This window comes from Lissotriton helveticus, chromosome 11 (assembly GCF_964261635.1).
Source record: "Lissotriton helveticus chromosome 11, aLisHel1.1, whole genome shotgun sequence".
Taxonomy (NCBI): Eukaryota; Metazoa; Chordata; class Amphibia; order Caudata; family Salamandridae; genus Lissotriton; species Lissotriton helveticus.
Genome location: NC_136072.1, coordinates 156,631,892 through 156,776,070, shown reverse-complemented (window position 1 = coordinate 156,776,070; position 144,179 = coordinate 156,631,892).

The following is a 144,179-nucleotide window of genomic DNA, read 5'->3' as shown; positions in this document are numbered from 1 at the left end:
TGTTTTTGTTGTTTTATATTTTTTTTATTATTTTTCGGAACATTTTTTTACTTTTTTTGAATTTTTCTGAGGTTTTATATTTTTTTGGGTTTTTCTTGGAGGGGGCAATGAAAACGATTCATTGTAAAGGGCTCAACAGGAGCAACAAAACAAAAAAAGAAGTATTTATTATTTTGGGCGTTTCGTTCAAACTTGCATATGATAGTCAATAGCTCTGTTGATCAGAGTGATGCTTTTTTCTCCGTAGGAAATGAATCCATCGCAAAATACGCAGGTGTGTTTTACTTCACCAAATTTCATTTGTATATTTGGCACCATCTCCCTGCCCTCTGGTCCCGTTACTTCCGGTACAACAGATCTTCTGGCCATAATAGGGAGATTATCTAGGTCGTTCCGAAACTGTGCAGCACTGTAGTTGTTAGGATGCCACCTAGTCATATGGCGATGCATTGTGTAGTTTCCGAAACTGTATTTTTTCTCGGTTCCTCTGGACAGTCTATCTTGACATATAAGGCAAGTTACGTATCTTGCATTTACTTTTTTCTGACCTTTGGGAATTTAAAAAAATTGCCAAATGAAGTTTTCTTTCCGGTGAGACGTCTTGGGCTGCTCAGGCAAAAACTGCCTCTCTTCGTGCTCGTCGTCCTGTTCCTCTTCTTCCTCTTCTTGTTGAATTATAACTTGAGCAGGTGGTCCACTCTTCCTTGGATGTGGTGGAGGTGGTGGGGAAGCACCAGCTGAAGCTACTAAAGAAGCCATTGCTCAGTGATCACAAAGGGTCTTTCTCTCACAATGATGAAAGTCAGAGTGAGGAAAGAAGGAGGGATTTTCATCATTTGGGAAAAACAAGAGTTCTCAACCAATCAAAAGTGTTCATTTTAGATTATATGACCTAGTCTTACATCATTAGGAAACCAAAAGTGAAATGAACCAATGAAAAGTGTTATTACCAAGTCACATGACTTGCTGTGTTTACGTTAAGCTCTTTGCAGGGCCTCACGGTTTGCTTCCAGAAACCTGCGCTTTGCGACTCGCTTCGCGTACCAGTTCGCTAACGTAGCACGTCATATGACGTATCACGCGACAACGTGGAACGTCATGCGGACGGGAGGCGTCACGATGTTGTTTTCTAACGCGGCACTTGCGGTAAAGAAACGTTTACCGGCTCGCGGTCTATTTCGCGGCATCAAGGTCAGCTAACGGGAAGCTTCCCGATTCGCGAAGCGGGAACGTAGAAAAAAATATATAAAAAAAAAAAATTATTCATAAACATATAAAATATATTTTTGGATTTAAAGAAGAATACATTTTACAGCTACAGATATTAGCTGTTAAAAAACCAATGAAATTCACAGAAAAAACCATAGGTTATAGACCATATATAGTTAGGAATTAGCATTTACAAAACCTTGAAAATTCACTGAAAAAACCATAGGTTATAGACCATATATAGTTAGGAATTAGCATTTAGAAAACCTTATTTTACTCACACAAAACCATTGAAATTCCATATATAGTTAGTTGCACTAACTATATATCGCGCACCCGCAATCCACTGCTGATGATGTCACATATTACATCATTCATGACATGGTCAGTGACATCACTGATGACATCACTGATGACATCTCAAATGACATCACTGATGACATCACTGATAACAACATCCAGTGATTTTTTGTTTCTGTAAAGTTTAAATATGTCTTACATATTAAAGAATGAGTGGATGTGTAAGTGTCTGGACGAAGGATTTAGTAGGTGCATGACTGACTGTATGAGTGAGTGATTAAATGTGTCTCACTGAGTGCATGGGTTAGTGACTAAACTGTCTTAATTTGTGCATCATTATGTCTGTTGTTCTGTAAACTGCTGCATGTGTTGATCAGTAGCTATATGAGTAACTATATGGGTTATTGATTGATTGCCCAAGTATTTGTATGGGAGACTGAGTGTGTGTGTGGCTAGCTGGGAGGTGTGTGACTCTGTGCAGATCAATGTGTACTTGTATCAATGATTGTATAAGAAGGTAAGTATGTGTTAGTATATGTTTGAAAATGTAAGGTGCTCTATGTTTAACTGTATAGACAAGAAAATGGAAGTGTCATTGATTCTTTACAGGACTGACTAGGTGTGTGAGTAACTCCATGGATGAGTGGCAGACTGTGAGTGTCTGTATAGGTGTATGAGTGCATATGATAGTGTTGTAAAGATGAGTGATTGTATGTATGAATGATTGTATGGGTGAATGAGTGAAGGTGTGTGTAGACGTAGCAATCAGTGAGTGCGTACGTAGTAACTAGTATTGGTGTGTCAATGGTTTCAAAAATTATACTCTGTATTTAACACTGGGTGAAACAGAGGTTATATTAAAATGTGAGGAGATGCATTGTATTGTCACATGAATGATATCATCAGTGATGTGGTCATTGATGTCAAATGAGATGTCATCAGTGATGTCATCAGTGATGTCATTTGAGATGTCATCAGTGATGTCATCAGTGATGTCACTGACCATGTCATGAATGATGTAATATGTGACATCATCAGCAGTGGATTGCGGGTGCGCGATATATAGTTAGTGCAACTAACTATATATGGAATTTCAATGGTTTTGTGTGAGAAAAATAAGGTTTTCTAAATGCTAATTCCTAACTATATATGGTCTATAACCTATGGTTTTTTCAGTGAATATATATATATATATATATTACCTACTGGCGGTCGCCAGTAGGTATATATAGTTAGGATTTTTTCTCTATGGGATTTTTGAAAATTCTATGTCTAATAACTTTGGCGTTTGTGGACGGAATTGGCTGAAATTTTCAGGAAAATGGAACATTTTGTTTCTGAGCAGCCCCTGAAAATTTGGGGGGGGTTCATCAAGGGGGGGCCGAGAAAAAAGGGGGGTCCCAAAACGTGTTTTTAACATTGAGTTTTCCATAGGGCGGTTGGCCTCACTTTTAGCCCGAACGGCTGAATGGATTTGCACGAAACTTGGCAAAATTGTAGGGACTGGTAGCCCGATGTGCCTTTGCTAGGTCTCAATATATGTGCTCCAGTGGATTTTGAGAAATTAACGTTCAAAAAAGATATATATCTGTAACAGCGGACCGGGCAGCGCTCCAGTTCGCGTACTTTTCGCGTTATGGAGCTTTGTGAAGCGAAGCTGATTGGTTCTCCGGCATCTGTAAACATTCCAAACAGTCCGTAGCGGCCGCCATCTTGTCTCTCGGTAGGATCGAGAGACAAGAGGAGGCCAAAGCGAAGGGGAAAATGACCATAAGGGGGCATAGTAGATCCTCCCTGACCCCCTAGGTTTGATGTGGAGGTTTTAAAAGGGCCCCGCGGGGCAAAAAAAAATTAAATAATAATAATCGAACGGCTGAATGGATTTGCACGAAACTTGGCAAAATTGTAGGGACTGGTAGCCCGATGTGCCTTTGCTAGGTCTCAATATATGTGCTCCAGTGGATTTTGAGAAATTAACGTTCAAAAAAAGATATATATCTGTAACAGCGCTCCGGGCAGCGCTCCACTTCGCGTACTTTTTGCGTTACGGAGCTTTGTGAAGCGAAGCTGATTGGTTCTCCGGCGTCTGTAAACATTCCAAACAGTCCGTAGCGGCCGCCATCTTGTCTCTCGGTAGGATCGAGAGACAAGAGGAGGCCAAAGCGAAGGGGAAAATGACCATAAGGGGGCATAGTAGATCCTCCCTGACCCCATAGGTTTGATGTGGAGGATTTAAAAGGGCTCCGCGGGGCAAAAAAAAAAAAGAAAATCGTTTTTTTGGTGAGGTGCGCCCGGTTAGCGTAACGGGAAGCGGACTGGGGAGCGTACTACAAGGAATGAAGAATGATTGACTTTTAACTTATTGTATGTTTATAGACTTTTTTTAAACTTTTTTTTTCTGCTGAGTGACGTCTCCGCCTATCTTCACGGGATGCAGTCCCTACCATCTCGGCGTTTAAGCCCAGGGGGACCGGTAGTGTGGGAGAGATAACGGGGCATATTATCAAGGGGGTTTATCTCCGCTTTTTTGGCTTTAAAAGCCAAGAAAGCGGAGATAAAATTATCTCCGTATTACCTAGCTGTCGCTAACACCAGTTAGCGACCGCTAGTAGGAGATAGCGACCATCTTGGGCCCCACTTTGCATGTCAGTGATATTTATCACTAATGACATGCAAAGTGGGCATGCCAAGATGTTAGCGACTGGAAACAGTCGCTAACATCGCTATCTCCTATTACCAACTTTTGGAGATATTCGCGCTAAGCGCGAATATCTCCAAAAAGTAACACCTGCCCTGAGCAGTTCTTAGCCATGTTATCCAATGGGAGGTGGATAACATGGCTAAGAGCATTAGCTCGGTAATGCATGAATATCGCTGACTTTTCAGCGATATTAATGCATTGCGGCCGTTTTTTATCGCATTTGCGATAAACCTTGATAATAGCAAGGTTGATCTGCGATAATTTCTGACGATGCTTAGCGGTAAAAAATTTGTTGCTAAGCATCGTTAGGGATAAATATCGCTTAACTTTGGTAATATGCCCCAACGTCTGTTAACGTTCGATTCGAAGGAAATCAGGAAGTGTTGAAAAACATTGTCTGCGCCATCTTGCCTTTTTTCAAATGCCACACTTTTGTCGTGCACGGCAGCCATTTTAGATGACTTGACCAGACCCACTCTCTGCACGCTGTCGATCCTTAGCATGGCTCCCCACCCTCGCAAGCATCTCCCCCAGGCACTGGTCACCCCCGCTCTCTGTCTTATGCATGGGCAATAAACCTCCCCCCATCTGCGCTGCTCTTCCCTGAGAATCACACCCTGTGCCCGCCCGACACCTCCCTTTCGCCCTATTCACTACCGCACCCTCTGACACTCCTCTTCCTCTGTGTCCGATTGTCCAGGCCGGTCCCAGGCTATCAGCTAGCCTTGCAGATGTAGTTTATGGCCCCAGCTGTAAAGAATCACCCCTCTTCAAAGGAGTTATAGTAGATCAAGGCCCACACCCGATGAGATCCGTCACACCACACGCGTTCCTACTATTTGAAAACCATCCTGTATTGTGATTGGGGAGGGGACCGAGCCTGAAGCGGAAGATTCCAGGGATGACTCTTTGTACATCAAAGTTTTTACAATTATGTGTCACATTAAAAATATATAGCACTCCAACAAAGTAGTAGGATTATAAAACTTTAATAACTTATAAATATATACAACAAAACAAAAACAGTAAAAACATTTAAACATTTTTAGGGAAAAAGAAAGAACAATGGTCAGTAGCGGTCGGTTGTGCGAATAGTCCCAAGGCAGCACAACGTCCAGATTTCTGGACGGCACCCAGGTGATGTTGCCTGGGTGCCGCACTGATTTGGGTATCCAGCGTGGGGCGTCCCGGGGGGTGGGTCGTCAGTAGCGGTCTGTTGTGCGAATAGTTCCAAGGCAGCAGAACGCGCTGAAATGTGGATGGCACCAAGGTGATGTCCAGTAAGTTGCCGCCCTCCGAATAACGGCGTGGGGCACCCCGGGGGGGGGGGGAGGCGGCGTGAACGGGCCTCCCCAGGTGGAGCCTCGTCTGCTGTAGTGGGGCGCCCCTTTACCGTTTCAGTTGCCATTCCGTCCGCTTTTGGTCCACTGTGTCAAAATCCGCAATTCAGCTGAGTTGCGCCCACTCTTGCGGTGCAGCGATAGGCGGCTGTCACAGGACTCTCAAAATGGCGGCAGGCTCGTTCCTTTTTGGGCCTGGTCCACTGAAATGGCCCTGGGACACCTTGGAAATTGGACGCTTGTCTGCTAGGTCTTGGACCCCATTCTCGAAAGCGTCCCCTCCGCCTTGAGGATTCTACAAAAGTCTTGGGGGCCCCCGACTCCTGCAGGCTTCCGGTGGGGAGCGGCTGCCATGATTGCTCGCGAAATGACCACGACGGAGCCACGAGATGGTGGTGCTTTCATGCTGACGCCAGCTTCAGTCTGAAACATCCAGAAACAAGGTGGGGCTTTCATCGTTTGGGAAAAAAAAATAGTTTTCATCCAATGAAAAGTGTTATTTTTAGGTCATATGATCAAGCCTTCCATCATTAGGAAACCAAAAGTAAAATGAACCAATGAAAAGTTTTATAAACAAGTCACATGACCTGTTATGCGGCATAGGGTATAAAAAGCGTAGAAAATCCGTTGGCACGTGAGGCGGCGTCAGTAGCGGACCGATGTGCGAATAGGCCGAAGGCAGCACAACGCGCCAAGATCCGGATGGCACCGAGGTGGTGTCCAGCAAGTTGTCGCACTGGTGTGGCCATCCTACAATGCTGAAAGTTGGCGTGGGGCGCCCCGTTGGCCTGTGAGATGGCGGCAGTAGCGGACCGATGTGCGAATGGGGCCAAAGGCAGCGCAACAATATTTTCTCAATAGAAGACACCACAAGGCGCTGAGATGCCAAGATCCGGATGGCACCGAGGTGGTGTCTAGCAAGTTGTCGCACTGGTGTGGCCATCATACAATGCTGAAAGTCGGCGTGGGGCGCCCCGTTGGCCTGTGAGATGGCGGCAGTAGCGGACCGATGTGCGAATGGGGCCAAAGGCAGCGCAACAATATTTTCTGAATAGAAGACACCACAAGGCGCTGAGATGCCAAGATCCGGATGGCACCGAGGTGGTGTCTAGCAAGTTGCCGCACTGGTGTGGCCATCCTACAATGCTGAAAGTCGGCGTGGGGCGCCCCGTTGGCCTGTGAGATGGCGTCAGTAGCGGACTGATGTGCGAATGGGGCCAAAGGCAGCGCAACAATATTTTCGGAATAGAAGACACCACAAGGCGCTGAGATTCGGTTAGCACCGAGGTGGTGTCTAGCAAGCTATGCAGCTGAGTTGCGTGCGCACTTGCGGCGAATAGGTCGAAGGCAGCACAACAATGTTTTCTGAATAGAAGACACCACAAGGCGCTGAGATTCGGTAGGCACCGAGGTGGTGTCTAGCAAGTTGCCGTACTGGTGTGGCCATCCTACAATCCTGCTCCGAATAACGGCGTGGGGTGCCCGAAGGGGGGGGGGGAGGCGGCGTGAACGGGCCTTCCTAGGTGGAGGCTCGTCTGCTGTAGTGGGGCGCCCCTTTACCGTTTCAGTTGCCATTCAGCTGAGTTTCGGCCGCTCTTGATGCTACAGCGACAGGCGGCTGCAACAGGACTCTCAAAATGGCGGCCTGTTCTTTGGATTTGGGCCTGGTCCACTAAAATGGCCCTGGGACACCTTAGAACTCGGACGCTCGAATTTTTTTTCCTTTCCTCTACATGCAAAAAAAGGTAAATGCCCGGTACGTTACACGCTTCATCTGCCACGATGTACTCTCCAGAGGAACCAAAAAAAAATATAGTTATGGTAACTATACCATGCATCGTCATATGGAGAGGTGGCACCGATTAATTATAGTGCTGCATAAAAGAGAGATTTGGAGGAGAACCCCCGACCTGCCAGTACATTCATCAAAGAAGTGGCACTGACAGCATCAGAGGCAAGGGAAACGGTCCCAAATATTTAGAAGAACTTTGGAAAGATTAAAATGACATGTTTAGATTGTGGCAAATTAATTTCATGTGGACAGATGAGTGTTACTCTAATAAATACAGCATATGAACATCATCATAGTCGATGGTTGGTAGAGACATTTTGACTATATCCTGGACCTGCCCGTCCTCGCCCAAAATGGCGCCGGAATAAATGGGACTCGTAACTCCTTGTTGTGTACTGGTTGCACAACCTTGATATCACGAGATACGTATGCAGTTTTGAAGCACATGGCGGGCGGGGACGAGAATAGAGTGAATATTTCGATATCCCTATTGATATTAAGTTCTGATGTGTTATTGATTACTGTACTATTGAAAGTTCGAATTAACGTCACCCATGGTACTTGCCCGCAAATGTATATCTAGATAATTTTATTTTAACTGGCCCTGTCGTATTTTAATTATAAAATGTACGTCCACCGATTCCGCAACTGTTAGACACTTTAGTTCTTGCAACCTAATGGCCCGCCCGTTACGTTCCTCTACAGTGTAAATGTCTACTCATCATATACGATTACAGTTTGCTCCGTGGCCGGCCCACGTGGTTATAGGCCCGTATTTGTATAATGACATTTTCACAATAAAGGTTTTTAAAAGAAAACATGGTAGTAGTATATACATTGGTAAAGTTTTTAATAATAGTCACTGTTTTAGAATCAGTAAAAGGCAAGTGAAATAAAGCAGACCAATTACATGAAGGGTAAAAGGTATAATACGCAGGAACGCAGTAAAGATAAATGGTCAAGGGCTGTTGTGTTTTCTACTCCTGCAACATAAAGTGATCGATAAGAATCTCATATTCAGGCGTATCGGCGACTAAGACAGCAGGCCGACCCTCTTTTGCTCAACGGCTCCGTCATGGGACGAAGAAACGCCCTTTTTCTCGAAAAAGGAATATATTTTACTTGCAGGACAGTTGTAAATTTTCCGGGAAAGTACATTAGCCTGGAACATTATAACATATATTTAAGAAAAAATAATGTTCGAAAGTAATAAAAAGCGTAATTTTTAGGTCATATGACCAAGCCTTTCATCATTAGAATAAGAAAAGTAAAATGAACCAATGAAAAGTTTTATTAACAAGTCACATGACCTGTTATGCTTACGTTACGCGCTGCGCGTCGCGCCCCGGATCACTTCCGGATGCGCTAACGCGGCGCGTCATATGACGCATTACGCGACAACGCAGGTCCAGAATATAGTCAAAATGTCTCCACCAACCAGCGGTCGGAACACAACCCCTTTCAGCAGGCTAAATAGTTCTGTTAAATGACAACAGAAGGGACAGGCAACAAGAACCATCAGTCAAAGAGGGGAGGGCTAGTTCTTCTCTACCGGGTCACGTTGGGGTGCTACCGGAACTGATCGAATTGGTAGTCTACAGTGTTTCTGGATGTTTCAGACTGAAGCTGGCGTTAGCATGAGAGCACCACCATTTCGTAGCTCCGTCGTGGCCATTCGACGAGCAATAATGCTAGCTGCTCCCCACCAGAAGCCTGCGAGAGTCGGGGGCCCCCAAGACTTTTGTAGAATCTTCAAGGCTGAGGGGACGCTTTCGAGAATGGAGCCCAATCTCTAGCAGACAAGCGTCCGAGTTCCAAGGTGTCGCAGGGCAATTTTAGTGGACCACGCCCAAATCTGAAGAGCCGGCCGCCATTTTGAGAGTACTGTGGCAGCCGGCTATTGCTGCACCGCAAGAGCGGGAGCAACTCAACTACATGGTGAGCGAGACGCTGTAGTCGAAAGAGCGGGCGGTAAACAGCTGAATAGCGGAAGAGGCACAGTGTAGCAAAAGCGGGCGGAATGGCAACTGAAATGGTAAAGGGGCGCCCCACTACAGCGTGTCTTTAGGTGAAACGGATTGTGGGACAAGGTCAAGAATGGAAGAGTGACCAAAAGGCAAAAAGTTCCGCTTGATCCCGGGAGCCGGCCACCTATGTCGGGGGCGATCTCAGGCTACACCAGGAGAACACGACTTGGGGAGGGAGCCGGAGCCAAGCGCCCCCTCCGAGTCCGTGCCATCACACCGTCCCTCGGGGGCCTCCGTCAAGCGGTTCAGGGTGGCACCGCATTACATTGTTCACAAATGCAGTCACGTCCTCAAACAGCCCCCACTTTACTTTGAGAATAGTGAAGCTGAAGCAAGTGCAAATAGGCTTCAGACAGTGTTACAAGCACTCCTCAAAACTTTGAACCATCAGAGTGCATGAGTTTCATGCTCGATCGATTGAGCTAGCCGGATCGGGCAACAAAAAGTATAAAATAGTTATGTAAATAGTTGTTTAATAAAATGTTTTACCCTGTTACTTTGCTGGTGTGTTGTATATATTTGTAATATTTGCATAGAGTTTATCGTTATTTTGGGCGGGGTGGGTGGCGGAGCCGAGCTGTATTGCAGCCATCATGGTGTGGAGTTCAGTTCATCTCAATAGTTTCGTGTTTGTCATGAGGGGTTGTTCCTAATGTTTCTATTTTAGCGAGGTCAAAAAGAGATCCCATTAGTGGCCTACTGATTTTGCTCGATTCCTTTTGTTTTTTTACACGATTTTTCGCTATCTGCAAAGACTAAACAGAGTATTGCGACTCTGTGCTTGTTTGTAAATAGAGAATGAACCAAAGAGAACCAATTCTAAAACAGTAAATGCTTGGATAACAATCAATCAAATGGAGAGAGAAGCAGGCACGACGGATTACAACGGGGGCAAAGGCCTGCGTTAACTACCCATCACTATCTGCAAAGAGAGAGTACTCCTAATAGAAATGAGGGGGAGGGGGGGCAGCATTCAAAGCAGATCAGTGTGCATAAACACGAAAATGTTTTTACTTACCACGTACTTGACATTCGACAGCTTATGATATTTGCTATTAAAAAACCATTGAAATTCACTGAAAAAACCATAGGTTAGAGACCATATATAGTTAGGAATTAGCATTTAAAAAACCTTGAAAATTCACTGAAAAAACCATAGGTAATAGACCATATATAGTTAGGGATTAGCATTTAAAAAACCTTATTTTACTCACACATAACCATTGAAATTCCATATATAGTTAGTTATGATGATGCACAAATTAAGACAGTTTAGTCACTAACCCATGCACTCAGTGAGACACATTTAATCACTCACTCATACAGTCAGTCACGCACCTACTAAATCCTTCATCCAGACACTTCTACATCTACTCATTCTTCAATATGTAAAACATATTTAAACTTTACAGAAACACACAGTCACTGGATGATGTCATCAGTGATGTCATTTGAGATGTCATCAGTGATGTCATCAGTGATGTCACTGACCATGTCATGAATGAAGTAATATGTGACATCATCAGCAGTGGATTGCGGGTGCGCGATATATAGTTAGTGCAAATAACTATATATGGAATTTAAATGGTTTTGTGTGAGTAAAATAAGGTTTTTTGAATACTAATCCCTAACTATATATGGTCTATAACCTATGTTTTTTTCAGTGAATATATATATATATGTGTGTGTTTAGTAAATATGCTTTTGTGAATTATAAACATGCTAGTTTTATTAACAAATTATAAATAATACTTATATTAGTGTTCTTTGTTTTTACTTGATGGCTTTATTTGCTGGTTGTTGTATTTTCAGGGTTCTATTTTCTGTACATGTGGAAGAAAAATGTTTATCTTAATTATATTAGTGATATGTTTACATTCTTTTGTAGTATTCTTTTTTTAACTGAAACTATATTTAATTTTTGTAGTAGATGAATGTAATTTGGTGGAGTTTTTCGTAGATGCGGTTTGTTAAAGCTGTGAAGAAAAATGTATTTATTAGTTTTGTTTTCTCATTTTAAATATGTAACATAATCAGACCATTTTTCTTTCTTTATAGGCCATGTTTTTCATTAAGTAGAATGAAATAAGGTACTTAATTACATTTGCATTTTTTTTGGAGTAGTTGTTTGTAAGTTTAGTTTTTATTTAAAAAGTGCAGAACATTTTATTACTTTGGGTAGTTAAGTTAAGGAGGTAGAGGCATTTATATTTCGTAAAAAAGTATTTTTCTTACCTGTGTTATAGTATAATCTGTTATAGTAGTTTTTGTAGATTTTCTTTCTTTCTCTCTTGCAAAGTAACGTTCTTCCTCTGTGTTTGGCCAATAACTGGTATATTTGTGTTAGTTAATTGTTAGTTTTTATAGTGTTTAGTTAATTAGTTCACAAATTTTATTGGTTTGTGCTCTTTTAGTTTAAATTCATTGGTTGAGATACGTTTTTGAATTTTGTAGCAGTTAATTTTTAATTATGTTAATATGTGTATTGTTTCTATGTGATGTTTATAATATATTATTTGTTATAGTTTTTTTTTTAATATATTTGTTAATACTTTTAATTTACGCCATTAATAATTGTTGTATGTTATATATATGTAAATGTATTTTTGTTGGTGAGTAACTTTATTGTATTTTGTGAATTGATATATTTATTTGGGTTAGTAGAATTATTTTATAATTGTTTTAATTATTTTATATATTTATATATGTTGGTCTTATTTGTTATAATCATATACAATATGTTAAATAATTAAATCATTGTCAATAGTGTTTATTTAAAGTTGAATAATATTATTGATATTTTTTATATGTATTTTAATTATATTTGTAAGTCAGTATTAGTGTTAACAATATTTGTGTTGTGTTTCTTTATAATTTAAATATCTCGATATTTTTGCTATCGATATGTATGTAGTCTATTTTTTGGTAAACAATATTTATTAAGGCGATATTTAAAATTCCTTATTTGTGTAAATTCTTGTTTAAGTATAGGGTGTTGATATTTGTGTGTACGATATTTTTACATCAATGTTTTTGTTGCTTGTTTTTTTGTAATCGATATTTAAACAGTGATCCCAGCAGACAGATTGTACCCTCGGTGTCAACCAGCTCCGTAATACCAACTTGACATTCAGAGCCAATAGGCACACAGGATGGAACCGTGTTTGCCTATGGTCGACTTCACAAGTCTGTAAGTGGGGACACTATGTTAACCCCTCCCGTGCTCGGGCCGACGGGAGCACTACCTCCCTAGTGCTGCCGTCGGCCAATGGCCGACGGAGCCCCGCCCACGTAATGGAACGCCCGTACTGCGCCGAATTAACGTCCGCAGTTAAGGCGTTAAAGTAGATCGGCACAACAATTTATTTCATTATAAAATCAGGATCTTGAATGAATTAGATCCTTAACTGGGAGAGAGTAGAAAAGTCTTCTTCAAAAAGCAGACTGATGTTTTTGATCCTTAAATAGGGGTTTTATGAATTCTATAAAAAATAAACAGCTTTGTAACACAAACTATATCAAAACCATAAAAGCAGAAATAGGTGTGTGTAAGTCCCTATGTGTTAAAATAAAGAACAAACAAATTCATTGCACAATGTTCGTGATAGATAGACACACTTAATTTAAAGTAAAAAGAAAGGTTTCCCTTTGAGTAGTTTTATAACGTCAAGGCCAATCACATCACACCTATTCGCTCATCTCAAGCACTCTACATAAGCCAATCGCAAATTGTGAAACACTTACAAGGAAGAATTACACTCAAAAATATATCAAAACAGACTGTTTATTATAAAGTGAAAAAACATTACCCCGAATGTACAAATGTATTAAAAAAATATTACTTGAAAAAATTAATTAAAAACAGAATATTTTCATACAGATTCACAGGAGAAAAATGAGACAATTGACTTTGTCTTGCTGATGTTAATTTAGATAAACTTGATGCAACAGAGGGCTGAGTTTTCATTCCCTATCACCCAGATACTGTTGACCCCTCCAAATTTAACAAACACTAAAGCGTCGACGCGTTTTGGTAGTCTTAAATTGTTACAACCACCTTCATCAGGACAATTTATATATGCTTCTCCTTATTATTGATGTCACCTGTGCAATCGCGAATGTGTGGGAATCCTTCTCAATTTTCATAAGTGGAATATTTCAATATAGCAATTAAAGCAATCTTTAAAAACAACTCGTATTCGTTTCTGAAGCGAGTTCACTCAACCATTTTGTTTGGTTAACTTCAAGCCGACACCTTATTACTTGATGTGCGAGAATGGTTTATGTACCACTGTGTGGGCTTTTGCTTGTCAATATTCTCCGCAAAATCACCTATTTAAAGTTTTATTTTGATAACTGAAGATTTATAAGTACTGTATTGTGGATTTTTTATAGTTTTTGGTCTTGTCTTAAGTATATAAAAATATTGGATATTTTTCTAAACTGGTGTGATGTCCTTTTGTAGTACTTACACTGTTTTACTGTTGGTTATGTGCAATTGCTTTACACATTGCCTCTAATATAAGCCTGACTGCTTGTGCCAAGCTACCAAGGGGGTGAGCAGGGGTTATTTTAGGAGCGTAACACCCTTATTCTGACTAGAAGGAAGGGTCCGTACTTGAACAAAGGTGAAAACCCTTGCCAACTAGAAACCCCAGTTTCTAATACAGTGGAACAACAAGGTACACTAAGTAATGCAAATAAGAAACACATTGATCATTGAGAATACAGCAATTCCCCCAAAAATCTGTGTTGTGTTCATTAGATGCATTTTGTAATGATGTTGGTTGTTTGGCATTTATCTGAAGGTGTGGTGTTGTGATAAGTGGGGTATAACCTGCTATCAAAGAAAGGTAGTTCTGCCTCTGTGCACATGGTTTCTGATGCCTTTTTTAGATGCCACATAAACAGAAGCAATGTTTTGTAGGCCTCCCCTAGAGCAACATTGCAAACAAATTAAAGTTGGATGGCGAAAAGAGGAAATGCTGTAAATCCCAGATCCTAGCTCCATTTGTTTATTAATCTAAATATGAACTCACTGGAGGAATGCCGTGCCCCAACGGATCAAACACGCAAGTGTAGTGTAAATAGCATAGCACACTGATGACATCACTGGAAGTGACACATAAACCAAGACATGGAATAGAGAAATCAAAACTGCAGGATGTGATTTAAACAAATTAACTTAATAAAAAAAACTCAGCTACTGAAAACCAGCCTAAGCCAACCACCTACCTAATTCTACAAGGCCAGTGGTCACATGGGTTAGAAAAAAAGCAGTTATCAAGATGTTCACAAAATTTGTAGTCAATAACATAGAGGCAATGGTTACCCTCATACAGCACCAATGATGCGGTTATAGAACATGACCTGCTTGCAAAGATCTTTACATACATATATATCAAACTAGACACTGGAGGTCCTAGGAAGGGTGCAATGATTTTGATTGAATCAGGCAAAAAATAATTGTGTCCATTTAGAGTCATTCCTCCCCCACCCCCATCCCACCCACGGTGTCACCAAAGGCTGCCACAATGCATCTCGTGGGTGCGTTAGCTCTGGAGGGATGCGGAGTGACATCACAATATATGTTATTTCTGACACAGGTTGTGAACGCAGCACACCCTCCCTTTGAAGTGGCGCAAATAAATAAAGTAAACTATTTCAAAGTTGTCTGAGCCCTAAGAGTGCAGGAGACAAGCTAAAAATTGGAGCGATTGTATGGCATGTGTGCCAAAAAGAAGACAGGCACAAGGGCAGGCCAGATGAAGGGGTGGTCCATATTCCACTTCAAGGTTCACGTCCAGACAGAGATAAAGCAATGAGACGGTGATGATAAGGTCTCTCAACCCTGTTATATGGTTTGCTCTTAGGCAATACGTGTTTTAACTGGTACTGCGTTAAATATTCAGAGACACTTATGTTTTTACGTCTTTGTCAAGAGAGAAGGTGAAAAGTGCAAATCAACTGCCGAGGCACGGTTGGAGGGTGGGGCAGGGAGAAAGCTAGCAGCAACAAAAAGACAGACGTTAAGATTTAAGAGCCGGCTTCAGTAGGGGGTGTTACGACGTCAGTGCCGCAAAGTTCACTGGGGTCATGCAGAGGGCAGGAGGTTCCTTGTGTGCAGCCTGAAGGGCTTGATAGCAACGCGCCCACAATAAATGGTGCACGGGGTACATTGTGTTTCATCTTGATAGTAACGATGCACGCGTTTCTCAACTAGACCTATTGTATGAAAGTGCATACCTGACTTTACAACCGTGGCAGAAAGGACCGAAATCTCTGCTCTGTTCCTTTGCTCCAATAAACACGTTGACAATTGTACAAGTCAATCTTACCTCAATGTGGGTTCATATCAAGTTCTAGAGGTGTATTGTGGTTGGTGACTTAATGCACTTTTTATATAAATAGTTAAGCATTCAAAACTATTTTTTGCAGTATTCTCTTTTTACACAGGCTTTCGTGCACTTGACACTCAACACGACGTTCTTTCTATTTGCAAAAGTGAAACAGGTTGTTTAGGGAACTGTTCATCACTTCAATAGCAAGTTGATATGTTTTATATGGAGGCCATTCTGGTTCAGGAGATGATGCCTGCTTTCAATTTAGTGCGATAAAAGATGTGAAGATGTCTTTGTAATGCGGTCATTTAAAAGTTCTTTTTAACTGAGTTTAATTGAGCGTCCATGCTGTTTAAAATGCCCTTTGCTTTTATTCAGGCAGTTGACCGTCGAGGTGGCTTTGTATTTGTGTGATTAATGTTTTTTGGAGAACTCTTTTTCGACCAAAGATTCAGGGCTAGACATTGAGGATCAGAAAACTGGTCATTTAACCAGAGGTCTTCAATCCATGGAGCAATTGTGAAAAAGCTGATTATTTCAGGCACTAATATTAACATAAAAGTTAAGCAATCGGAAAAATGCTCCCTTGGATGGGCTGCTGTGCTGCTTCCCTAACTAATGTTGCTATCCTATTTTATTTATTTATAAAGTTTTATATAGCACGAACTTGATCCTGAAGGATATCAGAGCGCTTTATATCTATCATGCACATAAAGAAACAGTGGTTAGATATGGATTCGTTCTCAAGTAGTGTCAACATTCTGCATATGTGCAAGAATGTCAAGACAGAGTCCCTGCCTGAAGTTGTGGACTTCACAATGCAAGAGATCAATTCATAAGATTTTGTTCATGGCAACGATTTACTTACATATGCTAAAAACCCACCTGTAGGACCAGGATCAACTCCCTAAACTTAAAGGATTTGGGGGCAGATTGTGTTGCGTGCATGATACCACACTTTGATATGTACGTCCTTAGCCGTTGAGACCACCGCCTGTAATCTAATCCCTTCATCCGACCAATCGCCTGCTATGTCACATAACTTCTTTTACTCAGCCAGACACCTAAGACTGGTTGTTTATTGTTTAATCTTCACCATAAAGACAAGTATATCTTTCTTAGTCATTATTATTTCTCCTTTTGCAGCTTTTACGCTTTTCTATGTGAAACTTGCATCTTTTACATGGTATTTATTTCATTGCTGTGTTTCCAGTGTTTCTCTCCCTCCTCAGTGCTCAGAGGTGGAAACTTGTGATTTGAGTCTGCTGTAAAAAATTCAAAATAAACAAATAATTAATCAGGGCCATATTTATCAATGGCTCGCGCAGATTTTGCACTACGCAACGTGGTGCAAAGGTGATGCAACCCTTAAAATGCAATTTATCACGCCACGTAAGGCCCCCTTGGATCGCTGTGAGTGGTTTAATCAATTCAGAGTAACGCAACACAGTGCAAATCACTGCATTGCGTTACTCTGCCCAGGGAGACGTTCAATGGGGGTTGCGTGGGTGTTACTTTGCTAAACCCATGGATTTTGATGCATTCCCAGATTTACCATAAGTGGTACACCTGGGAATGCTTCAACACTGTTACGTATCCCCAAGGGAGGCGTAACAAGGATAAATATCTTTATTTTTCCTTGTTTTTTCTTTCACTATGTGTGCCGCATTCATTACACGAAGAAAGAGGAAATGCATCTAAGGATTGTTTATGTGCAGGAAGGTGTCCCTTTCTGCACAATAACCATCCTGCCTACAATGCAGGCACCCTTGCACCATGGTACAAGAGTGCCTGCATTGGCGCTAGGAAGAACATTATGCGCCAGCACAGGGAAAAGGGAGGAATGTTCTGTATTAATTTCAATACAGCACATTCCTCCCCTTTCCTTGTCACACAGCGCAGTGAGGTGACTTAATGCGCTGCATGCCTTTTTCATAAATATGCCCCTAAATACATAGGTTTGTAGCTTCCACGTTGTGGTAACACGGGTCCTCTCAGATAAAGGACTGAAGTGACCATTGGGAATAAGGTGCATAACAATATTTTCAGGTATTCCACATTTCCCTTTCACTACTCCTGAAGACTGTAAGCTATGCATGGGCCACAGGAATATTCATGGAAAATTAGGATTTGCATAGCTTTCCATATCCACTCCTGGGGATTTGTATTGATACCTTAAAAGTCAGAAATCTAACCAAAACGTAGAAATAAACCTTTGAGCAGTAGGTTTCTGATTCATTAGGGGCCTTTGTGTTACTCATGTACAATATATTCTTGCAGTTTATGACACAGTTGTTTAGATATTACCCAACCCTGCCATTAAATGAATTAACCATAATTATTTAAGTCTCCGAGACAAGCCCCGTGTCTAAGGTGTACTCCCTTCATAGAGAAAAGAGTGGGGCATATTTACAAAAAAATTTCAGAGGGCAGTGCAATGCCAAATTTGGAAATGCCGTCCTCTGACAATTTTTCAATGCAGGGATGCACCGTATTCACACAAATACAGCAGGACCAAAGGGGATGATGGACCTGACTTTTTAATCTTTAGGTTACTTTTTTTTTTTTTTTTTCTTTATTTCATTTTTCTTTTCTTGTTTGTTTACTGTTATGTTTTTTAATTGCTGAGCCGCCTTCTGAAAGCGCCGGGACACTCTTGTTGAGTAGCCGTGCGCTATATAAATAATAGTTAACATAACATAACATAACAGGGCTTGAGCAAATCAAACACTCACCCCCAGTCAACTGATCTGGGTTTAATCCATCATCATTCTTTAGCTCACTCCACCACCCCAGTTCAGACATGGTCATATGCAAACCAGTCTGACCCTGTGCCTCATGGGAACAGTCCAGCCCGAACTGCCAAGCCATGTCTTCCCTGGACCGGAAACAAGCATCCTGGGACCGGTTTCGGGTTCATAACCCTCATCAACCAGGCAATCTTGAATCCAGTGGTAAAGTGAGCAAGGGTCCCACGTCTGGGCATACCCTGCCAACTTAGGGTGAACAAAGCGGTAGCACAGGGGATGATGGACGGAGCGCTTGAACAAATCAAACACTCACCCCCAGTCAACTGATCTGGGTTTAATCCACCATCATTCTTTAGCTCACTCCACCACCCCAGTTCAGACATGGCCATATGAAAATTAGTCTGACCCTGTGCCTCATGGGAACAGTCCAGCCCGAACTGCCAAGTCATGTCTTGCCTGGTTCGGAAACAAGCATCCTGGGACCGGTTTCGGGTTCATAACCCTCATCAGCCAGGCTATCTTGAATCCAGTGGCAAAGTGAGCAAGGGACCCACGTCTGGGCATACCCTGCCAACTTAGGGCTTACTTTGCCACTGGATTCAAGATAGCCTGGCTGATGATGGTTATGGACCCGAAACCGGTCCCAGGATGCTTGTTTCTGGCCCAGGGAAGACATGGTTTTGGTAGTTCGGGCTGGACTGTTCTCATGAGGCACAGGGTCCGATTGACGTGCACATGGCCATGTCTGAACTGGGGTGGTGGAGTGAGCTAAAGAATGATGATGGATTAAACCCGGATCATTTGACTGGGGGTGAGTGTTTGATTTGCTCAAACACTCCGTCCATTATCCCCTTTGGTATTGTTTCACACAAATACAGCACACCATTGTGTTTCCCCTAGCGCTGGCACAAAAAAAGATCGCCTAGTGCCAGCGCAGGCACCCTGCCGCTATGTTGCAAGGGTGCCAGCGCTGCAGGGGCAATTGTCTATATGCAGGAACGGACACCTTCCTGCACACAAACAATCAATAATGGTGATTTGCTTTTTCTATGTGTGCTGCAGAATTCAACACACATGGAAAGAGCAAAAAACTAGGAGAAATGAATAATTTCTCCTTATATCGCCATTCTAAGACCAGATATTGCTTAGAATTTGTTTTTGGGGCTTCTTCAGCCTTGTAAATCTGGGTTTGCGTCAATAATCAATGGGTGTTGGGGTGATATGCCCACTACAACACCCATTACATGCTCCTTTGACAAAGAGGATGCTGCGGAAAGGGGAATAGTTACAAGGTGGCGTTAAGCCATGTTAAGTGGGTTAGTGCCCCCTTATAAATATGGGAAATTGTGCTATGCCACTGGAGTATCAAAAATAGTGACGCTCAAGTGGTGACAGGGGCTTGTACGTATGCCCCAGTGTCTCTCCTACCCATCATTCCCCCTTGCACCTAGTTTTTGATTAGCTAAGTTTCTATTGTATAGGTATGCATCCTATTGGCTTCTCATATGCAGTAACTCTTACCATATGTGGTACCATTGAGTAACCTTTCCATCATCCTTCTAAGTCATCTGCTTTCCTGCCTGTAATTATTGGTTTCACGAGTTCCTCACCATCATGAATGTTCATGATCCATTACATAGTAACTGATTGTCTGTACTATATTTTCAAGACTGCAGGACCTTTGGCATGTAATGTTAGGGTCTCTGACCAGGTAATTCTCAGGACCATCTCTTTTCATCTTTTCAATTTCTTTGTCTACTTTCTCTTTTATCCTTCCTCTAGGGCTTTTAAAAAATCTCCACTCCGGATGAAGACCCTCTTTTCCCACAGCGTCAAAACTTTCACTCCATGAGCTACCCTTTTTAATTGATCTTATCCAATCCAATCCAATCCAAAAATTCTTTATTTCGGCCATATAGACCATAAAAGATGCAGTGCAAGACATTACATACAATAAAATTCATTTTTTTTTTTTAAATACATGAAATAAAATTCACTCTCCCAGCGAGGAAAGAATTAAAACACTGGAAAGTTCAGGGGGCTTCAGAGGATTTTTTCTTTCTAATCAACCATGTAGCCATAAGAAATTTGGAAACAGCGAACACAATGTGGCCCAGGGTACTGGTTTTCAGGATCCTTTATGCCTGTGCATACTCTCTGAACCCTAGGTTCTTGCATAACGGCGCTATCCAATGTTTCCTGGGCCTTTGATATGCGGGGCACACAAACAAAATGTGGAGGTCGTCTTCCAAATGGCTATTACAACAGGGACATGTTTTATCGACCCCGTTGGTCCACTTGCAGGTGTATGAATTAATAGGGAGTGTGCCAAGCCTCCATTGAACAAACAGTTTCCTCGCCAGGATGGGGAAGATAAAATCCATAAAAGGTTCAAAAACATAAGAATTTTTGGATTCTAAGAATCGCAAAGTAAGGGTGCCGCTGTTTTGAGCGTCCATCAAGTGTGTAAGGGACCTATCTTTATAGATTTGTGACAGAGCTTTGCGCGAGATTGTTTGACAGCTTTGCGCAGGATCCTCCCAGAGGTCGCGGAGATTCATGGCAGCCAGTTCGTTTTTCACAAAGACAAGCCAGGGGATTTTGCCACTACAGTTCAAGCTCATGACGTGGGTAAGATCCTCCCTATAGTGATGAAGTTCATTCGTAGACCAGAGCCTGTGCCAGAACTTCACTGGCTTTGACACAAGCTCCTCTGCAATAGGGGGGAGACCCATGTCCATTCTCAGAGGCTGAAGTGGCGTGGCACGTGGGAGAGTTAATAGGCGCCTTAAGAAGCTATTTTCAACTGTTGATAAGTCCTTCACCGCTTTATGCCCCCATAGCTCACTGCCATACATGGCCGCTGCCTTGGCCTGGGTCCTGTAAGTTTCAAGGGCCGGGCTTATGGGCTTGAAGGAAGAAGTATTGGCCACCTTCAGAATTGCGCCCGACAGTTGGGACAGTTTGACCCTAGATCGTACTATCTGGCGGTCCCATGATAAATTTTCCTGCAATGTTACCCCCAGATATATGAAAGTAGACACCCTCTCAAGGCTGGCAGTCCCCAGGGTGGGATTGGGCCTAGTTTTAGTAGGTGGATTAAAGATCATAAACTTGGTCTTCTCTGTGTTCACCTCCAACCCGTGCTGACGACAGAAAAGACCAAATCCATCCAGGATCCTCTGGATCCCCATAGGGGTTTTGGAAAGGAGGAGGGTGTCATCGGCAAACATAATTCCCGGTACCCTCCTACCTGCCAAACATGGGGCGTCGTTGTTCTTGACATTTTCCAGGTGTGAGATGACATTATTGATGAATAAGCAAAACAGGGTCGGTGCCAAGACGCAACCCTGCCTCACCCGTCGACGGACGGGGAACCTGGATGATAAATTGCCATCTCTCCCACACCTGACCTGCGCATAGTTGTTCTCATGCAGCCTGGCTAAGATGTTAAGTAGCTGGGGGGGAACTCCTAGCTTTTCCAGCACCTCCCACAGTTTCCTGCGCTGGACTAGGTCAAAGGCTGACCTCAGATCCACGAAGACCATGTACAATCTTCCCCCCTCGATCCTCACCGTCTTCCAGTAGAGGAGGACGAGGCGGCAGATCTGGTCCATGGTCGACGTGTTTTTCCTGAAGCCAGCCTGCAAGGGACTCATGATGTCGTTATCCTCTGCCCAGTCTAATAGATGGTTCAGAATAAGACGCGCAAAAAGCTTTTGGGGGACATCTATAAGGCTAATTGGCCTATAGTTTGCCGGACTCAAAGGGGACCCTTTCTTATGGATCGGCACTATTTCAGCCCCTAACCAGGAGGAAGGGACCGCCATACCTCCTAATATAGCATTAAAAAGGATAAGAAGGTACGGGCCCCAGATGTCGGGATGGTGTCTAAAGAGATCACCGGGTAGCTTGTCCAGCCCCGGTGCCTTCCCCTGCGCCAAGCGCTCCAGTGCTAACTTCACCTCACCTAAGGAAAATTCTAGGGCCATATCTGGAGGACAGGGGAACTCCGCCGCCGTCCCTTCGGGCCATAGAGTGGTTTCTTGATATAATGCTCCGAAGTGGGCCTCCCAAATAGAGGGGGCAATATTAGGTTCAGCTGAGGATATAAGATCCCCTGTTCCATTATTTACCAGGGCCCAGAATTTTCTAGAATCTTTGGAATTAAGGGCTTCAATCAGTTCGTGCCAGTGGTTCCAATCCCACTCTGCCCTTGCATTAGCCAGTGCTAACTTATACTCCCTCCTAAGGGCTACAACCCTCGCCTTGTCACTACCTTCTTTAATGGCGGAAAGTAACTCAGATTTGGTTTTCCTGCAAGTAGAGGTGTACCAAGTCGAGGTGCGGGTCTTTTTCCTTCTTGAGGGCACCACCGGGTTGAAAACATCTGCAAGGTCCCTCACTAGGGCCTGGTGGATGCCAGATAGTCTCTCATTATAATCAGAGGGTCTTAATTGGTTAATGAGAGCATCCACCTCCTGGAACCTGGGGAGTGCTATGCCATATAACTTGTTAAAAGCATCTTCTTTATCAACCAACTTCCCCCATTTCACCCGACGCCTACTTGTAGTAAGGAGTATATCCCCCTGGTCAACTCCGGTGTCAGTAGTTGTCAGCCCTGCTGCAGGGGCTGGATGCTGGATCTCCAGCAGAAGGGAATTGTGGTCACTATCTGTCCTCGGAACCACTCTAAAATCTTGAACTTTAGACCACAGGGAGATGTCTATGAATATGTAATCCAGCCTTGACTCATGGCCTTTTCTATTGAATGTGCACACCGAAGGAGTGTCAGAAGGGGTGCGCCCATTGCACGCCCTCAGTGCAAAGTTCAGAGTGAGGGAAGTAAGTTGTATTACCAACGGAGACCAGGCTTTGGGGTGAGGTGAAGAGGAAGGTGGAACTCCCCAGTGATCATCCTCGGCAGTGAAGGCACCCTCCATTAGACCCTCCAGGGGTTCGAAGTGGCAGTTGAAGTCCCCTCCCATCAATATTTTCAGGTCACCTGGCAGTTGTCCTAGAAAAGATGAGAGTTCGACTAGGGTGGGGGATTCATTGCCCACAACGACTGGTCGTGAGTAAACGTTAACAATGGCCCATGTTCTTTTACCGGGCCACTTGAGGAGCACACACTGAATGTCCTGTGAGAATGTATCCATCCTTTCCACCTGGCACCCAATGTGGCTCGCCACCCAGATTGCTAGACCACCCGAGGGTCTCCCCCTCCCATTCCACTTTGCCGGGATTTCAGAAATATCATACCCCCTCCTAAACTGTGGTTCCCTTGCCCACGTCTCCTGGAAAAGAAGGATATCACTTTTGTTAACCAGGGTTTCCCACTCCGGAGTGCCCACCTTATTTGTGATGCCTGCCACATTCCAGGAGAGGATACTCAGCCCTGAGCCTTGAGGTTGCGAACCTGCTTCACTTAATACGGGCGAGATGTCGTGTGCAGGCTTGCCCGGATCACCCAAAGTGGATATGGTGGGCGACGGGGTGGGTAATACAACAAGCTCCGCTGATTGCAATGTAGAAGCAATGCGTGTGCTTGATGATTCCTCAACTTGTACTGGGATACTTCGCAAGGAGGTCCCCCCTCTTTGAGAGAGACCTGGATCTTTTTGTCAGTTGCGGGATGAGGTATACCCTCCCCCTTGTCTGGAACCCCCAGGGCAGATTTTTCTGAGTGTTGTAGTATATCTCCCCTTTGTGGTCAGTCTACTTGGTCCAGGCAGGAAAATCTGTTCTGGTGAATGAAATTGCCCTGAGCAAGAAGTATGTTATGCTTGGGTCTATACCGTGAACCATCTATTGCGAAGCCCACTCTAGTCCAACTCTGTTCCCTCCCCACAACTAGATTAGAGACATTTGGGTAGAAGTGTGAGAGGGATACTAAATCTATGTTGGACTTATCCGGCCTTACCAGCCAGTTGCAAATATAAGGGGCAACCAGTGGGCTTTTAAAGCTGATTTTGATGCAGTCCCCTGCCCTGTTCTTGGGGGTGACTCCAATCCATGGAATCCTTCTAACCATCAGCACATCTCCTTTGATGTTGGGAGGGAGGGGCCTGTTAATGTTGAGCCAGCTAATTACCTTATTACGGAGTGAGTCCTGTGGCTCTCTAGTGTCACCAGTGAGCTCAGGAACTCCCACCATAATCGCTGTGTAAGGCACTGCCTCAGGGGGCAGATTGACCGCCCTACGCCTAGTATTAGAGCTAGAGGGACGACCAGTGTATCCATTAGTAGCACACCCCTCACTCGTTGGTTTCAGTGGTGTCGGTTGCTTGGATCTTCTAGGTGCAGGGACAGGGGGCCAACACGTTTGTGAAGGGGGCAGTAGGGGGACATGACTACCTGTAATACTGTGTTGTGCCCCAGTGTTGGCCTGTGTGCATGTTCCAGCAGTAGGAGGTCTATTCCCCACAGGTTCCCGAGGAGCCGTCTGTGCGCTTAGGCCCAACCCCCCACTAGGACTATTTCTATTGTATGCGTTTTCTATAGTTATGAGTCTAGCATCTATAGAGTCCAGTTTTACAGATAAGGGTTCCAATAGGTTCTTAAGGATGTCCGTAAGTGAACTAATTAGAGCATCTGTGATATTAGGTGGAGTTCCACCAAATATAAATGGCCCAGAACACCCTGGTACAACTGTGACAAATGGCGAGCCTGATTGACCAGACCCAATACCCGGGGAAATGAACTCGGGAGAGGCCGAAATATCCGTGCTGTCATCCAGTATTGGATTGGTTATGTCCACCTTAGCCCTTTTTGCCCCTGTTAGCTCCCTTGACCTTTTCCTTTTCGGAGGATGGTCCACTCTGTTGCCAACAGGTTCTGTTAGCACTACAGCTTGGCCCCCATCCTGCGACTTGGTCATTTCCGCACAATTCACATAGGGAGTGGTCTCCACCACCCGAACCAGCTGACGATGTTCAGCAAGAATGCTGGTCCTCGCAGTCCTGCTCGCCGTGCCTCTCACCTCCACTGCGGCCAACCTCCGGGGACACTGTCACTCCGCCCAAGGCTCCTGGCAAGGTAGGAACTGGAAAAGCTACTCCTGTAGCGTGCTGCACAATTCCCAGCTGACGAGTCTCTCTCGAGCGGCTCCCGCGAAGCGGGGGCCGCGAGAGGTGAAGTACGCTCAGGCGGGGGGCGTGGCACTGGGAGGGGGCGCGGCGCGGGCGGGAAGAGGAACCAGCTGACGATGTTCAGCAAGAATGCTGGTCCTCGCAGTCCTGCTCGCCGTGCCTCTCACCTCCACTGCGGCCAACCTCCGGGGACACTGTCACTCCGCCCAAGGCTCCTGGCAAGGTAGGAACTGGAAAAGCTACTCCTGTAGCGTGCTGCACAATTCCCAGCTGACGAGTCTCTCTCGAGCAGCTCCCGCGAAGCGGGGGCCGCGAGAGGTGAAGTACGCTCAGGCGGGGGGCGTGGCACTGGGAGGGGGCGCGGCGCGGGCGGGAAGAGGAACCAGCTGACGATGTTCAGCAAGAATGCTGGTCCTCGCAGTCCTGCTCGCCGTGCCTCTCACCTCCACTGCGGCCAACCTCCGGGGACACTGTCACTCCGCCCAAGGCTCCTGGCAAGGTAGGAACTGGAAAAGCTACTCCTGTAGCGTGCTGCACAATTCCCAGCTGACGAGTCTCTCTCAAGCGGCACCCGCGAAGCGGGGGCCGCGAGAGGTGAAGTACGCTCAGGCGGGGGGCGTGGCACTGGGAGGGGGCGCGGCGCGGGCGGGAAGAGGAACCAGCTGACGATGTTCAGCAAGAATGCTGGTCCTCGCAGTCCTGCTCGCCGTGCCTCTCACCTCCACTGCGGCCAACCTCCGGGGACACTGTCACTCCGCCCAAGGCTCCTGGCAAGGTAGGAACTGGAAAAGCTACTCCTGTAGCGTGCTGCACAATTCCCAGCTGACGAGTCTCTCGGGCCGCGAGAGGTGAAGTACGCTCAGGCGGGGGGCGCGGCGCGGGCGGGAAGAGGAACCAGCTGACGATGTTCAGCAAGAATGCTGGTCCTCGCAGTCCTGCTCGCCGTGCCTCTCACCTCCACTGCGGCCAACCTCCGGGGACACTGTCACTCCGCCCAAGGCTCCTGGCAAGGTAGGAACTGGAAAAGCTACTCCTGTACTCCAATTCCCAGCTGACGAGTCTCTCTCGAGCGGCACCCCTTATCTTATCTACTATGGGGTCGATTAAGATGTCGTCCAGAAAGGCTCCAAACAGCATTCGATTTGTCTGAATCCGATTCGGAAACCACCTTTCTGACCGACTCTGACACTTTTCCTAACGAGCGAGTAGAATGGGTGGAGAGCGTTTGGAATGTCCAACTCGGTTCTGAAATTCATTGGGATCAACCGAGTCGGTCGGAGCCGAATCGTAGCGGTCTATGGACCACATTTCCAGCTGAGCGATTAGGATTTTTAGATTCGGACAGCCTTTCTGAATCGGTTGTACCGAGAGCGATCGGCTGTTGGAATCTGACTTTGGGGGCCCGTAGCAGACCCCCTTCATGCGGGGCCCTCTGAATTGGGCCCGTGGGGTTACCCATGGATCCACCCTTCCCATGCATGCACAGAGTGGCAGGCACCATGGTTTGCCTGCCACAGGGTGCAAGGTTTTCCCCAGCCACCCTTTTGTCAGTAGGAGCCCTTGTTCTCATTCGGAGCACAGGCTCCCATTGAAGTCAATGGGAATCTGACTGAAAGATATTGGGAAGCATCGTAATCAGTCGGTTGTACTCCGAGAGTCGTTCGGAAAGCATTCCGAAACCGATATGGTTGGACTACTTTCCGGACGACATCCTAATCAGGCCCTATGTGTACGATGCAAAATGGAGACACATTTTTAAAGTTTCCTGTGGCCAATTAGTAGCTTGTGTTAATTGCATACTTCACTCTTGTTTTATACTGTGCGTGGCATGGATGCACACCGAGCACCTTGCTGCACATTATATGCTCAATTGTCACCGAGCACCTTGCTGCACGTTATATGCTTAATTGTTTATTAAATTTGATACAACATACAGTATGCCAGGGATATTGCTCCATTAAAAGATTGATTTCTGTTAATGTACTTTATTTTGTATGACATTGGACTTTAGAATATTCTTTGATACAGTTACAGGAACAACTGTTACTATATATATATTGATTACACCAGATGCATGTCAGAATTGTTCGGTACACCCTTGTATTAGATAATAATTGTAGAAAGTCAGGTTAAGTTATTATATGATTATATGTACACTGCCTGACTTCAAAATGACAGATCTTGAGTTTGCAAGTTGGTGTGCATGTGCACCTGTATACATGCCATGGCAACTAGGTGCAAATATTGATAGCAGTCTGTCATCAATTCCCTTGCTTAGATTTTGGACCATTGGTCGGAAAGCTGCTCTTCCTTACCCGCCCACTGACTGGCTCACCTGAATATCAGCCTGTTCTCTATTCTATCCTTCTCTTTGTGCTTAAGGAGTGCTTAATCAGGGATAGGGGAAAGTCTCCCAGAGGCCAAATTGGTGGTTGCTACAGAGGGTTACTCCTTGCATTGATGCTGTTCACCTTAGTGGCTATGCATATATGTCTGCCTGCCTCAGGTTAACCTTGTCCTGTCCTAACCTTGTCCTGCCCTGTAAGTGAATGGATGAACGAGATGAGTCCTTCCCTTCAACATATTTTCATTGGTGGGGTGCACATGTATTGCAATATTCTGCTTGCCATGGAGAACCGGTTCTTGTACCCGAATATGTTGGAGCTGTCTAATAGATACTAGAACATTATGGGCCATATTATCAAGAAAGGGCGATACATTATCGCCACTTTTATCGGCAGGAAACTGCTGATAAAGCGGCGATAATGAGCTTGATAATATACCCTTGTGAATTCCCATAGAAGCCCAGGTTAACACCAGAGCCTGGGCTTCTATGGGAATTCACAAGGGCCTATTATCAAGCCCATTATCGCCGCTTTATTGGCAGTTTCCTGCCGATAAAAACGGCGATAATGTATTGCCCTTCCTCGAAAATATGGCCCCATGTGTAATAACCACATTAGCATGAGGAACATGAGGTTTAGGGAAAGGGGTGTATTGTGGCTCAAAACTAACCATGTCCATGAGAATAAAAGGTTTCAAGAGAAATTTATTTTGATTTAGGACAAAAGAGTAATGTTTAGTTGTCATGCTGGCTGACTATATTTAAAGTGCTTCCCTGTTTTGGATGAAATATTTCCCCCTCTGTAGCTCTCATTTGAATGGCAGAAACTACTTCTGTGAAATTAAAAAATTGATGAGAGATTCTCCATACCATTGTGACTATGCAGAACTTTGATCATTGGATCATAATCATACCACCAGAAATTGTATTATCAATGCCCTGCCTTCTCTGAGAGGTTTGTCCTAACAAATAGTGACATATCTGTTTTTTAGGGCGTTTCTTTGAACGGGGTCCTCAGTCTTCCATTAGTAAGCACTCATAAAGAAGATGGCATTCTCAGGTGTCTTACTACTCAAATCTGGGGTTTTCATTCAAGAGTCTGAGTCATTCTACGATTATATGTTCTAAGTACTGTCTTCTGCTCCATCTCTTTTTCATCTGAAGTGTCATGGTCGTAGAGCTGCCAGTGTAGTGTGGGATTTTGGTGTCCGCCGGAAGGCATTTGTCAATTGCTTTTATGAATCTTACATGCCAATTGCCTGACAATTGGAGATAGTCTAGGCCTGGTGTTGCTTGTGTGGCCGTTTATGTGTGGATTCTCTTTGTGGCAACAACGTTTGCGATCAACATGCTAGCCCTCCTTCGTGCATATTGGTGGTGTGCTTGCTAAATATGCGATGCTGTGTATAGCATGTACTGTTGAGTGTGTCTGTATGTGTTTGTGCTTCGAATGTCTCTTGTTGGTTTACCTACACAGTTAAACCAAAGCAGAAAGGCAACATAAACATAACACTGCACCAAAAAAGCATGATCAAAGACCGTTAGACCCATTTACCCATTACAACTCATGGTCAGATGAGCAGAAACCAATGCATCCTTCTCAGGGGAGGAATATGACTTACTGCTCTACATTTATACTTAATGTGCATGATTACAAGTGCAATAGCAATCAAATTTGGTGACACAAGCATCACCTAATCCACCTTATAAGGATGAATATTTTGCGTATTGCCCCCCACCCAATTGGCTGAGAATGGCCAATTTGGTCGAGGGGTGAATACCTCAAGTCCCACTAATGCTCGCAAAGACTCACTATGGCAGATAAAGTCCAGTAAAGTTATATCTACTTGGTTAATGCCCACAACCCATGCCAGCATCCCTCCCTGTGCATCACAGTGTGTCATAGATCAGTTAGCAGGCTACTACTCTGCTGTAGCAAGATTAATCGGGTCTGTTTCATTTCACGCTAAACCCATACCCCTCCATGCTAGTCAAACCTGTATTTTAAATCCCACAGGCCTTGCAGAGTTATGTGTAAATGATGTAGAAACATCCTAGAACTTTTCACATTTATTGTAGATTTTGGAAAGAAATGACAAACACAAAAACGTTGGCAAATAGCAAGCAATGTTGCAGCAGAGGACAGTACACACTGCATTCCCTGGATGAACCACTAATTTGTTAGTCTCAGTAAATTGGGAACTGAGAACAGCAAAAACTAATTTAAATGTGTATTCTAACTAAACACAGGCATGTACATTGATTACCTACCTATTTCTATAGTTCATTGCTCCTTACCTTGTTTGTTCTTGTATTTCGGAGTCATGGCCATCTAATCTTTCTATCGACCATAACCTTAGGCTTTCTATTACCACCCAGTGCGCTTTCATTATGTTTTTCTATTTCTATGTTCAAAGTTAAAATACCCAATAGCGTAGTCTTTATTTTATCAAATCAAACGTAATAAATGGAGGATTCTGAGATCCAAGAACTCCAGGAACACCTTGAAGGTAACATTCAGTTGAGGACCTTAATATGGATGAGTAGTGGGGCTGGTAACCGGGCGCACAGTCTCTTCCACTCATTTGCTCAAAAAAGCACACCCATCCCTTCCCAAGTGCATGTACACACAAACACCCACACCCACATAGCTGCTATGTTTTCAAGGTCGGTGAGTGATGAGCTGATCCAGTCTGGGTTTTTTCTTCGACTTCTGGGACTTGTGGTCCTGGTTCTATAATGGGATAAACAAGAATTCAAAGAAAAAAACCTGGAACTGGAGCAGCTAGTCACTCATGAACCTGGGAAACTGTCTGAACTGCACCCATTGGAAGTACACATATATTTATACATACACACATGCATCCAACATTCAACAAGCCCTTACCAGGTCATAGCGGTGACAAGGTGTCTTTTATAAACAGTCCGTCTAGTGCCCAGGACTATCAGTGACAGCCCACCTCATAATGAGGGGGAGGTAGTCACATGCCGTGCTGATAAAGTCACTTGCCTCAGGGTTGTGAAATTTTCAGTCCGGCAAAGCTTGGCTTAGGTTGCCAAGTGCCTATGCGGTAGTGCATGTAAAGCGCCTGACTGCCTGACTCTGACATGATGAGTGTCTGTTAGGCTGAAGTTTGCTCAGCCTGATAGACACTTTGGAAAAGAGAGGGGTGGGCAGGGCCCCAGTACCTTTCCCCCTAGCAACGATGTTCTTCATACTTGAAACATGTAATTTTGGAGCACATTTTAGTGATTTTAGTTGACATTTTTCGTTGTTATCCATAAGTAGATCAATAGTGAATCATCAAATGACTTTTACTTGCATGCAATTTCAAAGTGTTGTCAAGAATTGATTCAGCTTGTACACTGTATGATGGGATATGTCCCTATGCAATATTGTCCCTAAGAACCTTATACCACGGTTTTCTTATATTATACTCAAATAATGGTGGGCAGAAAGCTTCGCTTGTGGGTTTTATTTGATGCATCTAGATTGAATATTGTTATCTCTTCAAGGTTTCACCATATGTTACTGGATGTGGTTTAGCTGGATTCATTTTATAAGGAGAAGGTAAAAATGAAGTATTTACAAAGTTAAAGATAATAAAGCAGAGTATAGTGGGAATGGGAAGAGGGTAAAAGTGATGCACTGTTATGGAGTGCTAAAAGCAACATAACACAATCGTTGGCAAAGCCAGTAGGTTTAACACTTGCATTCAGGCTCTGACAAAAGCAATGCAAAATGCCAGCTGTTGTGCAACATTATTTAAAAAAAGGATTGCTTTGTATATACAACACATTGATAAAAAATAATTAACGGTGTGATGAGAGTGAACTTTTCAGAAGTAAAATAGTCCATCTTGCATTCCAATGGAGTACACATCCAAATATGCAACAGACAAACAGTGAGCCAGACAGCTCCTGTGGGCTGAACCAAGATGGGGTTGGCAATGTCTGAAGCTAATTGCTTAAGGCGCATGCTCAAAAATGTAAATAGCTGAAAGAGGCTGACCCAAAGTACCTTAAAGCAACTATAGAACACACTATGTTTACTAATAATGATGCAAGTTACACAACACATCGCACCTAAAATAGTCACCTCACCTCAGATGTGGATACAACACACCCAATCAAAGCACAGTGCTAATGAAACATTCCATGGAAGGGAAAACACAAAAATAAAGAATGAAAGCCATTGATTCAGAAGCAGAGACAAAAAACATCAAATCTTAAGGGATGGAACCAAAGCTCACTCCAAGTCTACATTGAAAACAACAGGTCTCTTTGGCAATAGACAGCTAGTGGTGAGGCATAAAACGATATAGTTTGCTTGCTATACGGACATTAGCAGATAAGGAATGAGTGTCATGATTATCTGATAGGAATGATGATGGTATGTTGTGTTGTGTGCAATGATCTGCTAGTGCAGGAGACATTATTAATTGGAGACAACAGCTTCTGTTATGGTGAATACTAAAGATGACAATCACAGTTACCTCTAGTAATCCACAAAGGGGTGGAAACTGTTCTAAAAAGCAATCAGGTGATCAGGCCTTTCAATGGAAATATGGGCAGCTGAGCCTCTTACATGTCTCCATTGGAAGTTTCTTATGGTGCACACACGAGGAACATTTAAATCGACATGGCTTTCTGGGCAGAGAGGGAATGTTTTAATTTATTCAGTAATTAAGTATTTAAGTGGGTTATGGCAATTGGGGGGCGTGGCTTGACGACGATGGAGTGAGCAGCTCAATTCAGAGCTCCTCGTGGCTGGGTCCAGTCTGGCACCATCATGCCCCTTACATTCCTGTGAGGGCCCAACCTTTTAGCTGAACCCTGCCGAGAGGTCAATACTCTACTGCACAGAAATGCCATAGCTGTACGGCCCTGAATTATTGCCGGAATTTGACTTGGACGCCGGCCCCTAGAGTCAAGATGGTGTTGAATCACGGGAGCGGCCGAGGTCTGGTGGAGATCGCGACCAGGATTAGAGGCCCATGATGAAACAGGGCCCTTGCCCTGAACTGACCTGCTTCCAATGGTGAGGACTGGAGGGGAGCTGCGACGGCCGGCGGGGGGGGGGGCTTGATCAGGACTGCCGACCCCGGGAACAGCGAGGGATGAGGCGGTGACCGCTGTGGCTGAGGAGTGCGGATCCTGCTCAATAATGAAGTCTGAGAGCCGGAGCGAGCCTGGCTGGGCTGGACGGCGCCCTGTTGCCGCTGGGAGCCGAACAGCGACCTACTTGAAAGGCTGAACCCTGAGGCCAGGAAAATACGTGGTAACACAGCCCATACCACCAGAGAGAAACGAAGATCGAGGTAACACAGCAGACACTATCGAAAGAGACGGAGCGTGCTGACGCTGGCCCTCAACTGAGCTGGGCCTTCACGAAGGTAGGAGCGAGGGGCGCCAACAGCGGGGTCGAGAATAGAGAAGCCCACAGCCATGCAGAGCTGGGAGTGGAGGCCCCCAACCCTACGGGAGGGCTTGTGAGCTAAGACTGCCCGATTGGAGAGAAGAGACCTTACCTGGCCCACCCCATACTGCCCTTATCGTTCCCTGCTTCCCCAATACCCCACGAAGGGGAGAAGTGAGGGCCTGGGCCCATCTGCTACAGGACCATATCTCCTACCTGTAGGGAAGAATCAGACAAAGACCGCTAACCCTTGGAAGGTACCCCTGGGGCCGCACCCACATATCCGGCATTGAACATCACCTTCCCATAGAAGGGAAGGGTGAGAAATTCACCTTTCCCCCTGGAGCAGAGCCCTCAGAGCAATGCAGCAACTGAAGTGGGGACCCAGTGGCGGCCGCCACTAGATTGCGGGCCGTGCCCCGTGCTGGGGGGGTGGCTCTTTCAGCCCAAAGCTGAACACATAACCGGGGACCATCAGAGCGGGCCTGGAGAAGAACCTGCTGGACTGGCCAACAAGGGAGGCAAACTGGCTGAAACTAATAGTACGGATCCCCTGATACTGGAGCACCTGAGACCTCTGATCCTACCCTTCAGGACATATTGCATGCTATCACTGCCACTAGAGAGGCCTTGGAACTCAAAATTGACACCTTCAGTGTGGACCTTAACCTGTTCAAAGATGATCATAGGAGGCTGGCGAAGAAGGTAAGCAACAAAGAACGCACGCTGGCTGACCTCTCTCCAGCTATGACTGCGATGCAGAAACGCCTACAAACCATGGAATCCAAAGTGCGGACGTTGGAGAATAGAGCAGAAGATGCTGACAATCACTTGTGCCGCAATGATGTCTGCATTATAGGTATGCCAATGAAAATTGAAGGCTCAAATGCAGCACAATGTATAGAACAATAGCTACGAACCACCATTGCCCAGAGGGCCTAGCTGCATTTGTTGCCCTTGAAAGGGCACACCGAGTACCAACCAGACCTCCCCACAACCAATATTAGTGTGCCTTCTACACTACAAAGACAGAGACTCCATACTAGCCGAAGCACGCAAGAAAAGAGAGCTGAAGGTCAACAATGCGACTGTGCGTTTCTTCCCAGACTTCTCCAGAGAGGTCCAACAACACAGAGCATCCTATCAAGAGGTTAAAAAGAAACTCAGACAGATGGAGCTCCAATATGCCATGCTCTTCCCAGTTTTTTCCAATCTCTGCAAGAAGCCTGGGACTGGCTTGAAACTCAGGATGGATCAAAATCTGATGCAGAAGAAGGGAAGTGGAAACATCCGCGCATGAACCTCAGAAGCACATGATTGCAGCGGAGTTAGGCCGCGCCTTCCCAAGCTGAAGCTAGGTTGGGACACCAAAGAGTAATGGAAGTTGTAGCCCAACTGAGTGGAGGACAGACAGACCAGGAGACACTAGAACAGGAGTCCCCCCCCCCCGGACTCTTAGTCAGACCCAGAATCCAATGCGTCCCAGAGTACAAGCCTAGAGATGCCCATGCTCACACCGAGCACAGCAGACAACATCATATAAGACACTTCATAGCCCCCAATGAAAACAAACGAACTGGGACTGTACATGCTGGTGCCCAGCTAGCCTACAGAACCCCAGAATCACTGTGAGCACCTACCCTGAGCAGTGTTCCACACCAATGAATACACATCCCGGATGAGGGCCTGACTGCCTGAGGATTGTACAAGGCACCCTTTTACGCTGCAGAGAGTTGTGGAAGCTTTTCCATGAACTTCAATGAACACTAACTTGGTTTGGGCGAGTAGCACGTTGCTGCTTGTTCTGGGGATTGATACTTGTATAGCGCACTACTCACCCGCAAGGATCTCAAGGCGCTTGTACGAATACCGCTGTGGAACCCATCCTGGCTTTCCCTGTGAGGTGTCCACTCCCAAGGTGGAGACCAGGCATCCTTAGCGTTGTGGGGGCCGTTGTGGAGATTAAGCAAGCTATTGCCCAGAGTTGCAGAGTGGGACTCCATGATTGGAAAGGCACCGAGGCGAGAATTATCAGGTCCGTGGAATTTTTGAGCCCAAGCCCCGCTGAGGCAGGGAATTGAACCCTGGTCCCGGGCTAGACCTCTGCATCAGGGTCTGCCGCTCTAACCATTGAGCCACACTTCTCCACTTGGGGTGGGGGAGTTGGGGTTGTTGACTGTAACCTTTGAGGTTGGGAATTAGCGAGTCATGCAAACACTGTACACAATCTGAACTGGGATACACTGAAGGGGCGTGGAAGTGCATGATGGGAATGAAGGGAACACGTTACCCTCATCAAGAATACACATGACTAGCAACCTGGTTTATAAGTGCCTGACGTGGAATGGCAGGGATATGCATAACATGGAGAAATAGTGCAAGGTTTTTTCTTACCTACACAGGAGAGGGGAACATATTGCGCTCTTAAAGGAGACGCACCTCCCTGACAAAGAAGACCAAGCACTAAGAAGGTGATGGCTGGGTCAGGCATAAATTGAGGCTTGTATAACCAACAAGGTATGAAATTCCTAATGAGACAAGCAGGTAGAGGTCAGATAAAAAGGATAGTGTACCCTAGTGTGTGGGGAAACGTAAGGTCAGGAGAAGGTATTCTTCCTTTTCGGAAAAAGACCCTCACACACCCAACAAGCGGGTGTCTTGCTTCATCATCGGGCCTGCTCCTACTCGGATCGACGATGCAATACCCGATCAGGTGCCCTTAGAGGGGCCTACTTGGCGGAGATCTTTTTTCCAAGCCGTTGGGTGCAGTGCATGTGAGGGCCCTTAGTATGAATATGAGTGTAGGTGATAATAAGGTGTATGTGTGAGTTAAAACAGGAAGCAGTGCTGCACTCAGAACAATTTTAATGAGATGTGGCCACTACCCTGGTTAAAAACTGAAAGACGCACCCTCCCACTTTAAGGAGTGTGGGACTCTGTGCTAATATAATAGGTCGACATGTTTCTTGCCTTTATTCTAGTGATGGCAATTCCTCAATGAGGTGAAAGCATGACCACCTGTACAGCACCCTAAAAAGTGGCACTAGTAGATCTAACCCCACCTGCAAGAGATAAAAACATAACATGACAACAGTTAGTTACTATAAGACATTGCGTAATGGTCTGTGAAATGCACCAAACAAGGTGTGTGGTGCTAAACACGTGAGGAACACAAGTGAGCTGTGGCATGCGTCATCTGTGACCCGTATGTGTGAATTGGTCACATGGAAAATAGTAAAAACAATTAAAAAGCAGAAATAAAGGCGTCAATGGATATTGATGGGATCAAGACAGGGTTACTGTCCAAGAGAACTCACCCATGTTGAGTCGAGAACGTGTGACAACCAGTTCTGGTGGAGGCAGACACTAAGTTGTAGTGTCCTAAGGGATGAGGGTAAAAAGGGGACAACATGACACAACGAAACAAGGGGCCTGCGATCTCCAGGTATCCACTCAGGCAGTGTCCAAAGACAGCACCGCACTCACCACGGGCGTCCAGTGCTGCCACGGCTAAGGAAGGGCGTGCAAGTGGATGCAGAGACCCGCCTGTTGTAGTTTACACAAAGCGCTGTCACACAAAGAGAGGGCAGGGTGTCTAGTGTCTAGGTGTGGTAAGACCTCAATTCCATCCATCATAATTGTTGGATCAGGGAAAAGAGACGACTCAACACCAGGCACCGGCAGCCTCGCTACAACCCATAGTCCAAAGCGCAATGCCAAAACATAACACTTAGTCATGATCACAATTTTGGCGCTCCCACTCCATATAGAACAGCCAGAATGTCGGCAAACAAATGTAATCAAGCACGTACTCGATAAATATACCAGGATTAAAGTTGCTGTGCAACAGAAACGTTGTTAGATACATCAATGCCGGTATTAGCCTTGCGCAGGAGGCAGTGAGCAAAAAAAACGTGTCGCTATCACGGAGGACTACAAACCAACCCCCAAGCACACTGTCCCCGCTGGGGAGAACCAGGGCACCAAAGTGGTGGGAATCGGGTCGTCGCACAAGGCATGCTATCAGGTACTCACGGTTTGCAGTAACAGGATCATCCGTATCCTACCCCGGCGCTCCTACCAGACTGGGACGCTCCATCCACAATAGCAGAGGAGCTGTTATACCCAGCGGGAGGAACCGACGCGGGAAAGAACTTCCGGATAGACTGGAAAGCGAGCTCTACGAACGCTGGACCGCTAACCCATTTAGTGGGTGTGAGAAGTTGGCCTGATATGCAGTGCTCACTATTCTAGTGATCACTATGTATCAGTCCAAACAACCCTTATTGATGATTGGTTGTAAGTCAACCTTATAGACCAGCTATCCTAGTAGCGTGGATACGAGCAGTCTAAGGCTAAGACTCTAGAGGGCGTGTTAAGCCAGCTGTTTTACCATCACATTACCCCTTGAACACCCAGTGAAAGGACACCACACAAGTGTTATGAAAATAAACAGTGTATTTATTAGAATCACAACAACCCTGTACTCTTTATGAGGACAGGGTGCTAGGCACACAACAAAACTCTTACGAAAATACTTAAGTTAGCACAGTATATACAAATGCCCGAGGGGCACGAAAAACCATATACTCTAAAAGTGGAATGCGAAATTACTAGCAGGTAAGTACAGTACTAATAGGCTTTGGAATCGCTAGGACTTGACTATGGAATCGTTAGATTACTTCTAGGAGGCCTAGGGGACTCGGGTGCAGAGTGTGCACTCTCACGCGGGATGCGGGACAAAGTCTATGGAAGCTAGTAACGCTAAAGTTAGTGTTCACGGGCGAACCCGACCTGGTAGGGAGAAAACGAAAGTGGATCCTGACCCTTGGATAGTGAGGCTATGCTGGGGCACCGAAATGCCGAAGTTACCTAGCCCAGGGGCTGCAGCTGCATATGTCTCAAAAGACGTCGGGAATCCTCGTTGCCGGACCAGGAGCCTGGAAGAAAGATGCTGGCAGGCGACCAGTGAAGATAGTTCGAGTTGATCCAAGCCTGGATCTGGAAGATGGATGACACCTGAAAGCAGAGGGGACCAAGTTCGTGACTACTAGCCAGTAGTCAGTGGGCACCAGGAGGGCACCGGATGGTAGTCACCTCGACTAGGTGAGTGGGCGACGCTGTGCTCTGCAGATCTCACGGACCAGGAGGCGTTGTCGGCGACCAGGATGGAGAGGCGAGCTGTCCCACGATGGATGAAGCTGTCGGCGTCGAAGAACCCAGGATTGGGCAACAAAACCATGGCTAATTCAAGCCCACGCGGTGGACTCAAAATGGCGTCTTGAGTGGACCAGGAGGGTCCGGGGTGCTCCTCTTCTGGAAGGGAGCAAGAGCCAGTCTGGAGCAACCAGACCAGCAGCAGTGATGTCGTCGGGCGTCGTTCAGAAGGCCACAAGCCAGCGGGCTAGTAGCCAAACAACGCGGTGAGCAGCAAAAAGCAGAAGGGCCCCACGCCGATCGTGGAGATGCTGGGGGGCTGATCTTCGGTGCTGGAGCTGCTCAGGGTCGGGGCTTCTCGGACCCCAAAGCACTCACCAGGAAATTACTCTGCGGGCTTGCTGTGCAGAAGTTGTGTAGTCTTGGCAATAGTCGGTCCCTTGAGGTCTCGTCGCACTCACGGTTCTCAGCTTGGCTGTAGAGGTGAGTAGAGGTCAGAGGTGCCAGGGAAGCCGGGTCTTGTCGAGCTGGGCAGTCGGATTCCGGGGGAAGGACTTACAGCAGACCGCAGTGTTCTTGCGATGGTGCCTGCGGATGCAGGGTGACTACTCCTTAGTCACAAGGGAGAATCTTGAAGAAGGAAATCGTGAAGTCCTTTCGCAGAAAGTCGTGTCTTGATTCCAAAGATGATCTAATTTGGAAGGGGGCCTGCTCCTACCTTTATCTGGGAAGGGGGCTGGCACGCGACTAAGTCCTGCCCTATGGGTGGGACCAGGAGGGGGGTGGTTACACCCCTCTCCTTTGGCGGGCTTTCCCCAGGCCAGGGGCTGGAGTGCCCCTGGAACTGGTTTCAGCCGGCCTATGCACAGTGAGCACCGGGGTGCCACTTGCAGTCACCTTCCTCTGTAGCCCTGCCTACCTGGAATACACAAAACCCTGTCTGGGACGGTGCTGGCACCGCCCCTGGCAGGAAACCCTTTGTCCTTGCCTCCTGCTCTGGGAGGACTCCCAGCAGCAGGAGGGCAGACTTGTGTCTCGGTGGCAGCATCCATTTTGTGGATGCTAAGGCTCTGTCTGACTTTAACCGGGGTTACAGGTTACATACATGTCGTGTCCCTCTAGAAGGGTGGAATGCTAACCCCATCGCCAGAATTGGCGAGGGGTTAGTATTCCAATTCGTATGACACCTTACTCGACATGTTTTGATAAAGCGATACCAGAGTTGGCATATAACCGCGAGAATTATAATGCACTTAAGAGTATATGGTATGCGATATCATGGAAACGGCTAAGGGATGGATCCCGAAAGCCGCAGACAGGCTCAGCTCATGCCAGAGCACCATCTCACACGATTCCAAGCACTCTGCCTTCAGGATTGTTAAGGCCTGCCATAGGAGTGACTGATAGGAGATCTGTGTGTCCATTTTAGGGTTAGATATAGGTATACTATATCTAAAGCAAAGGGTGATTACACCACCTTGCCCCAGCTGTCGTGCAGCCAGTTGTGTCAGATTTGGATGGCCAGCCAGGGGTGGCATAATACATGCTGCAGCCCCTGGTAGGCCCTGGGTACACCTATGCCCTGGGTACCTAAGGTACACTGTACAGGGACTGATAAGGTGACTCAGTATCCAATTAGATATGTACCTAAGGTACATGGAATCCATTCTACAGAGAGAGCAGTAGGCCTGGGGTCCTGAATAGCAGGGCCCCAGGTCAACTAAGTCAGAAAACCAGCAAAACACCAGGCAAAAAGTTGGGGGCAACCATAGTCAGGGATCTACCTTCCTACATAACCCCCCCCCAAACGAAAGGAGATAAGGCTAGCCTTGCCAGGTAAGCCTATATTGCCTGAGTGGCCATATAAGGAAGTACCAGCACTGGCATGGTTACCCCCTATCTCATGGTCCACTAAGCAATCCCTCACCCTAAGGGTGTCTGAGGGTCTCCACTATAGGGAATCTCTACCTGTGGTGTGTTTTGGCAAAGTAAAAGGCTGGTGCTGAAATGGAGTACTGAAGTGAGGCTCCACTAATTTTGGGCTCAGCTTCCTCCAATCACTATCCACCATAGATGCCTTTCTTTCCAAGACTGAGTTGTTTTGGGCTCTCAGGGTCAACCTCTGGCTACCTACAGCTGGAGGTTGGGTCCCTCTGTTTGGCTTACTGGAGGGACAGGTCAGGTCTGGGGCCCTCAGGTCCCAAGTTTGGCTGTGTCCAACAGTGTCCATCTGTGGGAGGTCCCTAACTAAATTTAAGGGGGATCCCTCAGGAGTTTGTTTTATTTTCACTTGGCTAGGACTACTAGCTTCAGTGCCCTTAATCTGCTGATTGGGGAATTCTTTTGGACAGGGGGCCCTTTGAGGTCCACCACTGGCCTCCCTGACCTCTACAGCCCTGGGCTGACTGAGGCAGGGTAGAGAGAGGCAGGTTACCTGCTCCAGACTGGGTCCCACCTTGGAGGGGTCCACTGACCTCAGGGGCTCTGCCAGGTTAGGCCTGACTACCTCTGGGGCAGTTCCTTCACAAGGGGTCAGATCAGTTCCCTGAGGAGGCTGATCCTTTCCTAAAGTCTGGTGGGAGGGAGATTTCTCTTCCTCCTCAATGCTCTCTGTCTGAGTGGAGTGATCCATAGTTTCAGGCTTCACAACACTATCATCTGTCTGAGTTTGAGCTGTGGCCATCACAACTCTCCCAACCTTTTCAGGAGGGGGCTCAGTTTGGGTGTGGGCTGTGACTATCACAGCCTTGACAACCTGTTCTGGGAAGGAAGTTGTCTGAGATTGGGTTGTGACTGGCACAACCCTCCTGACCTGTTCAGGGAGGACATCTTGGACTGGGGCTGGGGCTATCACTGCCCCACTAACCTTACCATGGGAGTTTACCATTTTAGAATGGGTTTCTTGCTCTACTTCAGCCCAGGCTGAGAGCTCTAAATCATTCCCCAGTAAGCAATCTACAGGCAAGTTTGGTGACACTGCCACTCTCTTGTGGTCAGTGACACCTCCCCAGCTGAGATTGACCACTGCCATGGGATGATCTCTCTGTACTCCATCAATATTGGTCACCTGGTATGTGGCACCAGGTAAAAGTTGCCTTGAGGGGACTAGACTCTCAGTCACCATAGTGATGCTAGCCCCTGTGTCTCTATAGGCCTCAACTTTTATACCATTGATGAGGGGCTCCTGTCTGTACTTGCCCAAAGTGTTGGGACAAGTTGTGAAGTTGGCAAACCCCATGCCAGTCTCACAGACAAGAGTATCTAAGTTTGGGGACCTGGTTAGGCCAGAGTCCCCAGGAACTCCCAAAGTAAATGCACCCAAATTCTTGGGGGCACTCCCACCACCTGGGGGATTACTACTAGTAGTAACAGGAGGTTTGGGAATGTTACTTGGGGGTATGTTCTCCTTATTGTTATTCTTTGGGCAACTGCTGTCAGTTTTCAAATGACCCACCTGTTTACAGGGATAACAATAAGGTTTCTTCTGATTATTGGAAGGATTCTGGGACCCACCCCCCTCAGAGGATTTTTGGGGCCCTGATGTGGTTTGATCTGTAGATTTATTCCCACCCTTCTCTTGAGGCTTGGTTGATTCCTTTCTCTGGTCACCACCTTGGTTCTTGGGCCTAATCCTGGTTCTGACCCATTTGTCTGCCCTCTTACCCAATTCTTGTGGAGAGGTCAGATCAGAGTCTACCAGGTGCTGGTGTAATAACTGGTTCTGACAATTATTTAAGACTTGCTCTCTCATAATAAGATTATACAATCCTGTGAAGTCAGTAACCTTGCTACCCAGTAGCCAGCCTTCCAAAGCCTTAGTGGCACAATCAACAAAGTCAGACCAGAGACTGAGTTTTCTGGGTGTCTCTGAACAGCAACCTGTACTGCTCAGTGGTTAAGCCAAACCCATCAACCAGTGCATTTTTCAGGACCTGGTAATCATTAGCATCCTCCACTCTTGTAGTAAGGAGCTTATCTCTACCTTTACCATCAAAGGAGAGCCACAGTATAGCTGCCCACTGACTCTGGGGAATGCACTGCACAGTGCAGGCCCTCTCCAGAGCAGCCATCCATTTCTGGATGTCATCCCCTTGCTTAAAGGGGGGCACTATCTTTGTCAGGTGTTTAGTATCTAAACCCTTCTCTTTTTCTCTTGGGAGATTGCTGCCACCAGTGGGAGCTAGCCCACTCATCTGCTGCTCTCTAGCAAAAGCAAGCTTTTCTTTGGCCAGGGCAGGTTCTTCCCTTTCAATCCTCAGAGCAGCCTGTCTCATTCTAGCTTCATGCTCTATTCTCTGAGGGGAAGTCACTCTCCTCTGTGGAGAGTTCCTCCTCCTCTGGGAAGAGGCATTAGAGTGCAGAGATCTATTGGAGTCCCTAGAAAGAGATCTATCTCTCCTAACTCCAAGGTTAGGCCCACTTCGGGTTAGTACTGGGGGGCCCCCAGATCCTAGCCCAAGTAAGTCTAAGTTGGCCCTGGTTAGCCTTCTGACTACCTCAAGACCTTTGTCTACCTCATCCCCAGAGAGTTCCTCCTGATCCTCCTCCTCCCCAACTGCATTGGCAATGTTGGGGAGGTCTGGATCCCCAGAGGTTCCCTCTAAGGCTGGCATATTCTCATGTAACTGAGAAATCTTTCTGGCATCATATGTCTCTAAGAGACCTATCAGAAAAGGAATGGTGGGGTTAGACCCCTGCTTCAGTTTCCTGGAGGTACAGACTTGTCTCATCTCCTGGAAACTGAGAGCTGCATATCTTGAAGTGACCTGTGGAGGGTCAACACTGACCAGGGGAGTCTCAGTAGATTCTCCCTGGGTAGACATGCTTTTCTAGTGAGGTGCAAGTGGTGCACTTACCTACACTATGTGTTTGCCTACTGATCCCTTGCTAGAGTTGTAGTTTAGGGTGTGCTAAGCCCTAGGAGCTACAACAGCTGGTTCAGTAGAACTCAGAGTATTCTAAGCTAAGTTATATGTACCTTTAGTACTTATGTGATCTTTCACAAGATATTCTTAGGATATGTGTGGTAAAACAACAGCAAGCTCAAATCCCAACCGCTGCTCACCAATGTGAGAAGTTGGCCTGATATGCAGTGCTCACTATTCTAGTGATCACTATGTATCAGTCCAAACAACCCTTATTGATGATTGGTTGTAAGTCAACCTTATAGACCAGCTATCCTAGTAGCGTGGATACAAGCAGTCTAAGGCTAAGACTCTAGAGGGCGTGTTAAGCCAGCTGTTTTACCATCACATTACCCCTTGAACACCCAGTGAAAGGACACCACACAAGTGTTATGAAAATAAACAGTGTATTTATTAGAATCACAACAACCCTGTACTCTTTATGAGGACAGGGTGCTAGGCACACAACAAAACTCTTACGAAAATACTTAAGTTAGCACAGTATATACAAATGCCCGAGGGGCACGAAAAACCATATACTCTAAAATTGGAATGCGAAATTACTAGCAGGTAAGTACAGTACTAATAGGCTTTGGAATCGCTAGGACTTGACTATGGAATCGTTAGATTACTTCTAGGAGGCCTAGGGGACTCGGGTGCAGAGTGTGCACTCTCACGCGGGATGCGGGACAAAGTCTATGGAAGCTAGTAACGCTAAAGTTAGTGTTCACGGGCGAACCCGACCTGGTAGGGAGAAAACGAAAGTGGATCCTGACCCTTGGATAGTGAGGCTATGCTGGGGCACCGAAATGCCGAAGTTACCTAGCCCAGGGGCTGCAGCTGCATATGTCTCAAAAGACGTCGGGAATCCTCGTTGCCGGACCAGGAGCCTGGAAGAAAGATGCTGGCAGGCGACCAGTGAAGATAGTTCGAGTTGATCCAAGCCTGGATCTGGAAGATGGATGACACCTGAAAGCAGAGGGGACCAAGTTCGTGACTACTAGCCAGTAGTCAGTGGGCACCGGATGGTAGTCACCTCGACTAGGTGAGTGGGCGACGCTGTGCTCTGCAGATCTCACGGACCAGGAGGCGTTGTCGGCGACCAGGATGGAGAGGCGAGCTGTCCCACGATGGATGAAGCTGTCGGCGTCGAAGAACCCAGGATTGGGCAACAAAGCCTTGGCTAATTCAAGCCCACGCGGTGGACTCAAAATGGCGTCTTGAGTGGACCAGGAGGGTCCGGGGTGCTCCTCTTCTGGAAGGGAGCAAGAGCCAGTCTGGAGCAACCAGACCAGCAGCAGTGATGTCGTCGGGCGTCGTTCAGAAGGCCACAAGCCAGCGGGCTAGTAGCCAAACAACGCGGTGAGCAGCAAAAAGCAGAAGGGCCCCACGCCGATCGTGGAGATGCTGGGGGGCTGATCTTCGGTGCTGGAGCTGCTCAGGGTCGGGGCTTCTCGGACCCCAAAGCACTCACCAGGAAATTACTCGGCGGGCTTGCTGTGCAGAAGTCGTGCAGTCTTGGCAATAGTCGGTCCCTTGAGGTCTCGTCGCACTCACGGTTCTCAGCTTGGCTGTAGAGGTGAGTAGAGGTCGGAGGTGCCAGGGAAGCCGGGTCTTGTCGAGCTGGGCAGTCGGATTCCGGGGGAAGGACTTACAGCAGACCACAGTGTTCTTGCGATGGTGCCTGCGGATGCAGGGTGACTACTCCTTAGTCACAAGGGAGAATCTTGAAGAAGGAAATCTTGAAGTCCTTTCGCAGAAAGTCGTGTCTTGATTCCAAAGATGATCTAATTTGGAAGGGGGCCTGCTCCTACCTTTATCTGGGAAGGGGGCTGGCACGCGACTAAGTCCTGCCCTATGGGTGGGACCAGGAGGGGGGTGGTTACACCCCTCTCCTTTGGCGGGCTTTCCCCAGGCCAGGGGCTGGAGTGCCCCTGGAACTGGTTTCAGCCGGCCTATGCACAGTGAGCACCGGGGTGCCACTTGCAGTCACCTTCCTCTGTAGCCCTGCCTACCTGGAATACACAAAACCCTGTCTGGGACGGTGCTGGCACCGCCCCTGGCAGGAAACCCTTTGTCCTTGCCTCCTGCTCTGGGAGGACTCCCAGCAGCAGGAGGGCAGACTTGTGTCTCGGTGGCAGCATCCATTTTGTGGATGCTAAGGCTCTGTCTGACTTTAACCGGGGTTACAGGTTACATACATGTCGTGTCCCTCTAGAAGGGTGGAATGCTAACCCCGTCGCCAGAATTGGCGAGGGGTTAGTATTCCAATTCGTATGACACCTTACTCGACATGTTTTGATAAAGCGATACCAGAGTTGGAATATAACCGCGAGGATTATAATGCACTTAAGAGTATATGGTATGCGATATCATGGAAACGGCTAAGGGATGGATCCCGAAAGCCGCAGACAGGCTCAGCTCATGCCAGAGCACCATCTCACACGATTCCAAGCACTCTGCCTTCAGGATTGTTAAGGCCTGCCATAGGAGTGACTGATAGGAGATCTGTGTGTCAATTTTAGGGTTAGATATAGGTATACTATATCTAAAGCAAAGGGTGATTACACCACCTTGCCCCAGCTGTCGTGCAGCCAGTTGTGTCAGATTTGGATGGCCAGCCAGGGGTGGCATAATACATGCTGCAGCCCCTGGTAGGCCCTGGGTACACCTATGCCCTGGGTACCTAAGGTACACTGTACAGGGACTGATAAGGTGACTCAGTATCCAATTAGATATGTACCTAAGGTACATGGAATCCATTCTACAGAGAGAGCAGTAGGCCTGGGGTCCTGAATAGCAGGGCCCCAGGTCAACTAAGTCAGAAAACCAGCAAAACACCAGGCAAAAAGTTGGGGGCAACCATAGTCAGGGATCTACCTTCCTACAGTGGGCGCCATCTTGGAATTTGTTGTTGTGAAGAACAAACACTGCACTACAATAAAAAACAATAATGAAATCACAGGGCCTCCAGTCACGCCGTGGATGCCATCGTTTCTATCCAGGAAGATCCCAGTAATTGGATGGTCATTAGTGTATGATGTGTCCTAATGGGGGGGTCAGAGTTTATGAGCTAATGCTGGCAATAGGTAACTCGGGCCGGTGTATGTGTCTGTACCCCTCTGGACGGGAGTGCTCAGAATGCTATGTCTTTATACTGAGCTGATTTCCGCAGTTGATACTCAGGGCTCATTTGGTTTCTGGGGACTGGCACAACAGGACCATGTGCTGATTCCACGCGCCAGTACCTAAGTATGATGTCAGCGAGTGATAAGGCTACTGATATTGGGCTAGTCTTAAAACTAATCAGGTCAGTAGGCTCCAACAGATGTCTTCATTAAGACGGTCCTTATCAGTGGAAAGTCGAAGGACCCATTGCTGTTCCAGCCGGAACAGAGCTTTTTTGGACATGCCTGGGTGTGATTCAAGTACAACCCAGCTGAATGAGTCATGGGCATGATGTTTATCAAGGTAGTGTGTGGTCATTTTGGTATTGTTTCTGTGGCAACGGAAGTTGCTCTTATGTTCCATCATGCGTACCTTAACCTGTCTTGTTGTCATGCCTATGTAGAGGAGACCACAGGGGCAGGTCAGGATACAGATACAGTTAGTTGAATTACAGTTTGTGTGTGTCATAATCGACCAGGTGGCCTCATTGTGAAAAGTCAGCTCTTTGGTGGTTTTGGTTTGGGGGCACACAGAGCAAGAGCCACAGGGATAATGGCCTTTGACAGGCGGCAAATTCGAGAGTCTTTTGGGGATTGGCCTTAAGTTGTTTAGGTCTAGTATGTATTAGTAGATCCTTCAGGTTGCTAGTGCATTTGTATGCAAACCTAGGAATGGGTAGAGAGAGAGTGCCTGTATTCAGGATACCCCAATGTTTGCAGATTATATTCCTAATCCAATTGGAATCAGACGAGAAAGTAGTCACACATGTCATGGCAGGGTCTGGTTCTCGCGTGACATCCTCCAAGAAGCTCTCACGGTTGTTATGCTTTGCTCGTTTCTGTGCTAGAGCTACGGTTTATTTAGGGTAATCACGTCTAATCAGATCTTTCATCAGAGTATCAGACTCACGTTGGTAGTCTTGTAAAGTGCTACAATTCCTCCTGATGCGTAAAAATGGCCAACGAGCAAGTTTGTCGCAATGCCCTTAGGTGGTGACTGCTGATCAGCACATGAAACACAGTAAGCGTGACACCCACAGAATGACTGTCCATCACTCATCCTTCAAGGGTCAAGAACACTGCCAGTTTATTAATTTATGCATTGTGTGGGCAGGTACTTTGTTGTGCGCAAATTAATAAATCCAACACGAGGGTCAGAATGTTCTGCCATCTTGTAGTAGTATATGAATACCTCTGTGTCAGCTCCCTCCACATTAACTGAGTCTGCTATTTCCAGATGGAACACGTGTATCTGTTAGCGTATATAAGAGACGCACTGTCCGGATTATTTTTTGGGAGTGACATATTGCTACTACATCTAGAGGTTATTTGGAAAATCATCAACCTGCATCAGCTGTGCCAGATCTATTATGCCACCTGGTGATGATCAAAAAGTGGCATGTTAATCTCAAACTAATATACCAGAATCTCTTATCTCCAAACTGTACTCAGTAAGCTACCAAATTGATGTTTGGATTTTGGAATTGAATTGACTGATTCCTCGAAGCTATCTGCTTAAAGAAAATTGCACTAAATTGGAATATGATTTGTTTAGAGGTTTCAAAAGTTTGTGTATCTCTGATATTCCTTCCTAGAGTCCAAAATGTTAGTCCAAATGACATAAGCATATCCAAATTTGTTGGATGAGCTGACTTTGGAATCTAATTCCAATATTACACCCCCAGCTATCTAAGGCTCTCTCTGCAATAATGTAGGCAATTCAACATTGTTTCTTCGGAGGTTAATCTCTACACACAAAAAATTAACAATTCAGAAGCATTTACTAGACAGTCTAACCACGATACCTAACTAAATGAAGGATTTAGTTGGGTTGATCTTTGTTGTCAAGCTGCTAAGACTAATTAATCCTTATCTGTATCAATGCTAAAAACTGCTCTACTTTCTTACCGTGAGCAGGGTGTTCTGATGAGAAGTTGCCTAGAGTGATCACTGCTCCATGTTCTCATGATTCAGCACCAAAAACCACTGACACTCTTTTTACCTCATAGCCCAGGCCCATCTTGTGATTTTAATGTAATGGTGTGGTAATTGTTTATGACGAGCCACCAAGGCTGCAAGTTATAGATAAGAAAAGAAGGAGGCTCTTGTCATTGAAGAGTCTTGTTTCGCCACTATTCTAGTATTCGTGACACAACATTTATTATGGTTGTAGAGGCTAATGCTTTGGCTGCAAATGTTAGTGTCACACACAAAAATAAATATCTCACAAAGGACAGATAAAGAATATCTCATTTATTATGATTTTATGGTAACATGGGCTTTCAAAGTTTTTTCATTAAATAGCAAGGGTATTTTGAATCAATGCCCTAAATACATACCTCATAATACTCAGTTCCTGCATTTTGTGCTCTGTTTCAGAATTGATTGAAATAACGAATTGCTTGATAATTATCACACCCTTGCAGTTTTCCCCTGATGAATTCACGCAGCTCAAACTTGCCTGCAAAAGGGCAAAACATGCGGAAGTAAGTGTGCTAAAAACAAATTCAATATGTTGTGCCTTGTTTTGCTGTTGAAAACTCAAAAGGAGGTATTTACAACACATGGTAACAGCAGCAGATCCTCAACTAAGGAGGCGGAGCATCGCCTGACTGCTTTGCAGCAGTGAAATAAAGGAAACATAAAATGAGAATAACTTGAGGTTATTATTTTATGTTTTCCTGCTGTGGCAGGTTTGCGGGCAGGGCTGCTTTAATCACACAGGGGGAGGAGTGGTTTGCCCTCTCGGGCCGCCCAAACCATCATGTGTACTTGGCATGTTCACCATGCTGGCTGCATTACAAAACATTGCAGACCATACCCAGGTTCTCATTCCCTGGCTGAGTGCCGATCCACAATGCTCAGACCAATTGCAACCCTAAATTTCAGAGCTGTGATGGGCTCAGGGGAGCCTGGGTGCTTCCAGTCTGGCCCCAGGTGAGAGACGGTGGAGGAGAGATGGAGGAGAGATGCATTGATCAGTTATTTCTTTGTCTTTATTAAATCCTCTTCCTCCGCCTCTATAGCCCCGATCCAGGCCGGGCGCCACTGCATGGTAAATATCTCTCCTGTGGCAATCGTATTTATCATGTGTTAAATACCCCACCCTATACTGAAAAATCACATAATGAGGGCTTTAGAGTAATCCAGTCCCTGATATTCATTCCTAAAGCCTCATAAAAATTAAACATAGCAATTTTGATCTAACCCAAGCTAATTTTTCTTAACTTAGACAATAATAATTTGATTTGGCAATATGCTTATGATAAAACTTGTTGCAGTTTTGATGATCTATTTTAATTATCAGCTTTGAGTTGTATTTCCACAAAGCTGATGCTGATTATGGCTCTGGCCATTTCAGACCAATGACCAACTAGATACACTACAGTTCCATCAAAGGTACGACAAGGTCTTGGAAAGTTTCATCATCAGGAGTTAACCGTAGAATGGCAAACTCTCTATGTTTGTTGCATCCAGTATTCACGCAAAATGTTTTGCACTGGATAACTAATATTCACAATCTCCTAATTTAAGATATGAACATGGTATGGACTATCAATAGTTTTGAATCCCTTCAAAAAGATCACTGTGGTGATAGTCAGGAAAAATCATAAAATTAATTTGCTGTAGGAGGCCTGGCAACTCGACAGCCTATTTTGTTAATTATTTGAAAGCCGGCTGAAAATAGCAAAAGAAGTTGCCCATCTGGAGGTTTGTTAACTTTTATCTCCACAACATTCGTTAAATCTGTGACACCTTTGAATGTAAAATGCCGTTGGATTTTGGTATTTTTGATGCATGCAGCCGAGGCGGCAGAGCAAGATCTGTTCATATTTGTATATGCATGTATTATTTTGATAGAGTCTGTGAATTTTAAGAATTCCTTAAAGTTTTGTGAAGTTTAATGCATGTTATCCAAAGGAAAATAGGATAGATGTCGGCTATTTTAACCACATATGTGAATCCATAGGCAAAAGATAATTATATAGACATCTTTTTAGACATATGTGGGGTTTCAGATTACAATATACTGTCTACATTCACTTTGAGCTCTAATGGCAAGCAATTTTTTAATTCCCTTCACTGGACTAAATTTGATTTGTCTGAATTGGTGTTTTTTGCATATAAACAACATGGTTTTAATGTTGCTTGATTCTGATAAATAAGATTTTGAAGGAATGATCATAGTGCTTTAAGTCTCACGTTTTCTGGTAAGAGTAAATCACTTTCCCAAGCCACTTAAATGTTTCCAACAACTTATATACAGAATTTTTTAACAAGACTTAATGAGGAAAACACCCCTGCACTTCAAAATTGCAAATATGCTATGGGTATAGGGATAGTTCCACCCACTTGCTTCCCAGTTATGGAGCAACATGAGTATTTGGTTCATGTAGTTGAGAGCTGTTTTATTGCTCAAGTAGGAAACAATAAGGTTTACCATCATGATCGATGGAATAGACCAGGTTAGAATTATTTTGCTGACAACTGCAGGAAGTTAAAAGGTCACAAAGGTCTGCTTTTGATTAAACCTGTCTGCTCAATTTAGCACAACTTAATAAGAACTAGGTAGGCAGACTATAATGGTAAAAGATAGAAGGAGATGATTACTGCTAGATGTTCAACCCGTGTACAAATGTTTGGTGGTGGCAAATGCATGTGACCAAAGGGTCTATGGTAGCGCAGAGTGTATAGTTCCTAAGGGTGACTGGATAATGCTTGTTGGGCCATTTTTCAGTAGTGAAAGACTGTTGAGGTCTACAAAAGTTAAAGATATTTTTTTGATGATCCGGTGTAAGACTGTATGGCTCCACCTAATCTAAGGCATGTATTCAAGGATAGGAACTTATGTAGAGCTGTAGGCCAGATAACCTGCCTGCTAATGTTTTAAAAAACAATATGCAATCGTGGGCAGATACACTGAACTCCTTCTTTAAAGGCATGGTGAAATATGGTACTATGCCAAGTCTTGGTAGGGATCGACAGTAAAGCCAGTATACAATAAGCATTTACAATGCAACGGTCTCGCCTTTGCCAAAGTTAGAGCTTTTGGCATTGTAAATGACAATTTTTTAATTTATGTGTTGGTTTTGAAAACAGATAAATAAATGGCAGTCATTTACAATGTCAATAGCTTAATCCCTCGCACATGCGAGACCTATTGCATTTGCACCCACACACACCCACCCACACACACACACACACACGCACACAGAGCCACACACACACACAGAGCCACACACACACACATAGAGCTACACACACACACACACAGAGCCCCCCCCACACACACAGAGCCACACACACACACACAGAGCCACACACACAGCCACACACACACAGAGCCACACACACACACACAGAGACACACACACACACAGCCACACACACACACAGCCACACACACACACACAGAGCCACACACACACACAGAGCCACACACATACACACACAGAGCCACACACACACAGAGCCCCCACACACACAGAGCCCCCCACACACACAGAGCCCCCCACACATAGATCCCCCCACACAGAGCCCCCCACGCACCCACATAGCCCCCCCACACACACAGAGCCCCCCCACATACACAGAGCCCCCACACACACAGAGCCCCCCACACACACAGAGCCCCCACACACACAGAGCCCCCCACACACAGAGCCCCCAACACACACAGAGCCCCCCCACACACACAGAGCCCCCCACACACACACCGAGCCACACACACACACACAGAGCCACACACAGAGAGCCACACACACAGAGAGCCACACACAAACACAGAGGGCCCCACACACACATACAGCCCCCCCACACACACAGAGCCCCCACCACACACAGAGAGCCCCACACACACACAGAGAGCCACACACAGAGCCACAAACACACACACAGAGCCCCCACATACAGAGAGCCCCCCCACACACACAGAGCCCTCCCACACACACACACAGAGCCCCCCCACACACACAGAGAGCCCCCCCACACACACAGAGCCACACACAGAGCCCCACCCTCACACACACACACACGGAGCCCCCCCCACACACACACAGAGCCCCCACACAAACACACATACAGAGCCACACACAGGGAACAGAGGCCAGAAAAAACTATCACAACGAGGGAACCGGGGGGGGGCAGAAAAGAAAGCACAACAAGGGAACAGGGGAAGCATAAAAGCAAGCACAACGAGGGAACGGGGGAGCAGAAAAGCAAGCATAATGAGGGAACGGGGGCAGAAAAGCAAGCACAACGAGGGAACAGGGGGGCAGAAAAGCAAGCACAACGAGGGAACGGGGGTGCAGAAAACAAGCACAACGAGGGAACAGGGGGGGCAGAAAAGCAAGCACAACAAGGGAACAGGGGGGCAGAAAAGCAAGCACAACGAGGGAACAGGGGGTTTAGAAAAGCAAGCACAACGAGGGAACGGGGGCAGAAAAGCAAGCGCAACTAGGGAACAGGGGGCAGAAAAGCAAGCACAACGAGGGAACAGGGTGGCAGAAAAGCAAGCTCAACGAGGGAACAGGGGGGCAAAAAAGCAAGCACAACGAGGTAACGTGGGTGCAGAAAACAAGCACAACGAGGGAACAGGGGGGGCAGAAAAGCAAGCACAACAAGGGAAAAGGGGGGCAGAAAAGCAAGCACAACGAGGGAACAGGGGGTTTAGAAAAGCAAGCACAACGAGGGAACGGGGGCAGAAAAGCAAGCGCAACTAGGGAACAGGGGGGCAGAAAAGCAAGCACAACGAGGGAACAGGGTGGCAGAAAAGCAAGCTCAACGAGGGAACAGGGGGGCAAAAAAGCAAGCACAACGAGGTAACGTGGGGAGAAAAGCAAGCACAACGAGGGAACGGGGGAAGAAAAGCAAGCACAACGAGGAAACGGGGGGCAGAAAAGCAAGTACAAAGAGGGAACAGGGGAGAAAAACAAGCACAACGAGGGAACAGGGGGCAGAAAAGCAAGCACAATGAGGGAACGGGGGGGCAAAAAAGCAAGCACAACGAGGGAACAGGGGGGGCAGAAAAGCAAGCACAACGAGGACCGGGGCAGAAAAGCAAGCACAACGAGGGAACGGGGGGGCAGAAAAGCAAGCACAGCGAGGGAACGGGGGGCAGAAAAGCAAGCACAACGAGGGAACAGAGGCAAGAAGAGGCATAAAATGGGCACAATCAGGGAACAGAGGCCAGAAAAGCGAGCACTCACCGGCTGGGGCGGTGGACCCTGCAGCTTCTCTTCTTAGTCCAACAGAAATGGCTCTCCGAAAAGCCCTGACATTTTTGGACTGGGGAGCGTGTTTTTCATTCTCTCCTATTCCCATTAGCTGGAATGTAAAATTCCAGCCAATGGGAAGAGGAGAGAAAGAACCTAAAAAAACACGCCCCTCAATCCCAAAAACACTGGGCTTAAATGGACAGACGCACCTCTCCTCCAATGGCTGGCCTCCGTTTAGGAAGCCAGCCAATGGAGAAGAGGGGCGGGTTCAAGCCCCCACTGAAATACATAAGATCTCGCCGGCGAGACTGCGCAAGCGCAGCCTACGCAGGCCGAGACCTAAAAAGGCAGAAGACTAGAGAAATCATACTATTGGTTGAGATTCTTAAAAGATTGCTTCTCTATTAACTTTTGTAATTTGCTGCTGGGCGGTTATGTGAGTGGTCCAAGAGAAAAAAGCTGCTGCTGATAGAACAGGATGTGATCATTGCTTCACTGGATAGTGTCTTGTCCTTAGATCTGTGGGACCATCGGGGAGTTTGTTCTGCTTCTTCATAGACTTCCAGGCAACTTTTGAGTAGGCCAACAGGTATATTTTATGGGGAAGTGCTGGAGCATTCCCTCAAGCCTCGTGCAGGTCCTTGACTTATTACATAGAAATAATTGGGCTCAGGTAAGACGTCAAGTGAGGTTTAATTCAAGCATCTCTGTTAATAATGGATTTCCTCTGGGATGTGTCCTGTCCCCTTTGTTATTATACATCTTCTTCACAGACTTACCTTCCACACTTGCCGGAGATTGATGTCTGAAAGCTGTAACCTTGCACTCTTAAATCACCACCAGGAGCGATGCACTCCTCACCCCTCACCCCTCACTGCATACACCAAGAAGTAAGAATATGTCAGTTGATAGTGAAAACAGGGTAAGGTGAGTGGGATACAGGTGAAAACAGAGGCTCTTGCAATGGCCTATCTCACTCTTCACTGTGCTGGGCATGATGCCTGCTGATCATGCTGGATATGAAATGAGAAATTAATTAAACTTCATAGTTTGTCAAGAGGAGCATCTTGCACTAAAAGTAAATAAGATATACCTTAAGTCCAGCTCTATATAACCAATAATTTGTGTGCTTGAAGTGTAGCTGATATTTCTAAATTTGAAGCATAATAAGATTCAGTTCTTCATAAATGTTGAATAAATCTCTATCTCCATTGATAAGGTTAATTCACTTTTTGATGTACAATCTCTGCAGACTGTAGGCTTAGTTTCTAACTGGCATGATTGTGTAGCTGTAAATCAATTATATATATCGGTGTTCTGTGATTCCTATATCTAGCAACATACATATACATCACTAGATACACAGCTTTTGACTTGAACATAACCATGAAATCATATCAAGAATATTCAGAAGTTATTTGGACAATTATATTTCATGTTCCTTCATGAGAAATGACCCACATTTCCTTTAAAGTGTCTCTGTTACAATCTATACTTGTTTAAGCAAATGTTCAAGAAATAGTTAAAAAGTTTGTTTTCTTCCAACACAACTTGATTTCAGAAATGCTTTTCTGAATTCTGAACTGCCCTCTAATAATCAGTTGTGAACATGAGGATCTTTAAACAAAAATAAATATCCAATCTCAAGGTGCCACTTGGGAAACATTGTAGCCAGTGGTCCAGATGGCTGCTGCCAGTTCCAAACGAACATGAGATATCAAGGATTGCTGGAAACGGTAGTCTCCTTGAAACACACAAAAGGTGATGGGAGGCTGCTTGCAATAAGTCCAACCACTGGCAATCGCTCGGAGTAGCACTCCAACGCATCATTCTTTTGCTCACCATGCCTCCTCAGTTTGGACCCAGCCATATGCAAATCAGTCTTGACCCTGTTCCTGATGGGAACAGTACAGCCCGAATTGCCAAGTCAGGTCTTCCCGGAACCAGAACACAAGCTACCCAGGATTGATCTTGCCAGGGCCTGCTTTAACACTGGTGGCGGACCTGTGCGACAATGTTTGTTGGTGACCCCCATACCCCAATTACCACCTCTGCCACGTATTATCTCACTAGTACCCTTTAACGGTGCCCCTTAAGTCTTGATAACCATTGTCTTAGGAGTCCTTATTCTGGAAAAGCACAAATTCTGAATTTAAAACATAATATCATTGTAAGGGGTTCTTGTTAATAATAAGAATAAGAATAATAATTGTACCCGAATGAACCCTTTTGGCAAGGTTAGGATAATGAAAGACTGGGCAAAACACATATATATCTATCATATACCTTGAAGTTTACACAGAGTTCTTTGATGACAGTTAATAGCTCAATGTTCTATATTAGGATTTTGACTTAAAAACAAGTAACAAAATAAGCTCTTTTACAGAAGCAGTAATACATTGACTTATTTACATTATATGCATGTTGTTAACTGCATGGTACACGTTCTTAAAAGCAGGCATTTTAACCCTCTGCGCTACCTTAGGACGAGTCAAAACTTCCACTAGACAAACCTCTTGTCTCTATCCAGGAAGACAATAAATCACCGGAGTTAGGAACACAGCAGCAGGTGCTCTTAAGATGAGAATATAATTTCAAAAATTACCCCCCCCAAACCAAGTCAGCGCCCGGGGGGGGGGGGGGGGGGGGACCAATCGCACCGCCCTAGAGCCGGCCCTGGATCTTGCACTAGTTATGGGCTCATCAGCTGGGTACAGCTTGGTTCCAGAAAAACAGAGAGCATGGGCGCCCACATCGGTGCATACCCATGTCATTTAGGGCAGTACATGAAACACACAAAGGTTGATGGGAGCTTGCTTGCAATAAGTCTAACCACTTGCATTCGCTCAAGGTAGCACTCCAACCCATCGTTTGTTTGCTCCCAAAGTAGACTCAGTTTGGACACAGCCATATGCAAATCAGTCTTGACCCTGTTCCTCATGGGAATAATCTAGCCCGAACTGCCAAGCAAAGTCCTCCCTGAACCGGAACACACGCAACTCAGGACCGGTTTTGACCTAGTTATGGGCTCATCAGCCCGGTACAGCTTGGATCGGTGACACATGAGGATAGGGCCCACTTCTGGGTATACTAATGCCACTTAGAACTGTACATGAAACAGACAAACGTTGATAGGAGGCTGCTTGCATTAAGTCTAACCACTGACAATTGCTTAAGGTGACACTCCAAACCATCGTTCTTTTGCTCACCAAACTCCCTCGGTTTGGACACAGCCATATGCAAATCAGTATTGATCCTGTTCTTAATTGGAGCAGTCCAACCTGAACTGCCAAGCCAGGTCCTCACTGACACAGAACACAAGCAACCCATCAACAGCCCGGTACAGCTTGGTTCCATTGACACAGTGAGCATGAGACCCATGTGTAGGCATATCCAGCAGTCTATTCCAAATAATTTGCTAGTATTAAGTATTTTAGCTTTTAGCTTTGGGAATTTAGAATACAATATCGATTCTTAATGTATATTATTAAATTTAAACTGAATATATATGGGAATAGAAATCATATTTGAAACTATGCAGCTCATTCTCTTTCAAGAGATTGCCCAATTTAACATGAGATCTCAAGGTTGGGTCTCAGAGTAGATGGTTAGGTATGTAGTTAGAAGGGTTTGATTCATAGGGCTAACTACAGGTATGTCAGTCTTAAACCCTTGTAGGTAGCTGTTTTTCATATAGGTCTAAATATGCTACGACGTTGGTGGAACAATAACCGTAGCAACTTTAACAATCCTATCACTCTTGAAGGTTCTGGTGGATTGTGGTCTCATTGGTGCACATGTGGGTGCAAACGTATCTGTCAGCTTTTCAATATTTTAGGCAACATGGAACTACAAATATTAAGCAAGATTGTCGAGATGGATGCAGTTGGAGTACCGTCAAAGATAGGACCGTAATTTCAGACAGAAAGATGAACGTCGCCTTGTGGCTGATAGATATTGATTGATGGAACTCCCTAATCCGCACGTAAAGCACCTGTTTGCTCCCAAAGTCTCCTCAGTTTGGACACAGCCATATGTAAATCAGTCTTGACCCTGTTCCTCATGGGAAGAGTACAGCCCGGATTGCCAAGTGAGGTCTTCCCGGAACCAGAACACAAGCAACCCAGGATTGATCTTGCCAGGGCCTGCTTTAACTCTGGTGGCGCCCTGTGCGACAATGTTTGGTGGTGACCCCCATACCCCCAATTACCACCTCTGCCACGTATTATCTCACAAGTACCTTTTAACCGTGCCCCTTAAGTCTTGATAACCACTGTCTTTCAGTCAGAGCACTTTACATCACACACACACACATTGTACAGAGACAATCATATGCTTTTCAATCAGTGCATAGGAAATGTTACATCAGACCAGACTACAAGGTGTAGTTAGGAGTGAAACGCCATTGATACTGGTAGGCAATAATAGTTTAAGAGTCCTTATTCTGGAAAAGCACAAATTCAGAATTTAAAACATAATATCATTGTTAGTTTTTTTTTAATAATAAGAATAAGAATTTTACCCAAATGAACCCTTTTGGCAAGGTTAGGATAATGAAAAACTGGGCAAAAAAACATATAGATCTATCATAAACCTTGAAGTTTACATGGAGTTCTTTGATGACTATTAATAGCTCAATGTTCTATATTAGGATTTTGACTTATAAACAAGTAACAAATTGAGCTCTTTTACAGAAGCAGTAATACACTGACCTATTTACATTATATGCACTTTGTTATCTGCATGGAACACGTTCTTAGCAGCAGGCATTTTAACTCTCTGCTCTACCTTAGGACGAGCCAAAACTTCCACTAGACAAACCTCTTGTCTCTTTCCAGGAAGACAACTAATCACCGAAACATGGCAGCAGGTGCTCTTAAGATGAGAATATACTTTCAAAAATGACCCCCCAACCCAAGTCAGCGCCCGGTGCGGTGGCACCGATTGCACTGCCCTAGAGCCGACCCTGGATCTTGCACTAGTCATGGGCTCATCAGCTGGGTACAGCTTGGTTCCAGTGAAACAGGGAGCATGGGCGCCCATATCTGGGCATACCCATGCCACTTAGGGCAGTGCATGAAACACGCAAAGGTTGATGGGAGCTTGCTTGCAATAATTCTAACCACTTGCAATCGCTCAAGGTAGCACTCCAACCCATCGTTTGTTTTCTCCCAAAGTCTCCTCAGTTTGGACACAGCCATATGTAAATCAGTCTTGACCCTGTTCCTCATGGGAATATTCTAGCCCGAACTGCCAAGCCAAGTTCTCCCTGAACCGGAACACAAGCAACCCAGGACCAATTTTGACCTAATTATGGGCTTATCAGCTGGGTGCAGCTTGGACCAGTGACACATTGAGCATAGGGCCCAGTTCTGGGTATACTAATGCCACTTAGGACGGTACATGAAAAAAACAAAGGTTGATGAGAGGCTGCTTGCAATAAGTCTAACCACTGACAATTGCTCAAGGTGACACTTCAAACCATCGTTCTTTTGCTCACCAAACCCCCGCTGTTTGGACACAGCCATATGCAAATAAGTCTTGATCCTGTTCTTAATTGGAGCAGTCCAACCTGATTTGCCAAGCCAGGTCCTCACTGACACAGAACACAAGCAACCCATCAACAGCCTGGTACAGCTTGGTTCCATTGACACAGTGAGCATGAGACCCATGTGTAGGCATATCCAGCAGTCTATTCCAAATAATTTGCTAGTATTAAGTATTTTAGTTTTGGGAATTTAGAATACAATATCGATTCTTAATGTATATTATGAAATTTAAACTGAATATATATGGGAATAGAAATTATATTTGAAACTATGCCGCTCATTCTCTTTCAAGAGATTGCCCAATTTAACGTTAGATCTCAAGCGGCGATGAAGGTTGGGTCTCAGAGTAGATGGTTAGGTATGTAGTTAGAAGGGTTTGATTCATAGGGCTAACTACAGATATGTCAGTCTTAAACCCATGTAGGTAGCTGTTTTTCATATAGGTCTAAATATGCTACGATGTTGGTGGAACAATAACCGTAGCAACTTTAACAATCAAATCACTCTTGAAGATTCTGGTGGATTGTGGTCTCATTGGTGCAAACGTATCTGTCAGCTTTTCAATATTTTAGGCAACATGGAACTACAAATATTAAGCAAGATTGTCGAGATGGATGCAGTTGGAGTACCGTCAAAGATAGGGCGGTAATTTCAGACAGAAAGATGAACGTTGCCTTGTGGCTGATAAATATTGATTGATGGAACTCCCTAATCCACACATAAGGCACCCGGATGATGAATGCATTACAATGTAATAATAATGGTGGTAAGTGGTAGACAAATACACATACCATACCACACCATATCATACCATAACATAATGTAACGTAACATGACATAACATAACTAGAACTGCTTACGAAGATTACCTTATAGATGTGTAAATTGTTTACAAATGCGCCAAATTCTAGTTTTATATTTTTTAAATTATTTTTGAAATATGATAGATAAAAAATGAGTTTATAAAAATGATTTACCTGTGTAAGGGAATTTCGAAACGGAAAATAGATTCAAGTACTTTGATATTTATTGCTAGAGAGTAATTGAATAACCATTAATCAGACAAGGGGCGGGGGTTCCTAACATATACTGATTCTGGAAATTTCTCAGTGTACGTCATTGAAGTTGAAAAGCATTGTACATGAAAGGGCACAACTCCTTCCAAGAGGATTGTGGCTCAGCAACGTTCACAAAATCTTTGTGGTATTTACACAGCACCACGTCTCAGAAAAACTAAGATTACCTTTCTAGCAAAATTAAAACAAACAGAGCACTTATTTTTTTAACCTTTATCTCACCTCTTCCTCATTGTCAGCTTACACACCTTTGAAATTGTTTCCATTTCTTCCTACTATCTTTTCAGAGATATCTATAAATCATGTGCTTAACGTTCATACAAGTAGCTGTCAATAAGTAACTATTAAGCAAATACAGCTATTGCCAAACAGCTTCAATCCGCTGATAATACTAGTTATCTTTCACACCCATACCTGAGAATTGCTTTGCTTCCTGATATCAGTAGGCAAATGTTGCTGACCCAGTAACTCATTTATTAAAAACATATTGCTTTCACTCAAGCTGTGTTCTTGGAAAATGTAGCACAATCCCATTCATTTTTTTTATATTCTACCGTGACACATTTTTAATTCTGGCTAAATGCAGTTTTATTTTTGGGTAGAGCTCATGTCATCAGCTCCAAATAATAAACTGAAAGGGCCTTTGGCTCTCCCCCCTCAGCCCTTGGTTAATTTGGACGAGCCTCTCATCAGCCATATGCTTGAAGAAAGAGTTGTTTGCCTTTTGGATCGGATAGGGGAAGTATTTCTGCATCACTATTCGCCTATTGGCTTTTAGGGGTACTAGGGTGGTCCTAGTCCTACTTCCTAAGAAGTACTTATAATTGCGGTGCATGGATGGTGAAACAAAATATACATGCACTGCAGTGGAGGTAGGTTCATTTGTGCTCCTAAAAGTCTTTCCCACTATTGTTGGTGCTGCATCAGTAGTGATTTTCCACCCATGTATCTTTATTTCTTAATGTTAATTGCACTCTTAAAGGTGATTCCTCTATGCCTGATCTTTTTGCAGCAAGGGTACAGTATAATCTTGCAATGACTTTTTTCAAAAAATGTGTTTTTGCCTCTAGTAGGACAGCTGGTAGTGATGTCATTTGTTTTGCAGCAACAGCAGCCGCGGCACGTGCAGGTAAAAGCAGTGGAGCGGTGGGGCTGGTGGGGGGGGAGGTGGTCATGGATTTAGACAGACGATGACAAGAGAAAATTAAGTAAATCATTAATTTTACCTCGTCGTTCTGTCGAATTTCCCCCAACCCTGCCGCGCTGCTGCACCGATCTTACCTGCATGGGCCTCGGCTGGGCAACAATGGTTTTTACCCTAATGTAATTTTTTCAAAGTAACATTCATTTAATTAACAATAACATTATAATGCTCATATATAGTGCCAACAAGACCTCTACAATGAACATTCTGTTCCCCTTTACTAATCTGTGTTTAAATCAGATTGTGTTTGAATTTTCATAAACTAATTCATTCAGCCCATTATCTGATAGTGCTGTGAGGGAAAGGAGCTGTATGATACTATATTGAGGTCGATAGTATCATCTTCCAGTAATACTACATCCCCTTCATTGCTCAAGACTATGTTGTCATAGTAAGTATATATTTATTGTTTTAGTTCCACATCTACTAATCTAGACTTACCTTGTGATGTAGTGGTTATGTCGATGTAGTGGATGCAATATTATCATGCAATAAAATGTACACAAAATAGTGTGAGTAGACTTGTAAAACAGACTGATGCAGCATACCCAATCTTACGGATCCCTATGTCCCTGTAAATTTCTTTATTCCAGCACCAGTGGGCAAGTAAACCTAAAACATGCAGTTTAAAAGCTAATGTGATGGAGAAATTATAAGTCAAATCCACATACTAAACTCCAACAAATATGCTCCCATCAGAGCAGTGGACTGGAACCTATACTGTTTTGGAATTATCTACAAGGAGCCTTCATAGCATTACTTTTGCCATGATACTAAACAAAATGGCAGTAAACACCCCTACCTTGTGCATGCAACATGGAATGCATTGATAGGAATTTGTGAAGGCATGTCATAGACTGACTGATTAGGAAACTGAGGCCTAGAAATTATTTGATGTGCTCCGATATGACAGTTTGGTTAAAAGCTGTTGCTAGATACCATTCAGATTACCAGTTTCCAAAGATTGTGAAAAAGTCAGCTGTCGCGTGTAATCACAGTCCCAGATCTTAACCTTACTCAATAAGACCGCCCGCCCCAAAGGTCTGCAAGAATTTATTCTCATAATATTGGATAAGACACATTGGTAATGAGCAAATCTATAGTTGAGCTTGCCACCAGTCCTAGAAATGACTTTGATACCACAAACGCTTATCGTGTTTCTTGGACTTTCAATCCAGAATTCGGCATTGGTGCCCGTAATATATTATATTTTGCAATACCAGTCATAATAGCCTCTGATTTTTGGTGTGTGTGAGACTTGGGAAGGTGTTGAGTGGTTTTCTTGGTGAAAATAAGGAGGAGAACCTCTGACTAAGGCCCAAATATCAACACTGTATGTGGTTATGGGGGGAATGGAAGGGGCTAAGGTACTGGAGCAGCGTAGTTTTGGCTCCACCCTTTCATGTTAGACTAGGCGACATATATGTTTACGTATGGCCTCATGTATTTGTGTGATGTAACATTACTAACGTAATGTAGTGCACCTGAAGAGATATAGAAAGTACACTTATTGCGTAATATCAACATTAATATGAGTGTGAATATTCAATTTTTCCCTTACATTAACAAGCACTTGCAGTTCTCACATATATCTGTAGTTGTGTGATTTGTGTTGAAATTTTTTATTAGAACATTTTGAGAATGTATAAATGTAAATATACATACAGAGGGAAGAATAAAACATGACATAAGTTGGGAAATGATCCATAAAATATAACAAATGAGGCAAAATGTAACAACAAATCTTCCAAAATGCATAGGAAAAAGATAAGAGAAGAGAAAGAAAAGAAAGAAAGAAGGGGGGGACTAGGAAAAAGAAAAGAACCCCAGAGTAACAAGACTGATTGTGAAAGGAAATGGAAGCAAAAAGGTTAAGAATAATCGTAGAAAGAGAAAAGAAGCATGAAAAGAAAAGAGTAAAATTAAGAAGGAAGAACAGCCGCAGAAGGGGAAGAGTTAGAGACATAGTTATCATCCACTGTGGTATCCAGGAATGGAGACCAAACCTGAAGAAAAATGGAAGCTTGATCCTGCAGATTATAGATTATACGTTCAAAAGAAGCTGTTTGTATCATTGCCACTAGCCATTCCTCCTGAGAGGGAGATGAAGAAGACTTCCAATGACGCAAGATACAAATTTTGGCCGTAGCCAAAGCAGTATGAAGGAGACGAATTTGTGGTTTAGTAAACTTTGGTAAGCCACGAAAATCATGCAATATTATATTAGCAGACGTAAAAGGTAAGAGCAATGACATAGAAGAAGCCAGGGTGCTTCGTACAAAAAGCCAAAATGATCTAGTAGAAGAGCATTCACAAATAATGTGTGTTATATCACAACCGGGGGCAGAACATCTCCAGCATAAAGAATGAGCGATTAATTTAGCACGATGTAATTTGACCGGGGACCAGTGCCATTCGTGGATAATTTTAAAAATACAGAATTTAAGGCGAGCTTCTCGAACACCCTTATGCAAACCTTCCAAGATGAAATCCCATTGAGCATCTGAACATGCCACAGAAAGGCGTGATTGCCATTTCAATTGAAGAGCTTTCGAAAGGGGTTGCGAAAATAGAGGATGTAAGAAAGTCTTATAGAGACCAGAGGTGACACCCTTAAAAGTTCCCCATAAATTTAGATAGGATAGGATAGGAGAAGTGGGCAACAACTCTGGTAAGGAACCCAAATGTTTGGCTATAGCTTGTTGAAGGTGGGAAAATGCACTGGATTGTGAGGGCGGCAAGGGGAATTCCTCACTAAGTTGGGGAAAGGATTTAAAATTATCACCATGAAACAATTGTTCCAGAGAATGAATACCAGCCTCTCGCCACAAAGGCCAGGACACAGTACGACCACGAACCCGAATAGCCGAGTTAGACCATATAGGAGCATTAAAATGTAGCCGTGGGTTACATTTCAGGAGACGATGACTTCTTTGCCAAGATTTATACATAGCAGATAATATAGGGTTCTTGGGGTCAAGAGAACTGGAACCCTTGCCGTATAAAAGAGACAAACCAGGACCAGAAGCCAATAGGTGGCGTTCCAATGGAACCCATTGGGGAATGTCTTTAGACTTAGGTAAAAAGAAAGAAAGATGGGAAAGATGAAGAGCTAGAGAGTAATGCTCGATAGAGGGAAGACCCAAGCCACCATGTAATTGGTGGGATTTCAATTTTGCGAGGGTGAGACGCGGTTTAGCTGTACCCCATATAAAAAGTTTAATTTTTGCATCGATGGACCGAAGAGTAGTCAGAGGAATGGTCAAAGGAAGCATACCCAAAACATAAAGAAAGCGTGGAAGGGTAACCATCTTAATCGCCTGAACCCGTCCCCAAAGGGATAAACCCAGGGCTTGCCATTTATTGAAATCTCTTTGCATTTGCGCAATTAAAGGAGTTAAATTGTCCGTGACAACATTATCCAAACCCCTATTAAGAAGAATCCCTAAGTATTTAAGCCGAGAAGGTTGCCAATGGAATGGAAAACCAGAAATTGCATCTTTTGTAGTACCGATGGACATAGGCAATGCTTCACTCTTGTCCCAGTTAATCTTATATCCAGAAAAAGAAGAGAAATCATTAATGATGTGAAGGAGAGCGGGAGAGATCGTGGAAGATTAGTAAGAGTGAGTAGAATATCATCCGCATATAAGTATATTTGAGAGTGACCAATTGGAAGAGGGACGCCCACCACATCAGCCGACTGACGAATTGCAGCAGCTAAAGGTTCCATAGCCAAAAGGAAAAGAAGAGGGGAGAGTGGACAACCCTGACGAGTACCCCGTCGGATAGGAAATGGGGTAGAAAGAAAACCACCGCAGTTAACTTGGGCAGATGGGTTGTCATAAAGGAGACGTACCTTAGCTATGAACTGATCCCCTAACCCAAATCTTTGCATAACGGTAAAAAGGTATTCCCATTCGATGCGGTCAAATGCTTTTTCAGCATCCAAAGAGAGAAGTACGGCATCATCATTAAAATGCTTAGCTGACCAAAGGGCATGCGAGAGAGTGCGTAAGTGATTCCGAGATGAACGGCCAGGAACAAAACCTACTTGGGAATTATGGATCAGAGAGGGTAGAACCTTGCGAAGTCGTGACGCTAGAATGCTAGCAAGAATCTTTACATCAGAATTTAAAAGAGATATAGGGCGATAGCTACCACACAATAGAGGATCCTTTCCAGGTTTGGGCAAAACCGCTATGATGGCTTTGTTAGAGATAGCACCAAGAGAAGAGTTCTCCACAGCTTCCCCAAAGGCATCATGAAGGAGAGCAATGATACTTTGACCAGTCCATTTAAAGAATTCAGGGGGAAAACCATCATCCCCCGGAACTTTATGGTACGGTAAGGCAGACACAGCAGAGGTAATTTCATCCAACGTGATAGGTCCCTCCAGAAGACCCCTACCATCATAGGAAAGCTGCGGGAGCTGTACATTATCTAAAAATTTAAACATCGCTAACTTATCTATCTGAGTACTTGGGGAGTAAAGAGATTTATAAAATGAGGCAAATTCCTCAACTATCTCTTGTGGCCGAGTAAGAATATCGCCATTACTTGATTTAATCGCTGGAATCGCCATAGAGGCCTCTCTTTGACGCAACTGTGCAGCCAATAATCGACCAGCCTTCTCCCCCTGTTCATAATGACGACCTTTCATCTTTTGTAAAGCATATTCCGCCTTAGAAGTAAAAAGAGTATTGAGGGACATCCGTGCTTGTTCCAACAACTTACGGTTTTGAAGAGTTGGTGTCGAGATATATAATTGAGAGAGTCGGCGGATATCTTTTTCCAGATCAAATTGTTTAGTAGCATTCTGTTTATTGTGAAGGGCAGCATCCCGCATAAGTTGACCCCTGATGGTTGCCTTAGCAGCTGCCCAGAGCATTCTTTTAGAAGAGACTGAATCTTTATTATTGAGAAGATAATCACATAAATGGGACTGTAAAAGAAGTTTACCCGCTGGTGCTTTATATTTGTTGATATTCAAGCACCATGATTTGCGCCCCGGACTCATAAGACCCAAGTCAAGAGATAAAAGAACAGGGGAGTGGTCAGATATAGCCGCTTCTAAAATCTTGGAGTCAGTAACCAATCGAACTGAATGTTGCGAAAGAAGAAAATAGTCGAGGCGGGAAAACGTGCCGTGAGAAGAGGAGAAAAAAGTGTACTCTTTATCTTGTGGATGGCTTAGTCTCCAATGATCAACAAGACCAGTGTCTTCAAGAATATCACAGAAGATAGCTCTATCCGAAGCGTTGATAGTGTCAATGCAACCCGTTCTATCTAGAGCAGGATTCAGTGCCATATTCCAGTCGCCACCAATAAGAAATTGAGAGGCATTTATTTCTGTAAGAAGACGATTAAGCCGAAGGAAAAATTGCTTTTTGGAGCCTAGCGGAGCATACACGGATCCCAAACAAATGAAGGAGTTACCGATCTTCAATTTAACAAACACATACCGACCATCCGGGTCAGACCATGATTTTACAATTGTGAAAGGGAGTGATTTCCGAAAGAGGACGGCTACCCCGCATTTGCGAGTAGGGTTAGGATTGGTGGGATCAGTTTTAGAGACTGAACTGTGTATAACTTTACCGACCCAATCCCTGCTGAGTTTACTAGACTCAATATCGTCCAAATGAGTCTCCTGCAAAAGAGCAACGTCCACATGCTTGGAATGCAAATAGGAAAGAACTTTCTTACGTTTGATGTAATGGGTAAGGCCATGAACATTCCAAGAGATCACAGACAATGGATGAGTAGATGGCATGATAGGAGAAGTAAGAGAACAAGAAGTGAGGAGAAGTAGAGGCAGTAAAGAATAGAAATGCTACTCTGGGAAACCAAACAAAACAAAAAAAAAAAAGGGGGGAAGAAGAAAGAGGGAAGAGAGAGGAGATAGGAAAAGAAAAATCAATAAGGAAGAAAAGAGAAAAGCAACCTAAACTGTTAACTACGGGTCAGGGCGCACTTAGAGCAGCGCCAATGGAGACCGGACCCCCTTCGAGTAAAGAAGAATGGGGATCTAGGAGACAAATGATAATATAAAATATGTGAGTCTCAATGGGATCAAATGACAACATCAAGATTGCACAATTGTAGCATTGTAAAACTGTAAACTGTAAAATCCCCCTCCCATAGTAAATTGTCATGAAATGTAGTGAGAAAAGTAGAAAGAGCAATAAAAACTTCTTAAACTGAGAAACATACGATAAGAGCATGTTACACAATAGATAAGGTATGGAATATAGAATTAAGTAAATATGAAATTCCATACAAAATCAGAATAGCTATGAAAGGAAGTATATAATATCAAACTTAAGAACAGTAACAACACCATAATGAAAAGGATGAGTAACAGAGAGAAAGAGGAGAAAGAAGAGAAAATAACAAAACTCAATCTAAACATATTAAACAATAAAACGAAAGAAATATCAAGCAGGAACAGAATAGCTAATGAATGAAACATATAGTGACAAACATAACAACAAGAACCTTATCAGAGGAAGGGGAATAAAGAAGGAGAACACTTCCTCATGGAATAGGGAATAACCGTACAGTATATAACAAACAGAATCTGAAAATGAATAAATATCGTCAGAACTGGAAGTAATACACAAAAAGAACACATAGAATAACAGGGAGGCAAAGAGAACTATGGTAAACATATAGTAGAAGTAACCATATTACACAGCACACTGGGATCTTAGCTGACACATCTGGTATCAAGAGCATTACCAACCAGAAGAATTGCTATAAACTTTAGAATGAGAAAAAGAAAATAAATAGTAGAAAATATAGAGGAACAGGAAGGCGGAGAACACAACATAAAACATGAAATAGGAATAACTAGATTATGCAATGCATTAAATCTCAACTAACAAATTTAAACAGTAAAAGCATCCTCAACAGTAAGAACTGCTATAAGTTGATAAGATAAGAAAAAGAAATATTAGAGTACAAAAAAGAGGGAGGATTCAGTTAGCATCAGCAAAGGTCTTAAGAGGTGATCTAGACTTGTCTCTTTGCTGAGTATTAGTGAGAGAAGAGACAGAATGTAAAGCTGAATCCCTATCCTCCTGAGAACGAGACAGACGAGAAATGTCCCTGCCACGCTGCCTGGAGTCAATACAGGAGTTGGAATGAGGCATTGGCATATTTGTAGATGAGGTCTTAGAGGAAGGAAATTGAGCAGAGGATGGAGATTGAGTTTCCATATCATTGGACTTAATATCATCCAGAAATTGTTGGAGAAGTGCAGGATCGTAGAAGTCTTTGGAATCGCCATTTCTAGTAATGCGAAAACGTGCTGGCTCAAACAATCCATATTTAATGTCCATTTGACGGAGTTGGGGTCGCAGGGAAAGAAACGCCTTCCGCCGTTCATTTGTTTCCTTGGAGAAGTCAGCAGCCATATGAATGGTATGACCTTGAAATAGAAATGAGCCACGTGAACGAGCCAGTGATAAGATCTGTCGGGTGTGTTCATGCCGAAGGAAACATGCAATAATTGGTCTGGGTCGTGCAGAGGCATCAGAGCGTGGGGGACCCAGTCTATGAGCTTGTTGGATCTCAAGAGAAGGAGCAAAAGAAATACCAGTTAAGGTGGGCAAGACATCACAGAGAAAGGACTTCATATCCTGCTTTTCAATATTCCCCGGAAATCCAAAGAAACGGATATTATCTCTACGACTGCGATCTTCCAAATCAATAATCTTACTGTGTAAAAAGAGTAAATCTTGATCTGAGCCCTGAACAGAATCCAGTCGATTTTCCATATCCGTTATTTTAGAGTCAATGGCATCAATCCGTGTATGAAAAGTAGTGAGCTCTGCCCTAATAGACTTAGTTTCTGCATTCAATGAGGTCATAGTGATATGCAGACCCTCCAGTCGTCGGTTAACCCCAGAAAGCTCTTGCAAAATACGTTGCATAGTATCTGATAAGGACTTGTCATTCTGGAGTGGCGTAATTTGCGATGAAGGGGGCGACGCAGAGCCATTGCCTTTAGTTGTTGAAGTTGAGGGTTGTTTGACTGCATCAGAGAAAAGCATCTGCTTAGGGCCACGACCACCATTTCTATTGTTAGACATTGTAATGCAATGTTGCAGTGGTGGTCTGCAATAACGAATTGATAAAGTATTGTAATGGGAAGTAATGATGAAAGCAAAAATGTATCAAGCATACAATTAATGTTTGAATATGGAAAAAAAAAAACAATACAAAATTGTCACATACACAAATATCTGTTCACATATCCAATGCAATACTGTAGTAATAAATTGTGCGTACCAAAACTACCACAGAAACAAAGCATGCAAGTGTAGTGGAGGAGAGTGACATTAGATCAGCAATATTATGAGATTAAATTGTAAGAGAGCATTAGGGTCTGTGTATCTTGAGAAAGTAAGGCAGTACATGAAAGTAAAACCCCAATTTGCGCACAGGAAGACAGGTATCATAAAACATGAACATTGGCATGAAATACAGTTTCCCAATGGTACATAGTATAAAACTGCTCTTGGAATAGCAAAAAGACCACGTGAAAATTCAATTAGAGGGTTAAGGAAATTCACCAGCTAACTTAGGAGGTAGCACAGTTAAGTATTTAAAGTTCATGTAAGTAAAAATGAGGCAAAACAAAATTTCCCCTGTGGAAAGTACCTCAAATGACCTTCATGCTGTGAAGATGTCGTATAAAGTTTTAATTTTTCAAAGGACTCTGTTACTATGCTTCATAGAAATCCCCTGGTAAATGTCTTAAAAGTGGGCGCCATGTAATAAAGATGCACGCAATTGCAAACGGAATTATAAATAAATCATTCCATTGGAAAAGACACGAAGGAAAAACTGTTCCTAAATGCAGCTGGAGAGGGCGCCGAATACTAATAATATGAGCGCGCAATGTCAGGGGAAGAGCATTCCTCAGCCGCGATGAAGTACGCTCACCGTCTGAGGAGGTGCGGCCTAAATTCCTTAGAGGCGCGGCCCTGTGTTAGCGAGGGCGCCGCCTATGCTGAGGAGAGGCGCGGCCTCGAATGCGCGCGAACGCCGAGTCGTGCGTCCAAGGAGCCGGCTCTCACATCGATATGCCGGGGAACAGGAGCAAGCGCCGTCAGCCACAAATGAAGAACACCGCTACGTTCCTCATGGTTTCCGGCGTCCCTGAAGCATCAAATAGACGACCCTCGCATACAGGTGAGCCAGGGAAGCTCGTCAGGGGTCCGTCCCTCGGCGGAGCTCCTCTAACAGGCGGCCATTGTCCTGCGTGGCCAGACCACGCCCCGTAGTTGTGTGATTTGAATAATATTGTTAATTCTTATATACATCTGCGTATTCATTTAAATAATACTCTCCATTTATTTTATATCTGAAAATGTATTCACTTGAATAGTGCTTTACATCTATATTGTAACTGTATATGTATCTGTAATTATGTATTTAAACTTATATTGAGATGCTTGCTGCACTAAGTTGACCAAAGGCGTTAAACACTGGAATTACTTAATGTTTTAACTTGAGCGTGAATGTTTGCTTTGGATGCAATGCTTTTCTCTCCTCTGCAGGTGCATTTGCATGAGCTCATGGTTAACGAAAGGCATATTATGTGAAAGAGATAGTGAGACTCGAAAGGAGAATCTTGTGGCAAGGACAAGAAGTTTTAATGAACGAAGGGAGGACTACTAACCGTGCGAAATCGGGTGATGCGAGGAATCCAAGGGCATTCTAATGTTTGAACCAAAAGAAAGAAGTCTTGAGTGTAGTTGCTATGTTTTGTTGTTTGAAGATGGACAACAATGAGACACATGACACAAGATTCTTGAAGTTTCTGTTGTAGGTATAATTGAGTATCACACTTTAGTTAGCTTCAGATTTCTTTAAGACTCTAAAAGGAGCAGACTTCCTTGCGACATCTCTGTTGTGTGACTTTATGCTATACAATATTGTTTCCCTTTAGAGAACCTCTACAGAGGTTCTACTATGCTGACTCCTTTCTGTGCCACCCTGACTTAACAGGGTTTTCCTGATCTCTAGTTGAGAATAGGGTTTAGTGGAACCTCATGTATAGGCAAAAGGATTGAAACTTGAAACTTTCAAACTACTCACCAGACTTTGTTTCTCATTCTCTGTATAGCAGGTACAGAATGACTCTTTTGCTTTCTTTCATTGAGGATACATTTTGTACAGCGCTTCGGATATCCCTTAGGGATTGTTTAGTTTTATACTATGTTTCTGCGACTGATTTATATCAGCTTGGCTTTGAATGTGTAATAAATCCAGACTTAATCCCATAAATTGACTCTGAGCCTTACTGTGTGGCCAAATGGGTTACACTGTATTGGTAAATTGTAGTTCATCCTAACTCCTTTTATCCCCAGTCACCTATAACCTTCCATTGAAGGGGGCAAAGGAAAAGGAGCCCAAACTCTATGGGCCCGATTCACAGAACTAACTTAAGACAAAATCCTAAACTTACTACTTTTGGTATTCACAGAAATTAGGATTTTGTCTTAAGTTTGTTTTAAGACAGACTTAAGACAGACTTGAGACAAAATCCTAACTTAAGTCAGTCTTAAGTCTGTCTTAAGTCTGTCTTAAGATAAACTTAAGACAAACTTAAGACAAAATCCTAACTTCTGTGAATAACAAAAGTAGTAAGTTTAGGATTTTGTCTTAAGTTACTTCTGTGAATCGGGCCCTATGAGTTGCAAGTACAAAAGATATTACATTTTTTGTAATCTGCCCAGGAATATGATTGGGCTTGTTATACCCATTATTTTGATGCAGGCTTCTTTGTTTAAAGTTTTTTTTTTGGGGGGGTGCATTCTGCATCGTGACAATGCAACAGGAAGTAGGAACGCAGTCTGTTTTTACAGGGAACATGATGCACAAGGGTTTAGACATCAATTTGTGGAGCTGTCACACCGGTTTGCTGAGTAGGTGGCTAGTAGGTCCTCCCTAACATGCTGAAACTCTGTACTCCTTTATTAAGCCTGGGACATGCTGATACTGAGAGACTACATGCCCTCTCCCAGGGCTCAAGATAGATTGTTTCATGTTCACATTCTTGTGGGATGGGGAAAAGGAAATGCTCATATAAATTACTAATGTGCTTTATTGTCTCAATAACCCAGTGGGCCTTCTATATCCTTGATCTTGAAAATGATTAACTCCGTTCTTTATAGAGCTGCTGTTCACAGTGATCTTGCCCTCTTTATTGGGATGTCTCATGTTTATTCTTCTTGTGAACTTGTACTCTGTGTAAAATCTTCTTGGGCTGTTTAACAAATAGGAGGCATGCATGGTCCCTACTTTAACATGAAAATGTGGCATGGGAAAGGATGTCACCACACTGTTTACAGTTTTCATCAGAACATGGTTACCAAGATGGGCTCCCTCGAGGTAAGAGACATGACTGCCAACATCGGTACAAATACCTACTTTTTTCTTGATGCATCAAGAATGAAACTTCTCAGTTTCTTTATTTAATCTCCAAATTGAACCTCCAGGAAAAACACAATCTTCTCCAAAGCGTCCACAGCACTGGACCAAAATGGCTTGAAAATTCTCCCCCATGAGTATGTCATCAACCCTCATGCAAAATCACTGGACTTCACTATTGACCAGTCTAAGACACTGACCAAATCTTTTCATGTTTTGGATGAATAACTTGTAATCACTTATCCAAAGATCTTGGACTAGCACCTAACCTATTCTGCTTTGAGAAGTCGTTCAGAAGACACATTTTCTAAAACTCTCTCAGCAAATAACTGGTTTCAACTGGCTCTACAGACTCTGTCCATCGGTAGGTCCATTGCATAGTGTGTTATTCGCTTCTTTCTTCAGAGGCTCACCTGCCCTGGTGATATTTAATAAATAAACAAGTACATTTATACCAAGGGTATGAAGCCCAGGGTATGAAGCCCAGATGTGGTCAAAAATTATTGTAATTTCTCTATTGTTCTTGACAGTTATTGTCATTATAGAAGAGAACATTCTTGTGATTCTAATATCTATTATTCTAGTTACATTACTTCTTAGAATAATTTTACTCATGAGTAAGAAACAAAGGTTGAGAGAGCAACAGAATGAATTTGTTGGACCTAATTTAAGCATATTTCTGAGTATTATTCATGACGATTAACAGATATTTACGCATTGTGTCTTTTCACAGCATAGATGATATTGAGGCCTTCATTTTAGTTTGTCAGGAGTACCATATTGATACGCTTGGTACCCGGAATTACCAATACCACAGTTATGATTGATTTAGAAGTGCAGGAATACTACAGTATTCTTAGTGGGACCTCCAGGGGCTCCTTAGAAATGGGAAAATAATGAAGGAATCTAAAACTGAAGGTGATTACTGCTACATTTTCCCATTTTTTAATAGTTAATTGCCCAGACTTTTCACCAGCTTTGGCTGGTAAAATGCTCATGAGGGAAATACCAGAGTGCCATGTTCCTGTATTCTTTTATAATTCTTGATTACCAAATCAGAAAATTTGCAGAATGAGGGCATGAGTGTCAATAGAAAGGGAGACGGAAGTACCTGTGATCTGCTGTCTAGTTTGTGGTAACTCTGGAAGTCGCTATAACTGTGCCAAAATTCATAAAATTTGGGCACTGGAATCTTAAAAGCCCATTCAAATTCCATGAAGCAGTCTTGCCCATAAAGCAGAAATACAGCCACTGCAGTGGCAATGTCCTATTACAGTGTGTGTATAGTGGTAATCAAACTAAACTCAGCTACAAACTAAAAGCAGGTACCCGGGCGTGTGGGTAATATAGTAGATATTAAAGGTTGTCCATTCTGCATGGTTAAATGATTTCTCAAACATCTAATGGAACCAAGTGGTGAGTTGTGCTCTTTCATTTGTGTTTTACCTAAGCAATGTATAACTTGACAGTACTTTGCTCATATTTAAAAGCAAATGCCAATTCATGTACGTTTTTTATGCGTGTTCTTTTTAATAAACATCTTTTTTCTTTTTAGTATTATCATAAATAACTCACTCCTGATTTATTTAAAAAACATAGTAAATTCCCTTCTATGTAAAACTTGTGGTAATTAGCAGTATGCCGCTCATGTTTACTAATTACTCTGGTAGGTAGGAGAGAATAAATTCTTAGCACTTATACCCCAACCTCCCTAAATTATCCATGAATCACAGTTTGGTAGTTTCCATGTCTCATGGACTAAGTCTTCAGCAGTCTATAAACCAAATGTACTGCCCTGCATACCATGTAGCACTGCATTACAAATGTAAGTGCAGTACTGTGTGTAGGGCAGAATGTAGTTGCCTTTTGACAAAACATTGGTGACAGCCACACCGTGGCTCAGATTAACCCTTTCTGTGCTCCTGTCGGCCAACGGCCGACGGGAGCACTCCCTCCCTGGTGCTGCGAATGACCGTTGGCCGATGCAGCCCTGCCCACCCTTTAGAACGCCCGCACCACGGCGGAATTGCCGCCGTGGTTAAGGTGTTAACAAACTTTTTGTGTGATTTGTGTTGGATTGTAACCCAAAGTAATGACTTTACATCAAGTGGGCATTCTGTGTGTGGTGCAATGGCATTCCCATTAATCCAACCGTGGATTTTGACTCCAATCCCTAGCTACAACAAATTGTAGATTGGGATCAGCACCAAAATCTTGCTCCCTGAGGCAGGCGAAACAAGAGAAATGGTTTATTTCTCCTTTTTTGTTCTTTGCATGTGAGCTGCATTCTACAGCACACATTAACAGAGGAAAATGACTTAAAGCATATTTTCTGTATAGAAGGAACACGTTTCTGCACAAAAACTATGCTGACCACAATGCAGACTCCTTTACTCTATGGCGCAAGGATGCCTGCATTAGGGCATAGTTGCCAAAGGTGCACCAGTGCAGGGAGAGAGCAGGACTGCACAACATCTTAGTAGATGTGGTGCAGTTCTGCTCTGTCCTGCTCATGCAGCACAGTGCTACAACTTTACTTGCTGAGCTGTGTTGTATGAACGTTTTGTAAATCTGACCCTAAGAAATGCTGTTCAGAGTGTTGTTCAACTTCACGCTATGGCACACATATGAGACAGCAGAGTTTTACTTATGATTTGTACTGGAATTACACCCTCAACTGCAAATTCATAAGCATAAACTACTGTATAGGGTCCAAATTTGTAAGATGTTATGATTTAGGGGTCGATTACGATGTAGTGTGGAAAGGTTCCATTTGGCATTTCATTCGTCTGAATCCGATTCGGAACCCGCCTTTCCGACTGACTCGGATACTTTTCCAGACGACCGATAACGTAGGCTGGAAACCGTTTGGGCTTTCTGACTCTTTTCTGAAAGACATTCGGAGTAACCAAGTCGGTCGGAGCTGAATCGTAGCGGTCTATGGACCACGTTTCCAGCTGATCGATTAGGATTTCATATTCTAACAGCCTTTCCGAATCGGTTGTTCAGACAGGATCGGCTGTTGGAATCTGACTGTGGGGGCCATAGCAGGCCCACCTTCACCTGAGGCCCTCCGAATCAGGCCCGTGGGGGTACCCATGTGTCCTTCCTTTCCATACATGCACAGTGTGTCAGGTTCTACCCAACCACCCCTTTTGTCAATGGGAGCCTGTGTTCTCGTTCAGAAAACAGACACCAATTGAAGTCAATGCGAGTCCGACCGAACCATGTCCGGAAGCAATATAATTGGTCGGACACACAGAACCTGATTCGGTCGGAAATGATTCTGAAACAGATTTGGTCGGAAGAGTTTCTGGATGATCTCGTAATCGGCCCCTTGGTGTGAAGCACACATATTATACATTGGTGTACCAGTTGATGTACTACTTGACCCAAGGCTTGCATCTTGTTTCTCTAACTCTGGGTTTGTGCTAAAATCAATGTCTTTTGCACTGGCCCACCCAGACACGCCCTCTATGCATACATTAACATAGGGTGGTGCAATGTAGGTGCAATGTAGTTTGAACACAATGTGAGGTGTTAACTTATGGGGCACAGTAGCTTTTTCATTTTAAAGTTGTTAATTGCTGCTGTTTGTGCAGCTTTACGCTTCATTGTGTCGCATTGCATCATGCAAGCGTTTAGCTGTAGTAAATATGGGGCTGCGAGGTGCAAAGTTTAGTGCAATGCTAATCAAACCAGTTTTAGAATGAAACAATGTATGTCCATGCAAAGGAAATTCTAAAAAAAATCATTTATGTTAAAAAACTTTTGTGAAAGCAAGCAAAAGTAGTTTAATCAGGAATAAAATCACACCATCGACAAGTAAGAATAAATCACTGTATCATCCTCTGGATAAAGAAGTGCTTAATTTGTAAAAAACATAAGTACCAGAGCTCTCGTTAGGAGGCCACTGTAGCTTGCACCACCCATTGCCCCTGTTAGCGCTGCTAATGACAGTATCATTACAACTGCTAATCATCACACTCCTACAAGTGTGACAATTCAGACTTTTCCAGTACCCCAAAGCTATAAGAATGGCTTGGGTAGCAAGTTTTAATCATTTTAAACATACGTTGAAATAATAAACAGTTGATGTTGTGCTCAATATTAAATTAGACAAACACTGCCACCATGTGGCCGACTGTTATAAGTGCACATGTTAACAATTAATTGCTGTTGCCAAGACCCGGAAACCACCGGTTCAAATTAAGCAGTGGAATAAATTATACTACAGGTGTCTGTCACTTTTCTTGGGGAACAACTTGATACTGTGCTCGCTTTCCTTTCGAGCTGTAGCTTCCATAGATCCTTAGCAGCCCCACTCCAGCTCAAGTAGGAGTGCGGCTGTTGTTGCATGGGCTGACATTATACAGTGCTCCGTGCTTTTAAAGAGCTTTTTTCTAATATCTTACACATAGTCCCCCATGAGCTGCCCATTGGCGGATTACGGCTGGTCAAATGTAAATTACGGTATTGTACTTCACATAATTTCAGCAATTTGTTTATTGCTTGTTACGCGAAATTTCTGAAAAAACTTCACTTTGCATAACTAGGCGCCATTCGTGATAAAAATTTACTATGACTAATACCATTCACATTACAAAATTACAACAAACGCATGTGAAGAACAGAACTCTAATGGCTGTTGTTTCATGCGGTTTGTTTTAATGTGCCAACTCGCAACAAAAAGTGGCATATTTGCATGTAATTACTCATAATTTTGTCATGATTTCATGCAATTGCGCAAAACCAAACTAAGCACATTTCGCACAGCCCTTATGCACATGTAGTTGATTGATGAAATCCACTTAAAAAGGTAGATGCATTACAAACAATCAGGGGATCTCTCCTTGCAGCCCAGGTGGCCATTACAGGAAAAAAACATTTTTGTAATTATACGCCATTGAATAAAACCAACCTTGACTGCTTAAAGTGTAAGGCCCTTATTACGAGTTTGGTGGTCCAATGGACCGCCAAACTCATGGTGGTGATCTGCGTCCCGCCAGACTGGCAGTCCGCCTGTCACATTAGTACTGTGGCCGTTGGACAACCATGGCACCCCTGCTTCTGCCAGGGATTCATGATCTCTGGAGGTGACGCAGCGGTCTGAGGCCCCTAATATGCTTGCGGTGCTGCTGCAGCACCTCCAAGCATCTTAGGAGTTACCTCATGGTGGTGTGACCGCCATGAAAAGTGTGGCATGAGAAAACAAAGGGGGCCCTAAAGGGCCCTCTGTTGCCTCTGCGCCATGGGGTGGATGCAGGGGGACACATGTTGAGCCCCTGTGTGTGCATGCACCCCCAGTTTGTGCAAGGCATGGACTTAATAATGCATGCCCTGCTTTAACTGTCTTTGATGCTCCCATTCTGGCGCCTTTTTTAAAGGCACCGCAGTGAGATCGCCAAAGATTTGCCACCCAAAGTAAAAATAAGTTGTACTCTGGCAGGCGGTCTTTAATGGCTTTGGCGGTCCCAGAGCAGGGCCCTTTGGCGGTCTCAGAGCATGGCGGCCCTGCTCCAAGACCGCCAAATTCACAAAAAGGCCCATAGTAAGTAACCGATAAAATCTTAAATTTAAATATCATTGTAGTGCTGCTTCTTGCATCACAACTCACGGCTGAAATAAAGTGCGCTGGTTATATAAATGAACTGCGACATAGCGACTAGCAAAGATGTGATATTGTGAGCCAGGATGATGCAGCTCAGTGCAGGGCTGAAAAGACTAGCAGAGATATTCCTCTACATGTGTGCTATGCCCAACTAAGATAATGAGTGTTTTCATAGGTGATTTTTGGGATTTGTACAAGGCATTTGTTTACTCATACCGTGGGGCAAGTATTACATTTGTGGCAAAAATGTCTCATTATAAGAAACTTGTGGGGGCATTTGTTTCTGGCTTTCCTCTAAGGCATCGATTCTCAGTTGGCCTTTACACCTACCTAATTACGGAATTTGGTTAATATGTTACCATGAGTTGCTGGTGTCATAATACTACGGGATTTAGAGTTTAATTAGAGAACAATACTGTAGGTGCCAATATCACACTTGCTGTTGCAGATATCTGGTGCTCCTTTTTGGGATGTTATGCAGCATTACCACATTCCTCAGAATCTAAAGGCAAGGCAGAAATTCATGGGAGTTCAGTTAATACTCTATTTTACAGTTCCTTGCCATTCTTAGTGAATGTGTTCATGTGAATTGATTTTAAAGTGATCCACAATTGGCTTTTTTGTGTCCTCACTATAGCTTGACACTGGTACAAATTCAATGACAATGCCAACTTTAGGAGTATGACTCTGAAGGGGGAAACAACCATTACAATGATGTCTTAATCACTCAATACTGTTACAACAAAGTATTTACCATGCATAAGTCTTTACCATATGTCACTACTGCGCATACGTCTTTACCAAGAATGTCAGTACCACAAATGCCATTAGCACAAATTATAGGTTTATACACTTATCACACATGCCTTTACCATGCATTATTGGGAAAGTATATAGGCAAGTAAGGAGGTAAGCATATGTGTAGGTTAAGTCATTTAATCAATTTCAATATTAATTTTATACATTAATTTTAATGCTAATGTCTAGTAATGATAGATTTTAATTAAAAAAATATAATCTAATAATTTTGGAAAAAATATAAATTGTAACACACGCCTTTAGGGATGGGAAGCAAGCGATATAGGGCTTTCGGGTGGGGAAGTTTATTAAGATCAGAGATTAATTTTTATACAGAGATTTAATATTAAAAGTTGTAAAATATATGCTATTTAATATTTAATTGAATTATTTAAAATGTTTTAATTACTGTAAATCACACCTTTAATAACGGGATGACAGTGACATAGGGGTTTTGGGTGGGGAATTGTATGAAGACTCAGGTATTCATTTTAATACCTGTGAATTCATATTAAAATATGTATAATATATGGTATTTAATATTTGAATTAGTTATTTAAAATATTTTAATTACTGTAACATGCACCTTTAAGGATGGGATGAAAGGGATACAGGGGTATTGGGTGGAGCAGTGTATTAATAGTCAGGTATTAATTTTAATACCTGCGACTTAATATTAAAAAATATATATTATGTGACATTTAATATTTAAATTAATTATTTAAATATTTTTATTACTGTAATACACATCTTTAGGGACAGAATGCAAGGGATACAGGGGTACCGGATGGGAAGTGTATTAATACTCAGGTATTAACTTTAATTCCTGAAAATTAATATTTAAAGATTTATAATATATAGGGGCCCATTAGGATTGCGGGTCCGCCCGCTACCCTAGTGGTGCTGGGACCAACCGCCAGTGGTGCGGCGGTCCTGCCCTGGCGTTTAGGATGCCAACGCATTCCCAGCATTGTGGCGGGTGGTGCTCACAGCACCACCCGCCACAATGCTGGGAATGCACTGCTTGCATTGTCATGCACAAGGTGACAGGCACCGCGAGGTGCCTGCCACCATGTCCATGACAATGCAGGGGGGTACCATAAGTACCCCCCATGTGCACCCCCAACTCCTCCAATACACTGGGGACCTGCAACGGGCCCCCGAAAGCAGAATCTGCATGCCTATTCGGGGCTGGGAAATGCCTCTACGGAAAGGCATGTTTCCGCCCCATACTAATATGGATGGCGGTGTCTAGCAGACACCGCCACCATATTAAGCCCTTTCCCACCTGGTCGACTTGTCAACCGGGCAGAAATCGGCAGACGGTCTTCCCGTCCGCCGCGGTACACCCGCCATACTAATATGGCGAGGGTAAATGGTTGGCGGGTGGGCAAGGATGTAGGGCGAATCGCCACCGCCATGCGGGCTGTGGTGACACGCCCTACATCCTAATGACCACCATAGTATTAAATGTTCAAATTAATGATTTAAAATATTTTAATTACTGTACCACACACCTTTAGGGAAAGCATGCAAGGAATACAGGGGAATTGGGTGGGGTAGTGAATTAGTATTCTGGAATTAACTTTAGTACCTCAGAATTAATATTTAAAGATTTAAAATAAATGGTGTTTAATATTTACATCATTTATTTAAAATATATTATGTCTATAACACACACCTTTCGGAACGGGATCCAAGAGATATAGGGGTATTGGCTGGGGAAGTTTAAAAACACTTCAGATATAAATTTTAATACCTGAGTATTAAGGACCTTATTACAAGTTTGGCGGTCCGAGTGCCAGAATACCTAGGCTGCCAGGAGACCGTAGTGCAGTGGTCTTTATACTGCTGTATAATAAGTTTACCACAGTGACCGCGATGTGGCTGCGGAGATTTTGCAGCGATGGTACTTATTTTTCCATATGTATCAATGCCTGTGCGGGCAATTCAATTGCATGTGTGTTAGATGCACATATATGCATGATACATGTGGAAAAATGCCTCCTACCTATTGCTGGGGTTGGGCCCATATGTAGCCTGTTCAGACAGTGGGTACGTGCGGCAAAAGGGACTCACCTGTACTTTGCCGCAAACAGAGTCATAATCCTTGGGGTGGAGATGCTTCTGTGAAGGGAGGACCTGAATAAATGATCCATGTCGAACTCTGGCCGAAAGAACAAGAAAAAAGAAAGGTGTGAGTATGCACCCCATATCCTTTGTTTCCACTGACTTGAATCTTGTGGTCTCATTGCGGTGGTAAGCTCGTGGAAAAGCCCACTTGTAATACGGGCGGCAGTGAAACTCCCCTCTATCACCATAGGACAGCTGCCTTTCCCCGACTGTGACTCAGGCGGTCTATGGTATGGCAGCCGTGTCGGCGGTTCAGCCGCGGTCTTCCCAAATGCACTCCGCACAATTAGTAATACAGCGTTCGGACCACCAAGCTCACGGCATTCGGACCACGATTGTGGGTACCGTGATCCACAGATTTCCAGACTTGTAATACGGCCCTAAATAACAGAAGCAATGTTAACATTTAGAAATGTTGAAAGACTAATAAAAATTAGTACAATTCCAAAATAATGTGTAAAACAAAAGAACAAAATTAAATTACACCATGTATTTCATTTTAATTATTTATTACAAAATAGTTAAAAGTATGTGATTTGTTTCTTAATTAAAATATGAAAGTACTAACTTATTTTACAAAAATATAAAACATTTTATGAAAAATGCAAAACATATTTTTTGTACAATTTGTAATGTATTTTCCCATACTTTTCCATTGGTGTCAATGGAGAAAATTGTCCCATTTTATTTTTACTCTTGTACTTGACGTTTGTGGTTGCGCATCTGTTTCTACACTCAGTGGAGCATCGCAGCCAAGATCGGAAGCAAGGAAGAGCTGCCGTCAGATAAGAACAATTAACTTTCCTTTTTTTAACTTATAGGTGGCTCACTTTATTATAAGGAAACGGGGTGAGATAGTTAGATGTTAGACAGTATTGAAATGAATGTTTTTGAATTTTTCCCACTTTTACATTCCCATGAAGTTTTCGTTCATATGCCCAGGTCCGGACGGTTGTTTTTATTCCAAAGTACCTTAAAAAGTTACAAAAAAACATTATTACTTTTTAAAATCTATTTGAAAAAAATCAAACATTTTAATTGTGTGGTGTCATGTTTTTTAACACTGTAGTGACTTTTCCAGACAGAAACCACATCGTTGCTGGAGAAACCAAGGATTTGTGGGTGGGTTAATATTGGATTCTTTTCTGGGAATTTCACTTTGGAGAATGGATTTTCTTCTTTTTTTTTTACATTCCTTTTTCTTTTGGAACTGTGATTTTTGGGATTTCTGTTTTTCAACGTGGATGGATTACTATTTGATTATTTTCGTGAAATTTTGATTTGGGGAATGGATTTTATTTTTGGCTGTTTGAGATGGATTTTAACAGGAATTTTTCAGGAGTTGGTCTTTACTTCGGGTTTTGGTTTCCCTGTTTGGATTATTGGAGTACTGAAGACTTTTGGTGACAGGAGGTTGAAAAAGTCACCAAGAAGTGAAGAAATAAGACACATATAGCTAGGAACCCCCAAAATTCCTTTCATTTAGATTTTTTTTCTTCAAAAAATCGCAATTTAATTAGATAGTGTAGTCAAAACAGGCAAGTAATTATACAGGTTGTTAGTGTATGTTAGAAGTATAGGATGTACGCATTATTGTCCAGGCATTTTGAAACTCCTTCAATGAAAATTGATGTATTTTAGCCAATAGTCTCTCGGATGTTTCTTTACTTTTGTGGAAACACAAGGGTTCAGTCTACCTGACAATGATTGTGCTATTCCCATTTCACGGAAACGTTGTTCTTTCTTCAAAAAATTGCCAAGAATTGATAAAGGCTTGGGTGAGGTCTGCCAATTGATTTGTAAAAGAAATTGTGCCATCCTTCTGTGGATTGTCTTTGCACCTCCCTCTAAGCATGTCCAGTAACAGTTCCACCAGTCAATGGGACACCTTGGCTACCTCCTGTGACCCGACCTGCTCAGAAGGCCAATCCATCTGTCTTCAAAGTAATTGAGCAGTGGGGCCAATTTTTCCTCATTTGGCACTAATCCACACACCCAGGAGGTACAAAGCACAGTACTGCAGTTTATCATTTGACATGTTATCCTCAACTAATGACTTTTTAAAATGTTTTGCCAAAATGCCTCGGAAAAGTGAAAACAACATCCTTGTATTTGGGTGTCAGTATAAAATTTGGTAATATTAATAATCAGTGTTAAATTGAAATCAATTATTACTTTCCTAGAACATTTATTCATTGTTTTGATTTTTGTCACTGATACAAAATTCAGTACAGGTTGAGGATTGCTTGTCAGGGAGTAAGCTGTAAACTAAAGGGGCCATTGTGTCATTCATGTTAGCATGAATAGTGTAAATTTGGGTGAATGGATGGTGTGTGCACTTAATAGTCCCATCAAGGTTATGCTAAATATTAGTATTCTTTTGAGAGGGTTTTAGTTGTCATGTAAATTGAAAGGCTCATTAGTGAAAACATTTTTTAGTGCAGGGAGAATATTAATTTCAGAATAGATGTGAGGGGTTAAACGTTGGGAATGACTTGCCTGCTTTTGCCTCTGTGCCATTCTCCTCAGATTAGGTATTAGAGCAAATCACTAGCTACATGCATGGGAATGTTTTGGGATACCTCCCTCAGAACTGAGCCACAAGGCTCATTTGAAGTGCATGCAGCAAGTTTGATTTGATGTGCATTCTCACACACACTTAGGGCATCATTAGAATGGCGGGTGAATTTCGTCCGTCCACCATCCCGAGGTAGAAAGGGACCGCCTTCCATAAGAGCAGCGGTTCCGTGGGAGTCATTAGGATGTGCCCGTCACACTGGCGGGCGCATCCTGCATTCTAGCACCACCCGCCGCAATGCCAAAAAGGCATGTTGTGCATTTTCATGCACCACATGGCAGGCACCACACGGTGCCTGCCATGTTGTGCCTGAAACTGCAAGGGGGTACCATAGGTACCACCCATGTGCACCGCCCACCCCACAACTTCCTGGGGGCCCGCTACGGGCCCCCAATAGTAAAGACCGCATGCCTTTCCGTGGCGGCAACGAGCAAATCCCTGCATGCATTATAATATGGATGGCGGTGTCTAACAGACACCGCCACCATATTTAAACCTCTTCTACCCGGTCAACTCATCGACCGGGCGGAAAACCGATGGACGGTCTTTCTGTCCACCGGGGTCCCCCCCCCATAGTGAGAATGGCATGCGGGCGGGAAAGAATGTTGGGCGGATCGCAACCGACATGCGGGCGGTGGCAATCTGCCCGACATTCTAATGGGCGGCTTACTCTCTATAGCAGCGGCAGAGTGATTATGTTCTGTGATGATTTCCACAGTATCACCCAGAGTAACCGCTCTGTTGACAAATACTCCACACACATCCAATGACTCCTGGGCTCAGTTAACCTCTCCTTACAATAAAGCCACCATACTTGAACAGCCTATTGCCTCAACGGGACTGTACATACCTTGCTTGTTTGTTTGAAGCCATATTTAGGTTAGCAGTAGCAAAACAAGAGAAATTAAATGTTTTTAAGTGCTATGTTGGAGTAATATGTTTAACTTTGTTTCTTCAAAATGCACCTGTAATGAAAGGGAAATACATTTCACATGTTTTCTTGAGACACTTTTGCTTTTGGAAAAATAATATTTTTATTCTGCTTAAATTTGTGTGACAATTACATGCAACACTGTCAACCTTTGGAAAGAATGTTTCGATTGTACAAAATGAATTATTGTTGTAAGATGAGAGAGGAGTTGGCCTAACGGCTAGGGCGGTCGACCTTGAATCTGGGGAACTGGGCCCGAGTCTGCAATGACGCTGGACATCCTGTGATTCTGGGCAAATCACTTAATCTTCCGTGCCTAACAAAAAAATGAATGTGTGTCCTCAAGTAACATAACTGGTACTATGTAAAGTGCTCTGATACCCGATTTGGGTCAAGTTCACGCTATATAAAACTCAGCAAAAAAAAAAAAGATGTTTTTTTAACTGTGATGGCTTTCAATCTTTGGAACGCTGATTTCTGGCAATGCCCCCATGTTCTGGAACTCTCTCCCCTTCCATCTTAGGTCCCTTACCCAGTATTCTAGTTTCCGCAAAGCTCTGAAGACCTTTTTATTTTCTCAGGTTCTTCTCTCGTAAGTTCCGCCTGTCTTTCCAGTCGACGTCCTAGCGACTGCTCTTGCCCAGCTGGCTGTTTGCTACTTTAGCGCCAAGAAACCGTCCAGGTGTATGTTGCGCTTGATAAATATTTTAAACTTAAACTTAAACTTATGTATTGCTGTTTTGTGCTATCCGGCGGATTACTTGACGGACATCTTGTTTTGTTGAGTGGTCTGTAAAATAGCAAGTTTTAAATGGTAGAGATTTTTATTGTGAACAAAAGACGTCATTTAAAAGTGGTTTTGCATGGCTATTTAGAACTGTCTACTGGTGATAAAAAACATTGGGCCCCATTACGATGTTGGGTGGAAGGCCATCCTACAGCTCATCTGTGGCCTTCCATCTGACATCTGAGGCATGGGGGGAATCTGCTCCACCACTGACAGGCTCAAGGAGTCTGTTGGGGCTGAGGCGGATTGTAATCCCCAAAATAGAGGCAGTGCTTCGCAGGCACAGCTGTGGGGATTAAGATAGATGTTTCCGACAGCCTTTGCATGTCGGTCTGACAGCCATGGAAAGGCTGTTGGAAATGGACTGTGGGGGCCCCTAGCAGGTACCCCGTCCCCCACGGCCTCTTCTATGACGCTTGCAGGGCACCAGCGGTGCCCCCCCAAACATCCATGCATTGTGTGGCAGACACCGCATGTTACCTGCCACATGGTGGATGGATGTTTAAAAGTGTATATTTCCTATTGCCGCTTGTGCTGAAGCCCACACCACAAGCAACCATAGGGAAGATACACTTTATGACCGCCGGGAAGGAGGTCGCATCCTGATTTGGGAAGCGGGACCGTCAACTCCTTCGCGGACGCTCCTCATCCGACCGGCATTGTAATGGAGCCCATAGTTATTACCACTCAAAAAACAAGAGATATTTTAGTATTATTCCTCTTTGCCTATAGGAAGAAAGTTGTTAGATAGGGTTATGTTTCATTTTTTTAAAAACACTATGGGGGTCATTATGATGGTGGAAGGCCTGTCACCGTCAACCATGTGGTGGTGGGCCTTCCGCCATAAGAACGTGATTCTCCCCGCCACAATTCGATGGCGGGGAATCCAGACTGCGACTGTGGCGGATGCAAAGACTGTCTGCCATGGAACCTCCACAGCGGTACAAAAGGGGGTGGTGATGGATGGAGCATCTGAACCGATCAAACACTCACACCCAGTCCACAGATCTAGATTTATTCCATCACCGTTCTTTAGCCCACTCTGCCACCCCAGTTCAGACAAATCAGTCTGACCCTGTGCCTCATGGGAACAGTCCAGCCCGAACTGCCAAGCCACGCCTTCCCTGGACTGGTAACAAGCTTCCTAGGACCGGTTTCTGGCATTTCAGCCGTCTTCAGCCAGGCTTGCTTGAATCCAGTGGCAAAGTGAGCAAGGGCTAAGGAACGGTGATGGAATAAACCCAGATCTGTTGACTGGGTGTGAGTGTTTGATTGGTTCAGATGCTCCGTCCATCACCACCCCCTTTTGTACAGCTTTGTTTGCCATAAGTTGGCAGGGTATGCTCAGACGTGAGTCCCTTGCTCACTTTGCCACTGGATTCAAGCAAGCCTGGCTGAAGACGGCTGAAATGCCAGAAACCGGTCCTAGGAAGCTTGTTTCCGGTCCAGGGAAGGCAAGGCTTGGCAGTTCGGGCTGGACTGTTCCCATGAGGCACAGGGTCAGACTGATTTGCATATGGCCATGTCTGAACTGGGGTGGCAGAGTGGGCTAAAGAACGGTGATGGATTAAACCCAGATCTTTTGACTGGGTGTGAGTGTTTGATTGGTTCAGATGCTCCGTCCATCACCACCCCCTTTTGTACCGCTTTGTTCACCATAAGTTGGCAGGGTATGCTCAGGCGTGAGTCCCTTGCTCACTTTGCCACTGGATTCAAGCAAGCCTGGCTGAAGACGGCTGAAATGTCAGAAACCGGTCCTAGGAAGCTTGTTTCCGGTCCAGGGAAGGCATGGCTTGGCAGTTCGGGCTGGACTGTTCCCATGAGGCACAGGGGTCAGACTGATTTGCCTATGGCCATGTCTGAACTGGGGTGGCAGAGTGGGCTAAAGAATGGTGAGGGATTAAACCCAGATCTTTTGACTGGGTGTGAGTGTTTGATTGGTTCAGATGCTCCGTCCATCACCACCCCCTTTTGTACTGCTTTGTTCGCCATACGTTGGCAGGATATGCTCAGACGTGAGTCCCTTGCTCACTTTGCCACTGGATTCAAGCAAGCCTGGCTGAAGACGGCTGAAATGCCAGAAACCGGTCCTAGGAAGCTTGTTTCTGGTCCAGGGAAGGCAGGGCTTGGCAGTTCGGGCTGGACTGTTCCCATGAGACACAGGGTCAGACTGATTTGCATATGGCCATGTCTGAACTGGGGTGGCAGAGTGGGCTAAAGAACGGTGATGGATTAAACCCAGATCTTTTGACTGGGTGTGAGTGTTTGATTGGTTCAGATGCTCCGTCCATCACCACCCCCTTATGGAACCTCCACAGGCAGTTGTTCCGATTGCCTGGCAGAGCGGTCTGCATCCCTAAAATGGTGGCAGTGTCTAGCAGGCACCATCCTCCAAATTAGGATGCTGGCTTCAGTCAGCCTTTCTGTGCCGGCAGGGATTGGTTTTGGGGGCCCGTTGCGGGCCCTCTTTGTGTTTGGGGGTGGTGTTTGTGCACTGGGGGCCTACATTTCACTGCACCAAGTATCAGGCACCGTGTGGTGCCTGCCACGTAGTGGAGTGAAATGCACAACATGTATTTTTAACATACCGGTGGGTGCTGCAGTCAGCAGGACCCGGCGCAATATTAAATTGCAAAATGCGGCTGCCATGGTGGCAGTCGCATCCTAATTGGGTGTGCGGGACCGCTGCATGCATGTCGGCGGTCCAGGGTCCTGGTCCCCACCACGATGACAGGCAGACCCAGGTACGCTCGCCATCGTAATGACCCTCTATGTATCTGAATATTTTTTTGTCTTTTTGTGCAATGGGTATGTTTTGAAGTTTATTTCCTGATTTGTTTGAAGATTTTCAAATTCTTTGAAGAGTATGTAAGGTTTGTGTATCACAACAGAATGTAAGTACTGTAACTTTACTGGTTTCTCCCCCAGTCACTGACCAGCACCTGCCCTGAGGTATGTACCCAGAGGAGTTAGAATAGTAGTTTTTACCCTCTGCCACTGTCCAGCAACTACCCCGAGGTAAGTACCTGGCAAAGTTGGAATAGTGATTTTGCACCCAACAACTGTCCAGCAGCTGCCCTGAGGTAAGTTCCTTGCGGAGTTAGAATAGTCATTTTTACCCCCAGCAACTGTTCAGCGCCCAGCCCGAGGTAAGTTCCTGGCAAAGTTAGAATAGTAATTTTACCCCCAACTGCTGCCCAGTACTTGCCCTGAGTTAGGTACACGGTGGTATGTATCAGTCGGATTTAGACAGTAATTTTGCTCCAATCACTGTCCAGCACCTACCCTGAGTTAAGTACCCGCTGGAGTTACAATAGTAATTTTGCCCACAGCCACTGCATAGAACCTGTCCTGAGGTAAATACCCGGTAGAGTTAGAATATTAATTTTGCCCCCAGCCGGAATTAGAATGTGGCATAATGGACAGAGCTGCCAACTTCAGAGCTGGGAATACAGGTTTGAGTCTCGGCGTTGGCACAGCTTCCTGTGATTCTGGGCAAATCACGTCATCTATTGTGACTATGGATAGCGCCTGGATACCCTCATGGGTGATAAGCGGTGCTCTACAAATGCAAGTATTCATATTCAGAAGTGTAATTTGTACCCTAAACCACTGTCCTGCATCAGCCCTTAGGAAATTCATATACAGAAAACGGGCCAACAAAGTTATTTAAAAAAATATATATATATTATTAAAAAGGTCCTGGTAATTCAGAATTAAAATACCCCATAAATGTTTTCTATACTGACTTATCTATACTGACTTATTAGGACTCCAGTTCATGCACCCTAAATAAAGTGTGAAAATATTCTAGAATTATTCTGTGAATGAAAAAAAAGTATTAATGTATGGTAAGCAATGTAGCTGGTTAATACTGAAGGTGCTTGGTTTAAACATTGTACTTACTTGTACGGATAGATGGCAGTCTGTGAATAAACTGTTGTTGGTCTCTTCCTCTCTCTCAAGCGTGTAGTCACAAGCAAAGTCAGTGTACTACTGAGCACAAAATGGTGGACAGCTGAGTACATTTTTTTGAGTGTTATGCCATAATTAAAAAGAAAACATGTTTTGGAATGTATTTTTTAACTTGAATTTAAATCTTGGAGAATGTTTATTGATTTAGTTTGGTGAAAAATACGTTACTTGACTTTCCTCATATTGGGCCCGATTCACAGAACTAACTTAAGACAAAATCCTAAACTTACTACTTTTAGTATTCACAGAAGTTAGGATTTTGTCTTAAGTTTGTATTAAGACAGACCTAAGACAGACTTAAGACAAAATCCTAACTTAAGTCTGTCTTAAGACAAACTTAAGACAAAATCCTAAATTCTGTGAATACCAAAAGTAGTTAGTTTAGGAATTTGTCTTAAGTTAGTTCTGTGAATCGGCCCCATTGAATGCCAACCATTGTAATTTGGGACAAGCTGCACAGATAGGGTTAACATATAGGAAGGACTACTGTAGGAATGGGATAACTGGAAGTGTGTTTATTAAAGTATTACGTGTGTTGTGATATGATTTGTTATTAATGTGTAAATGTAAAATATGTTTTGTGAAATATTACTGCGCTGTCTCATTTTACATACTTCTCAAAAATAAAATATATTTTATAACAAATTTTAATGTAAAAATCCATATTAACATATATTTCCAAGATGTATTGCAGTGGTATGTGGGGTAATGGTATGCGCGGTAAAGGTACTTCTAATGTACCCCTATGTAAGTTCATGGTAGGGGCATGGGTGGTAACGATGTATGTTGGACTGGTAGGTGCATAGTAGAAACCATGTTGTAAAGGTATGTGTGTTAAGGGCAAGAGTTGTTCCTTCATACAACCCTTTCAAGGTGAGGCCTGTATATGCGCAACTGTGCGAGAGACTGTTTCCATGTGTTGCAGTTCATGATTATTCACTAACACTGACCTTAATACATAAAATATAGACAGAGAATGTGCACTCCAGACAATCCACATTCTATATATTACATTAGAAATAACTTCCTCATACCCTATTACAGCTGGAGCAAGATAAGAAGCCAAAACCTTCTGTAATAATTTGTCATCAGTAAGAGTGCATTGAAAATTCTATTCAAATTGCCTGCATGCTGGATTAGCCTACTGATGGATAATGTTTTTCTTATTAATTATGAAGCCCTTAAATACCCACATAATTATATTATGCGATGTAAATGCCTAAGCCAGGCATCCCCTAAGCCTAACTAATTAACTGTCTTGCATTGCCTTTATCCTTAATTGCATTAGTGAATCTGGAAGATTCTGCTACATGTTTAGAACATGGACTTGAATACATTTGTAAGAAGTTAGGCATTAATATTTTACAGTGTTTTTGTCCAAAGAATAATTGAAAGCACACACATATATATGTCTGTATATATATACTGTAAAATATTCATATCTAGGTTCTTGCAAATGAACATTATATATATATATATATATTCACTGGAACACTGGAAATAACAAGGGGTAGAGGATGTTATAGTTAGATAAAAATGTCACTTTACAGACCGTTTTAAACTAGCAAAACCACTGAAATTTACTATTTAGAGTAACTGTAACTCGCGCCGCCGCCATGCACAGTGTTGTCATTAACTATGACATTTCTGATTTTGCAGTGATTTTATCAATGATGTCATAGGACAGGTCATGAGTGATTTAATATTTGAAGGAACTCCACAGTGCATGGCAATGGTGTAAGTTATAGCTTTTTTAGGGCATAAGTTACAGTTACTTGAGATAACTATAACTGGTGAATGTCAGTGCTTTTATCAATTTAAAACAGTATGTTTTCACTGACATTTTCACTTAACTATAACATCCCTTTAACTCTTATTTTTTTAGCAAAATTCTAATGTTTTGTTTATTTAAAGTAAAATACAATTACAATTCCTAACTGTAATGTCACTTTCACCTTTGTTTTTTCCAGTCAAATTTTGTGTTTGTTTGAAGAGAAAGTAAGATGTCTATCACCATGGGTGGCATTGGGTTGTGCGCAGGGCCTGGTCTGTGGGCAGGCCCTGCACCAACCCCTGTGGTCACCCAACCCGCCACCGTGAATAATCTTCGATAGTGCGGGCAATGGGGTTGGGCGCAGGAGCTAGCCGTAGACGGGCTGACTATATGATGTAATAATATAAAGGGTATGTTTTAGGTATTTAGACCTACTGCCTTTGTCAGAAATACAAAAAGCAGTGGGCCTTTTGTATGTATCAAGAGGTCATCAACATATATAAAGCAGACCTATTAGCTGTGTCAAAAACCACCAATAACTATAATCAAAGGTATATGTCATAAATACATACATTGTAATGTTTAATAATAGAGGTTGTCGAATATTATTTTTGGTAAAACATTTTTAATTAAAAAAGAACATTTAGCATGTGTTTGAATCTTTTTTTAAAACATTTTTCAAATCACAATATGCAGTCATAAAACCAACTACAAGGGCGTCTTGCACTCCAGCTGAATAGCAAAGCGCTCAAGCCCAGAATGCTTTATAAAATATGATAAACTTTCTTGGAGTTATGGATTTAATGGCCCAAGAGACTTACTGTTTTTTTTAAATTATTTTAATGTTGCTGGGGAGCTGCTGTACTCCCTGCACCTCCCTGCAACATCAAAAATATGACTGGTGGTTCCCCTGCCTCATCTAGGGGCACCACCAGAAGGAAAAATTACATAACAAGCTCATGCAAGGCATTATGGAGTGCACCTGTGATATGGTGGAACGGATATTTGTCATGTTTTGATGGAGTAGCCTGTCCGACAACCTCTAAATATGGCCCTTAGCGTTATTTCTTGAATTGGGGGTTGGACCTTTGGCTGGGTTGGCACATATTTGCCAAATAATAATCTTATTTTTTAAATCCTCTTTCAAAGTGTGGCAACTGAGATCTATGAACAGATAAAAAGCAGTGAAACCTCTCCTGACATCCCTCACTTATACCTGCTCTTCATGTGCACCCCCAAATCAATATGAGAGATTGTATATATATATATATATATATGTTCTTACTGAAAAAAGCAAAGGTTACAGGGATATTATAGTTAGGAAAAATAATTTTAAAAAGGTACATATTTATGGAAAAAAAATAAAGGTTGCAGGGACATTATAGTTTGGCATTCAAATTCAGCAGTTTTAGTTAACTAAGCTGACTATAACTCGCCCCTTGAAATGCACTGTTTATGACTTCACATATTACATCACTCATGACATGGTCAATAACATCACTGAGGACATTTCAAATGACATCACTGATGACATCATCCGGTGACTGTGAGAGTTTTGAAAACGCTTATGAATGTTAAATATATATAGCAAGGTGCACTGGTGAATCAGTGGTTGTATGAGTGCTTGTGTGGATAAATCAATGGGTGCATGACTGACTTTATAAGTGAGTGATTAGGTGCCTTAGTGAATATATGGGTGAGTGACTGCTTTTATGAATTCCTGTATCAGTCTGTCAGTTGGTGATTGCATGGGTGTGTGAGTGGGTATGTGAGTTTCTATATGGGTGAGTGATTGGTTGTCTGAATACGTCTGTGGGTGTATGAGTTTCTGTGTGGGTCGGTCAGGGTGTGTGTGTGACTGCCTGTATGGATGAGTGGGAGGCAATTTAGTGGCTCTATGGGTTAGTGAGTGTATTTGTGTAGGGATGCATGGAAGAGTGAGCATGAGTATGGCTGTGCCAGTGACTGGGAGCATGTATCAGTGGTATATGGGTGAGTTACTGGGTATGTGAAAGGCAGTATAGCTGAGTGATGGGGTATATGAGTGACTGTATAGGTGAGTGTGTGCTTATGTCAGTGACTGTATAGGTGAGTGAGTACGTGTTACTATCTGCATGATTAAGTGAGCGTGTGTGTAACTGTAGGGGTGTGTAAGGGGCTGTGTGATTGACTGTATGGCTGAGTGAGCAGGTGTTTGAGTAACTCTATGGGTGACTGACTCATTGTGTGGGTGGCTCTTTGGATATATCAGTGGCTGTATATGAGTGGCTGCAGCTTGAGGCCCGTGGCCATGCTCGAGTCCTCTGCCCGTTGGTACAAGCTTGAGCCTGATTTATTAGCGGCTGCCATGCCGCTGGGAGAGAACTACCCCAGGAACCTGGGGGCCACGGGGAGTGCATCCAGCAAGCCTCATCATGTGGGTTCACGGACACTGAATACAGAACTTACCTGTTTGCCGGGGCCTATTGGAGGGCCTAAATTGCCAGCAGAACATTTTTCACGCATATTGCAAGGGGATATCTATATCCCTCCGGACTGCAGGTACCATAAAGCAATGCGCAGGCTCACATGAGCAGCTAATTCATGGCGCGAATATTAATAAAGTTTAAATACTGAAGGTCAGGCGTATGCGTGTTTTCTCCTTCGCCCAAGCCTCTGAGGAAGATTGTTTGAAACTCGTCAGGCAGTGGTGACTGGGGCTGCTTAAGGATTTGGCAAACAGGCAGCTTCTAGATCGAATATTGGGCTGCAGCTTGAGGCCCGTGGCCGTGCTTGAGTTCCTCCTGCCCGTTGGTGCAAGCTTGAGCCTGATTTATTAGCGGCTGCCATGCCGCTGGGAGAGAACTACCCCGGAAACCTGGGGGCCACGGGGGAGTGCATTCAGCAAGCCTCATCATGTGGGTTCACGATCAATGAATACAGAACTTACCTGTTTGCTGGGGCCTATTGGAGGGCCTAAATTGCCAGCAGAACATTTTTCACGCATATTGCAAGGGGATATCTATATCCCTCCGGACTGCAGGTACCATAAAGCAATGCGCAGGCTCACATGAGCAGCTAATTCATGGCGCGCATATTAATAAAGTTTAAATACTGAAGGTCAGGCGTATGCGTGTTTTCTCCTTCGCCCAAGCCTCTGAGGAAGATTGTTTGAAACTCGTCAGGCAGTGGTGACTGGAGCTGCTTAAGGATTTGGCAAACAGGCAGCTTCTAGATCGAATATTGGGCTGCAGCTTGAGGCCCGTGGCCGTGCTTGAGTTCCTCCTGCCCGTTGGTGCAAGCTTGAGCCTGATTTATTAGCGGCTGCCATGCCGCTGGGAGAGAACTACCCCGGAAACCTGGGGGCCACGGGGGAGTGCATTCAGCAAGCCTCATCATGTGGGTTCACGATCAATGAATACAGAACTTACCTGTTTGCTGGGGCCTATTGGAGGGCCTAAATTGCCAGCATAACATTTTTCACGCATATTGCAAGGGGATATCTATATCCTCCGGACTGCAGGTACCATAAAGCAATGCACAGGCTCATATGAGCAGCTGATTCACGGCACGCAATTAATAAAGTTTAAATACTGAAGGTCAGGCGTATGCGTGTTTTCTCCTTTGCCCAAGCCTCTGAGGAAGATTGTTTTGAAACGCGTTAGGCAGTGGTGACTGGAGCTGCTTAAGGATTTGGCAAACAGACAGCTTCTAGATCGAAGATTGGGCTGCAGCTTGAGGCCCGTGGCCGTGCTCAAGTTCCTCCTGCCCGTTGGTGCAAGCTTGAGCCTGATTTATTAGCGGCTGCCATGCCACTGGGAGAGAACTACCCCAAGAAACTGGGGTCCACGGGGGGGGTGCATCCAGCAAGCCTCATCATGTGGGTTCACGGACACTGAATACAGAACTTACCTGTTTGCCGGGGCCTAAATCTCCAGCAGAACATTTTTCACGCATAATTCAAGGGGATATCTATATCCCTCCGTACTGCAGGTACCACAAAGCAATGCGCAGGCACATATGAGCAGCTGATTCATGGCGTGCAATTAATAAAGTTTAAATACCGAAGGTCAGGCTTATGCATGTTTTCTCCTTCCCCCAAGCCTCTGAGGAAGATTGTTTGAAACGCGTCGGGCAGTGGTGACTGGGGCTGCTTAAGGATTTGGCAAACAGGCAGCTTCTAGATCGAAGATTGGGCTCCAGCTTGAGGCCCGTGGCCATGCTCGAGTTCCTCCTGCCCGTTGGTGCAAGCTTGAGCCTGATTTATTAGCGGCTGCCATGCCGCTGGGAGTGAACTACCTCGGGAACCTGGGGGCCATGGGGGAGTGCATTCAGCAAGCCTCATCATGTGGGTTCAAGGACACTGAATACAGAACTTACCTGTTTGCCGGGGCCTATTGGAGGGCCTAAATTGCCAGCGTCAGGCAGTGGTGACTGGAGCTGCTTAAGGATTTGGCAAACAGACAGCTTCTAGATCGAAGATTGGGCTGCAGCTTGAGGCCCGTGGCAGTGCTCGAGTTCCTCCTGCCCGTTGGTGCAAGCATGATCCTTATTTATTAGCGACTGCCATGCAGCTGGGAGAGAACTAACCCGGGAACCTGGGGGCCACAGGGGAGTGCATCCAGCAAGCCTCATCATGTTCAGGGTGTCCCACAATGACCCCCCAATTTTTTTAATTTTATTTTTAAAATGTCCGAATGCGTGCTCTTAGGTGTGGGAGGGCACACGGCCCTCCCGCAGCCCCAGGGACCACTACCACCCCGGAGCTTTGAAAATAGAGGGAAGAGGGCTGCACAGCCCCCCTCCTGGAGTGCTTGATGGCCCTGGGGACCGCCACCTCCCTGGGCTGGCTCCTGGAATGTCACAGAGTGTGCATCCCGGGACATTGCCGTTAGCTATGACAGGCCGGAAGCATGGCTTTTACCCTGTGATAGTAAACCCCGGTTTGCTTCGTTGAAGCGAGAGGAGGAAAACCTCCTCTTGCTTCAATAAAGGAAAGGAGAATTGCTTTTGGGCAAGGGAAGCTACATGTTAGCAGCTCCCATTGCCCAAAATCAATGCTGGCTCCTGCAGGAGGCAGGGATCCAGCGAGACCGTGGGGGCATTGGGGCTCCCCCACGTTCCCAAATAGAGAGGCCTGGTCCTGGGGGATGGGGTCCCTGGGGCCAAAAGTGGCCTGGGAGGGGGTCCAAATGGCCCGCTCCCCTTTTTAGAAAAAATATAGATGTGGCCATGCCTCGAGGGATGGGGTCCCCAAGGGGAATGTCAATTCATGAAAGTGAACGTTTTTTTTCCCTCAAAAAAGTTTGGAGTCGCGATCCTAGCGCGTGTTTCAGCACGACCCCCTAGTGTGAACACAAAGGGTGCATGGCTCCCAGCGCGGCCTCTTAGTGGGAACACGCTGGGTGCGAACATGAAAGGTGCACAGCTCTCAGTGCGGCCTCCTAGTGTGAATGCGCTGGGTGCGCAGCTACCAGCGCGACACTCAGCATATTCTCAAACACACATCACTAAGTTAACTGCACTTTATTGCCATTCACAAGCTGGTGCAAACAGCCCATATCACCAGTTTACCGGTGATAGCAGACTCAAAAAACATCATCACGGATGACCCCGGCAAATATCGCTAATGAGATACAGAGTAAGCATTCCCGTGCAAAAAGCAGCAAACACACCACTTTGCAACATTCTCAACGACCAACAAGATCGGCGAAGATAACACAAAATAGGCGACAAGGTGCACCAGGAAGTTTACACCTGCTCTGACCTGGTGTAAAGTCAGACTACAACCTGCAACATGAAAGGGAGCCCAGCCCACAGCCACACCTGAAAGACAACAGATGCCATGTAGCCAAAGATCATGCAGTTTGGACACCCAAGAGGGCCCTGACACCCCCCGCCACCACCTCCTTGTCCGCCATCCCCCCTGACCCCGACAAACATATGTGATGGCAACCTTCCTAAATGTGGAACGTAACAAATTGGCTGATGTCGCACAATTATACCAATCAAGATGCATGTGAGGTTGGACAAATGAGAATCACAGTCATCTATGATTTACATATAAAACATTTTATTTATAGAAAACAACAAAATAAAATTAGGTACAGAAGCATTCAGCTTGTGGACAGCCAGCACTGATGCGTGTTGCGGGCGGGCCACACTGGGATCAATGTCTGTTGCCTACTGGACTGCGTCATCTGCAATCGCGACTCGGTCTGAATTATGAACCTTGCTAACCGCAGTGTAGGCCGGAGGCAGTGGTCAGCAAGGACCCACAGCCACGTGGCGTTGACTTGAGCTAGTGGCAACTGAAACACTCAGCTTGTGCGCAGCCAGCGATAATGCGTTGTGCAGGCAGGCCGCACTGCATGCAATGTCTGTTGCCTACTGGGCTCCGCAATTAATATATCAAGACCTAATTCGAATTTTGAGATCTGCTGACCGCAGTGTAGGCGTATTGAACAAAAGTTGAATTGTGTATGGAATACATTGTCGAAATATGTAGGTTTCAGGGACATTATAGTTAGTTGTCTACTGGATTCTGAAATTAATTAATCAAGACTCAATTTTAACTGTGAGCCCTGAAGACCGCAGTGTAGGCGGGAGGCAGCGGTCAGCAAGGGCCCACAGCCACGTGGTGTTCACTTGAGCTGCACAGAGTTAGTGGTACATGAAGCACTCAGCGTGTGTGCAGCCAGCTATGATGTGTGGTCTGGGCGGGCCGCACTGGTAGCAATGTCTTTTGCTTAATGAATTCTGCCTTAATAAGGCTACGTGGCAATGGGTTATGGTACATTGAGATAGTGGCACCTGAACCACTCAGCGTGTGCAGAGCCTGCCATGATGCGTGGTCAGGGCGGGCCGCACTGGGAGCAATGTCTCTTGCCTACTGGACGGCCTCATCTGCAATTGCGACTCGATCTGAATTGTGAGCCCTGCTGTCCGCAGTCTACATCGAAGGCAGAGGTCTGAACAGACATAACTCTGTGGTGCTGAACTGCTGGTTTTGCAGGGGGCCTGTGTCGAGGAGGTCGGCGGTCACGGTGGTGGCCTCATATCAGGGTGAGGGCCGCCGCTCTGGCTGACGCGTTGGCCTTCCAGTAGTGAACCATGCCCAGAGCCCCAGCGTATTTATTCACACTTCTACGCTAGACTGGCATACCTTGGACCAGCCCACTCCGCTTCCGGTTCCAGCTTACAGGGGGTGACGACACACCTACATGACCGAGATCTTCCCCACTGCCTGCGGTAACATGGTTGTGTCCACTGTCCACAACAGTACAAGCACCAGCAGTATATGTACACATGGAGAGTTCTGTGATCTGCATAGGGAGGTCTGTCTAGCACATTACCGCTACACTTGTCATTGTGTACATTGCTATTGATGGGTGACTTGCCTCCTTCACACATATTTGGTTTCCACATCTCCCAACATTCAGCTATTGTGTGGCTGAGGGGTCATGCCGTTTTGGGAAGGTCTGCTGTTCTGTTCTGTGCTGCGTCAGTGGTAGTAGGGGGGGTGGTCTGAGGAGGAGGTCCTGGGGGTGGTGGTAGTGGGTGTTGTGGCCTTCTTGGGTCTCAGAGCTGCATGATCATTAGCTCTATGACATGTGTTGGGCTTCAGATGTGGTTCTGGGCTGGGCTCCCTTTCATACTGTAGGTAGTCGTCCTGCTTTACACCAGTAGTAGGCAGATGTTAAATTCCTACTGCTAACGCGGCTTATCCCATGTTTTTAGATTGCATCACAGATTTCACTGGTTGTTGAAAATATCGGAAAGTGGTGTTTTCATGGTTTTTTTTTGCACTGGAACACCTATTCCGCATATCATTAGCGTTAGTTGTCACTCTCATTGGTAGCAATGTTTTTTTGAGGAAGCTATTGCTGGAAAACTGGTGATATTGGCAGTTTTGACCAGGTTGAGAATGGCATAATTCTTTTGCTGCGGTAAAGTGCAGATAACTCAGCGATTAGTTTTTGAGAATACACCCCATAATTTTTTTTAAAATGTTCGTCCGGATTCGTGCACCCAGCTGCTTTTAAAAAAATGTAAAAATAGTAATACATTTTTGGTCCTGGGGCTTTTTGTGGTATCCCCTGAGCAGGCCTAGGGGGCGAGGCTGTTTGTACCCTGCCCACTTTTCTTGATTATTTATCTTTTTTGTGATTCGCATGTAGCTACAACAAAGTCCTAATAAACACAAGGGCTTGTTTTAGAGTCATCCTATAACCCAACAGTTGGGAATTATCGCCCCATTCTCAAGTTGGTGCACACTGCCACATTGCCCACAGGCTGATGGTACCAACACAGCGGGCAATCAACATTGTTACCCAGACAAAGCTGCTGGCTGTGCTGCACCTGTTGACCTCTGGTATGTTCCAACTAACAACTGTGAGAGTCGGAGGAGTCTCACAGCCAGCCCTATTAAACTTCCTTACACGTCTTGGATGCATGTCTACAAAAGCAAGTTAGGGTCCCTGCATCCGCACCACCCGCTCGTCCCAATACGTAGTATTCCTGCACAACCAACCTCAACCGCAGGCATTGCTTCATGCCTCTGTGCTCCAAATCCAAGATTGTAGTCACTGAAATGGGGGTGCGCCAGGTCATGAAGTCTAGTAGTCAACAGTAGTGGAAAAACAGTACTTTATTAGAAAAACATGAATTAACAACACAAAAACATCAAACAGCGAGTGACATTGCTAACGGGGAACATCAACTTGTGGATTGAAATAACTGTAGATTGTCCTGGAAATCTCAAAACTCCATATTCAGAGACCTGTTGGATAAATGAAGATTATAGTCAAGCGTTAGTATGGTCACAAACGTAATATGGTATAAAGAATTTCACTTGGACAAACAGGAATGCTTACAGGTATGATCAATCTTGCACAAAATGACCGTAACAGAAGCTTGTGTGGTTGTAACCTTCGTAGGAAAGAAAAGGACGTTACAACCACACAAACTTTTGTTATGGTCTCATTATGTCGGATTTATCAGACCTGTAAGCACCAGGGTTTGTTTCAGCTTGATACACCTGCATGTTCACTTCACCTACACTGCAGAGAAACAACTGGAGACCAAGCAAGGGAACCACGCCATAGCAGCCTTCCTGCATGTGTTGGGGGCAACTGACTACACACATGTTCGACTTGTGCCCTGTGCCGACACTGCACACAATCCCCGCAACAGAAACCACACGCATTCCAACAATGTGCAGGCAAAACTGGACCACCGGGGCCTGTACACTAATGTACACTTTTCAGGCAATGTGCATGATTCTTACATCTTTTGCAAGCATCCCAGCCGTGGTCCACAGACCAGTCTGCTGCCCAGCGATGACTGCCAGACCCTACGCACCCAGACCTCAATGCTCACCTACCGCCACCTGGCATGTGTTCAAGAGGGCCCACCACGTGCCTGAGCAACCTCCTCACCTGTTGCTCGATTATGCAGCACAGGCCCCCAGTGCATCCTTCTGCACCGTGCGAGGAGTCATGTCTGTACAGCTAGCTGCCTTTGGCGTACACGCGGTCCAGCCGAGCTTACAATTCAAACCGTGTCTTGATTGTCAGGATAGCGTATCTAGGCCACGCATCATCGCAGGCTGCACCCCCGCTCAGCTCTGGTGGCACTAACTCTGTGCACCTCAAGTGATCGTCAGGTGGCAGGAGGCCAGTGTCCTGCAAAGTGCTTTGGCTGCCCCTTTCTCTGTGCACCTCAACTCATCTTGACTTTGCAGGAGGCCCATGTCGATCAAAGTGCCTCGGCTGCCACCAACATAATAAGCACACGGATACACCCAGATAGAGAGTGGAAATGGCGTAGAGCAAGTGCGCCCGTTCCCTTTTTATTGGGAGGGTCACATGTCCTGTGATGCCTGTGCTGCATGGGTGTGGAATGGATCTAAAAAGCGGTGAGGGAGTGGCATGCTGACAACTAGACCTGTGATAAGCAGACCACTACAGGGAAGACCTGGGACATGTAGCGTTGTCGTCCCCCCCTGTAAGCGTAAGCAGAGTGGGCTGGCTGAAACACGCATCCTTCACGACTTTACCAATATGGCGGTTTGAATCCGCACACGCACCGAGATAGGTACACAATTGGTGCGGAACTCCACTTTAAAAAAAATAAAAAATATAGATAGTAATATTTAAGAAAATAGAAGACATTATATTATTTTAATAACAAACAAAAAAAGTGAAACAACTATTTTTTGGATATTAAAATGACAAAATATCACAGAAAATTCAAAATTACTTTTAAAAACCATAGCTTTAAAGAAACATTATAATTCGAAATTAGCATTTTAAAAACCTTTGAAATTCACAAAAAAAAACATAGGTTTCAGTGACGTTATAGTTAGAAATTAGCATTTAAAAAACTTTAGAAAATCACAGAAAAAAACATAGGTTTCTTGGACATTTTACTCGTACAAAACCAGAGAAATTCTACTGTTATTGTTAGTTCAGCTAACTATAACTCACGCCCCTGCAATGCACTGCTGCTGACGTCACATATTACATCATTCATGACATCTCAAATGACATCACTGATGACATCATCCATGTGAAAATCTGACCCACCTATGTTTTTTTTTCAGTGAATATATATATATATATATATATATATATATATATATATATATATATATATATACAGATATATATATATATATATATATATATATATATTACCTACTGGCGGTCGCCAGTAGGTATATATAGTTAGGATTTTTTCTCTATGGGATTTTTGAAAATTCTATGTCTAATAACTTTGGCGTTTGTGGACGGAATTGGCTGAAATTTTTAGGAAAATGGCACATTTTGTTTCTGAGCAGCCCTTGAAAATTTGGGGGGGGTTCGTCAAGGGGGGGCCGAGAAAAAAGGGGGGTCCCAAAACGTGTTTTTAACATTGAGTTTTCCATAGGGCGGTTGGCCTCACTTTTAGCCCGAACGGCTGAATGGATTTGCATGAAACTTGGCAAAATTGTAGGGACTGGTAGCCCGATGTGCCTTTTGTAGGTCTCAATATATGTGCTACAGTGGATTTTGAGAAATTAACGTTTAAAAAAAGATATATATCTGTAACAGCGGACCGGGCAGCGCTCCAGGACGCGTACCTTTCGCGCAACGGAGCTTTGTGAAGCGAAGCTGATTGGTTCTCCGGCGTCTGTCAACATTCCAAACAGTCCGTAGCGGCCGCCATCTTGTCTCTCGGTAGGATCGAGAGACAAGAGGAGGCGAAAGCGAAGGGGCAAATGACCATAAGGGGGAATAGTAGATCCTCGCTGACCCCCTAGGTTTGATGTGGAGGTTTTAAAAGGGCCCCGCGGGGCAAAAAAAAAAAATAATAATAATAATCGAACGGCTGAATGGATTTGCACGAAACTTGGTAAAATATTAGGGACTGGTAGCCCGATGTGCCTTTGCTAGGTCTCAATATATGTGCTCCAGTGGATTTTGAGAAATTAACGTTCAAAAAAAGATATATATCTGTAACAGCGCTCCGCTTCGCGTAACGGAGGTTTGCGACGCTGATTGGTCATTCTGTCACTGGGCTATAGTTGGGCTACATCTGGCTGATATTTGGGCTACATTTGTTTTTTTTCGTCTCTGGCGGCCATCTTTGGGCTACATTGGGCTACATTGGGCTTCATTGGGCTACATTGGGCTACATTTGGGCTCCAACATATATATAGGCCAATGTAGCCCAATATATATTTTTCAAAGTTAATTTTCGTAAAAACCACTGGAGCATATATCTTGAGACATAGCAAAGGCACATCGGGCTACCAGTCCCTACAATTTTGCCAAGTTTCGTGGAAATCCATTCAGCCGTTCGAGCTAAAAGTGAGTCCAACCACCCTATGGAAATGAAGGAAATGAATGGGTAATTTGTAATTAGCAAATAGCTCATCGCAAACTAGGAATGGTAAAGAATCGCTATTTATTCCTTAAAGTTCGCTATTTAGGAAATGCAAAAAACTTTGATGATACATATGGCGGTTCATCTCTAACAAGATAAGAAGCATAGGGATAGATTTATGATGACTGGCGCATCACCAGGGATGTGTTAGTCATTCTGTGCCGCTGTTCCGTCACCTATGGTGTGCTGCATTTACAATGCGGCGCATCATGGGGCAAAAACAGCACAGATGCGTGATGTATCTGTGCCGTAAAGGTGGCGCATTGCTGGAGTTGTATCGCAAGTGTGATGAAGCTCCAGCAAGGGTCGGGGGTGCCCCTGTCGCAGGGTTTCTGTTCTCACACAGAACTGTGGACAGAGGATTGGAACCTCGGCGAATTAGGGTGTCCCAAAACTCACCTTAGTAATCAAAAACCCCTTAGCAAGCTAGGTACAGTGTCACATTGGATATAACAAACTCTCAATGTTTAGACAATCCAGAATATGAACTTATAGTACCTCAGGATACGTGGAACTCATGAACACTCGGTCGTTATATATTTCTTAGAAACCAGAACATGGAGTTAAGAAGAACACATGTGTATTTGAAATGTTTATTTACTAATGCCGTCTTCTCAGGCGTAGTATCTTAGATAATACAAGTACACATATTATCAGTAGCAAAATTACCAGCATAGTTACTAGTACATAAAAAGCGAATGGTGACAGTATGTTAACATGCTGTAAATGAATAAGAGTTAGCAACACTTATAAGCAGCCGCGGGCCGTGGAGGGAGTTACGGTGGGGCAGGGAGGCGGGGAGGGGGAGGGGCAGGGTGGAGAGGGCTCCACCCTGCTTCTCCCCCTCCCCGCCTCCCTGCCTCACCGTAACTCCCTCCACGGCCCGCGGCTGCTTATATCTCACCCTCCCTAATACACATATTATATTATTTGCTAAGAAGGTCTCTTTGTGTTGGTTTAGGGCGTGCCCATACTTTAGTGTCTTAGATTTGAAGGAATCACATCAGCATACACCAGCTCTCTCTTCATGTGAACCGCATCAAGTGTTGTGTATGTGTGTTCGGCAAAGCAATATAAAACCCGCCTCATGCCCAGAATTGGCAGAAGTTGCACTTATGTTATGAGTATGAAGTCGTGGAGATCAGACCTCATAAAAATTCTGTATCGTGTTGTTCTTGAAACTTTAGCACTCGCTGTACAGATATAGTTTAACAAGCAAAGCAGATAGTAGAGCAATAACATATTATTCTCATGTAAACCACGATGAACTACTAGGTTGAAAGCTAAAGCAACAACTAAGTGTCGTGTGCAGAAGTTGCAAAAAAGGAAAAATGGCGTTTAAACCGGTAATGAGCCCATGCTAACTTAACACGGTGTAAAGATATCCAGGACCTAGATGACACCTCCCCATGATCCGGAAACGAACTGAATAAGATAATAGAAGTGCCATCTCATGAGAGCAGATTGCAAGTTTATATGTGGACGGTCCGCAAGGTAAAGCATTAAAAACTAGGAAAATTTAATGCTAAAGAAAAATAAAACAGCCAAGTACTTTATCGAGTCTTAAGCCAATAGGCAAGGTAAATAATAAAAACTTGACAAATAAGTCAATGAATTGTCAATGAAATGCTAGTACTCAGCATATCAAACATGAAAAAGGTCTATGACATAACTGTGTATGCAAAATAAGCTGCAACAGCCTCCAATAGGAAGTCACCGTCTTCATCCGAAAACAGTTCAGCCATCCAATTTAAAAGCGGAAAAGAACATACGTGCTCTCCCAGCACCGGATCCTCTATCACCATCAGAGGACAGCTCGGTGGGTTTTCAAGAAAGCTCTGTTCCAAGAAAGACTGTGTTGCCGCCAGTAAATTCCAGGGACCAATTAGTCCATGCATCAATGCCACAGCCATAATCCTTTCGCCAGGACAAACCAACTCGTGAGTAATGATAGGAGTCATCAGCTGATTAAAGTCGACGTCAGGAGAAACCGGTCCGCAGAGACACAAATCAATTGCCCAATCGAAATCACAGGTCAGGCAGTGAAATACAGGCTGGACACAGGTGAAGTAGGAGAATCGAAAAGATAATCCATATGCCGTGCTTAATATCGCCAACGGCATTGTGCCATAATATTCTAGCATGCGATTGCGGAACAGTGTCAGCAGCTGCAGGGCGGGAGGTTGCATAGGAGGGACATCCATATTTAAAAATGTAAAAAAGCACAAGAGCGTCCGCTGGTAATGCAAGTAAAAATGGCAATCCACGAAGCAGAGTGGAAAAAATACAATGAAAGAAAGCAGGGATGACTCCAAAGATTTTCTCAAATGAAGTCACGAGACCACTGGTAACAACTTTAAAAAAGTGCGCCAGGGCCTTTGTGGAGGATGCGTTAGAGATAGTCCGAACCATCTTGCTGAAATGGAAAGGCAAATCTGAATTGAAAAGGGTCTGCACCTCTGTACGGGTGTTCGCTATGTGAAGCACGAAAGTTTCACGAGCCGAACTCAAGGCCACCTCTCTCTGAGACAAAAGAGCTCTTATTCTTGCCATGCCGTTGAAATCTGCTCCCAAGGTTGGTATTTGTGGCGAGATTGAAAACTCCCTATGTTCATGTGTGGGAGGAAATAGAACATTTCTGCAGCAAATAACCCGTTCACTTACTGTTACGATAAAAGAAACACTTTTAATTAACCCAGAACAATCTTCATTATTGAGCATCAAATAACTACCATTTTCCAACAACTTGAACGTGGGGATGATAGCAGGAACTGGCGTGCCTTGCAACACGCAAGCCATATTTGGTCGGTGTTTGTTGCATGAACCGTGTAACTCTATGTGCCTACACATTAGTGAATGATCTGGCGTCTCAGTGCATTCCTCTCCATTCAGATAAACTTCTTGATCATCTTTGAAACATCTGTATGTGTATGGAAGCGACCAGACCTCATGAAGAAAAGCACTACCTAAAGGTTCATAAAGACCTATTGGTATATATTTCATACAATTTGAAAACTTATATAAAGCAAAAGGCAGCGTTATTAAACCGTGGATAAGGCACGTTGCCAAAAAACCCGCAATCCTCTGCTGATGATGTCACTGAGCATGTCATGAATGATGTAATATGTGACATCATCAGCAGTGGATTACGGGTAATAGTATCTCTAGTTTACTCCCCTATAGCTGTCTTTCTTTTAACATAAGTGTCTGTTTCCTTCCCTTATACTTACTGTTTTTGGTTCGCTTCCGGTTCGCGTACCGGCGAGCGAACTGGGAAGCGAACTAAGAGAAATAGAGGTTGGCACAGTTCCAAATATTGTACCAATTTTTTAATAACGGGGAGGTAGTTCTGAAAAGAACTTTTTTTTTAATTGTTTTTGTTGCTTTATATTTTTTTTATTATTTTTCTGAACTTTTTTTACTTTTTTTGAATTTTTCTGAACAGTTTTATATTTTTGGGGGTTTTTCTTGGAGGGGGCAATGAAAACGATTCATTGTAAAGGGCTCAACAGGAGCAACAAAACAAAAAAAAAGTATTTATTATTTTGGGTGTTTCGTACAAACTTGCATATGATAGTCAATAGCTCTGTTGATCAGAGTGATGCTTCTTTCTCCGTAGCAAATGAATCCATCGCAAAATACGCAGATGTGTTTTACTTCACCAAATTTCATTTGTATATTTGGCACCATCTCCCTGCCCTCTGGTCCCGTTACTTCCGGTACAACAGATCTTCTGGCCATAATAGGGAGATTATCTAGGTCGTTCCGAAACTGTGCAGCACTGTAGTTGTTAGGATGCCACCTAGTCATATGGCGATGCATTGTGTAGTTTCCGAAACTGTATTTTTTCTCGGTTCCTCTGGACAGTCTATCTTGACATATAAGGCAAGTTACGTATCTTGCATTTACTTTTTTCTGACCTTTGGGAATTTTAAAAAATTGCCAAATGAAGTTTTCTTTCCGGTGAGACGTCCTGGGCTGCTCAGGCAAAAACTGCCTCTCTTCGTGCTCGTCGTCCTGTTCCTCTTCTTCCTCTTCTTGTTGAATTATAACTTGAGCAGGTGGTCCACTCTTCCTTGGATGTGGTGGAGGTGGTGGGGAAGCACCAGCTGAAGCTACTAAAGAAGCCATTGCTCAGTGATCACAAAGGGTCTTTCTCTCACAATGATGAAAGTCAGAGTGAGGAAAGAAGGAGGGATTTTCATCATTTGGGAAAAACAAGAGTTCTCAACCAATGAAAAGTGTTCATTTTAGATTATATGACCTAGTCTTACATCATTAGGAAACCAAAAGTGAAATGAACCAATGAAAAGTGTTATTACCAAGTCACATGACCTGCTGTGTTTACGTTAAGCGCTTTGCAGGGCCTCCCGGTTTGCTTCCAGAAACCTGCGCTTTGCGACTCGCTTCGCGTACCAGTTCGCTAACGTAGCACGTCATATGACGTATCACGCGACAACGCGAAACGTCATGCGGACGGGAGGCGTCACGATGTTGTTTTCTAACGCGGCAGTTGCGGTAAAGAAACGTTTACCGGCTCGCGGTCTATTTCGCGGCATCAAGGTCAGCTAACGGGAAGCTTCCCGATTCGCGAAGCGGGAACGAAGAAAAAAAAATATTAAAAAAAAAAATTATTCATAAACATATAAAATATATTTTTGGATTTAAAGAAAAATACATTTTACAGCTACAGATATTAGCTGTTAAAAAACCAATGAAATTCACTGAAAAAACCATAGGTTATAGACCATATATAGTTAGGAATTAGCATTTACAAAACCTTATTTTACTCACACAAAACCATTGAAATTCCATATATAGTTAGTTGCACTAACTATATATCGCGCACCCGCAATCCACTGCTGATGATGTCACATATTACATCATTCATGACATGGTCAGTGACATCACTGATGACATCACTGATGACATCTCAAATGACATCACTGATGACATCACTGATGACAACATCCAGTGACTGTATGTTTCTGTAAAGTTAAAATATGTCTTACATATTGAAGAATGAGTGGATGTATAAGTGTCTGGATGAAGGATTTAGTAGGTGCATGACTGACTGTATAAGTGAGTGATTAAATGTGTCTCACTGAGTGCATGGGTTAGTGACTAAACTGTTTTAAATTGTGCATCATTGTGTCTGTTGTTCTGTAATCTGATGCATGTGTTGATCATTAGCTATATGACTAACTATATGGGTTATTGATTGGTTGGCCAAGTATTTGTATGGGAGACTGAGTGTGTGTGTGGGTGTCTGGGAGGTGTATGACTCTGTGCATAGATGTGTGAGCAGTTGATTCACTAGATGTATGGGTTCAAAAGTGCATGTGGAAACAGCTGTATGGGCGGTTGACTGTGTGCATGAGTGTATTGGTGAGTGAATGGATATCTCAGTGCTACATGTCAAAGTAAGTACATATGTAAAACACAGTACATGTGATAGTTGACATATATAAATAACTGTGCATAAGAGCCAGTGAATGTGTGAGTGGCTGTATGGATTATTGTGAACTTGTATCAGGGATTGTATAACAGAGTAAATATGTGTTATTACATGTTTCAATAAGTAAGGTGTGTATAACTATATAGTTGAGGAAATGGAGGTGTGATTGATTCTTTGCAAGACTGACTAGGTGTGTGAGTAACTCCATGGATGAGTGACAGTCTGTGAGTGTCTGTTTACACTGAGTGTATCTAAGGTTATATTAGAGTCTGAAGAGGTTCATCGTATCATCACATGAATGATGTCATCAGTGATGTGATCAGTAATGTCAAATGAGATGTCATCAGTGATGTCATCAGTGATGTCATTTGAGATGTCATCAGTGATGTCATCAGTGATGTCACTGACCATGTCATGAATGATGTAATATGTGACATCATCAGCAGTGGATTGCGGGTGCGCGATATATAGTTAGTGCAACTAACTATATATGGAATTTCAATGGTTTTGTGTGAGTAAAATAAGGTTTTGTAAATGCTAATTCCTAACTATATATGGTCTATAACCTATGGTTTTTTCAGTGAATTTTCAAGGTTTTGTAAATGCTAATTCCTAACTATATATGGTCTATAACCTATGGTTTTTTCAGTGAATATATATATAAATAAAATATACTTCTTAATATAAAAAATATAAAAGTGAATACACAAAGACACAATATATACACCTGTTAATATATGGCTCATTTTAGTATATTTTATAGTGTTTTAACTGTCTATTTAATCTTTGTGTAATTGAGTAACTGGTAATTTTTAATTAGTCTCGACCATAGCACTCCATTTGCCAGTAAGTCAGCATGGTGGGCCATGCCGCTTATTTTTATTTAGGCATATGCTTTTGATGATTTAGGCTATAGGCGCTTTGATGATAGTTTTTTAATTTTAACAATTTTTAGAATAACTAATGGAGATTTTTATTTTATTTATCCCTAATGTATTTTTGTATGTACCTAAGCCTTTGTATCAATTGTACGCATTTGTAGTTTTATGCTCTGAGGACCGAATTAAAGTTTATGATGATGACTATATTTAAACAATATTAACAAAACAATACAAATTTACAAATAATAAATGTACTATTCCCACTCCAGTAGGTGCAACAGTAGGGAAAGCATTGGACTTCGGAGGGGTAAAATGTAATATTCCAACTCCAGTCTGTGCAGCAATTGAAAAAAGCCTTGGACTGAGGAGTGGTACAATTTACTATTCCCACGCCAGTCAGTGCAACAGTAATAAAAGCATTGGATTCAAAAGGGGTAAAAGGTATTAATCCCGCGCCAGTCTGTGCAGCAGTAGGGAAAGTACTTCACTTCAAACACATATCCATATTTTAATACATGTAATAAGCGACCAAAACAAACTATTAACATATAAATCATATATATATATATATATATATATATATATATATATATATATATATATATATATATATATATATATATATATATATATATATTTCCCAGACCGTCGCTCCACGTAACTGCTTGTGGCCCCGTGGGAGGTGGCGCAAACTCCGGCCGAGCTTGCCGGTAAACGAATTCACACAAAGGGGCCCATAATGATCCTGGACGGACTTGAGTCCGCCCGCGACCATAGAGGAGGAGGGAACCTCCGCATGGCCTGCGGAGTTCCCTCCTGTCCAATTAGGTTGTGACCGCCACTCTGGCGGTCACATCCTCTATTTTTACCATTGCGGCGGGTGCGGCTTCAAGCTGCACCCGCAGCAATGGTTAAAATGCATACATTGCATTTGTATGCAGAAAGCGGCAGGCACCGTGCGGTGCCTGCCGATTTCTGCATACAAATGCAGGGGGGTACCATAGGTACTCCCCATGTGCACCCCCACCCCCCTTCACCCAGAGGGCCCGCAACGGGCCCCCGCAGTGAAGTTCCACATGCTTTTCCACGGCGGAAAGCCCGCCGCGGAAAAGCATTTTTTAAAGCCCATCCTAATATGGCTGGCAGTGTCAGAGAGACACCGCCACCATATTAGAGCTTTTCTGCCGCGGTTGTAAGCCAACCGCAGCGGGAAAGCTGCGGACGGAAACCAGGACCCACCAGCCATCCTAATGTGGCGGTGGGTCTTTGGTGGGTCCGCTGTGGTTTTTCCGCATCCGCCGGGCCGACGGTGGCTTCCGCCGGCCCGGAGGATGCGGAAAAACCGCAATCGTAATAGGCCCCAAAGTTCCCAAAATAATTGCGCTCTCAGTAACAAAGGCACGACAGGCAGTCCATAATCCAAGGGTGTTTATTCACACACACACACACACACACACACGCACACACGCACACACACACACACACATATATATATATATACATATATATACATTTGAAGCAATTAGGCAATTTACAAATAATATCATATACAAATGCTACTGATGAATATTTAATTAAATTCCCACCCTATACTCCCACATACCTAGCAGCCCACATGTAAAATATAATTCAAATAAAATAGTATAACAAAATTACAATTTGAAGTAATAAATACAATAATTATTAATAAATAATTAATTGTTAAATAATTATTACTTAACTTATTCATCACCCTATTCCACTGAAAAAAGGTCATAGAAAAACATTGCGCCGCCTGCCTCAGCACTACCACTCTGCCAACATCCGCCAATGCTAATACTGCAGCACTTAACCTCCACCCATGGATCTCTAACTGCTCCCACACTCAATGAGTCAAGACGCACCTGCAGACAACTAGAGAAGAAATGGAGGAACAGAAAAACCCTGGAAACCCACACAATCCTCAAAGCGCCAACCACAGCACACCACCTCCTCTTCGAAACCACAAAGAAAAAGGCCCTCCAGGACAGAATAAATGCCAACGCACACAGCAGTAAAGAACTCTTAACCATCGTCAAGGATTTGCCTGGCCCAACAGCAAGACCATGTATGTCCCACCCTCCTAAGACCTCTGCGACAAACTTGGAGCCTTCTTCCAACACAAGGTCCGGCAGATCTATGACAGCTTCGACACCCAAAACCCTCCTACCAAGCCCGACACCCCGCACCCAACCATATTGCACCCCAACAGATTCTGCTGAACTGGAACCTGGTCTCCATAGATGACACTCTCAAGACCATCCACTCCAGAGCCCCCTCGGACCCATGCTCACACCACATCTTCCATAGAGCAGCAACCACCATCACCCCTGAGCTCCACCTCACCATCAACTGTTCCATCGAGAAGGCCACCTTCCCTGACAGCTGGAAACATGCCAAGATTAACCCTCTGCTCAAGAAACCTTCCGCCAATGCGACAGACCTCAAGAACTTCAGACCCATCTCCCTGCTCCCCTTCCCAGCTAAGGTCATCAATAAGGCCATCAATGCCGAACTATTTGAAATCATTGAAATGAACTACATCGTTGGCATCTCCCAATTCGGCTTCAGGAGCAACCATATGACCAAGACCGCACTTCTCGCCGCCACCGGCAACATCCGCTCCCTCCTCGATTCGGGCAAAACAGCAGCCCTCATCCTTCTGGACCTCTCGGCCACCTTCAACACCATATCCCACTGCACCCTTTTCATGATACGCCACACCGGCATCCAAGACAAGGCCCTGGACTGGATCCACTCCTTCCTCACTGGTCAAACACAGCGAGTTAGACTGGTCCTCACATCCCCCGCCGTAGCCATATCACCGAACATCTCCGAGAGCTCCACTAGCTCCTAGTCAACAAAAGAATCACTTTCAAGCTCCTCACACACGCATACAAAGCCCTTCAAGACACAGGACCGGCATACCTGAACCACCGCCTCTCATTCCACATACCCACCAGACTCCTCCACTTCACCCAGCTGGCCCTTGCCACCATCCCTCAGATCAACGAGACTAGAATTGGAGGGAGACCCTTCTCCTACTGCACTGCCAAGACCAGGAACACATGCCTCCTCACCTCAGACAATCCCCGTTGCTGACTCAGTTCAGGAAGGATCTCAAGACTTGGCTCTCTCTTAAACTGATTTCCCATCACCACATCGTTCAGAGGGATCAGCAGCCACCCCGTCCCCCCACCCCCAGTGCCTGGAGCCTCTCACGGGTGAGTAATAGCACTTTACAAACGCTGATTGATTGATTCTCGAGAACCTTTGCTTGAAAGGGGAGCAAGGCGTTTGGCCAGTAGTTCTTTGGTTCTGCTGGGTCGGTGAAGGGTTTCTAAAGGAGGGGCCTCTCTTCAACATTTTCCAGTCATCAGGGAAGGAGGACGAGGTGATGGAGGAGTTCAGGACTTTCTTGAGCTCATCACCAATCATCTTGCTCCAGAGGTTGAAAATGTGGACGAGACAGGGGTCTGTGGGTGCTCCCAAGTGCATGGAGTTCATGATGGAGATTGTGGCTTGAGTGGTGAGAGGGTTCAAATGGGTTAGCAAGTGTTCGGGTTGTGGGTATGAGCAGGCTGATTCTGTCGGTAGTGGATGATTGGTGTTCTAGGTTTTCAGAGATGATTGAGATCTTGTTGTGGAAAAGGTCTGCTAGGTTGCCACGCAGTTCTTGGGAGGGGGTAATTGCCTTCCCAGCAGCTGCGAGGTTAGAGAACTCCTTCAAGATGGTGAAGAGTTCCTTGCTGATGTTCGTGCTGGCTTCTTTGCGGTCTGCTTGAGCATTCTGCTTTGTTTCTTTCAGGAGGTAGGGGCACTGGATTAGAGGTGTCTTGAGGTGGTCTGAATCTCCTGTATCAATGCTAGTGCGCCACTTCCTTTCTAGTTGCTTGCAGTTACGTTTGATGGATTTCAGCTCTAGGGTGAACCAGCTGCCACTTCTGGCAGGTCCTTTGGATTTGGCTGGTATGGTGGGCAATTGCTTTGGAGCATTCTGTGATCCACTGCGGAAGTTCTTTGCAGCATGATCAAGGTTGGATGTTGTGCTGGGGAGGTGGGAGTAGAGAGTGTTGTTCCACTGGTCTTCTGATAACATTTTCCAGTTTCTCTGCATTGTGTCTCTGTTGGTAGGTCCTGAAAAGGTGAAATGGATGCTGTAGTGGCTAGTCCAGGTGAGTGTACTTGACTCAGTTGCTGGATCTGAAAATGGGGTCAAGAGTGTGCCTTGCTATGTGGGAGTGTCGGTGGATAGTTGCTTGAGGCTGATGTTGCTCCGGCTTTCCAGGAGGTCAGTTGTGTTGGTGTCGCTGGGGTTGTCAAGGTGGAAGTTAAGATCCCCTAGGAAAAAATAGTGCCTGGAGTCGATGGCGATAGGGGTGATGAGGTCAAGAATGGTGTTACAGAAGCTGGGGCGTGGTCCTGGTGGTCTGTAGGCCAGGGTGACTCTGATGATGCTTTTTCCATCTGTGTGGAGTTGGAAGATGAGATGCTTCATTATTGGGGATGATTTGTCTGAAGAGGTCATGTAGTGGATAGTGTTCTTGTAGATGATGGCAATTCCACCTCGGTGTTTGTTGGCCCGGTCCTAGTGTGTTATCTTGTAGCCATCGGGGTGGTAATGGCGATGTCCAGCGTGGAGGTGGAGTTCAGCCAGGACTCTGTGAGGAAGATGATGTCCGGGTTAAGGGAAGAGATTGTGTCCCAGATCTCTGTGGCATGTTTGCGGATCTGAGGCTCATTGGTTTGCGGTGGTGAAGTTGCACTGGGTGGAATAACGAGGACTCCTCACGCTGGGCACAGTCCAGGCACGGATGGGTGCAGACAGGGTTGCCTTTGGCGCACCAGTGGCGTAACATTGGCACACCAACTGTGCGCTTCTGCTGCACAGCCACGCTGCAGCCTCTATTAAGTAGGCCCTGGGACGCGGGAGGGGTGCTGGGAGGTTATGGGCTGGGCAGGCAGGAGGTGGGAAGCAGGAGGAAAACGGTGTGAGAAAACGGGTGGGAGAGCAGCTAGAGCATGAACTGGCCCAAACCAAGGAGGAAAACAAATAGAAGAAAAAACAGTATGGGAAACCAAACCCCCCGAAAATGCTAAATGCTTAATACAAAAGTACTAAGTTTAAATGGGTATAGCAGATAAAACAAGCAAGGCAGTCAGGAGGCAAAGCAATGGATGGCTGAATTACGTGCAGAAAGGGGGCCAGAATGAGGACTATAGAATACCTTCTCTGGAGTGCTGCATATTCCTTATGTATAGTATTACATTGTAATTTGATTGAAGTATTTCTCTTTTTCTTAGAAGAAAATCTCTGAGGTAGACTTTCATTTATTGTGTATATTGTTTGACTGCTTGACTTGTGTTTGACTACCCCTCCCCCCACATCAGCTGCTTAAGATGTCTAGGATGCTCACCCTCACTACCCTGAGAGTCAAGTACAGTAGGCGTGTGCTTGGCTCAAATTCTAGCTCCAAAGAAAGACAAACCGCAGGACAGCAGATGAAGCGCTTTCAACTAGATGTAGCATGGCCTATCTACTTGCGGCAGCACCTGTTTTTCAAACTGCATTGAACATTTCTGACCACAACAAGATTGTCAGTCTACAAGTGTAGGGATGGTTGGTTTTCATAACAGAACAGTTTCAACACCAGAGGACTACAAAACAAAGCATACCACAATTTCTAGCCTGGCAGGCTAAGATTTGGACCTTAATCACATATGGTCATAAATGAACAAGATCTCATCTTCTCACACGTATGCTAAGTAGACTTCGAAAGTGTGTGCCTAACTGGACATGGTCATTTACCCGTCTAAGCATGTCAGGGCTATCCCCTGCATAGACTTGCAATTCATTACAGACTACATAAACCTAATATGGACGTAACTATCCACTTACATCCTAGTTTCTGTTAGAAATTGGACATGAATGTCCTGCCTGCCTAATAAGATTCTAGTTCCTTCTAGTATTAGGATTCTTGGATCCTGAGTAACCCTATTACTCTTAGCTACTACTAGGGTTAGGACTCTAGGCTCTGCCTGTTTCCATTTTTACTGCTTTGAAGCTGCGTTTTAATCTACCACACGGATGGACGTTATGCATTATCTGTCTCTTTATAGTGTTTTATTGTTTAGAGATTTAGACTGTTTAATGCCCCTTTACTGTCTCATGTTGTTGACAGTGTTTTAATTGGCTATATAGATGAGTGTATATATTATTTCACTGAAATGCCTCCCTTTATGAAAGTGAAGAAAATGATTAACTAAATTCTGAATTGTGCACTTGGTTGGACAGTTGCATCTGTAAGTGACTTTGTGCAAAGGTTTCAAACAAATCTGTATGCTCTTTGAGACTGCTACCATTTATTTTAACAGCCATTGCATAATCTATCATGTAACTTGGTTCTCATCAAGGCATGTATATCTGCTCACATATCAATTGTTATGTTTCAAACTTGCAGACTTTTGGGATCTTTGGGTGGTACCTGTGTGTTTGCAATAACATCCTCCAATCACTACATAGGATTGTCTTGAATTGTGTTAGTTTTGAGACAATATGGTCAAAGAGGTGGCTTGGATCTTGGTATCTGTCATTTCCTAATCCGATTCTGCCATTTACATATTTTGTAACAACAATGACTTTTTCTTTGGCCATCAGTCTTTTTATTTGCCCATAGGCTTCTAAGGGCATAGGATTAGCCTTGATGATGCTTCTTTCAGTCTCACTTCTGACGCCACTGTTTGTAGTGTAATGAAATGTAGACGATACAGTAAAATAGTTCACCGAAACCCTTTTTCACCGTGGTTTCATGTAATGGTTTCCTTCAGTACCATTTGAACTCAGGATTAAGTGAGACAGTTATTTGACTAGCGAACGGAGACTGCTCTTTTGGCTGCTGGGTTCCCCATTCCTGTATGACTATGGTGTTAGATGGCCCAATATTTATTGATTTATTGATACGTCAATACTGCCCACCTCACCACCATTCTCCCGCAATGAATAGAGCACAGGCATGTCTTAAAGCAATGACAGGCTGTAGGAAGGTGATTTGTTTACCTATGAATACATAGTTCTAGAGAACATTATGGCAAGAAACCTAAGTGGTAACTAATATGTAATTATACTAAGTTCTTTAGTCTTAGTTAAATGATTCTTTACCAGATGGAGTATTAGATGGCTTATCTCCCCAACCACCTCTTCTGGTGTCCGGCGCTGCTTGATTAAATGAAAAAGGGCTCTTAATGCAAGGAGGTAACAGGCAACTAGAAGGGTGTTCAATCCTATGCTCCCCTGTGTTTTTCCAACCCATTGTTAAGGCCTTTTAACTTTATCCAACGAGGCCTTAAGTACTTGCCTGGATCCACAACAGATCCCTTGGCCCGAGGCAAAAGTAGACTCAACACCATAGTGGTGGCATCTGAGCATTAGCTTGTTTGTTACTAGAATGGTCTGGGTGCATCTTTCTATTCACCTTGTTGACTTCCTTATCCTCTCTGGTCTCAAGCTGCTTGGTAAACTTCTTCACCTCTCATAATGGGTTCTGGTTGCTTCTTATCTTCGTCTTCATCTCCGGTTGAGTCATAGGTACTACTTCCAGAAAGCACACAGAGTTCAACACACTGACAACCTACAGCCAACAAGAACAAGTTCTTGAGACCAATCCCACATTTGACTTCATTAACTCTGCAATGCATATGTTAGTCACCTTATGCCTTTTTAGAACTAAAGCGACATATGACTTGGGCGACATAACTATGCTGACGTATGCCATATTCTGTCACCACTATTACTTATTTTCTATGTAATTCCATCTTCCTTAATCTCACAACCTATCACTCAGACACTAATATGTGACTATGATAATGCAATGACTGTCCCCCCATCAAATTTTGTATGGGACAGGGTTTTTCAAAAACTACCCATGATTCTTAAAAGCAGCATCATTCATTTGTAAAACACGTTTCAGGATAAAAATATCCAAAAAGGCTTCTGCAGTTCTCTTTTTAAAGGTGAAAAAAGTTCTGGAGTAAACATTAGTCTTTTTTACACCTTCTACAGGCTGATTCTGAAAGCCAGATGGCAGCACAGAGGAGAAGCGAATTCGACGGCGACAAACTGGTAAGTGCTTTCAGCAAATCTTTACTTCATAATACCTTGATAGTAGACAAGCGAGAGACAGGAAATAAGGGGTTTTCTCAATAAATTAAAGAATGAAAAGGTAGAACCGTTGCGAAGGATTAATAGGTCAGGAGTTATGTTGTCGAAGCTTCAACAGTGGCAGTTTCAAAAAAGAACAAACAAAATTAAATATAGGAAAAAATATTCAATGTTAAGCATATGGAGTATGGTAATTGCATGTCAGAAATATGATAAAATAGATAATGACTTACATCTGATACCTGTGCACCTGTCTTGGACTTCAGACCCGACCATAGTCAATGCACTGTCCCCTATGTGAATACATCCCTCTGGAACTATGGACATGTTTTTTTTTAATGTGACTGGAGTGCTGATTATTGGACAATTCTGCTTAAATTCAAATTCATGTAGTAATACTAGCAGTATTAGAATATGTCTGACCAGTCCAGAGTACACGTGCCCTGGCCTAAGAGGGAGTTCAGCTCATTCAGGTATTAGGCAGGATAAGGGGGCCCATTTGCCGTAAAAATTGAGTAATTCCTCTAGTAAGAACAGGAAGAGTGGGGTCATGTGGCACATTTAGTGGGTTGTAATTCATGGAGCCTGGAGCTATTTCTTTAAGTTCATCTAAGCCTTGACACCTTTGTACACGTTATCTAGGTATTGCCTTAAAATATAACTGTCTATTTATCAGTCATATGTTTAATGTATAAATCATTATGGGCCAGATGTAGGTAGGGTTTTACCGGTCGGTAACGGCCGAATTCGGCCGTTACCGACCGGTAAAAGGAATTTGAGATGTAGGGGGCAGAATCGGTAATTTTACCGTTCTGTAATTTACCGATCTGTAATTTTACAGAATCTGTAAATATACCGGTCGGTAAATTTACAGAACGGTAAAATTACAGATTCTGTAAAATCGATATGTAGGTGGGACTCTGATGAGTCCCACAAGGCCTAAGAAATCGGTATTTTACCATCAAATTCAATTTGATGGTGAAATACCGATTCAGGTGAGCATGCAAATGTGTGCATGCACACCTGTGCCATATGACAGGCAGACCTGCCCTTAGGGCATGTATGCCTGCCATATGGCCCCCGAACCTTTTTTGGGGGTGCTAGAGGGTGTCAAAGTGACACCCCCTGCACCCTTGCCAAAAATCTGTATTTACCGATCGGTAAATACCGACCTGTAATGCCCCATTCATTCCTATGGGCTTCAAAGCCCATAGGAATGAATGGAGCATTACAGGTCGGTATTTACCGAATCGGTAAATACTGACTTTTAAAGAATCGGTAAATCCACATCTGGATTTACCTACATCTCGGTACATCTATTTTACCGACTCTTAAATACCGAATCGGTAAAATTCGGTATTTAAGTGTCGGTAAAATAGATTTACCTACATCTGGCCCTGAGTCCATTAACATAGATATACAATAGGTGTTTATAGTAGTTTGTATCAAATACCATTGTTTCTACTGCTGAGTGGAATAGCTGATAACTATCTAACTTTATGGCCAGTGAGCAGAACTTAAATGCTTGCGAAGTACTTGTAAAAAACTTGAAGAACAATAAATATTATTACTGATGGTAATGAAGACTGACAGTAGAATGCCTAGAATTCTTTTTTGCCGCTATATATATATATATATATATATATATATATATATATATATATATATATATATATATATATATATATATATATATATATATATATATATATATATATATATATACATATATATCATGAATGAATTTGTCCCAAGGGCTTTAGAGCGATTTACGTGAGCACCAGATTACATTATACAAAGCCACATTCATAAATAAGTAAGGCCAACAAAACGGGTCGACCAGCTAAATATACAAGAGTAGATAAGTGTCTATCTATGTTAAGTCATTCTCAGAGTGATCTTGTCAAAACTATTCCATAGACATTTAAAAAATTCCAAGAATATGTATGCATGCTCAACCTTCTTCAAATGTTTGCAAATTGCTTCCATATGCCATTGATAAAAAAAGATCTTCATGCACGGTTTTCTAGAACATTGCAAACTATTTTTACTTACCTACTTTTAAAAGTGAATCTTTCTTTTTAAATGTATTCAACATTATTGCACAAAATGTATTCTCAAATCCACAACACATTTTTTTTATTTCTGCCAATCTTTAACTTTCATTCCACTCATCGTATTGATATGCATGATACAAACTAATTATAAATGGGGCTCCCAGTTTTATGGTATTTATTTATTTGACATTTCCGTCTGTATTTATCCATATTTATTTTCTGCTAATTTTATCTGTATTTATCCATATTTATTTTGGGTTTTGTGGAGAAATGTACCTGAAATTTGTATATTTCCACATTTATTTAACCGATAAATATGCACTCATGCTTGAAGGCCTGCCAGTTTTCAATGCTGTGAACATCCACAGAAGATTAAATCAATGCACTTATATGAAAATATGCAAAAATCATTATCAACCTTGTGCATATCTACTGCTGTTAAATCCTCTTTGCTAAATGTCCTTTCTTTTTTAACCCCCTGACCTATCAATCCAAACAGCTATTGCCTTGGCAGCCATGGCAAAGAGTATTTAGAATTTCTCAAATACCACAATTTCTGTTTTAATATACATTTAAAAATAAATACAGACAAGAAAACATTTTTTTTCTGTCTGTATTTATGTGTAAAAATCAGTAAAAATGGAAAACAGGGAGCCTTAATTATAAAACATTCTCTTTGAAGGACGTCTTCAGGCCAACATGATTATCTGTATAATGAAAATGGATGGTTGTCTTACAGCGTACCAGCTCATGTTTCAGTAGTCACTCTCTGGAAATGCAATAGGAAAATAAACTCATCTTCCGTTTGCAGCTGAATTAAGGTTGCATTTGTGGTAAATGGGTGGCCTTGTGGGATTCAGCCTACTCAAGGTTGTCTCTATTTTGTGGTTGCTCGTGAGCCAAGCTATCTGTACTGAGTATTGCCAATGTGTTAAAAATGAACGTGCTCAACAGTTTAGCTGGAGTAACTTCAAGGACTTCAATTTTCTCTGAGCAGGATGAGGTCTACACAGAGTGGCTTGGTAGGATAGTGCCAGTTTAACAGTGGTTCTCAGCTTGAGGTAGTCAGGGCATTTCAACAGATTCTGGATTTTACTGGACCTTAAAGTCAATCTGAGGACTGGATGATCCAGTGACGACAGACTGTATTTAATTCAGCCGACACTGTTTTCAAGGAAGTCATGTTTTTTCTCAAGATCGTAATCCAAGAAGTTAGCAAATCTTTAATTGACCCGAAACATCCAAAACAAGTTTATATAAGATTGTCATAATTGTAATAAAAATTCACATTCATGTTAAGATTTTAGTATCTTAGTACTTAGGGGCAGGTCCTCATGCCAGCTCTCCTTGCAACAGTTCGCCAGTCCCATTTGTCTGCAGTCCACTACCCTCTGCTGCCTGTCTACATGTTGCCTCCTCTGCTCGGTTCTTGCTCTGTTTTGCCTTTTCTGCTCGTTTTTCTGCCTTCCTTTTTGCATTTTCTGCTTGTTCGTTCCCCTGCCCTCTGTTCTGCCTTTTTCTGCTTATATCTTCTCTCTTCCTATGGTTTTGACGGAGACCTCACAACCCAGTACCCAGATACCCCCAGGGGTAACAGTGCCATGCTCTATAATTGCTGAATGATTGGTTGGTATTCCATTCATAATCTTTCCCAAAGTTGCCTTTCTCTTCCCAAAGTGCAACTGCAGTAAATCTTGGGAGTTGAGGTTTGGTTGCCCCAAAATAGCACACCCTACTTCTTACAAGCTCCAAGTTTGCTGAGATTATTCTTCCTTTGCAAAGAGCATTCTTCCTAATTTGTCCCCCCTCCTTCATCCTAGTTCAAATGGAAGGTCTATATTGAGTCATAGTGGGCAATGTTATACATTGCAGGACCCAGAGCTAGAACTCCTATATTGTGGCAGAGATAACAAGTGCACTAACGCCTGGTTGACTTGACCCACCAATGACCCATTGGTCTGGGCTATATGCTACATTCCAGGCAATGCTTCCCAGGCTGGCCCATAAGTATTTGTTTACATGTATTCATTTCAAACCAAGAAAATGTTTTGTTCATGTATTGTCTTCCAGGAAGATCTTCCAAACTCATGTATTTATGAATCCAGAGGTACTACTAAATATCAGGCATATATGCAAAAGTGTATCATGCTAGTCCATTACTAGAACAGTGGTTGGCACACGCTATAGGCCATCCCACACAGAAAAACTTTAGAAAGGTTGCTTTTTATAAAGACTATGCCAATATACAGACCAGAATGCCTGGCTTATCCAGGCCAATTTTATACCATTGTGGTTTCTAGAGAGGTTAACATTTCTGTCTCTTGAAGAGAAGCACGAGGTCTAAAAAAAAGTCTCCTAGTCTACAGTGGTAGTAAATATAAGATGGACAATAATTAGCTATGTTGTTGAGAGTAGAGCTCGGTTGATCCTTTAATGACCCAACATATATAGAATAAATACAACTTTTTTGGGAGCTTTTAGAGTGGAATCGCAATTTGCAGCATTTCTGGGGCAACTTGCAAAACAGAATTCCTCTAGCTTCAGGAGTGTTCATAAAAGAGGTGCATAATACATAGTTGTGTGTTCACACAAGTTCAGGCATGATCCTTAAAGGATCTTTAGCCAATTTACACATGATCAGACCTACTTCTCTGATTACTCACAGTCATCCCACACCCAAGGATTGTCATTACTCCCTCACTAATCACTTGCTTTCTCCCTTACTCACACCTAACAGCTCTCAAAAGGGCATAGTTAAGATCAGTAAAAACAACAGGTCCAAGCAAACAGACTTAATAAGTTTGTGCCCTTTGTATTAATTTATTTAAGCACATTCTATACCATCCCCTCAGAATAGGACTCTCCATTTTTAGGTCTGGCTTGATAAAGCAGATCTTATGTGATCACAGACAAAGAGCTTTTGGAAGCTCTAGTGATAGAGTGGCTTTGACTCTGCCCAAATATTGATTACCATGAGCACAGATTTTGATTGAGCAGAAGTTTTATGCTTCCACTGAAAAAGAGTGCTTTTATAGCATTTTCTACCTTTTAGGAAAGCTTATACTTAGGCTATCTTGTTTTAGGTGTAAACCTATAATAACTGAATAATAACACTTAAAGGGAAACAGCCATCTTCAGTGTAAACATAACAACGCTGATAAATACCTACAGAACTACAAACTAAAATGCAATTTAAAGAAATGAAAGTAAGAGACAAAGAGATGTTGATTTCTTTCTTTCTGAAGGCCCCAACACAATGTAATTTTGTAATACAAGGAAGCAGCAAGAAAGACTGGTCTAATATTACTCTACTTGAGTTTTGTTGTTTAGTTATATCACTTTTGTTTACTCCTGATCTAATTATTTTATACACTGTAGAGAATCTGGGAATGTTACAAATCATGTTTGATCTGTTGGCCATGCCTAATTCTTTCACTGATTGATGGAATAACTGGATCATAAAAACCTTGGCCAATACGTACTATCACATTTACCCGTAGACACAGAATGGGTAAAGCACTTTGAGCATCAGCTCCCTTTTCTAATAACTCTATATTGAAAGTGGGTCACCTGCAGACACCCCAGGCTTTAAACATTCAGTGCGAGGTGTATTGCTAGGTACCTGTGAAAAAGTGCACATAGGATAGTGGTAAAAACATGACACAAGAAGTTCCACATATCAACAAAGTTCATAGCTGCAAGGTGTACCATTGTTATGTCTGATACCTTTAGCTAATCCTGGCTTTTGACCACACTGCACTTTACTGCTGGAGATTTCACCCCTTAGTTACGTTAACAACAAAATGTCAGGTCCCAAAATATAATGTGATGTCTGATAAAAGTTCAGGACTTACTTTAAGTGAGTCATTTGCCATGGGGACACTTGTTCACACAACAGCAGCACAACCTTAATGTAGTCAGACAAAGAGTGCAGAAAAGGAGTGATGACGAAATCATCAGATTTCAAGTGCCTTAGAATGCAGGGCTACAAACTGATCTGGTGTAATTCAAAAATGTAAAGGTTGCGTAAGGTACTATGCTGTTAGGTTAGCAGGGCTTACCACCCCTAAAATGTCATAATATTCAGTAAGGAATTGGTGAAGGATTCACAACTGTGTCTAGGATTTTGTTTATTCAAACAATCAAATATTGCACTCTTACCCGTTTGAATGCATCACTAGTCCTTAAAACTAGACGCAGTCCTAACTGAGTGTATGTGAGAGGTAATACGATTTGAACAGGGACAATGAGATGTGAGTCTGAGTGAGAGTGAAATGCACAGACTTCCTATGCTGAAAGCAGTCTAACATGAGTCCACTGGACACATTGCCCGTGGGAAGACACTACATACTCAGCATTACTTTTCCTTTAAATTAAATCTGTACCTTCTAACAATCAGTGCAAAAAGAACATGTTTTGTAAACACTGGAAAAAGAGAGTTTTTGTTTACTTGAGGGTTAGGCAGCTGAATAAATACTGACAAGCACTGATTTCAAAAGGTTTGGAAAACATTGAGAAAACACCACTGAAGTCCACAAAAACTAAACACTGAAAAAAAGGACAGCCTACTTATATTCAACAAAGGGGAGCTGCTCTGATTATGGTGACGAGCAATTGATCAAGGATATATGCCTGATTGGTTAATTATGAAAAGTTATGACAAAGGGAGAAGGCCTGACATATGTAAGGTAAAAAGCATATGTTAAAGCCCATATGATTTGAAAGGTAGATTGCCATTACACCGTGTAAAGCTCAAAGGTAGGTATTTTGTTACAGAGAATCTCAGAAATTACCATACAAGGCAAAGATTTTGGTGTTTGGTTTAGAATGATAAACCCCTGTGATAAACACTCAGGTTGTAGATTTGCACTTTGAGATTCCTTGTTAGGCCATGTTAGGTAGGGCTGTATCATGTTTTGCCAACTCAAATTATGTACACATTTATAATGTTATGACGATCTTGGGGATATGTTTTGGGGCCACCAAAGCAGTGACTCCCCTCTGTACAGAATTTGATTCTGCTGAAAAAGAGTGCTTGTACTGCACTTTTTACTTAGTGGAAAAGCTGATGCTCAATACAGATGGACTGACTTGGTTATGGTGACAAGTCATTGTATAAGGCTTTAAGACAGATTTTTTTATTAGGAAATGTTTTGACATAGGCACTTAGGCTGAACGTATTTACTGTTGAAAGCATATGTTAAAGCCAATAGGATTTTAAAGGTTGATTTCCATTACAGTATTTTAAAGTTTGCAACCATGTATTGTGTTACAGAGAATTTCACAGATTACCATAGCAGGCAAGAGTTTAAGATTAGTTGCTCCCTATGAAAAGCACTCTGGATAGATCATTTGCAATTTGAGAATCCTTGTTATAACATTTTAGTAAGCAATATATATTGTTTTGTTATCTGTAATTTTGTACACATTTGTAATGTTATGACTACTGAAAGAAGGTCTTTGGCTCCTCCCAAACGTTGATTCCCTTGAGAACAGATTGGGTATGAGCTGCAGTTGTGTGATTCCTCTGCGAAAGAGTGCTTGCATTGCAACTTTTGCCATGTGGAAAAGCCTATATTCAACTGGATTGGTTATTTCTGATAAGTCATTGATCAAGGCTATATTTTTGATCTGTTTATTATGAAATGTTCTGACAAAAGCATTAGGCCTGATGTATTTAATGTAAAAAGTATATGTTAAACCCATTATGCCTTTAGTTGTGGGTTGCAGTTTAAACTTAGCATACAGGCACTCTAGTACAGGGGATAGCAAAGATTATTATAGTAGGCAATTGTTTTGGTGTTACTACCACCAAGACCAACCCTGATGGCAGAAGTTTTGTACTAGGAATCTTAGTATTTTGGGACTGATCCAACACCAACAAAGTTTATGGTATGATACATACACCTTCTTAAAGAGAGCAAAGTTCTGTATTATGGGACTGATCCAACACCAACAAAGTTTATGGTATGATACATACACCTTCTTAAAGAGAGCAAAGTTCTGTATTAATTTTCCAAAGTGCACTCTGGATTGTTTTACCTGAATTACAGTTTTTTTATGTAGTGATCTCCAAAGGTGTTTATATAGTAGTTCTTTCCTTAAGTAGTTGAGAAATTACTAAAACACATTTTGGGCATAGCACATTTTATCTACAACATAACATTTTGGTAAATTTACAACTAATGTGTGGATTTTGGTTCTGGTTTATATGATATCCACTTCTAGTGCCCATTTGATTCAGTACTGTATTTTATCAAAGCTTTCCCCTTTACAAATGAATCTTTTGAAGCGCCTAATGACACAGTTTCTCTAAAAGCATCAACTTTTTGAGCAAAGAATAGGGATTTCATAATGAGTTTTTTTACTGTTTCTAGACTGAGAAAATTCAGCTTCAGTGCTAAATCTATGTCCTGAAAGCTGAGATGTTAAAAAAAAAAAAAAAAAAAAAATATATATATATATATATATATATATATATATATATATATATATATATATATATATATATATATATATATATATATATATATATATATATATATATATATATATATATTCACTTAAAAACCATAGGTTTCAGGCCTTATATAGCTAGGAATTAGCATTTTAATAACCTTGCAAATTCACTTAAAAAAACATAGGTTTCAGGCCTTATATAGTTAGGAATTAGCATTTAAAAAAACCATTGAAATTGCTCCTATATAGTTACTGCTGATGATGTCACATATTACATCATTCATGACATGGTCAGTGACATCACTGATGACATGTGATGTGTGACATCATCAGCAGTGGATTGCGGGTGCGCGAAATATAGTTAGTACAACTAACTATATAGGAGCAATTTCGATGTTTTTTTAAATGCTAATTCCTAACTATATAAGGCCTGAAACCTATGGTTTTTTAAGTGAATTTGCAAGGATTTTTAAATGCAAATTCCTAACTATATAAGGCCTGAAACCTATGGTTTTTTAAGTGAATTTGCAAGGTTTTTTAAATGCTAATTCCTAACTATATAAGGCTTGAAGCCTATGGTTTTTCAGTGAATTTGCAAGGTTTTTAAAATACTAATTCCTAACTATATCAGGCGTGAAACCAATATTTTTTTCCAATAAATTTCAAAGGTTTTGTAAATGCCAATTCTATTAGCGGATAACGTTTATATATGTTATTATCCTTCTGGGACCACCTGAGCAGCCATCTTGTTTCTCAGGAGAAGTGAGGCACAAGAGAGCACAAAACAAGAGTGGAAAACGGCAAAAGGGGGCAGGGTTGAGACCCCCTAGCCCTTCTCAGGGGGTCCCAGAAGGACCACCAAGTGCAAAAAAAATGTTTTTTTTTTTAAATCGTGGGGTACGCGCACGGTACGCGTACAGTACGCGTACGGTGCGCGTACCCCGCAATTTATTATTATTTATTTTTTTTGCCCTTGGGGGTCCTTTTGGGACCCCCTGAGAAGGGCTAGAGGGTTGGGGGGTCTCTACTCTGCCCCCTTTTCGTGTTTTCCACTCTTGTTTGGGCTCTCTTGTGCCTCAGTTCTCCTGAAAAACAAGATGGTGGGCAACACTTCCTGGTTTGGACAGTTTGGAATGATGACAGTCAACTGCCAGTCAATCAGAAACTCGCTCACGCACATAAGGGTACGCGCACGTACGCGTATGGTACGCATACCGTACGCGTACGGTGCGCGTGCGGTGAGCGCATATAGATATATAATTTGCTCAAATTCAATTTTCTCAACAACTACTGGAGGGATTTTCCCCAAATATAGAAAAGGCACTACTGCATAGCCGTCCCTACCATTTTGCCAAGTTTGGTGTAATTCCGTTCAGCCGTTCGGGCTGTAGCCGTGTCTAAAGGTCCCATAGAAAATGCCATTTGAAACATTTCAAATTCAATTTTCTCAAGAACTACTGGAGGGATTTTCACCAAACATAGCAAAGGCACATCTGCATACCAGGCCCTACCATTTTGCCAAGTTTAGTGTAATTCCATTCAGCCGTTCGGGCTGTAGCCGTGTCTAAAGGTCCCTATGGAAATTAACATGGGGAAAACACGTTTTGGGACCCCCCTTTCGGCCCCCGCTTGACGAATGCCCCGAAACTTTCAGGGAAGGAGCGGAGCGGAGCTGGCCAAAATTCTGGAAAATTACACACAGATTCCTCAATCGGCGCCAAAGTTATTCCCAACAGAATGTTGAGCGCATATAGATATATAATTTGCTCAAATTCAAATTCTCAACAACTACTGGAGGGATTTTCACCAAATATAGAAAAGGCACTACTGCATACCTGTCCCTACCATTTTGCCAAGTTTGGTGCAATTCCGTTCAGCCGTTCGGGCTGTAGCGGTGTCTAAAGGTCCCATAGAAAATGCCATTTTAAAAATGTCATATTCAATTTTCTCAAAAACTACTGGAGGGATTTACACCAAACATACAAAAGGCACTGCTGCATACCAGTCCCTACCATTTTGCCAAATCTGGTGTAATTCCGTTCAACCGTTCGAGCTGTAGCCTTGTCAGATTGTCGCCATGGAAATTAACATGGGGAAAACATGTTTTGGGACCCCCCTTTTTTCTGGGCCCCTGCTTGACGAATCCCCCCGAAACTTTCAGGGAAGGAGCGGAGCGGAGCGAGGCAAATTTAAGGAAAATTACAGGCAGATCCCTCAATTGGCGCCAAAGTTATTCCCAATCGAATGTTCGGAATTTCCTATTGTAACTAGGTCCTAACTATATATACCTACTGGCGACCGCCAGTAGGTAATATATATATTTATATACAATGTATATATATCCATTCTTAACTTTATTTCTAGTATTGGGTATATTTACCTGCTTATTAATTTAGCTGCTTTATACCATCTTACTACACCAAAAATTCATTAACGTGCTTTACGTCAAACTCGGACATGCTACAGATGACTGCTCAACATGCATAGTAACAGTAATTGATAAACAAGATACACATAAAATGCAGTTCAGATAGACCCTGAAAATAGGAGTGATTAAGAAGTTCCTGAAAAAAAGATGCTTAGGGAGAAATTGCATTTTGGCTTGAAGTGAGTTCCATACATTTGCTGCAACAGCTATAAAAGATTGATTCTCAGCCTGTCAGGTTTTGAATCTCACTGTTTACAGTAGGATAATGTTTTTATTCCATAGGCCACTGTGTCTAAAAACAATATGTAGAAGATTCTAGAGAGATGTTGTTTTTATATAGCAGGATCACTTTGTAGGTAATACTGCATACTCTGGATTTATGTAAATGCCAACCGAATATGATAGATCGAATATTCCTGGCATTTTAGTCTTTTTATCAATGAAAAAGCAGATACTAACTGGAAGAGCAAAACTCTGTATGCACTGGTCTCTGTGTCACTTAGTGGTACTCTACTCATTCTAACAACAATAGTTAGAGAACCTTATAATAATAGCTGGTTGCAGATGACATTGATGCTGAAAGGTTCAGGTGAGTCAATGACCTGGACTGGAGAGCCAACCATTTAAAATCTATTAGCAATATCTCAGAATTAGGAGCACCCTGAAAAGAATGTAACCATATCCTGGGTGACGAGTGGACCAAGTGACGAAGCATGCCACTGTAGTGAATGAGGATCCAGCATCCTAAAATAAGGACTCCTATCTTTAGCTCTTGGGTACCACCTGCTTGATCAGGAATATTCTGTCTATCATATTCAGTTGGTATTTCTATACATTAGGGAAGTCCTATGATAGACCCTACAATATATACCTTCACTCCTTCTCTTTTTTAGGTATTTTGAGTTTATGGACATATGCTAATAAATCTTTGTCAGAAGTCCTATTAACAATCTTCTCAACAGTAGTCCATAATTACCTTCAATTTAATATCTAAAATCTGTTTGTTAACGTTTATCCAACTCTTTATTGTTATCATACATTTTGGAAAACATTTGTCGAAAGCTTGCTGTTTCATTAACAATCTCAAAGGGATCTGTGTGTGATGCTCGTCCCTATAATATGTCTCCTCAAATCATTTGACCATTGTCATTACCAGGCTATGGTAAAAGTAAAACAATACCATCTTCACCACACAGATCTCTATGGAACCCCATGGAACATTTCTTGTGATGGTAACAAAAAGGATGGAATTTGTGCCACTTATTTTCTGTTTGCGAGAAAAAGTTTGATAACATATGGGGATTTCACAGGTACAAATTCTATAAGTCCAGGTATAATGAACACTGTTTGCAAAATACTAGTCGCAATTTATAATTAGTATTTTTTGCTACTAGTGTGGTATTTTGCAAACCAATAGGTCGGTTCACAAAAAAGAATCATAGTGGGTCAAAATTCGACCTACCTCATAAATCTTAATAAGATATGTTGCAAATTGTGACCCATTATGAATATGATTCACTGCCATCACATGGATGGTGGCCTGATGGGGTCAGCAGACCATATTGTTTTCGAAACATTTTAATAAAGCAAACTTTACTCTTTGTCTCTTGGGCCAATGCCTTCTCCTAAACAACCGTTTTACATTAAAAAAGGGGAAGGACGCAGCACTCCTACCCATGATAAATGTGGGTGGGAGAAGAATAAGTCAGCTCTCGTGAGCGCTCTCCACACTTGGGTGCTAGGCAGGGAGCAGGAAGGGACGGTGGATGCTATGGGCTCCCCACCATCCCTAGTGTAAAAACATTTGGGCAGACAATTGGGGAAGGCACCCCATCATAAATTCAAAATATGGGCATCCCACATTAGGAGCAGCCTACTAGAGCATTTTGGCCCATAGCACATCAAATGTAGTGCTGCGGGTCACAGACTGCATCCATCTAGAGGCTTGCGCCACCAGGCCTAGGGCTGCTCCAAAGAGGTGAGGGGCACAACCAATATGTTTAAAAGTGTATTGAGGCTGACAGCACTGCAGCAGCCCGCACAGGAGCTCTGATGTCAATTGTTGGTGGCAGGCACGCCAAATGTCCTGGTTAGCCAAAATGATGAGGAAAGGTTCATGTTACTTATAAGTATTTCTGGAGCTGGTGCTTCTGGTCTATTGGATTTGCATATAGGGATCATTGTTGTTGGGTTCTAAGGCTGCCTTGCAGTATATGTAAAACAAGAAAAAAAGACTAATTCATGCAGTATTTGAATGATGTAATCATTATTACACTTGACAAAAATATATATTAATTGTTAATATTAATGAATGTCTTTGCAAGATCTTAATATTTCCAGAGGTTTTATTTAGGGGCTGGCATAACTCACGTAATTCAGTGTAGCGTTATCACACGGAATTATCTGAGAATTCTGCAAGATTATGAATAACTATGGAAGAAAAGTAATTCTGTATTTAACACTATTTCTTAGCACAAACATGCCCACTTGCTTCCAAAATGTGCGCAAGAATGCATTGTGCGCTAAGAAATAGTGCTAAATGTGCTCTTGCGGTAAGATGTTTCCTCAATTTACTTCTGGCATTTAGTGATATAATTTTTGGTAAATGCTGTGGGGCGGTGAGGTGGGGTGGGGTGGGGAGTAGTAGAATCCAATATACAACGGCAGTGTGAAAACGAACTAAATAAAACCACTTAGCTTGCGCTTGCCGCATCGCTGAAGTCTGTGATGCAGCGAGCCTAAGGTAAGTGGTTTTATTTATTTATTTATTTTTCACATTGCCGTTGTATGTCAGATTCCACTACCGTTCACCCCACCCGCCCTGCCTCACCGCCCCACAGAATTTACTTGTGCGAGCGGCGGCTGGTTTTACAGTCCCGGGGGTAGAAAACTGCTTTCACTGTACCTTAGCAACTAACTTCTCCAATGGGACATATGTTTCAGTCCTTCACAGGATATATTTTCATCTTCTGTCCCCCCTATGAGTTTCACTATGAAATTCGCTGTAATTAGAGGGAGAGATACTGGAGCTGCAATTTTCAATTTCAGCAGGTATCTCCCCCCAAAAAATAGGCATCATGAATTTTTTTATCCGGAAATATTGAGTAGCATATGGGACCTGGATTTGATAGATCAAACAAACACTGCATGCAGTTCACCATTTCAGAGACATTTCCTTGCTCATGTACTCTTGTTTTCAGCAGGAAGTAAAGATAATCGGATACATATTCGGTTTTACCAGGCGCCTTCCCTTAGCTGGTGCAACTTGTAATCATGTGGGGGCAGTAGCTCCTGTATGAACCTTTTTTCACATTTATATTTTTGTGCAATAAATATTGGTAAGTAATACTGATTTGTATATGGATTCAGTACGCAAATGATAAACTAACATAATCACAGTTGAAACAAGTTTAATCTGATGTATAGAAGTGTGTTTATTAACATAATTTAGTTATGCCACATTTATGTGAACGCACCATCTTGGATACTATGGCTGCTGTTTGTGTATTCACCCCTTTCCATCTGGTTCCCCTGTGCATCTTCTCTCCTCGTGAGCTTCACAGAGCGAAGATGAATATATGACGTTACAACGCATGCAATTACAACGCAAGCTTTAACAACACAGTCTTTACATCGCAACTACCATTACATCCCATGATTTTACAACACATGCCATTACAATGTGTAATACTTTAAGTGCTGGATAGCGTAGGGGGTACAAATTACTATTCCCACTCCAGTGAGGGCAACAGTAGGGTAAGTGTTGGATAGTGTAGGGGTAAAAATGACTATTCCTACTCCAATGAGTGCAACAGTAGGGCGAGTGGTGGATAGTGTAGGGGTAAAAATTACTATTCCCAGGTACCCCAAAATCCATACCCACCCTAATACTAAAAAATCTACTTACCTTATAATGCTTTGTAATGACATGCGTTGTAATGGCATGCGTTGTAATGGCATGCATTGTAATGCATGCAATATAAAGGAAGTTGCGTTGTAAAGGTAGGCCGTAGTAATGACTGCATTGTAAGAGATGTTTCCGGCAAAGACAGCTGATGTAATGGGGTTTTCCTAACGTATGAAAACAAAGCTTAGAATTAACTCCCTAATGTTTCTGATATGTTGCACCCTCCAAGGCCCTTCCCTGCAGTATGTTATGTTAATATTTTTTATAAAGCGCACGAATGGCAAAGAAATGGTGTCTTGATGCTAGTGTCTCTACCATATTTTAAAACAAAAGGCAACTGTGGCATACTTAGCGGCAGGAGGGAAAATACCGTTTTTTAATTGCTTTCTGAAACTTAACAGGCTTAACAGGCTTGCCAGTGACCTGAGGTGGTCAGGCAATGCATTCGGCCATGTACAAGTGGTATTGGAGAAACTTCTCCCTCCCCACTGGGCCTTTCTAATTCTATGGACAACTACATTATTAAAAATCTTTTGGATGGAAAAAGGTACATTACGTTTAGGTACATACCAATCAATCAATCAATCAATTATGAAGCTTTATTTCGACATCCAGTGTCATAAAAGCAATCACACATTTTTTTAATGAAACAAATACAAAGTCATTTTATCATACGACAATGCACTAAGAGGTGATATGGTACGTAATCCCTCCAGGTACTCTGCTGCGGCCTCAGTATAAACTACAGTAACCAGGCTCCACCTTTTAAAGAGCTAAAACAATCATATTAGTAAAAACATACAAACAGTACAATAAAAAGGGGAAAAAAGAAATAACGTGGCAATTCATCTTTGATGGAATCAGGTAACGCGATACGACCCCCCCATAAGCCATATAAAAGGATCCAACCCTCCATAGGTTAAAAACATATGGAATTAATAATAGAAAAAAAGTGCATGTGCATATAATTTTAGGGCTAATGAGATCAGCTGTGGGGCCCTACAACTATTTAGTTTCGGCTTGTTTCGGTAGTTATAAGTGCAGTACTCTAAACAGTGATATGATGTGCAGCCCGTCCAGGTACTCTGCTACGCCCTAAATATAAACTGCAGGTACCTTGTGATGTATTCCTATAGGTTCTGAATCGATCCCCCTATTCCTGACCCTATTCTGGTTAAACAAACCAACAAGTTAACTAGCAGTCAGCCCATGAGGCAGAAAACCCCCATGATGCAGATACCGTTATCTGACGCAGTCACACTACGGCACAGGAACGTGTTATCTGATTAGGTGATAACGCTTGCGATCTAATTAGACAAGCGATATTCCTCCAGCCCCTGATAAGGCATACGGAGTTCTCATAACAAATCAAACCTATGACAACCTGGGCAAAACCCTGCGGCCATTGTTTTGATTTCACCGAGAACTTCAGCAAAAGAATGTGCTAACGAGCAAGTCGTATGACATCCTTATTGACGTATCTATGTCCATCCTTACGTCAATCTCGGCACCTTAAAGGTATAAATATTACCGATATTGCCCTATGCAAACACACGCGGTGGTGACGAGACGGAGCAGCCATACTTGCCGAAGCGAAGAGCAGAGCAGACCCCGCTGGCACAGCCCCGCCTTCCTAACGCGCTGAGAACGAGACGCGCTGCTTTCTCCTGCCGAGAAATCCAGCACCGGCGCTTCCGGGTAGCCCTCGCAGGCAGCCTGGAATATCGAGACCAGAGAGAGAGATACCATCCCTCATTCAACCTAGATTCCAGGTACAGAACTGAATAACCCCTCGCAGAGAATTCTTTAGTTATTCACTTGGCAAAAACAAACTTAACTTAAACTGTAACTTTCTATTCCCGCCCACGTATTAGGCTTAGGTCAGGTACACGGGGTAGGCGTATTTAGAAACACCAGTTGAGTACGTTTAGTCAAATGTATATGTGTATGTAATATATTTTATTCATTTTAAAACATCTTATGGCTTAGAAACCATATCAATGTTTTTACAGTATTATTTCATACTATTGCTTTTAATGTATGCACTTTACTTAACTGTAAGTATTGCAATAATATCGATCCATTTCTCTTGTATGAGAAAAGAGACTGATCAATAAATAACACCTTTTTATTGAACACGCCCGTCTCTTCCTTTTCTCTACATTCTGATGAGACTAAGAATGCACGTACTGACTGAGTAAAATAAATTGCCTTTTGTTCACACGACTCTCGAGATACACTCTTGATTAGGGGAGAGCAAAGTTGTCATGTTCTATGGTTGTCAGAAACTAAATCCCTTCTTGTCTAATCAGGGAAGTTAATTCCTTCCTGAACATTCGAGAAAGTTTCTAGTGAACTCTGAGCTAGCTGGCAAACCCAAAACTTTAAGTCTAATATCGACAGTAGTAGACCTAGTTAACGTCTGGTCTAGGCCTTTACTATTGAAGGTATTATTCCAATGCGCAGAGCCTATTGGGATAATAGGAACTACACTACATGGCGCCCAACGCGTTTGGAAAGGGCGATAAAACTAACGTAAGACATTTAAAGTAACTCAGTCGTGCTTTCTCACTCAGACCCCTTTCTCCCATAATACTCCAAAGACGTCTGGAGTGGGTAAAAGGTTATATCCGCCAGACCTCGCAGGAGGGAACTCCTATGTATGGTTCTTGGTACAGTCAACGTTGAAGGATACACTGTTCCAAAATATTGTGCATCTAATCTTTGTTTCCATAAGAAACCTGATCTGCAAACAAAAGAAATAACCATCCTGTCGGTAAAATGGTAGACAGTGATGAGGAAAGAGAGGCAGTTAGATTAGCAACTGAACTCGCAGCAGCTGATACTGCACTGCAAGACGCAGACCCGGATATAATACTCATCCCGGTCATCAAAAGGAAATCTATAACCTTAAAACTTATAGAAAACGGACTGACACCTAGAGGTGGCACAGTCATATTCGTAATTGAGGCACACGAATATCGGCAGACAGAGGTATACTATTCATGGATAAATTTTCCAGCAGCAAATGCTGTAACAAAGTACTTCCACTATTACAAAATAGAGGAACCTCCTGAAACGTACACTCCTTCCGAGGAGGTGGAAGTACCACTCAAATTTCAAGAGCATTTGCTCTTATTTGATGGCGCCCTAAAACATAATAATCACATCACCAGGCTCGGTCCTTTAGGTAGACCAGGAGCAACGTGGCCGGTCCTAGCCGGATACACACCACATCCAGACATCGACGAGATGTCTGCAGCTAACCTGTTAACACAGCTAAAACAATTAATAAAAATACATAGACAATTAGTCCAGTATGTGATGCGGACTTCAACAATTCAGCCAGCGATTAAACTCCCACAGCTGACCCCTCACCAGGGGAACACAAATAAAATTACACCACAGAACATCCAGTCCTGCCTAGGTAAAGTACCGGCTAAACGGGAACAAATACCATTCTGGCTAGCGCAAAAAATCACCCAAATAGAGGCGGTGTTTCCAGACACCACCCCGTTAGAAAAACATAGGATTCTGACTATCTGTCTTCCAATGGGAATCGCACCACACATTGAGGACTGTGACACTTGGGGTACAGTCTTTGCTTCCATTTACACAAAAACGCACGGTGTTCCATCCATTTCGGTAATACCAGATGTGCTAAAACAAATTCAAGACGAATATGGTCCAGAACCCGCTTTAACTCTTGGTATGAAATTACTAAAAGACTTCAAGCAGGTCTCAGCTATATTATTAGCCAACATAAAGGGAGAAGCAGCAAACGTGGCGATCCGCCAGAGGTTAAAGGAGACAGATATAGCAGACCAACCAGCTGAAATTGCCAGAATCATAGAAAAATCCTATGAGGAACTAGGTAGAGATAGTTTAGGTGGAATACCAGTAAAACCACAACTGATTGAAAGTCCTGAAAAAATATTTTTTAATAATAATTCAACATCACAGAAAAAGAGCTGGGATGGAAACAAACAATCCAATCCTAAAGAAAAGAAATTCCAGTCCAGGGGCAGGTCTCCAAGGCGAAGAGAAAAATCTCCGAACCAAAGACACAGGTCACCCCAGAGTGACCCCTCTGGGAAAAGATATAACCTTAGAAACAGGGATAATATAAAAAAGCCTGATAGATATCAAGACATTGATACACGTCCCTCTCAATCTTTTCAGACTTCCTCGCAGAAATCGGAAAGAAGAGGACGATCAGAACAAAGAGAAGAGCACGCCAAGTCCAAAGACAAGGAACCTGCTCAGCTAAAAAAGAAATTACAATTTCCAAAGAAGAAGGTAGCCAGCATTAAAATAGTTAACAATGCCGAGAATTCTGAGGACACAACTGAAAAACGGGGAATGGGCTCAGACAATGCTAGACAGCGCAGCAGAAGTGAGCATAGCTCGCAAAGTCCTTATGAATCATCTGGAGACAGTGGACACGAATGAATATCTTCAAGTGGAAACTGCAGACACCAGAGTTAGCAAACCTCACAAAATATACGAAATAACATTGCGTATAGAGGGGGATAAGACTAGAAAAATAAGGGGACTATTTTGGGATAATCTCTCCAAGGGCTATGATATCCTTCTAGCTGAAAAAGACTGGCCACCAGAGTTTGTCAGTGATTGCCCTCATGGCGAAGAAGTAATTATGCCAGCCTTCTCAAATCATATCCCAATTCATAAAAAATACACACTTGCTAGAAAGTGGGCAGTGGCTCTAGCTCCTGCTTTATATAAAAATCACGTGGGATGGGATGAGGACTCTCCTCCTCACAAAATCCAGTTAAAATCACAACCTACTGCACAAAGGCAGTACCCAATTAAGCAAGAAGCAAAAAAACAGGTAAAAGAAATACTAGATCAGCTAGAATACCAGGGGGTGATTGAAACTTGCACCTCACAAATGAACAACCCTTTGTTTCCGGTCTCCAAACCAGACAATTCATATCGTCTAGTTTTGGATTACCGACACCTTAACACATGTTGCAAAACTTTTGCAGTGCAAAATTCGCATAGTGCTGCACTAATGAATAACATAGTGCGCAAAAAATACAAAACAACCTTAGACATCTCTAATGGATTCTTTTGTCAAAACATAGCACCAGAGAGCAGATATTTGTCTGCGTTCTCAATAAATGGCACTCAAAAACAATTCTGTCGGTTAGCCCAGGGGTACAAGAACAGCCCGGGAGTATTCTCAGCGCGAGTAACAGAATTACTACAAATATATGATGATGAAGCATTATCTTATGTCGACGACATTTACTTAACAGATGATGACTTGGAGACTCACTTGAAGAGAGTGAACACCATAATACTTGGGTTCGCAGCAGAGGGTTACAAATTCAACTTTAAAAAATCCGGAATTGCCCACCTGACAGTCCTGTTCTTAGGATATGAATTATCAAGTGAAGGCAAAAGCCTGGCTGACAATTTCCTAGAGAAATGTGCCGTAATCCAAGCACCTAGAACACTAAAAAACCTACAGTCGATTCTAGGCTTCCTAAATTTCGGAAGAACATATATTGCAAATTACGCAGAAAGGGTCAAACCCCTTTATGATCTAATAAAACCAGATTTTAAAAGATCTAATTGGACTCAAATACACACAGAAATTTTGAGATCCTTACAAACAGACATGCTAATTAAAACAAAATTAGAAACACGTGATAACACACGCAATCTTGTGATTCGAGTCATCCCAGGGAGATGCGGATTCACATACCTGACCTCTAATGAGGGAGAAAAGGTACCAATTGCATTCAAATCACACTTGTACACTAAGGCTGAAATTAAATTTAGCCCTACGGAAAAAATTCTAACTGCAACACAGACAGCTATAGCAAAAGAACGAGCCCTGGCACAAGGTAAACGAATAATAATCGTGACACCGATACCAGCCCTAGAGGCGGTAACAAAGGCAAGCATTCCAAATGCTAAAGCGCTCCATCCGAGATGGATACAATGGGCTAATTCTCTTGCTGCAACGGACGTGGCATACGAATTTGATCCTAACTTAAAAACACAAGAATTTCTCCAATATGAATTTGAGTGTCCTCCGCCGACCGAAATTCTGCCTCTAGATCATTACGGCTGTATAATATATACAGACGGATCAGCACAACCCGCAGTCGGGGGTAAACAAGCTTATAGTGCTGCGTGCGCGATTGTTAAAGGTCGCTGGCACGAAGGGAAATTTAAACCAACCCTCACTAAAACGCAATCTCTAGGAGATTGCACAGCTCAGCGAGCTGAACTACTGGCATTCAAGATGGCGCTTGAAAATACCGATCGAGAATTCCCCACGCTCATAGTGTGCGATTCGTATTATTGCGTTCAGTCTTATAATGAATACTTGCAGATCTGGCTTCAAAATGGTTTTAAGGATGCAAAAGGAGGCACAATCAAGCATAAAATGCTCTGGGAACAAGTAGTTCTTTTACAAAAAGAACTACCAAAGACTCACGTGATACACACACTGAGTCATCAACGTGATGGCGTTCACGTTGCAGGGAATTCATTGGCTGATGAGGCCGCGAAGGCAGCTGTGCAAACGGCTTCCGTAGCTGCCATCACCCGGTCAAAAACAAAAATAGACAGCGAAATATTACAAGCTGTCAGCGCTTCAGAAAAGGATTCGATAGAAACACTCCCGAAAGGCTTTCCAGTAAAATACTCATACATAACTGATGCAAACAATGTTCCTTTTGCTCGAATCCCTGGAGTGGGGGATAGGGCAATTCCAAACATGGAACATAGGTTAGGACTAATAATAGCGGCACACGAAGGGCTTGCTTCTATCCATGCTGGCGTCTCAGCCACAGTATCATTATTAAAACAGAGATACTGGTGGCCACAAATGAGAAGACAAACAAGGAACTATGTTCTAGAATGTGAAATATGTCAAAAAATGAAAGTATCAACGGTGAGACGTCCAGCTCAGACGCCCCTTCTAATCTCGGATAAACCATTAGCCTGTGTTTATCTAGATCACTGCGGTCCCTTACAAAGGGACGGTAACTATAAATATATCTTGGTCGCAGTGGATTCATGCACGAGATTCATATGGATGTGGCCCCAGCGAACGGCTGACGCCAGAACTGTTATAAAAGATTTGCGAGTCTTTATCGGCACATACGCAATTGGCATGCTGCATTCGGACCATGGTCCTGCTTTTAGCTCTAGAGCTTATAAGGAGGCCATGGTCAGCATGGGCGTGGCATTGCGGTACTCTTGTCCATTTCACCCTGAGGGGAACGGAATTGTTGAAAGAAAAAACCGTGACATAAAGCAATCTATAACGGCAAAGGTATTAGGTTCGGGAGCTGGGTGGGTCAAACATCTAATAAGTGTCCAACGTAGTCTAAATAACTTGCCAAGAAATTCTCTGAAGGGATTCAGTGCGTACGAATTATTATTTGGAACTAGGATGTTGATCTCTGACATTGATAGTCAGACTTCAGTGGTGAAAGAAAAAAGCTTTGATATCAAAGACCGTTTGGCTATTTTGCAGGACTTAAACAAAACAAGAAAAGACCTGAGCAACATAAAGTTGAAACAGCCAACAACCACTGAAGAACCACCACCTGTCCCAGCAAGACCTGTCTGGATTCCAAAAGTCGGGGATCTAGTCAGGGAAAAGATCGCGGTAAAGAAGGAATTTGGGCCTTCTTACAGAAAAGCAGTTCCTGTCTTGTCTATCAACGGGACAAGATCAGTCGTACTACCGCCACTTGCTGGTAAAAAGGAGAACCGAGTTGTATCCATCGACCTGGTAAAACCACAATCATGTGGGCGATAACAAACAGTAGGCCAAGTGGACTCCCAATAAGTAGCCGAACACCAAGGTTTGCTACCAGTACAGAGGTCCTAACGAAGAGGCTCATCACATTCGAAACGCCTACAGAAGAACAACAAGGACTATGCAACAATGCAATAGAACTCAGACCTCTGAAAACCCAAATAAAAACATTTAGCAGAGACACACCAATCTATAATGAAGTACCAAGCGAAAATGCAAGAAACAGTAATCCTGAAGCAATTGGAACAATTGACAGAACTGCATCCGGCTACTTCATAAACTTCGATAATTCCTCTGAAGGCTTCAGTGAATTGAAGACACAGCCATCATTAAAAACCTTTAAAGATAAAGCAAAAGAACTTTTGAAACAACTAAAAGAAACATATCTGATTTCTCCATGGATCGAATTTTGGGTGGGTTTTGGTGCATTTATCCTCATACTTTGGCTCATCATGGTACTTACTTTGGGACGCTTCATTGAGGGAAAATATGCTAAAATGGACACAGCAAGTCAGAAAATCAACTTGATCCTCAAACCACACACATCTTCACACGTCGAGAAAAGAGAACTTTCTTCAGTCAACTTCACAGCCAATCCGATACCTGGTGGGGTAGCATGGGACAACACAGACTACGAAATCTATGGTCCGGTTGAAATCCTGAAATATCCACACCAAATTAAGATCTCATTGAGTGACTTTGCAAAACCAAGCTCATTTGCTGATGATTGGGACTTCGAAAGCATTAATAATATGATGTCTGACTTAGTAATGTCTGCTAAATTTACCAAACATGATTATTTGCAGGGTTCTACAAATTATGATAGTATGTACTGTTATAACCACTATGGTAACCATTTTTTACATAGATCTGCACAACCTAGAAATGTTTTAAATTATAATCAATGGGAACATTGTGCAACACCTCCAAAAGGGAGCTCAAGAACCGTTCACGACAAATATTCATACTTTTCAGGTTTTAACATAAGTAATGCTGAAACATTTTATTTCAAATTGTCAAATAAGACAGGGACGAAGACCATGATAACAAACACAAAATTGATATATTCAGACTCATTCTTTGAAAAAATGAATACTTTTGGTTTTGATTATTGGGACAAAAATGTTGAATTGAAAAGTGTTTGGGGCACAAAAGAATGGCAAGTACAGGGTATAGAATCTTTGTTTAGAGCCTGCATGATCCCAGAACAAATGATATTTTTAAATGACACTGTTCAACAAACTACCTGTCTTGGCCTAGCCAAAATCAAAGACTTAAATAAACCGTCTATTCCAAAGCCAACAATGAGCAGCAATAGCTCTATAGATGAAGAGATAGACGTAAATTATGTATTAAACCAAAACAGAACACATCCTGATTGGAAACAGTGGTTGATCTGGCCCACAGATACTAATAACTGTCAAGACAGATTCCTGAACAAAACACAGGGGTTCAAAATGACCAGGCCAGACCCTAGATATTCCCAAAGACATCACCCAGGGATAATAACCACCTACAGTGTGGGCAAATTATGCCTTCAATGGCTACAAAATTCCACACTGACAGAAATTAAGCAACACCTAACTTTACTTACTGATGGTGCTGACTTGCGTGATTTCATTATGGGACTGCGCAAACAGCGTCAAAAACGTTTCATAGCAGCCTCTGTATATGCAGCATACAATGAGGCCTGGAAGGTTACTCAAATTGAAACAGCAGAGAGAATACGGGAAATTGACCGTATTAATTTGGAAAAATCACTTTCTGTAGTGGACAATGGGTTAATGACTCTGTCCTCCAGAATTTTTTCTTTGGACAGCATTGTGTCTTCAGCAATCGACATATTATCGCAAGACTTACTGTTGCTACAACACGGTCAGTCTCAATTGCGTTCTATTGTACAGCTTGGCTGGACGTTACAAAATCTGCGTTCAGGCTATGTGCCTTGGCGTTTAATCAACACAACGTCACTATTCCAAATCTTTAACCTTACTGATAGACAAGTCAGTATGGCACAAAAGGGTGCTGATTATACAATCTTGAGCATTGAAAAACTCGAAAGATTACCAGTGACAATGTCGGAACGACCTGTCAGTGAATGGATAATACATGGGATAATAAATATTCCAATCTCAACCTTCAGGTTTCAATACTGCCAAAAATATATACAGGCTGGCATGTACGAGAAATTGGGAAAGGGGTACATTAAAACAACATGGAACCTGCCCTATTCACATGCATGTGTCAGTAATAAAGGACAGAAAGTGTTTCTTAGTGGCAATAATTGTGCGATGTCACTAAGCGGCACGCTTCTGTGTAACGGAATTAGTTTGCATGGAGCCTGTGAAGGGAATTCATACAACCTTTCATGTCACCAGCAAGGCGCACCTGCTTCAGAGATGGAACCATTCTTTCAAAGACTCTATAATGGGAGTTACATTCTAATTGTAGATCGCAGATGTTGTAGTCTTATGCCCGGGACTCCTTATCTCGTAACTACAACTGCGAAGGTCAAGTGCTGTGGACGCTCATTGTTCCCCAGCTCCTTTCCAGACAGGGAGGCAAGGGCATGGCCCAATTTGAAAATTACTTCTATTCGAATAGATACTTTAAGCAGAATGAAAACAGTGCTTCTTCAGACGCCTACAAGGCTCACGTCATCAAAAGAAACGTATGATCTACAAGTCGCAAGGACGACTGCAGAGATACATTCATTGTTATCAACTAATTCCCCCATACATTTCGCAGAAATCCTGAATGAAATCTTAAATATTTCTGATACCAATGGGGTCTCAAAGGTATTTAAGACAGTATTTTCGATGGCATTAACACCATTCAAAGCCATACTGGGTATTTTTCCAGATTTCGTCCATTCGATTTTTGGCGGACTTCCCCTGATCTTGGGACTAATTGCAGGAATCCTATTCTTAGTCCTTATTTTTCGTTATGGCAACCCATGTCACAGACAAAACTCTTGCGACAAGGGAAGAAACAATCCTAGCCATTGGATACCGGGACCGGATATCAAAAATCCTGGGACTCTCCCGGCTTAGAGACCTGAACATGACTTGGTTTCTATCATTTCGACCAATGTGGCAAAGATGTGTTTTACCTGTATTAAGGTGTCTGCTATGCGGAGAAGAATGTGTGTTAGACACCTGTCTGACGCTACAATCGGATGCGCCAATGGATGCAGAAACATTGTTGAGCCCGATCAAGGTTCACGCTTTGTGCTGCCCTCAAAGGCTACCAATCCTGATGACAGCATTCGTGGAAGCTTCACCACTACGATTGAGGGGTAGTGAAGTTCAAGATGAAAGCAGCATCGAACAGGTACGACCTTCTGTCAGCAATGCGAATCAGAATGTCAATGGAGACAATCATGCGCACGAATGCATGGTTACACCTTTTTCCGAGTTAGTGGAACTTTCCCAGGAAGCTGTTGACAGCTTTTTCGAAAGCCTAAATGA